General features: G+C 42.7%; 3 protein-coding genes and 1 non-coding gene across 11 annotated transcripts; 3 read left to right on the forward strand and 1 right to left on the reverse strand.

Moving 5' to 3' along the window:
* Positions 1 to 18,221: 18,221 nt before the first annotated feature.
* Positions 18,222 to 20,377, forward strand: LOC106648566 (glucose dehydrogenase [FAD, quinone]-like). The gene is made up of 3 exons (XM_014365524.2): positions 18,222 to 18,519; positions 18,599 to 18,910; positions 18,977 to 20,377. Exons 1-3 carry the CDS (start codon positions 18,277 to 18,279, stop codon positions 20,243 to 20,245), a joined length of 1,824 nt encoding a protein of 607 aa, XP_014221010.1. The 5' UTR covers positions 18,222 to 18,276; the 3' UTR covers positions 20,246 to 20,377.
* Positions 20,378 to 40,371: 19,994 nt separating this feature from the next.
* Positions 40,372 to 67,425, forward strand: LOC106648541 (FK506-binding protein 2). Its single transcript, XM_014365492.2, has 4 exons — positions 40,372 to 40,813; positions 63,846 to 64,009; positions 65,438 to 65,550; positions 66,066 to 67,425. Exons 1-4 carry the CDS (start codon positions 40,635 to 40,637, stop codon positions 66,252 to 66,254), a joined length of 645 nt encoding a protein of 214 aa, XP_014220978.1. The 5' UTR covers positions 40,372 to 40,634; the 3' UTR covers positions 66,255 to 67,425.
* Positions 58,200 to 58,333, forward strand: LOC111693909. The gene has a single exon (XR_002763527.1). It is a non-coding gene; the product is annotated as a U11 spliceosomal RNA (small nuclear RNA).
* A 114-nt stretch (positions 67,426 to 67,539) lies between the features above and the next one.
* Positions 67,540 to 121,550, reverse strand: LOC106648578 (FH1/FH2 domain-containing protein 3). Of its 8 annotated transcripts, none has more exons than XR_002763516.1 (19): positions 121,487 to 121,550; positions 106,035 to 106,093; positions 98,951 to 99,018; positions 93,570 to 93,675; positions 85,359 to 85,872; positions 84,896 to 85,281; positions 84,202 to 84,333; positions 83,122 to 84,125; positions 82,915 to 83,031; positions 78,508 to 78,666; positions 78,242 to 78,424; positions 77,379 to 77,498; positions 77,144 to 77,278; positions 76,897 to 77,039; positions 76,561 to 76,828; positions 76,248 to 76,371; positions 72,687 to 72,845; positions 71,474 to 71,613; positions 69,430 to 69,451 (listed from the first exon to the last, which is right to left on the reverse strand). XR_002763516.1 is itself a non-coding variant. In XM_023459933.1 (18 exons), the coding sequence occupies exons 1-18, from the start codon at positions 121,528 to 121,530 to the stop codon at positions 69,378 to 69,380; spliced, it is 3,798 nt and encodes a 1,265-aa protein (XP_023315701.1). In that variant the 5' UTR covers positions 121,531 to 121,550; the 3' UTR covers positions 67,540 to 69,377. The 8 variants fall into 8 exon arrangements, 4 of the variants coding, with proteins under 4 accessions (XP_023315701.1, XP_023315699.1, XP_023315698.1 ...); XR_002763514.1 differs by having other exon boundaries at positions 72,678 to 72,845; XR_002763515.1 differs by having other exon boundaries at positions 78,508 to 78,669.
* Positions 121,551 to 126,254: the final 4,704 nt, after the last annotated feature.

The following is a 126,254-nucleotide window of genomic DNA, read 5'->3' on the forward strand; positions in this document are numbered from 1 at the left end:
GGTGGGCATTAATTATGATTGAATATTTATACTTTTTTGAGCAACTTATATACAAAATAAATCAGCATGACAGTACGAATTTTCAATCGAAAAGACAAATAACTTTTCGTTTTAGTTGGATTATAAATTAAATTGTTTAATATTTGATTAAATTTTTACATGTTGATGTGTGTGTGAGCGCTGGTGCCGATACGCGTCGTACGTTGATGTTATGTAGAGGGAAAGTAATAATAATAATTGTGTAGCGCGACTGAATTATGGCGCGTAATTAAGTAAATAATAAAAGTAAGGGGGTATTTTTGGGGTACATAAAGACGTTACACATCTCACGGCTTTTTTTATACAGCTGATTTTTAGGATTGTTCGGTTATAAGTTTTATTTTCCATTATTAAATTTGTTTTTAATTTTTCAATTTATTTATTTGCTTCATATGAAAAATTTACAACATTTAATATCACATAAGAAAAATAAAAAATTCTGAACCAGCTGCTTGATGATGGTTTTACAGCGCCTCATTCAATAATATCTTCGCCATTTGGCGAGCAATAATTTCCTCTGGAAAGTCGGTGAGATTCGGATCGGCTCCATTTTTGAGCAGCAATTTGGCCACTTGCTCGTGTCCACCCTTCAGAGCCAAGTTCAGCGGTGTGTTGTTCAACTTGTCGAGAGCATCGATCTGCAACGGCCGATGCTTTTCGTCGCAGAGCGCGACCACCATCTTCGCCAAGAACCAATCGTCGTCCATTCGCTCGCAAATAACGTGCAGCGGAGTCCGTCCCTCCGAATCGGCCAAATTCGGATTAGCGCCGTTTTTCATCAGTAAATTGAACGCGTATCTGCGCTCGTTCAGCCCTTCCAACTGCAGCGCGTAGTGCAGCGTCGAGAAACCCGTTATCCAGTCGACGCAGCTGGGATCCGCCCCGAGCTCCAGGAACTTCTCGGCGATGTCTCTGCGGCCGAAGCGGCAGGCCACGTGGAGATGCGTCAGGCCGAACTCGTCGACGCAGTTCACGTGGAATTTATCGTATATCTTAAAAAGATTCCACATGATTCCGTCATTGATGAGGAAGCGGATGAGCCGAGGATTGCATCTGACCGCGTGATGGAGCGCAGTGGTGCGACGCGTCAGTGGCTGGCCGTCTTGATCCACGCTGGGCTCGTCCTTGAGGCCGCTGCAGGCCACGAACCTGATGATACCCTCCCACCCGAAATTCACGAATGAACGGCTGTCTCGAGGCTGCCGATCCCATAATAAACGGTAGAAATTCATCATATCCGTGAGGAAACGGTTGATTTCTTCGGGTCGAAAAATTTCCCGGAGGTCGGGAGGATTTCGCCAAAGTTTAACTAGCTCACAAACGTCACGATAATATGATAATCCCACATCTTCGTTCTCGAGATTGACTCTTTTTCGTACAAGACTTTGAAATTGTTCCAACATGGACATTGTTCCGACTAATCGCCCACAGAGCACAGACACTAATTATGTAAAAAAAATTTTTTTTTTCAGTTTCAATCACTCGCTGCAGCCGATGTAGTCTCTACGTGTATACGGCGACTGTACACCCGCCGGGTTAGATACTCGGACCTCGAAAATTTGAGATCGATTAGTTGCTTCCTTCACTGCGCAGGGTCCGTCGTAAAAATGTAGTCACGCGCTGTTGTTTATAAACAGTGAAGGAAGCAACTAATCGATCTCAAATTTTCGAGGTCCGAGTATCTAACCCGCCGGGTGTACATACACTACTTTAGAAAGTCGAAAACGTGTGGGTACAGAGATAGCTGTATATGACAGCGCACATGGCAGCACACATGCGCTACTATGAAAAAAAGAGAGCGAGAGAGATTCAATGCCACATCTATGTTTTTACCAAAAAACAACAGCTTCGAACATTTGAAAAATAAAACGCACACGCGTTTATTTTACATCGAGCTACTCGAGTGTTTTTAAATTTTAAGCTTTTGAAATGCATATTTTGTTAAGATTTTTTCCCGTAGAATCACTTGTGCTTTTATTGGTTTTAGCCTACACAATTGTTTTGCAGTGGTGAAATTGACACGTTTTTGAATTTTTGAAGACGAAAAAAAATCAATTAAATGATTGAAAAATCATTCATTCGGAGAAATTTATTTAACTTATTATTTAATATTCGTTCCTTTTATTTGCCAAGTTAATATCTGTAATTATTATAATTACCTGCGCATTGATTTTGAGGAAAAAGATTACATGTTTTTACCATATTTTGTTTTATAATTGTTTAATTATTACAAAAAAATTTAATAATATATGATAAGAGTGTTGATGGCAAAAGAGGCAATCAATATATTCATTGAGTCATAGTGACGAGTTGGGAGTAGATATATTGATTGATCCATGGTAATGACTTGTGAGTCGGTAACGTTTCTAATCCACACAGCGGAAGATTTCAGTATTTAATTTCTTTATATCGAAAATAATGAATGATGCAAGTCAAGAACTCATGGCTCTCACTACTTTCTATTCAGTAGTTAATTCTCTGAGCGTTAGTGCGGTAGTGATCTCCCGAGTACATGTCCCGAACGCAAAAGTCAGTGTTCAGTGCTACAATCGAAATTTATTCATAACGGAAATTATTTATATCAGAAAATTCAATTGAAAATGTCTTCAAAAGAAGAAGCCGCTTGTCATCTTCGTGTAAGAGAAATAAAAAATCTGTTAAAAAGTATAAAACAAGGAGACGCCAGAGCAGAAAAGTATTGTCAAATCTATCGGAAAAGTAATTGCATCACGCGTATATATTTAAGGAAATTAATGAACTGCAAAAGCCTATTTCCGCGCGTCGAAGATAAAATATTTTTTTTTACGTATAATGTAAAAAACAGACATTTTACCTCTACCGAGGTTATAGAATATCTCGAGAAGATCAATTTTAACGTACACGAGTTCAGACTCGAAGATGGAAAGTCTGCTGTGCATTATGTTGCTGATTTATACGAATCGAAGCAAAAACGGTTTGATCTATATACGTCTTTCATTGAACATTTCTTTCGGAATTATCCGCGAAAAAACTACTGCGACGCTCATGGTTACACTTACTTTCACGCAGCCTGCATGGTGGCTGATGCAAGAGTCGTGAAGAAATTTCTGAGGGAAGGCGTGAACGTCAATCTCGACATGTACACGCGTTCGCCTCTGTTCATTGCGGCCCAGTACAAGCACGAAAAAATTGTGAAATTATTGCTGGAGCACAGAGCCAATCCAAATCAGTCGAACTCCAAGGGCTCGACGCCTCTGCACGCCCTCGCGTTGCCGTGTCTGTGCGAGGACGATGTAGACTGGCACACTTGCGATATAAAAAAACCAGTCGATAAGATCGTTAAAATGCTCATCGATAATGGAGCCGATATCGAAGCGCGAAATCGTCACGGAGACACTCCGTTGCAGTCGGCGGTGATGCGTTTCGACGTCGCCCTTACAAAGTCGCTCTTGGATCACGGCGCGTCACTGGACAGTCTGAACAAGAAGCGAATGTTCATTCATAATTTCTCGTCGCTCGAATTGACGGCGTACGCCGTGTCTCTGGATATGATCGAGGTGATGCTATTGCTGCAGTCGGCTGGATACAAAATGGACTTCCACACGAAGCTCAGAATGGTTCAATGCTGGATACGGATTCACGGGAACGATTTCGACCGTATGCTAGTGAAAGATACAGGTATAAGATATTCTTCAGTGGGTGATGATAAGAATCAAGATGTCGATATGTTTGTTCAGTTGGTAGACCAACTAACTATTCATAGGAAATTTGGCTTCTATATGAAACAAGAAGTTGAAGATTACATGAGCCAACGATGCGAGCAGTTAAGACCAACAATTCCAAATGGATGGGGTGATTATGGACTCCCATCAAGGGACACAGGATGGGAAGATATGGGAATCAATGAATATATGCCAACGCATCACAACAGAGAAATTGATAAAATAAATAATATCATGATAACCGAAGACGTCTCGCTCTATCAACTTAGTAAAATGAACTGCAGCGAGGGTTACTTGATATTGAAGAACATAAAAAATTGGCGTGTCCCACAAATGAATGACTTGACTTGTGAAGGTACATTCGCGAGATTCATCGTAAGGAGACACCTCTCATATGTTGCTGCAAGGGTGGCGTTTGACTTGGAATCGCTGGCAGCCGATCTCTTCATGACTGATTATTGCTCGTTGAATCTTCCACACCTCGTTTGCCTAAAAGTTGCAGAAAATATGAGTTACGAGGATCTGTTTGGTTTGTTCGAGAAAATAAACGTGGATGAGATAGAACAACAATCCGAAGCTGTTGATTGTGCGATCGTAAACAGATTTGTCAGACTTTCATTGTGACATGCTCGAGAAATTGTACTCTTACGCACGATATTGAATGTGTCGCGCTCATATCTTTAAATCAATTGCACACAATATGTATAATTTGATATAGCACTTGATGATCATCGATAGCTATTTTTTTTATACGTAAATTTTATTAAAATAAAATAAGAAAAATATGCTACATTAAACGCGTTTCAAAGACTAATTTCACCTTTCACCTTTACCCGTTACATTTTCGAGAATCGAGCGACTGGCGTGTGAAAAATTTCGTTGGAAAGAAAACGAGTTCTCGAAAAATAGCCACCACCAGACATCCGCAAAGGGCTTTTAAAAAAAACTCAACGCGCTTGAGCGATACGTAAACCCGAAAAATTCAATCTTTCCCCTACATACACGCGATCCACAAATAGCCACGCGCGCGGCAAGATATCGAAAACTCATAATTGTAAAAAAAAACCAAATCGATTGAATCTTTCGCTCGGCGGATGGCGCGTGCACGAGACTACTGCGCGCGCGAGGAGAGCAAAAACCTCCATCTTCAAGAATATCTCGCCCGCTACATAGCGAAAATGAGGATATATTTCTTGCCAAGGGTATATCTCTGGGAAGAATCTCATGAAAGATTCAACTGACCTGTAAAACAGTACTCTCGCGCGGGTAAGGGGGGTGCGTTATACATACATATAGGTATATAACTACATAGGCTGCTGCTCTCTCACTTGGCAGGGGGTGAAGAACGAGGTAGCTTAGAATCCCGACACGTTCGTCTAATAGAGACAAACGTCGTGTTCAGCTGTGCGCGCCGTATAGTATACAGGTGCGGCGTAAGCTTTTTGTGATACGGGTTACGGGAGGATGGGGGGAGAAAATCTTTTAACCGCGAAGAGGTAAAGAAGTAAGAAGGAAAAAAACACCTGCAAGCTCGCAGAGATTTCTAATTTCGTTACGGTGGATTTCATTAAGAAACCGCGGCTCTCTTGACTTTTCTTTGCCTCTCCTCGCAGTTTCATATACGCGAAAGTCATGTTCGCGTCGAGGAGGAAAAATGATCGCTCGCTGTCGTAAGTTGATTTCGAAAGAGACGTGTAATCGAATTTCGAGAGCAAAATACTTTTTCCCGAATTCGCCAACGATCGCGCGATCCGCTAAATTTAGAGCATTCAGCCGCAGGGCCGATTTATCCGATAGGATCGCCTCTAGCAGCCTGCAACGTTGCGCGCGCGTCTCGATTGCGTGACGAGGCTTTTTTTTCGTCCGGTCGAGAAAAAACTCGATGTACTTTTGGCTCGAAGTCGGGATCGGCTGGACAGCCACTATACACGCGTACGTATACGTATGGCAACGGGCAAAAGTTGTCTTTAAAATTTATAGCCACTCGCACTTATACCGCTACGAGTCGAGGCGAGTCGAGTCCGTCGCTGGCTGCAGAAAGCTCGCAGCGGCTGAATTTCGACGGCGCACAAGACGAAGAGGCTTCTTGGGAATCTTGACGGATACCGGGCTGCCACCGCCGCCGCCGCCGCTGGCCTCATTAAAATTATTTATGCAACGAGTCAGGGCAAAGGGAGGAGGAGCAAAACTTATGGCTTTTCACGTGGCAGCGGCGATGACCCGCATATACGTACTTTTTTCCAAATTGGAAATTGCAAGCACAGCACACACATACACATAGACACGTACACATAAGTCGAGCTCGCGTAATCCTAAGGGTAGGAAATAAAGGACTCGTGTCTCGTGTGTGCGTGTGTACGTGTACAACTGAAATCCTAGCCGCGCACGCGAGTCTGCAGCTCTCGAGATATAATACGCGGAGCAGCACATCGCAAGCTCACGCGCGGATATAGCCGCTGCAAAATAATGGACCGTGCGTGCGAGCGTACAAGAGAGGAGCCTCTCGCTGCTACTGCTAATGCCCTATACTAAACTCGCCTTCTCCTCTCCTTTATACTCTTGTGTATAATAGTTCTTTATCGTGTGTGTATGTGTGCAGCACCGCGTAGAGCAACATAGAACTCGCACGCAACGCCGTATAAAGGAGGGAGGATTCGCGCTCATTAAGCTCGAATTATGTGCGCGGCAGCACACACGACCGTGAAAGCTACCGAGTATTATGTGTCCGTATGTTGTTGTTTGTTCGTTTGTTTGTTCGTCGTCGTTGTTATATCCTAGATAATATTTAAACTGCTCTGCTGTGTATGATATAAACGTACATTGGATTTTGACGATCGTTATACTATCATTGTGGCAATGAATTACCATCATCGTCGTCGTAGTGTCGCATTTATTATTATACTCACGAGATTGTCTCGTTGAACGATACCTTGGCGGGCTCGATCACGTAGACGTCGCGCTCGAGCTTGACGTTGGTGCCGTGATAGGCCGCGATCGAGCAGGACGGCGACGACGTAGATTCACCGTCACCGCAGATCTTTTTTTCGCCACTACCACCAACATCACCGCTACCACCACCGATCTCACTCGTTGACGCGCCGGTGGGCATCGTCACGCGCATATATTATTATTAATAATAATAATGTTGATAACGCAGCGCGTCCACCCGTTTAACGAGCGCATTTAACCGCACACATGTACATATGCACACTGTCAAAGCGACGAGACACGCCGTGGGCTTCGCGAAGCGTCGACGATACGAGACTACGACGGCGGCGGCGGCGACACATCCGTTGGCAGCGGCAGCTCGTCGTTCACAAAAGCGGCTACTGTGCACGTACACACATACACGTTTAGGCACACATGGAATACGTTCAATTACGCATTTGGGAGAGCCTATCCAGTGTGTGCAGTTGGCCAGAGAGCATTAGCTCTTTTGTCAGTGACCTGTAGCGTACAGTGTGTACGTGTGTGTGTGTGTGTGTGTGTGTGTTAAACTCGGTCACGCTGGAATAGAGCTACTGTGGCACTGCTGGACACTTACAGCCGCGTGGAGCAGAATAATCAAATCGATGTATTTCGAACTTTTTGTAATCATGCGAACGATACATAGAGCGTTGGTGTGTGCGCGACAATGTAGCAAAGCACGTAATTCGATCGCGAAATATTGTATGTACATAAAAATAAAAGCGATGGAAACGCGGAATACAGAAAGAAACCCCTTTCGCCTGGTCTCCAGAGACGTCGTCGCAGCAGCTCCTTGTGGCATTTTGCCTCGCGAAAATTTTCACGTGCAGCTTGCGAGCCGAGGTGCTGATCTTATGTTTTATATACTATGTGCCACTGTTCCGCGCCTCAGCGAGAGAGAGAGACAAGCTTTTGTACGCGCGAGAATCGCAAATAAAACTCGCGCTCTCTCGCTAGCTAGACGACGTCGTGCGTTATACGCTTCTCTCTCGCGTTTATTTATTTACTTCTTTTTTTTTGTCGGTGTCTTTTTACACATTGAAATATGGCGCGTCTCGCGCGCGCGCTGTTTGTGTTTACATCGCTTCGAGCGCGCCAACCGCAACGGTTGTACATCATACGCTTTTCTTTTACTTTTTACCTTCTTTTTATTTTTGTTTCGCTCGCCATTCGCTCGTAATGCGAATGTCGCGCTCGCGTGAGGTATTCGAAAATTCACTTGAAATATTCAAGCTCTCGTACGCGTCTGTGTGCGCAGTGCTGTTATATATAATATTATTACGCAGGCAGCCGAAGCACAATCGAAATCTCGCGCCGGCTCGATTTGCTCTCGTGTACATACAATATATAGGCAAAGCAATTATATACGCCGCGGCAGTGGTATCTCCCTTTCCTATTATATTTGGCGCGACTAGCAGCAACGCCTCGAGCGAATTGCATTTCCTCAATATTCGCTCGCTCGCGAGGCAGCTCCTTATTCCGACTCGAGCTAGATAGAGAGAAAGAGGGCTCGTATTACGATTCTTAGTGACTCCCCGCGGTGCGATATCTCTGCTCGCTGCTACTGACATGGAGGTAAAAGTGGAACGAGTTTGTAGTCAATTTTTAAGATTTGCAAACGTTCGATCGTGAACGATTATTTATACAATTATTTTCATTTTACTACTTAAAGATTTGCGAATAAAGCTGCTCGCCATCTAGCGGTGGATGCTGGTTTTAATTGTGATTCTATTTTCATACATTTTTTTAGCAATTGAAGCCAAAAGTAAATCAGTATACAGATACGTTAATTTTCAATCAAACATTTCAGTATGGAATTAAATTATTTTGCATTGATTTTAACTCTTTTACACGAAAGTAGATTTATGCAATTCGAGGAAAAAAACTTTCTACGCGCTTAAATCAATTTTCAAGTAGATGCTTTAAATCTCTTCATTTTAAATGTATAAAATCAAATAAACTGAATTTTTTTATTAAAATTTATGAGGTTCTTTCACTATCGCAGTAAAATTTTGATTCATGATCGTTTCTATTATTTGAAATTCGATTTGGTAATAACAATTTCGGATTCTCTACAAAAGTCCAAAATAATTAGATTCAATGTTTGGCCTACGGGTTTTTACGGAGAATCGCCGTTTTTGTTGAAATTATTCACCACCATTGTGAAATGTAGATCATTGCAAAAAGAAACCTGCATTGCTCCTATTAAAAGTGTGACAAAGTTAGAAAAAAATGAACTGTGTAAATAGTAAAACTTATAGATAATTAGAAATAGTATTTGATGTCTAATTTTACTTAAAATTCTGCAGATTTTCTGTGCCATTCGTATGATTAAATTGTACTGATAATAATTGCATTTATTTGCTTGGATTTTAAGTTTTCTGTGTTTCTGTTTCATTTCCATTTTATTATGTAGCAAAAAATAGTCTAGCTAAAAATTCATATCTAGTAGCTGCATCTTTTGAAAAGAAAAAAGGAGGAGTCCAGCTGTATTCCAGCACTCGATCGCAAAAAAAACATGATCACCAATAAAAATTCCGTACAGCCGAGTTGAAAATTAGACTTATTAAAATTATTGAACTTATTAATATTGTATAGGTTGATATTAGTTAATTTGATTGATCATTATAATTATTCAAATACACCCCTCCCCCCTGCTCGGAATACATCTAATAAAGTCGCTCTGAAAATTAGGTCACCTGTATTGTGAATCAGCGCGAGTTTTTCGCTGTCCACACGACACGTTTACACGTGAATTTTCTTCTACTTGTACAGCTCGTAAACACTCACAGCTTCCGGCACAAATTAGATCGTATTATTTGTTTATTGTGTCAGTACACGTTACGACGCCTCAGTGTAGACAGAGAGAAATCGCGTCGATTTTATTTAGCTAAAAAATAATAATTTAGTTATATCGATTCCTACGCTCCAAATTGTGAATATTTTTATATTCATTCGACTCTATATTCGATTGTGAACGAATAGAAAAATGGCTGATCAAGACAACCAAAACCGTTTGAACGAAATGAAGAGATTATCTGAAAGTGTCAATTGGGATAACTCACAAGAGCGATGTAATCTCCTCGACGAACTCGATCCTTTGATAAGCGACTGGCAGGGCGAACCTCCAAACCTCCGGGAAATTTTTCAGCCCGAACAAATCGAATCTCTCCTCTCGGATGCCGTATGTCACTGGGCCAACAGCCAAAAATATAATCTAATCGAGCGATTCGTCGGCTTCGTGGCTCAAAGTGGCTACAGGCACGAGCCTAGACTCGATTCACCCGACAATCCATTACGGCGTACCACAGCGCTGCATCACGTGCACAGACAGACTAACAACCACAACTGGGGCATTGTGGCTGGCTTGCTCTTCAAAATCTACGAGAGAGTCGACCTGGACTACGTCGACGAGTTCGGCGTGACGCATTACAACGTGGCCTACAAGTACAACTGCCTCGACTTCATCGAAAAGTTTCACGAGTTCATTAATCGAGAACCCAATGATTCCGTGCTACCGTATCGGTTCTCGATTCGCAGCCACGAATACATCCCAAGGAACGTAATCTCTGGACCGAACAAGCCACGACTTAGTCAGAATAATCCTATCAGGAACGAGCGTATGCGAAATCGTCAGATGACCGTCTACGATCGGAACGAGTCACGGGATCACCGGCGATCGACGCCGCTGGACGTCACCCAACCGAGGACGCTCTCACGGATCAACGACGAGGTCGGTCAGTTGGCGGCTCGGGTCAACGCCATGGACATCCATCGGAGACAGCTGCAGCTGGCCATAATGAAATTCGAGCCGGACACAGTCGAGTCACTCTTGGCACGTAACGCCGATCTTGCCAACTTCGTTTTTCCCGCGGAACACTTTGCCGTGATGCCGGTGCCGGAGCTGAACAAGGACAGATTGCTTCTGGTTTCCGGCCTGCTGGCCTGCCTCGAGCTCCTCGAAAATAAAGGATACGTGCTGGCCCTGAGCGACGCCCTGACGATAGCGAGATTATTCCTTAGGTGCGAATTCTTGGATCGATCGGCGAATGTTCAATTGTTGAGGTCAAAAGTAATTTCTAGTGAAAGTCTCACTGCTTTAATGAAAAGTCTAATGATAAATCGGGGCTTGTCGGTTTACAATCTGATTTACGAACAGACAGACTTCGTGAGGACAAGCGGACTCACCGCAAGGGACTGCTACAATTTTGCAGACAATAATGAGATTCTGCCGTGGCTGAGAGAAGTCGATCGGCGGTACGAACTGATCATTGCCGCTCGCTTGGGCCAGATAATGACGAGGGAATTTTGCCGCCGATGGAGAACGATCCTCGCGCGGCTCCACGATGATGAATTTTTTAATTCTTGCTTGGAAGCTGCGAGCCTGTGAGCCGCGTTGGAAATTTTCTTTGGCTGATTTTCATTAAAATTCTGTAGATTTTTCGTGTCGTTCGAATGATTAAATTGTACAGATAATAAATGTATTTATTTGCTTAGATTTTAAGTTTCATGTGTTTTTGTGTTATTTCAATTTTATTATCAAGCAAAAAAATGTTACACAGAAAATTCACGTCTAGTTGCTATACCTTTTGAAAAGTATTAAATACGAGTTTAGCTGTATTCAAGCACTCGATGTCGAAAAAAAAAATACGATCGTCAATAAAAAGTCCGTACAGCCGAGTTGACAATTAGACTAATCGAAGAAAAATTAATTCGAATCATTAATAGCGAATTATTAAAATTAAAAATTAAGATGTTTTAGGTTAATATCAGTTAATTTGATTGATCATTATAATTATTCAAATACACCCCTCCCCCCTGCTCGGAATTGATCTAATAAAGTCGCTCTGACAATTAAGTCACCCGTATTGCGAATTAGCGCGAGTTTTTCGTTGTCAACACGACTCGTTTACGTATGAATTTTCTTCTACTTGTATTGCTCGTATACACTCACAGCTTCTGGCACAAATAATTATTCGTATTATTCGGGTATAGTCAGTACACGTCACGGCGCCTTAGTGTAAACAAAGAAAGATCGAGTCGATTTTATTTAGCTATAATTTTTAGCTATCTATAATTTAGCTATTTATTTCCGCGCAAAATCGCAAAATATAAATTTATATTTTAGTCGATTTTGCTTATCGTGTGTGCATAAAAAACAAAAACCACTGACAGTCCAAAGCCATGTATCGCCAAAACAATGAGAAATTAGAAAGATTGAGGAACTCGTGCCGGTGTGTCGATTTGGGGAACGTTGAACAGAGACAAGGTCTTCTCGATGAATTCGATGCCTCGATCGAAGCTTGGCCGGGCCTACTGCCGATCGATCTCCGAGACTATTTTAGGCCCGAACAAATTGAGTGTCTTCTCTTGGAGTCCATGGGTTACTGGGCCGAGGGCCAAAAATATAATCTAATCGAGCGATTCGTCAGCTTCGTGGCTCGATGCGGCTACAGGGACAACTACGATGCCGACGTCGATGTGCGTCGTACCACACCTTTGCATCGCTTGGCCAGGCAGACTACCAACCACAACTGGGGCGTGGTGGCCCATTGGCTCTTCAAGATCTACGACAGATTCGACGTCAATTACACGGACGAGTCGGGCCGGACGCATTTCCACGTGGCCTGCGAACACGGCCTGGAAGACGTCGTGCGGAAATTCCTCGAGCTCGGCCTGAATCCCAACTGCCTCGTGCCGGAGACGGGAGACTCTCCGCTGCACCTGGCCGTGTCTCGATGCCACCCGATCGTCGCGCGGATACTGCTGAGACGCGGCGCCGTGCCGAATCTCGTCAACGTTCAGGGATCGACGCCTCTGGACCTGATGTGCCGGAAGACGAACGAGGACGAGGCCGCCATGTTTCTGCAGGTATTCTACGACAACAGCGAGGCGTTTCGTCAGACGATCAACAATCCGAACGAGAGGGGCGAGAGGCCGCTGGAGGTGGCTGTGTCTCAACGTCGCCTCATCTTGGCCCGGGCTCTGCTGACGTCGGGTGCCGATCCCAACGCCTACAACGCCAGTGGACTGACGCCTCTGCACGAGATTTGCCAGAGGGACGACAGCAGCTTTTTCGAGTCAGAAATTGATATGATTAATCGTGTCCGTAACGAGATGAGCCATCGTGAGCTTTTGTCAATTACTGAGCTTAACCAGTTGGTTAGCAAGAGACCTTGGTACTTGGGGTTGGAACTGCTACTGAGCCACGGCGCTGATCCAAATCAATTCAGCCGCGATCATCGGGGAGGGACAGCCCTGCACATCATCTGCCAGAGAAAGCACGACGAAGGATTGGTGAAGACATTGTTGCTGATCAACGACGTGGTCGGTCGGGGGCCGGTGCTGCTCGATGCCCTGGACACCCCCCATCGTCGGACACCGCTGCAGCTGGCCATAATGAATGTCCAGCCGGACACGGTCGAGGCACTCTTGGCACGTGGCGCCGATCTTGCCAAGTTCGTTTTCCCCGAGAAATACTTCTCCACGATGCCGGTGCCGGAGCTGAACGAGGACAAATTGCGTCTGGCGTCCGGCCTGCTGGCCTGCCTCGAGCTCCTTGCGAAGAAAGGATACCATCTGACCCCGAGACACACCCTGACGGTCGCGAAATTATTGCTTAGATGCGAATTCTTGGATCGATCGGCGAATGTTCAATGGTTGACGAAGAAAGCAATTGATAAATATTGTGTTGCTAAAACAAAATTTGAAGATGAATGTAAAATTCTCGTTGAAGTAACGCAAAAACTAATGATAAGGCCAGGCTTGTCGTTCTTCAATCTGATGCGACGGCCCGACCAGGCAAGGGTCACCGCAACGGAGTGCTACGAATTGACGCGCAGGAATGCGATTCTGCTGTGGCTGAGAGGAGTCGATCTACGTTACGATCTGCTCACGATCCCTCGCCTGGGCCAGATAATGGCGAGGGAATTTTGCCGCCGATGGAGAGCGACCCTCGCGCGGCCCAAGTCTGATGAATTTTTTAATTCTTGCTTGAGAGCTGTGAGCATGTGAGCTGCTATTCCGACGGCAATATATAAGGCGCGTTGGAAGTAGTTTTTGATGTCTGATATTTATTAAAATTTTGTAGACTTTTCGTGTCGTTCGAATGATTAAATTGTACTGATAATAAATGCATTTATTTGCTTGGATTTTAAGTTTTATGTGTTTCTGGTTTAATTTTATTTTATTTACCAAAAACAAGTCTCCTGTCATCGGTCAACTATATTGAAGAGAAAAAAAAAGTGCTGTATTCGAGCACTCGATGTCGAGTCGCAAAAAAAAAAACATGATCATCAATAAAAATTCCGTACAGCCAAATTAAAAATTAGACTTATTACAATTATTGAACTTATTAATATTGTATAGGTTGATATCATTTAATTTGATTGATCATTATAATTATTCAAATACACCCCTCCCCCTGCTCGGAATCGATTTAATAAAGTCGTTCTGAAAATTAAGTCACCTCTAACGTGAGTCAGCGCGAGTTTTTCGCTGTCCACACGACACGTTTACACGTGAATTTTCTTCTACTTGTACAGCTCGTAAACACTCACAGCTTCTGGCACAAATTAGATCGTATTATTTGTTTATTGAGTCAGTACACGTTACGACGCCTCAGTGTAGACAGAGAGAAATCGCGTCGATCTTATTTAGCTATAAAATAATAATTTAGCTATATCGATTCCCACGCTCCAAATTGTGAATATTTTTATATTCATCCGACTCCATCTTCTTTTGTAAACGAATAGAAAAATGGCTCAAGACAACCAAAAACGTTTGAACGAAATGGAGAGATTATTGGAAAATTGGGCTTCGCTGCGGTGGGCCATAATCAATTTCTAGCCGGACACGGTCGAGGCACTCTTGGCAAGCGACTCCCATCTGACCGGCTTCGTTTTTCCCGCGGCACACGTCGTTGCGGCAACGGTGTTGACGCTGAGCGAGCTGAAGAGATTGCTCATGGATTCCGGCTTGCTGGCCTGCATCGAAGTCCTCAAAAAGAAAGGATACGAGATGGCCCCGAGCGACGCCCGGAGGATAGCGAGATTATTCCTAAGGTGCGGATTCTTGGATCGATCGGCGAATGTTCAATTATTGAGGTCGAAAGTAATTTCCCGACTTCGCGAGGCCACGTGGGCTCACCGCAACGGATTGCTACGATTTTGTAGACAGGAATGAGATTCTGCCGTGGCTAAAAGAAGTCGTTAGGCGGTACGAACTGATCTTTGCCGCTCGCTTGGGCCAGATAATGGCGAGGGAATTTTGCCGCCGATGGAGAAGGATCCTCGCTGGGGTCGAGGATGATCAATTTTTTAATTCTTGCTTGGAAGCTGTGAGCCTGTGAGCCGCATTGAAAATTTTCTTTGGCTGATTTTTATTAAAATCCCGTCGACCTTTCTTGTCGTTCGAATGCGATTAAATGGTGCAGATAATAAATGCATTCATTTGCTTGGATTTTAAGTTTCATGTGTTTTTGTGTTATTTCAATTTTATTACGAAGCAAAAAAAAGTTACACTGAAAATTCACGTCTCGTTCCTATACCTTTTGAAAAGGATTAAAGAGGAGTTCAGCTGTATTCGAGCACTCGATGTCGAAAAAGAAAATACGATCGTCGAATCGTACGAAAAATTCCGTACGGCCAAGTTGAAAATTAGACTAATCGAAGAAAAATTAATTCGAATCGGTAATAGCAAGTTGTAAAAATTGAAAGTAAAAATATTTCAGGTTTAAATCAATTAATTTGATTCATCATCAAATTTAATTAAATGCCCTTCCCCCCTGCACTGAATGAAAGTCGCGCCCAAAAATTTCCGGCGTGGATCAATAGCCGTCAAACGAGACTCGTATGCCTCTCATCTGTGCCGACTGCCGATGTACAAATTTTTTGTCTGATAGTCAAAACTATGAATCAATATTATAGATTTACTCAACTTTTTTAGATGTTATTTTTGACTTAATAGATGTTTCAACCGTGCTTCACGCGCGTCAATTTTTTTATTGTAACGATAGAAAGAGGGGGGAGGGACGTCATATTTTAGTGCGGACTCTTGTATTCATGTACGTATATATATGGCCGATTCTCTGTGAAATCGAATGGCCAAAAAAATTTTTTTTCTGCAAATATGAAAAACTTGCTGTTCCCGATGTCAGAAATGTCCCCAAATTTTATTAGAATTTTTGGGACCATCTATCACTCTTTTTCAGGGGCCCGAAGTTGGCCATTTTAGGGTTTTTTTGAAATTCATGAAAAATCACAAATATTAAAATAATTCCTGGATTAAAGTAGAATGATTCAAAAGTAAAAGTGCCCAGCAACTTTTTTGTTGGAAATTGTCCAAATTTTCAGAAAAAAAATATGCCAAAGTGATTGGAACAATCTAGGTAAGTGTAAAGCAAAAAAACTGCCAAAGGGACATAAATGATGAAATCTAATCGAGTTCGAACCGGACTTTCATTTCCTAAACTATGTAAAAAGCTTCCCAAAGATGTCAACTACTGCCTGATAAAGTTTTGTAATGGGTCTTAAAGTTTAACGCAATGTAGACAACAATGTGTGGCGAAAAACATGCAAAAAAGGTCAAAAATAGGCCCAAAATGCCTAAAATCACCAAAAACAGCCATTTTCAGCCCTTTTTTGCATGTTTTTCGCCACACATTGTTGTCTACATTGCGTTAAACTTTAAGACCCATTACAAAACTTTATCAGGCATTAGTTGACATCTTTGGGAAGCTTTTTACATAGTTTAGGAAATGAAAGTCCGGTTCGAACTCGAGTAGATTTCTTGTTTTATGTTTTTTTTTTAGTTTTTTTGCTTTACATTTACCTAGATTGTTCCAATCACTTTGGCATATTTTTTTTCTGAAAATTTGGACAATTTCCAACAAAAAAGTTGCTGGGCACTTTTACTTTTGAATCATTCTACTTTAATCCAGGAATTATTTTAATATTTGTGATTTTTCATGAATTTCAAAAAAACCCTAAAATGGCCAACTTCGGGACCCTGAAAAAGAGTGATATATGGTCCCAAAAATTCTAATAAAATTTGGGGACATTTCTGACATCGGGAACAGCAAGTTTTTCATATTTGCAGAAAAAAAATTTTTTTGGCCATTCGATTTCACAGAGAATCGGCCATATACATAGCCATTGGTTCAACATTGTCAGCGTCAAGGTGCGCCCCTTAACTGCCGCAACCACGCTCAATCTTACGCTACGATTGTTGCCTGGCTCGCTCGCTCGCGCGCTCGTCAATTTATTGCGAGCTGAAAGCTGCTACTTCGGGCTGAATCAGCGTCGCTCTGTACACCGATGAGCTGCTGCTGCTGCTGCTGCTAAACATTCGCTCCATTCCATTCGGTGTGCAGAGATCTATCTTCGTCGTGTTTCTCTCTACCTACCTTGTCGCAGAGAGAGATAGAGACAGAGAGAGCATTGCTTGTTAATTAGGAGTAGTATAACGCCTAGATTGACTGCCGACACGCACACACAAGTGTGTATCATGCTTCGGGGCTCGTAGGTACGATTTGTCCCGGGTAGATATCGCCTCGCGCTAATTATCGTGTCGAGTTGCATCTCTTCGTATTTTATCGAGGTTTAAATAAATAAATCGACGATTATAAACAAAAATCAGTTGACAGCAGTTGAGAAAGGTAAATATCGCTAAAAAGTGCACGTTTGATCGATCTCGACAACGACTGAGCCACACAAATGAATTTCCGGATAAAACACGAGAGCCCAATAAGTATTGAATTACTTTAATTTTTTATAAACGACTTTGAGACATCCTGAAATATTTAAGAAGTAAAGCCATACTTTGGCAACGAATTGGCAGCGGTTTTTATCTCAGCACGTTGTTTATATAAAACCAGCCCGGCGTCCTATGATACAAATTTATAAAGTCTACCCGACAGCACATGCCCTTTTGCGTGTTAAAACATCGACTTCGCGATCTCTAATCGAACTCGGTTGGATGCGAATCACGCGCCAGCAGCAGCAGCGTACAGGCAGTAAAAGATTCGCCGATGTAAAACTATCAGAAACATGTATGCAATATACTCCGTACGTGCTCCAGAGCCTTTCATACATAGGTATAGGTATATAAAATTTCAGGGTGTTTTTTGGATGAAATGCAACGCAAAGCAACGCACCAATCGCCAGAGATAAGATAGTATAATAATTATTATACCTTTGATGCCGCACTGACTCTCGGGGACTTTTTTTTTTTGCTATATTTATTTATTTTTCTTATGCGGCACTGCTGGCGCAGTACGTTCGTACATACACGCGGGTATGTCACGCGCGCGCGGCAATAGCCCGCGTTGTTCTCCTTATTTGTGCAGGCCTGCTTGCGCGCGCGTTTTAATTAATGTTTAATTAATGTGCCACATGAGTAACGAGTGCAGTATACGGTGAGTCTTTTTTTTTTTTAATTCTTATTTTTAACTCGCACAAGGTGTTTTCCTCGTTTTGTTTTTTGTTCTCTCGCTGCTGCCGGTGCTGCAGCACAGTCATTCGTCGAGCAGCGAGCTCGGCGCTTTCATATCCATCGTAATCGTGCAATCATGGCCTGGTCGACCAATGCCCTGCACGACGGTACCTGCTTTCAGAACAATTTCATAACCACATGCCAGCCGGCGTTTTTGACCTTTCTGACGATCGTCACCCAGTGGATGGGCCGCTCGGACGACGATAAATTTCGCAAAGATGTGATCGAGGACGACGAGGTGTTCGATTTCATCGTCGTCGGGGCTGGAAGCGCGGGCTCGGTCGTGGCGAATCGCCTCAGTGAGATCAAACGATGGAAGGTAAAGTAAACAAAAAAAAAATGTCGAATCGAAGCTAGAGCTCAAAAAGTTGAAATAACCTTTGATTTTCTCGCTGTAGATACTGTTGCTGGAAGCCGGCGACGAGGAGCCGATTCTGGCCACGGTGCCGGGCTTCGTCGGTCTGCTGCCCAACAGCAGCATCGACTACAACTACGCGTTCCAGTCTGAGCCCGCCGTCTGCGAGAACAATCCGACCTCGTGCATACAGCCGAGGGGCCGAGTGATGGGCGGCACGAGCGTGCTCAACGGCATGGCCTACGTGCGCGGCAACGAGCACGACTACGACAGCTGGGCCCGAAGATACGGCAACGAAGGCTGGAGCTGGCGAGACGTGCTGCCCTACTTTAAAAAGTCCGAGAACTTGAGACGAGTGAGTAAATATGCGTACGTTCGTCGAATATTTTTCGACCGCAATTTTGTTGTTGTATTTTCGCAGCTGGTGCCGAACGCGAGACGAGAGCATCACGGCCAGGGTGGCTACCTGAACATCGAGGTCGACCGCGCGGATCGCAACATCGACACGATAATCGACGCGTGGAGGGAGGCCGGCTACAAGGAGGTGGATTACAATTCCGGCAAGCAGGTGGGCATCGCGCGGCTCCAGTACAACACGCGGAACGGCGTGCGCCAGAGCTCCAACGTGGCCTTCATCCGGCCGATTCGCGGCCGCCGACGCAATCTCAAGATCCTGACCCGAGCCCGAGCGACCCGAGTCATCGTGGATCCGAGTTTGAAGCGGGCCCGAGGCGTCGAGTACGTCGCGGAAGAGTCGAGGAAGAGGAGGGTTTACGCCCGCAAGGAGGTGATCCTGTCGGCGGGCACCATCGACTCGGCCAGGCTGCTGATGCTGTCGGGCATCGGACCCAGCGAGGAGCTGCGCAAATTCGGCATCCCGCTGCTGGCGAATCTGCCGGTCGGTCGTAATCTGCAGGAGCACATCACGGCCAGCGCCATCAGTCTGACTCGGGTGGAGCCGCGAGCCTCCTTCGAGCTGGTCGACGACAAGGTGGCCTCGGCCCGCCAATGGCTGCGAAGCCACTCGGGGCCCTTCGCCCCGTCGGGCTTGTGGGGCGTCACGGCGTTCCTGCAGACGGCGCACGAGACGAGGCCCGGCCTGCCCGACGTCCAGGTGTTCTTCGTCACGGGCGTCAACGACCAGCCCCGCACCGGCAACCTATCCAGCTACATAGCCATGGCCTACTACGATCTGCTGGCCGTGAGTCCGTCGATCGCGTCGCCCCGCAGTCGCGGCTGGCTGCGGCTCAACGAGACCGATCCCGTCCGGGGCAAGCCGCTCATCTACCCCAACTTCTTCTCGGATCCGCGAGATCTCGCGGTGCTTGCGGAGGGCCTGCGCGCCTCGCTCGCCTTCACCGGGACCAAGAGGTTCCGGGCGAGCGGGTTCGTCGTCGAGAGGACACCGGCGCCGCTGTGCGCGCCCGAGCCCTTCGGCACGCAGGAGTACTTCGAGTGCGTCGCGCGCCGATACTACAAGCCGCTGCACCACGTCGCGGGCACCTGTCGAATGGGCCCGAGCTCGGACCCCGAGGCTGTGGTCGATCCCAGATTGAGGGTCCACGGCGTCGGCGGTCTGAGGGTCGCCGACGCTAGCATAATACCGAAGCTGCCGCGCGGCAACACCAACGCCCAGGCGATCATGATCGGGGAAAAGGCCAGCGACATGATAAAGCAGGATTGGTCGTGAGACAGTAAACACGCGTGTATATAGAAGAGGAAGAAGGATAATTTCAAGTACATGAACGGACGGGTATTACGAGATGTACTATGTATGTGTGTGTACGCAGAGATAGTAAAATTTCACGAGCTGATTCGGGCAGGAGGGAAGACTTCATCGATGCTGTACTACATAGATATATATCAAGATTAAACTCATTGTATATGACATTTTATGATCTTACTTAGAAGTTGATGCTCCTTTGTCCATGTTTACTGCCATGTTATATAACTCTTCCTTTTCCTCCTGCTCGTCCGTAAGATCCTGCAAAAAGAAAGAGAAAAAGTTTTTTTCATTTTAAATGTCATTTCCCAGGCCTTCAATCTTGCTTCTCCCAAAGCTTTTCATTTTATTATTATTATTTTTTTTTTTAGGTCGAACATATAGTAAGGGTAATATATCTCATTCGGGGCGCGCCTTGACGCGTATCACGGCCCTGCGCCGTTGTGCATTTGACAGCTGCTTTGTGCGCGCGAGCGAAACGTAATGAATGTACTACCATATACGATGTAAGCTCATCGTAACGCAGCTTCGAATCCGCGAGGATAATAATACGATGCGTATAATGCGCGACTTACTTTACGCAAGCGAGCCTTTAAAAGCTTTTAGTCCAGCCGAGCTCGAATGGTTTTTTTCCCGCGCGGCCGCGAGAATCTGCGGATGACGTACAAATTGCGTACATGTAACCATGTAAAATATCTTTTCTACTGAGAGATTCATTGTAAAATTTTTATTCGCTCGTTACGTCATTTCGGTATGGCCGTTCCGATAATAACGAGCGAATAGGATGCACTGCGGGCCGACGAAATGCCACTTTGTGATAGAAAAAAGGAGCTGCTGAGCAAGAGAGGCCAACAAGACAAATATATAAAAAGATACGCGCGGCACACACAATACTTGGCAAACGACACGAAGCGACGCGCGCGTTTTTTTTCTACGAATTCCCACTAAGTAGAGGAAAGAAAAAGTGGGATGCCCTCGTTTTACTTTATTTTTATTTTTTTTTTTGCACCAAGGAAGCGTTAAACGAACCGTACATACCTTATACTCTCCCGTCTCTCCTTGCATAAAGAAAAAAAGAGGAAGAGAGAGAAGGTGCATCGAGTTTTCGGTGTAGCTATTTTTTTACTTCGGTATATCTATCTCTCTCGTCTCTCTCTCAAGAGAGACTCTGGCTCGGTGAAGCGTGAAAAATATTCCGTTGAATCTACTCGACTTTAGCTAGTCGTTAAGGAGCTGTAGGGGCCGCCGCCGCGCTCAGAGGCAGGCGTTATGCGTTGCGTTGCTACTGCTGCTGCAGGCAGTAAACTTTGAGTAGTGTACTAGTAGCAGCAGCAGGGCAGTAAAAATGGGAAAACGCGTGCGCTCGCTCGCAAGCTCATTATGTATCGGCGCGCTCGCAAGCTCTACCCCCATTAGTTTCCATTAGAGTGGAAAACTACTACTATGCTAAAAATACGCGCGATTCTTCACGCTGGTCCGGGCGCGATTTTTCAAATAACAACGACGTCTGCTGCCCCGTGCACGGGGAAGGTAAATACTGCTCTTCCTTTTTTTAAAGAGAAACGTCTTTAGTCGCGTTAGGTATGAGGGGTAAAACTGTGAAAACCGAGCGTACGTACGGGCGAGCGCTGACCGCCGTGATAATCGTAGGAATATAGACTCTATATAGATAGGGATCCTTTTATTCGCTTGAATTTCCATTTTGGACTTTAGTACGTTTGTTTTGACGTAAAACTTCTGTACGCGCTAAAATCTTGTTCAGTGATGCTGTCAATTTTGCATCACTTTTTCAAGCTTAAAAAATAACCTACTTGGGACACTCAGCGACACCGTAAGTGAACAGGAAACTTTATGTTTATTGTTGAACCGAAACTAAAGGATTCTGTCAATGCTCCAATGATTAAAATTTTTTCCAAAATGCATTATCGATGAGATGATAGCTAAATAGAAGAGAATTATGATCTTGTGATTATCAATGGAAAAATTGAACCTCATTTTTTTAAAAATATATTCATTTATTTGATGAAGCAACATCGTACATAGAAAAAATGATTGCAAACATGATTATTGTTGCGAGCTTCGACCCGCAGCCGCCAAACAAATGTTATACAAATCCTTGTTCTTCAGCTTCTTAATGACAATTTCACAGCACTCGGTGGGCAGTCGGTAATGTATCAATTGCATAAAAGGATCCAGGGCCCAATCGCGGAAAAATTTCGTCAATACTTTCTCACACAGGCGCGAATAACAAGCCTCCATAGACTTGCGGGGAATCTTACGCAATTTGTACGAGTTTGTGAACCTTAAGTAGTCCATATAAGTGCGTTTTTTTGCCATCTCTTTGAATAATCCATCGACTAAATCATCGACATCCTGACTCGTCGAAAAATCCCTACTTTCGTACAATCCGTACTTGTCGAAAAATCCCATGAGCTTCAGGGCGTCGTCTCGGTTCATTATGTAGCCTCTTGCCTCGAGCAATTCGACGATGACCAGTAGGCCCGTCGCAGCAGTCAGTTTAGTTAGAGAACAATCTCCTCCAAGATTATTGTTAACCTGACGATTGTTGTCCCAGTATCTATCAGAGTCACTCGGGGTCGGAAAAACGAAGCCGGACACGTTAGCGCAATGACTCAGCAGACTCTTGACGGCCATCGGCAAACAACTCGCCACGGCCCATTCCAGCGCTGTTCGGCCCAACTTGTCATCTCGAGTGTCGATCCCCACCGTCTGCTGCCTTTCTTCGTTTGTACTTAAAAATATCCTAATCATGTCGCCGTGAACGTTTCTCCTGGCAATTAGATGCAAAGGTGGCAGTCCTTCCGCATTAGCCAAACTCGGATCGGCGCCTCGTCTCAGCAGCGACTTGACCATCAGCGCGTTTCCGCTATAAATAGCCAAGTGCAACGGTGTGTTGCCCTCATTGTCCCGGACATCGATCTGCACCGTCTTCTCGATCTCGTCGATGAGCTTGAAGAATAGCTTTAACAAGTTCGCTCTCTGGTTTTTCTCGCAGAGGATGTGCAGTGGAGTCTGTCCTTTTGCATTGGACAAACACGGATCGGCGCCTAGTCTCAGAAGCAATGCGACAACTTCCGCATTTTCGCACAAAATAGCCAAGTGCAAAGGTGTGTTGCCCTTATTGTCCCGGGCATTGATTAGCACCGTCAGCTGGAGTTCGTCGATGCTTTCAAGGAACATCCGAATCGTGTAATAACTATACTTGTCATTCCGACAAATGACGTGCAAAGGAGTCGATCCGTCCTCGTTTGCCTGACTCGGATCGGCGCCATGTTTCAGCAGCAATCGGATAATCGGCTCTGTAGGACACCCCAAATGTGCAGCTGTAAAAAAGTACAGCATCAAATTACCTGTTCCTGGTACGAGGCAATTGGGATCCTGGCCGAGCTCGAGGAATTTCTCCGCGACGTCGTCGAGACCATATATGCAGGCCATGTGGAAATGTGTGTAGCCTAACTCGTCGGCATAATTTACGTGGAATTTGTCGTAAATTGTAAATAGATTTTTAAGCACTTTAATTTTCGGAGCCCACTGGTGCCATTCAGCTATCCGCAGTACTGCTGTGGTACGACGCAGCAGTGGCTTACCATCTTCGTCAAAGTCGGGTTCGTCTTTGTAGCCGCTACGAATAACGAACTCGACGATTTCCTTATAACAAAAAAAGCTTTTGATGCTCTTCGTGAGAATCCAATCCATCTCTTGCTTCGTAAAAATTTTGTGCAGATTTGGAAGCTTTTCCTTCCAATCTCTTATTAATAATATAAATTCATGGAGAAATTGGTTTCGATGATTTTCAAACCTCCAATTGAAATTACGTAACCTCTTCAATTTTTCTAATTTTGGATGCGCCACATGTTTGTCGGCTGCCGCGACTCCACCTTCGGACCTCTCGCTATTTGACGTAGACATTATATATTTCGAACACCAACACACGACTCACAAACACTGATTATTTAAAAAGTATATATATTTATTCTTTAAAAATCACTCGCTATCTTAGATGAGACTTTGGTGCTCGCACTGCGAGGTTGTAATTTGTACTGTCTGTAGACATGCACTTTGATCTATGATGAAAGTAAAAAACACGAGGTCCAAGCTATATGAGCTATGCGCATTACTCGAAACTCGCTGGACTTTCACTCGTATGCGCTTGTGCTGAAAAAGAGAGACAGAGGTTCATAATCTAAACACCATAAGTCAAACTTCTGAGTCCTTTTCCTTGGTTGAAAGTTCTCTCAATTAAATTTTTGACTTGCTTGAATTACAATTTTTTTAGATTATTTGAAATTTTTTATGCTATTTTGAATGCTCTTCTTTGAAATTTTTCAAGAGTTCTCTTCTTTCACATTTTGATGTTTTCAGTCAATTAATTTTCAACTTCTGACAACTGTCCGTAGACAGCTAACTAAATATTATAATTAATATTTTAGATTTACTCAATTGTTTAATTTTTTAGATTTTCTTTACCATTGAATTTCAAAATTAATTGATTCATTTTTTTATAAGTACTTTTGGGTTTGATAGTGATCTCTTCGCAGACGAATTCGATTTTTCACCACGCACACACTCGATATACGCGAATTTCATTAAATTGTATACAGGAGACTGGAGAGTTTCTCGGTTTCAGAGCCGAGAGTCAATCTTACAAATTATACATCATCGCGGATACGTACGTGTATACGGATATACAGTTATTTTATACGCGAATATGCCGCGCCTGATGTACGTATAGTACGTACTATAGAAGCCTCGAGGGAGGTTTCTCACGCGTCTCTGCTCTCTCTCTGCGCCTCGCGAGGTGCATTATCACGCAGAGCAGTTTTAATGCGATCACTAATTCAACGGCGCCGCGGCGCGCATATAAACATTTTCTTTCTATCCGCTTTCGGAAATTTTCATCGAAGTTTCTCCGTCTCTTTCTCTCTCTGCTTTATACGTATGCGTGTGTGTGTGTGCCGAGCTTATCCTATAGCTCTGTGTCTGTGTGCGCAAGGAGACAATGAAGAAAGCTCGTCCGCACACGCGCCCACGCAGTCAAAGACAGAAGTTTTCCACCATGCAGCTTGTGAAAAATTCATTCTTCCGCCTTGAGCCTCGAGACTCTCGGGGCTCTGCTGCATGTGTGTGTGTGTGTGTGTGTGTGTGTGTGTGTGTGTATTTGCATCGCAGCTTCTTTCTCGCACTTCTCTGCATGCGCTGCTATCCGGGGCCACCGCGCGCTTGTATATTTCATGAGCTGTACGAAAAACCGATTAGTTTTCCGACCGGAGTTCGCGTTTTCAAGTATTCATTGCCTTTACCCCCCACGTTGTTCTTGTACGTAGTTAAGTTTTACACGTATAAGCTCGTTCATCGACGAGTAAAAAATTAGAGCTCGACGATCCGATGGTATAACTTTCGAGGCTATTTTCCGTACGAAAAATTGAATGAGTAAACGGCCCCTCACGAGTACGTGGCAATAAATAGACGAAGTAATAATGACTCTCGTGGAACGGCGCGCGATATTACGACTACTCGGGCTCTTTTGTTATCATTGTTGTGTTGTGTAGTGCGCACGCATTAATAACTACTAAAATTACGATTAGTGCACGCGGGCTTTTAATTTGACGATGTTAACGGGCGATCGCCGAGAGTACAGGAAATTATTCTACCGCTTAAAACTGAATTTTCTCTTTCAAATCTCACATCGCATATAAATATACTATTTCCTCGGCTGCGAAACTTTTGCATACGTATTAGATATATGAGCAATTCTCTAAATGAAACGCATTTTTGGAGGTAGAATCGCGACAAATTTTTTTTTCAAGCTACGCGGATACGGACCCCCGGGAAATGTTTTTGGGGGTCCTAGGAACATGTAACCACGTAGGAACCATTGAAATTTCAATAGTGCTTACTTTTATAGCTACTTTTGTGATTTAGAGGACGAAAAATCATGTTTTCTCGTAAATGCGGCTAGTTACTCGATTTCCAAGTCATTGAAAAAGTATCAAAACTCATCTGAAAAATTTAACTGACTACTGTAATCGATAGGAAATTTCCTCAGCTTCTTGATGGTACTATTTGATTTTTCGAAATATCCAATTTTTACCGCGAAAATCGCCATCACACATTGAGGGCTAAATATGTCGAAAAATTCATTGCGGAAAAAGTGAACTTTTTGGATAATTGTTGATTTTTCCTTGTGAAAATGAAATTTATCGAAAAATCTGACTACCCCATGAGAAAGCCGAGGAAATTTTCTATCGAAAACATATCTTCATTTATTTTTTGAGTCGAATTACAATGTTATACATGGGAATTTCTTTCACGTTGTTTGCTGTTTTTTGTTTCCGAGCTGATTCAACGCAGTCGCGAGGTTTTCGGCACGCTACAATCAAAACTAGCTCGTAAATTCCACAGAAAAAATAAATGAATATATGATTTCGATAGATAATTTCCTTAGCTTTCTCATGGTGCCGTCAGATTTTCCAAAACATCTAATTTTGAACAGGAAAAATCAAAAATAGACATCAAAGATCCATTTTTCCGTACCGAATTTTTTGAGATATTTAGCTTTGCACGTTTGATGGCGATTTTCTCGGTGAATGTGCGACTTATCGGAAAATTTGATACCACCATTGGAAAGCTGAGAAAATTTCCTATCGAATACAGTAGTCAGTTATATTTTTTAGATGAGTTTTCATACTTTTTCAGCGACTTAGAAATTGAGTAATTAGCCGTATTTACGAGAAAACATGATTTTTCGTCCTCTTAATCACAAAAGTAGCTATAAAAGTAAGCACTATTGAAATTTCAATGGTTCCTACGTGGTTACATGTTCCTAGGACCCCCAAAAACATTTCCCGGGGGTCCGTATCCGCGTAGCTTGAAAAAAAAATTTGCCGCGATTCTACCTCGGAAAATGCGTTTTATTTAGAGAATTGCTCATATATGTGCATGCCCTAATAACACCCACCTCTAGGCTGCTGCTATACTGCGGTAATCCGATTGTGAACTCTCGGCGCGTTCGGCGCCGCCACCGCAACGCAAGTTCAGTGATCCCTTTTATACATCGCTTCGATACATCGCCATCGAATCCATATTCCGTATACTATAATATATTATCTAGGTATTATACATATGCCCGCAAATGACTGTGTGCTTTGGGGTAGAGTATATACTAGTACACCGCAAGGACCCTCATTATTACCCAAGACAAAGTTGGCAGCTCTTCTCGAGAATATAAACCGGCAAATCGCATTACCTAACGTCTAATCAAAATTCGAGGAATCCACCTCCATGCCTGTATATTATAATACGATGTTCGAGTGGACTCGCAAAGCTCGAGAACTTGGCGGTGGTGCGAGACGCTTCGAGTAATACGTATCTCTCACCCGCTCATAATATCCTTGGTAGAGACTACCATTAGATAATGATAAGTTTCGGGGTCGAACTGCATTTTAAGCTACGAGCTTCGCGAGGTATACATATAGATAGATTTGAGCAGGAAAATCCCACAAATTTTCACGGATTTCGGAAACGGCGCGACGCTATTTCATAAGGCACTTGAAACCAACTGGATTTTTTTTGAGAGAATGAGAGAGCTTTGGCTGCAGCGAATCGTTACGACGATTATATGTTTTGCATTATTATCTTTTTGGATTCGCGATAAGATAATTGCACGTTGAATAAATCCAATTGTGAGTTGAAGTATTTTTATAACCTCCAATTTTGTAAAGAAATAAAATTAATTAAATGTACAAATTTTTGTAAACAAGTTCAATATCGCGTACAATCGAGAGTGGAAAATAACACGAAATCAAAAGTTAAACACGGCTTTCTTTGCACAATAGAAAGAAAATTAAGTGGAGCTAGCATGGGGTCGTAAAGAACGGGGAAAATATCGTAATCTCTGGTGCGAAGCGTTTTTCATAACGAAGCTGCGATTATCGACTTGAAGCCCCTGTGCCAATATCCACCCGTTCGCCACGGCCTATGATACGCTTGAAAAAAAGCGAGAGCTTCTCCCGTACTCGCGCATGTAATTGAACTATTTTTTCGCGCGAATCGCCTTTTGTTTCGAGCAGCCCGCGCGCGCGATAAATCCGTAATAATGGGATAGGACCGGAAAAAAAGAAGAGGAAGAAAGAGAGCAGCGACGAGGCTCGCGCGTCGTAAAAACTTTTTCCGAAACGATCCGCGCGCGCGCGAGAGCTTTCTTGTTTGGCCATTTAGTGCCCGCGCGTACGGAGCAAAGTGCAGCGGCGGCAGCGCTGGAAAAGAAATATGAAGCTTATGCTTTAGCCGCGGTCGGGGGCGAATAATAGGCTGCCATCTGTCTGCAATATTCCGGCTTGTATAATCCGTATATCGCCCCGAGTGATTTGTTATTTTATAAACTCGAGCGGAAAATTTTCTCGACTAGCAGAAAATGACATTTTTCATTTTTTTCTTTGGCCAAGGAGTATATTTTTCGCGCGATAAATCGCGCCCGAAATGCGGAATCTTTTTACGCGAGGATCGGCTCGACTTTTTCAACGGGATAAGCAGAAGAAATTAGATTCAAAGAAATTTTGTCCAAGGATTTGAATGAGTCTATTTTTACTCGTTTGGATTTTATAGCAATTGTTTGTAAAAAAATCGATAACAATGAAAAAACTAAGTAGTATTCATAATGAACTTATTTTAAGGTCATTTGGAAAAATTCAACACAATAAGAACAGAGATTTACGACAGTTTACAATTTCAACAAAGATAAACGAATTTCTAAACACTTTAATACGATAGTACTACTTGAAGCTTCTTCCGCTAGATGGTGATTATACCTTTATCTGTAAATCTGCAAGTGGCAAAGTCAAAATAATTGTATAATTCAAAGTACGGAGTATAAGATGCTTAAGATCGTGCCTAAATTTTTCGGTACAATCCTGATATATAAATTATTCTGAATAAATTAGCTTAAGTTATCCAAAATGGAGATTTATACAAATAAATGTTCAAAAAATATTAATCCACTAAATTTAAAATGTACGCGAGCGCCGCGAAAAATGAAATATTATAAATCGAGTTATCACTAGTTATACCAATAGAAACCCTTTACGATCCCAACAAACGAGACCGGAACTCCCCCATGAATCACAATTAAAATGAATATCGAGCACATTAAGTTTCTCCAAGAGTCACGCGAGTTTCGTTAAATATCTTTTATTTTCCCTCCCGTATGGTAAAATTGAGAAATATAAAATTGCATCTCGTCCCTTTTTCTCGCGTTGAAAATCTTTCGCACACGCGCGAATCTATATGTATGAATCCTTTCGCGTGCACTGTTAAACGAAGCCGCCCGAGCGCGAAATGACCGCGCACACACGTACAGATTAGTCCTGCAAGGCGTAAGGAATCGTAAGCTATACACCAGGAGAGATAAGCTTTTATCGGCGTTCGATATATATAGTATTATAAGAACGGGTTATTTATATACCATTTTATAATCTGGTATACCCGCTCGCGCACGTCCCTGCGTACTACGTGTATTATACATTATTCGAAATGGTATATTTTTCGCGTGAAAAGTATCTCTCTGGCGCGCGCGCACATTATATTTTATATACGCGGTAAAAGTACGTAACCCCCCCGAAAACTCAAATTAGCTATATGCTTAAATCGAATACCGCTACGATATATTATGTTTTCTCTGAAAACTCGATGCACGCGCGTATGTGAGCGCGAAGTGCATCGTGCGATGACTCCTCTCTCGCTCAGACATGCCAATTAAGCATTGCGTGCGTTGCGCCTTTCTAAAAAGAAAAAGAGAGGCCAGCAAATGACAGCAGCAGCGGCGGCATCGACAGCCAAAAAATGCGTGTATGTCGCACACGCATATATAGGTACACGTATGTACGCATTATCAGAGGGGAAGCTTCGGTGGCGAGGTCTTAATTAGCGACCGACGCTGGGCTGAACACCATTTTTCCCTCTCGACTCATTTTTTTCTGCTGCTACCGCTGTTTTATCTTTTGAACCCTTTTACATGCGCGGCGCGCATATATGATCTCGGCTGCTGCTGCTGAATGCGTGAAAGGTGCTACCCGAGAGATGTTCCACGCGCCTTTCCCATTACTACTACTACTACTGACTGTGCGCGCGTGTACGATTTCAATGGTAGCAGCAAAAAAAATGATACTAAAGGGATCACGATCGTGAATAAACGTGAAATTTGTGAAAGAAGCAAAAAAAAAGGAAGAAATTCGCGACTCTTGAAGAGATTTTTTTAATTAAGACTAAATGTTGAGAGGATGACACCACACACATGTGTGTTTGAACATAATTTTGTAAATGAAAGTATACACTATAGTAATCTCTAATGAATTTGAAGCGCGCGACGCGTCGGAGTCATTGAATTCTGAACAATCGTGTCTACACGAAGAATTGAAAATTTTTAAATGTTCATGAGCAGCAGAGCCCGATCTCGATACACGAGTCGTCCTTGTACGAAACGTTAAAACACGATGAACCTGTGACTTTTTGTGTCGGGGATTTTTAACATTTTTTTATCATTGTCTCTTAAAAAGTCGAAAAGTTTGTTTCCAAAAAAACAACAAAAACAACTCGAGAATGGAAAAAGTTTTCTCCGCGCCGCCGTGTCCGACCGTCCGTCTGCAGGTCCTTCTGCCGAGCTCCCCGCATTACATGTCGATCCTGCGGCCTCGCAGCGCGTATAAATCGAAATAGTTTCGCATCAAGCGGATTCCTGCGCTCTCCACACCTCGAACAAGTTTCGGGCTACGTACCAGGGATGCATGAGCGCCGAGAGGAGAGTTCGATTCAGGCCATTGCTCGTCTCTCTCTATCTCTCTCCACGCTCGTCTTTTCCCGGCTTTTGTCGATCGGAAACTCGTTAATTTTCGGGGGGCCCCCGTATAACGTCGAGGCATTTGTACGACTTGCTGCAGGTCCTTGAGAGGCAGGTAGTAAAGCGTTCAGGAGATCTCATAACTGAGCTGAGCACTACGACTAAGTAAATGTTGTACTTTAATACTCTTTAGAACACTTTTTTGATTGATTTAAAAGTTTTTATTGGCGTTAAAAAATTTTACATAGCCACTTTAGAACACATTTCACTTGAGACTTGAAAAACGCCATCTAGGGGCAAATGTCGAACTACAAAATGATATATTTAGTCCGATCGAATATATAAGTGGTAATTCCAATAAAAATAATATTTTTACGAGTGTTTGAGTAATATTTCTTACTACAATGGAACGTAAAGCTACTATTTTTCAACAAATTTCGTCAAGTTTATCGTAATCTATCCATCGAGATTCGCAATTGTCTCGCCTTTTCTCCTATAATATTTACATTAGTTGAACGAGATGTGTACGTTGATCGAATTTACCAATGCTGCATCAATGTAACAAAGTCAAGTTAATTAAATTGACGAGTTTTCCAAAATACGTTATACTATCGATATTCACCAATATATATCTGTAACTCTTCATAAACTCGATCGTCTTCTCGCGTCTACTTTCGCCAAAGTAAGTAAAAGATAGAATGAAAAAATTAAATGAAGCCCATGACCCCGCGCAATAACCAAGTCGCTCGTGGATTTCTGTGTATGTGTACACGAGTGAAAGTCACCACCACACACCATCATCTCTTATATGTGTTACTTTCTATATAAACAAAGTGTGCGTCTGTATGTACCGAACGAACGGGTTATATATGAGCGCGTCCAGCATAAGTCGGCCACCCCGCGCGATTACGGCATTTTTGGCCGAAAGTGTCGTATGTTTAGCTCGCTCGGAAACGTTTACCAAGAGCCAGAAAAAAAATCCAAACCCATAGATCGATAGATTTTTTCCTCCTCTTTCTAGTAGTGTAACTCAAAAAATTCTTAAAAATTGATTTTGAGGTTAAAACTCGACTTGAATGTTTAAGTCGATTTATCCAAAAAATGTATCCTCCGATTGCAATTTAAACTGCACCAATCGAAAGAGGAGGCAAAAATCTATCGAAAACGATGTTTTCCAGGATGGAGAAATGATAAGAAGTATTAAAGATATCGAGATGAATAGCGCGGGACGGCGCGCGCGGACCTGTTTTCCTGCCTATATCTTTTCGACTCGCTAAAAAAATGCTGGAAAAATAATGTTAACACGTAATTCGATAGATTTTTTTCTCATCTTTCGATTGGAAATGTTAATTTTGAGGTCAAAATTGAAATACTTGAAGAAATATTGATTTGAAAATTCAAGTCAAGTTTTGACTATGAAAAAAATTTTTGGGAATTTTTTCAACAACGCCATTAGAAAGAGGAGGAAAAAATCTATCGATTTACGTGTTAACATTATTTTTCCAGCATTTTTTTAGCGATTACGAGCGAGTCGAGAAGACAAAGACACGGCGCCGCGCATCTGCCGCCGCTGGCGCATGGAAAACAGGTCCGCGCGCGCCGTCCCGCGCTATTCATCTCGATATCTTTAATACTTCTTATCATTTCTCCATCCTGGAAAACATCGTTTTCGATAGATTTTTGCCTCCTCTTTCGATTGGTGCAGTTTAAATTGCAATCGGAGGATACATTTTTTGGATAAATCGACTTAAACATTCAAGTCGAGTTTTAACCTCAAAATCAATTTTTAAGAATTTTTTAAGTTACACCACTAGAAAGAGGAGGAAAAAATCTATTGATCTATGGGTTTGGATTTTTTTTCTGGCTCTTGGTAAACGTTTCCGAGCGAGCTAAACATACGACACTTTCGGCCAAAAATGCCGTAATCGCGCGGGGTGGCCGACTTATGCTGGACGCGCTCATATATATGCTTTATGGTAATGACATTGCACGTAGGTCTCTATCGTAATTATGATATAAGCCGCGCGCGTGGATTTTTACGTGGATGATTCGCTCTCGCGTTACGCAAAACTACGTACACACATACGCGATGTATCAACGTCCGCGGATGAGTATGGTTTAATATTATTAAACAAGAAAAAAAAATCCAACTTGCACTTAGTATGTGTGTGTGTTACTTTCACTGCCACGGCAAATGAGATAAGAGGACTTGGAAAATTGTTTCCTACTTCGTGCCTTCTAAGTCTCTTCCTGCAGCAGTATACGTACTTACACACATGTAACGAGATGAAGCTCATTAGAAATTTTGTCGTATACGCGCGCAAAGTTACGTCGGGAGTCGAGTCTCTTATTTTTCCATCTCTCTCTCTATTTTCTTAACGCTATCAATCATCCATCGGCGGGGCGAACTTGAACGATAAATACGCGCAGGCATTTAATGGGTAAAAAATCGAAAGTTTCCTTTTGCCGCCGGAGTAGCTTGAACCTCTCGTCGTCGTCGTCGAGTCGTCGTCTTATAAACAAGGCCGGGGCTTTTCATACTGCAACGGGAAACTATTTAGCTCGGCTATTAGCAACTACTACTACTACTCCTCGCTCGCAAAGCATAAGTTTCTTGACTCCGCGCTGGGTAATATACACACGCGCACTTTGTATAGTTGTAATATTCATCAGCAGACGAAAGATATACGCTCAACTTTTTCAACGACGACGAGAATATTATTTTTACCCGAATATCTTCTGATTTTTTTTGCTCTCTCCAACTGATATAGATACAATTACATACACCTTATTTTCTGAGAGCCGTATAATTGCAAAGAAAGTTTCACCGCAATTTTCATCCTCTCTTGGGCAGCAGGCAGGCAGGCAGGCAGGTAGGCAGGCGCGGAGAAGGAAAAAGTAAACGTTCAGGCACACACACACACACAGGCACTTCCTTTCATTAAAATAAAAGACAATGAGACAATTGCCGCTCGCGTGCCACTGCATTTAAAAGTTTTAATTGCAATCGCGCGCGCGCGGCGTTGGCGGCGCCTCGGAAATTTTTAATGGTTACTTCTTTCTTTGCGCGTCGTTGTTGCTGTTGTTGTTGTTTTTTTTTGTATAATTATTAATAAATTGGCACGATTTTACACCTTTGCGCGGAGTCTGTATGTGTGTGTGTGCGCCTGTAGGAAACGATGCGGGTTTTAGGCGAGGATTACGTGCACAATAATATATATACACGGCAAAACGATTTCGAGGAGACTTAATCCGCGCTCTGTACATGGAGTTTCGAAGCTGGTGCTACTCTACTTGCCTGTGTATATGAACTTTGTGCAGCGGGGGCCGAAGAGAATTTCGCAAAATTAACTGTCAATATTGGACGATCGTAATCGATTTTAACGCGAAGATATATATATATATCCAGGCGTAGCGGCGGTGTATAAACACAAAATGCGCGCGGCGTCCATATATATACACATCGAGAGGTTAGAAAATCGAAATACAAATGGAAGTCTTGTGCTATCTCCCTCCAGAATCATGGAAGATTAACGATAGTCTTATGTATCGGTGGTTCGTTGGATTCACCGAAACGAAGATATTTACGTTAAAAATTAAACGAGTCGACGAAAAAAAGGTGGACGACGAAATCACACACTGCACAAAACACAAACATCGAGCAGAGCTCGAGTCCCGCAGTCGATATTGGATTTTGCCGAAGGGTTAATTCTTAATAAAAAAAAGGAAAAGAAAAAAGATAGACTTGGAAAACGGTGAAAATGGGACTTGAGCCTCTTCGATCGAAAACCAGAGAGAAAGAGAGAGAGAGATATATTGTGAAACAGGTGTAAGCTCGGCTGCATCGAGTGCTCGAAGAAGAGCTTATAGAACCGAAGCAGCAGCAGCAGCAGCGGCAGTAGTTTGGAAATTGGATTTTCCCCAAGATAATCGATTATGAAGCGAAAGCCTTTACTTCTACATAAGCCCCTGCGCGCTATAAATTGTGCAAACAAAAGGTACCGCGAAGTTTCCTTCCGAGCAGCTTCACCGACTATCTCGGAGTAATGATGCTTCCTTTAAATTACTAAATTTTTTTATTTTTTATTTCTGCCTCCCATACCGTGAAAGAAAACTTATCGATACGAGAGAGAGGGATTACCATGTCAAGAGAAATATGCACACACAGCTTCTCTACTTGGCTCTGGTATATAAATATGTAAACAGAGACTACGTTTCGATCGCGTGCCCGTAATAAGCAGCAGCGAGTCAGTGAGTGAGTGAGTGAGTGAACCCAACGCGCGCGAAAAATTCTCAGAACGAAGTGTATATAAGGGTGGCTCTCCTCTTACACCAAAACACGGAGAAAAAAAAGGAGAACCAGACGTTGTATCGATTACTCACAAGCTCACTCGTAATTCTCTCTATCCGAGTCTATGATATCGAAGCCGGGCATTATTACGATCAATGCTTGATTTATATTTTCTCGTTCGTTCGTTCGTTTGCGGACGAGGGGAGAAATGTACTCGCGCGCACAGATCGGTGCATAATGCAAGAGTCAACGCAGCAGCATCACGTACGACTCGTTCGATCGCGCAAATTTATATATGTACGCATATGTAGGTAGTAGTATCATTTTATGCTGCCGATGCGTCTGGCATATATGTGCGAGAGTAGTTGCCGCTGCGCAAGTGTACGTAACGTGCCGACTTGTAGTAGAAATACGAAGCGAAGTCTCGGGGAAAAATTACGTGGAATAGAAAAATAACGCGAATTAATAAGCTTATGATAATGCGTTATATACGTGTATGCGTGCATATAATCGGCATCGCTTTTCGCGCATCGGAAGCTTGTATCGCGTACATAATGCAATATTCAGCAGCAGACTTGTTATGAGCGGACGTCGAATTTTGATTAGCCTCGTTTGCCTTTGAACGGTAGCCCTGAGAAGGCTAAAAACCGAAGGAGTTTTAGGAGTTTACACTCTTGTTACTGCCAAGACGGTTTGACTTGAACTTTTACAGAAGTTCGTTTGCTTTCGAACAGTAGCCCTGAGAAGGCTAGTAACCGAAAGGAGTTTTAAGAGTTTACACTCTTGTTACTGCCAAGACGGTTTGAATTGAACTTTTACAAAAGTTCGTCAGCTTTCGAACGGTAGCCTTGAAAAGGCTGGAAACCGAAAAGAATTTCAGAGTTCGCACTCTGCAATTGACAAGTCAGTTAGCCTCGATCTTTAGCAAAAGTTCGAGTTCTTTCGAAATCCTACGTGAGATGGTCCTGAAAAGAACCGAGGCCGAGTTGGCGTGTACAAGTTCCAAATTGTTTAGTTGTCGATTGGTGTGGTTTGAGTGGTAGCCGAGATCTGATGTCGTTCCGTAGTCAACTCTGCAACAGAAGGTTGGAAACGCCGTTGAGCTCGTAAACTTGGCTGCGGTGACTCTGCGATGAATTTGTCTTGGCCTTGCTGGTCAGTTGTGGCCGGAAAGTCCAGGCCACACTCGCTGAGTGGGGAAGATCGAGGCTCGAAGTGGCCGATACTTAAGCCCTGGCGGGGATAAGTAGCTTGTGGGTGCCGGCGCTGCGCCACCTAGCGGTCGCTAGTGAAGCTTCTCAGCGCAAGAAACAGGAAGGAGGCTTGGAGAGGAGCGAGAAATAATAAGATTGAGTACATATGTATAACTCAGGTTTATTAACGTCCCTAGGCCAAGCTCTCGTGGGCGAGCAAGATCCGACTCCGGAAAGTCCAGGAGTGGAACTGCGTGCCGAATCGAATCGGCGCTGTCTTTTATACCGCTGGCCGGTCGGCGCGCGAGCCGGCAGCGGCCAAGTGGCGGAGTGGGGATACGCACGCAGGAGTCTCGTGTCGTTGGCGTATATCAGACTCGCGCCTCGTATGACTTATCCTCCCTCCGTACGTATATATAAAAGAAATTGGATTTTTCGGTGCAAAAATTAACTTTTGCTCGCGCTCTCTCTATCTCTCGGCAAACGCGCCATAAACACGTCGCAGTCGCAGCTTTCTTAAGCTCGCAGCAAAAGCAGCAGCAGCAGCAGCGGTGGTATAAGCTTATACGACACAGCGCGGCGCAGCCTAAGACACATGAGATTTTCAACGCGCGCCCGTATACACATAAAACGCGTTTGTGTATGCAGCTATGCATAAGCTCCGAAACGTCGTCGACGGCAGTACTCGTGTCTGCTTCTTCTTCTTTCCTTCTTCTAACTCGAAGTTTCTCTCTCTATCTCTCTCTCTTTTGAAAAGTAAATATATGCTCGAGACAAACACGTATTTCGCATCTCTCGCTCCTCTTTCTGTAGTATCGTACACAAGAGAGAGACTCGCGTCTCTCTGTCCTCAAAGCTTCACGGCAGCGAAGAACGTCGCGCGCATATAACTGTTGGGAAACGGAAGTTCCGGAATCTCGAGCTTGCATATAGACCCCCTTCTACTGCTCTTGCGGGCGGTCGCGCTGATACGTATACCGCCGCGTGTGTATTGTACAGTAAGGTTTCCTCTATACTTCTATATACACACAAACACAGCGACTGCACACCGAGCTTTGTGCATTTCTATACGTACGCGCGAGTGTTATGCGCTTCGCGCAAAAAAAGTATTTTTATTGTTAGAGCCACGAGAGGTTGTTGGTATACAGAGCTGCTGCCGCTATGGTGTTTTGTTTCGCAAACGCGGCAGAGCGGCGTTATAATATACGGTTATTGCCTGCTCTCGTATGCATTTTTTTTTATAAAATAAATAAATAAATAAATAATAAAAACAAAAATTCGGCTCGACGACAGCCTTCCCGTTGCGGTACGAGAGTTATGCACTCGACGCGACGAATGTTAACAAAATTATCATCAAGCCGGTACGATGATAATCATATATATACAAGGTCTTATCGTTGGAGGGGAGGAGAGAGAGAGAGAAAAAAAAATAATCACGGCGTCGCGTAAACGCCATAACCACAACAAGCAACGAGAGACACAATTTTTTATAATCAACTTACGTCAAGATAACCTGCTGCAACGCCGCGAACTCTCGATAAAGCTTCTCGATCGCGGATTTTTCGATTCCTCTGTCTTTTTATTTTGATCGACTGTAACGGCACTCGAAAACTCACTGACACATCAATTATTTTTTTTTTGTCTTATTAACACAGTTTCACGCAAAACTAAAATTCACCGAGTCGCACAGAGGCTCAAACGTCGACGACCAAGACGCCGAAATTCACGTGTTTAACGAATAAAAGTAGAAAATCGACTGATACTATACATCCGCGTCTCTCTGCTGACGGCGACTTATATTTGAACGTAAGCTTCGTGCGTACACACGTGCGCGATATATCGCTATTGTAATATAAGCATAAACGGAGATTGTGCACCTCTGTAAGCGTATTTGCATCTGTGTGTGTTTTCAAGTCTGTGTGTATACTTGTATACGTGTGGGCATGCGAAATCACCAAGTTTGTCTTGGTTATTTCTGGAACGCGATATCTTTCCACTCGCTTGGATTCTCGCCTCGGTTGTAGTAGTGCTGCTACTGCCTTATAGTCGACGCGTGTCTTGTTTGCGTTGCGCGCGATGTACTCTCTCTACGTGGGATGATATCAAATAAAGAGAGCCTCTGGGATGTACATATCAGCTACTTTTTTTTAGACAGTCGACGCTCTATTTTTTTTCTGAAGCCCCTTCACGGGTTATACGCGCGTGATAGTTGAACTTGGAGACTTTGGCCATAAAAAACAGTTTTTTTATATACGTTAATTGTTAACCACCTTCGGTAATAATAATTCAACGACTATCTTATCTTATTTAAAGCTCATCTAATTATCACTAATTTCAGCCGTTTTTTATATCGCGTCACCTATCTATCGAAACGCAGCAGCGCGTCAACGTCGTGTTAAATCGACGATTACGTTTTTTCATTCTTTCGATATAACGTTTCATGTATACTATGTTTTAATATAAGTGCAGGTGCCTCTCTCGGCACCTGAATAACAACCTTTTGATTCATTCATGAAAGTATTATAATACCTGTGTATATCCCGTGCACATGCATATAAATGCCATACTTCACACGCCATGATACACCAAGGTGTGCGCGGCGGTTCGATGTTACAACTTGTAATACAAGTCTAGTACCGTAACGAAGAGTACAGTTTAATGATAATATTTAGCGCGCATTAATACGGCAGTGACATTAAATCTTGAATATTACGTATACTGAATTATTTCAAGTTGTATTTCGAGTTTTAGGCGTTTGTGTAGCAGAAGACGCTCAGCTATCTTATCGGTCGTTGCCTCTCTATCCTGTACGGGCCAAATAGTAGAAACGATAGAATATTTCAAAAGAAAAGAAAAACGGCGTTTCGGAACTTATTTCTCATTTTAAAAAACTCGACTCCTCTGTGTACTCCGATTTCTGTACGCGCTGCACCCAAGATCAGCACACTCAGCTATATTTTAAGAGAGAGAGAGAGAGATTATAAACTTCCTCGATCGAGCTGCTCACAATCTGCACGTGTGCGCACGATGCAAGCGTACATTTCTGTATTACGTATATACATTATACTACCGCGCGCGTGACAATATCGTTATACACGAGTATTACACACATATGCAATCCCCGCACATTGTCGCTAATGCAGCTAATCTTTTTTTGTTGTTTCCGTGCAACATTTTGATACCTCTACTTTCACCGGACGATCATCGCGACGATGACGATGAACCAGTCTAATGTAACGCGCGAGTACGGAAGGCAATCTAAAGCTCTATCTCTCTGGCTCCGAAATTCAAAAGTCCGAAAAAAGCTCTCCATATGGCCGAGATGTGGCGATTTTGCATTCTGCAGCGCAGCATCAGCGGCGCGTCATTAAACCTCGCGCACCGCCACGTATACAGGCATTTTGCACGCGCTCGAGACCTACATATTCGCGCAGCGAGCGTATATATAATAATATTGCACACGAACATCGGAGCAGCAGCAGCAGTGAGAGAGAGAGAGGAAAAGAGGAGAGAGAGAGAGAGAAAGAGAGACGAAGAGCGCTCGGCGTCGGCGCAGAGGGCCAATGAGACGGCGCAATGTGGCTCGACGTGTACTATACACCACTACCTCCTCCTCTTGCGCTCGCTGCTCGCGCGTAAAGGTCGTCATCCTCCGCCGTCGTCGTCGTCGGCGGCTACGCGCAGCAGCGGCAGCAGCACGTTGGTGGAAGCCGCCTGGGTGTTCTCTCTCTCGCGCTACGCCAGTGCCTCCGACGATGCTCGTGCAGTAGTGCTTCGTTCGAGCTCGAGTACGTCGCGTCGAAGCTCTCCTCTTCTCTCTCTATATATAGATAGATAAATACACGTTGAACGTATAAACACACACGAACCAAAGTTATCTTATTTTATTTTTTATTTGACACGAGAACAAAAAAGCTGTGCTTTTGAAAGCTGCTCCGTTTCGCGCCGGCCACGTTTTTATTTTTCGTTTTTTTTTCTTTTGATTTCTTTTTGATCTAAAAGAAAAGAAGATATAAAACGATGATCGCCAAATTCTTTGTGCTTTTCGCGATGTGCTGGGCCGCTACGTGGGCGGCGCAGGAGCTCAAGGTCGAGAAGGTCTACGTGCCCGAGGTGTGCGACGTCAAGTCGAAGAAGGGCGACCAGCTGACGATGCACTACACCGGCACGCTCGACAACGGCAGCAAGTTCGATTCGAGGTCAGTGGCTCCTCTTCTTCTTCTTTTATATTTGGTTGCTTCGCGACTCCTTTTCTGCGAGCGTATAATGACACACAACCGGTTTGTGTGTATGCCCCGGCCGCGAAGTGAATCGGGAGAGAGAGAAAGATGTGTATAATACACATGCTGCTGCGCCTGCTATAATGCTATACATGCTATATAAAATACACCGGCGGAGTGAAGGGTTCTCTCGGTTCGGCAGTAAAGTTTTAAAAATAGCGCCCGCGCTGACTCGCGCACGCTGGAGCATACGAGAAGTGAGCTTATTTTTCCAGACGGAAACACTGAATTATAATAGCGAAGCGGCACATGGGACGTGAGCGCGAATAGATATCGTTATCTCGCGGACGTACTACTACAATATATTATTGTATAGCCACGAGCGACGTTTCGTACATACGATATAACCGCCATATGGAACCGAGCTAAAAGTTCGCACGAGCGTGCGAAAGAGATTTTCTCTCCATGAGCTGCCCGACGAACAAAAGGAAAATACATAAACGTATTATAAATGTGTACGATAAAACGACGTTGAACGATGAAGCTCGAAATCATTGCCAACCATATGCTGTAGTCTTGCGTGTCGTGTGCTTAGCGGCATTTATTCGAGACGATCGTGCGCGATGGCAATTTATGCGAATCATTATTACGCGTGTGGGAGGAGGTGGATGGTAGTCAGTGTGTCATTGCTAATCAGCCAAGCATATGTAACAATTTCCAATCGGTGCCATACTTTGTTTATTATTATAGGCTTTCGATGCGATTGCGACGGCGCGACGCACGTGCAATTACGTGCGTGTATTTTTAATTCGCCGCCGTATGAAATGTATAAAACGTATTATATATCTAGGTACGCGTCACTGTCTTGTAATCTAACAGATCTCATCGCAGATGCTTACACGATTACTTATATATTATTGTCGTTTGTTTTATTTCATTTTTTTTTTTTTTTTATTGCCAGTGAAAGTCTTGTTTTTGCTGCGCGGCGCGTTAAACTTTTATATTTATCACACGAGTCTACGTAGCTGCTGTGCGAACTTGAAATGAAAGTGCCTCGACTCGATTATGCTTTTTTCTCTCTCTCTCTCAGGCGCGCGCGAAAGAATGAAAAAGTCGTTCATTTATGATAATTCGCAGAGTCACGGTATAAGAGTCTCTTAAGTGGGTAAACATAGCAGCGATGCGCGCGGATAGTTTATAAGACTTCCAGAAGTGGGATTTAAGAAATCGAGTCGAGCGCGAGATTTGTTTTTTTTTGTCGTCGTCGTTGTCGTCTACTTTAGTTTCGAGAAGATAGATTATGTATATCGGAGCAGCAGCAGACGACAAAGTCGTCGCGCGATCGGCGCGCAAAACGACGGATGAGACAAGAGAAAGTTTAACGATCACTGATATAATTTTCATCGTAAGCGTGTAACATACGAAACTTGAGAAAATTCTTTGGTCGATAAAACTAACTGCCCTAATATAACAGCTCGTATCGAGTTCCAATGCTCTTGTCAATAATGCAGAGTGCAATTACACGCGATTCGTTCTCATAGCCGAGCGCGATCTCGAGGTAATAAATCGATCCTCGATGTTCTCGCGATTACCCGAAACACACACAAGGTCCTGTACTTACTGAATAATTACATCAGTGTCTCGCGCCGGCCACGAGTGGTTATCGAGAGAGGTCTACGTCCCGGCGAGGGGGCGATGGTCCCTACTACGCGCACAAGTATTAAATGTATACATCGAATGACGCTAAGTACTTACGTAAACGCGCGTACATACAAAGTGCCTATACGAGCTTCGAGTGTATGTGTAAACGGAGAAAGACGAAGGCGCAGCCAAGCAAGAGCGCAACGAGAGTTCAAGTGTACGTGACGCCGAATTGTTGCTCGCGGCCAACGTCGCTAGCGCCGTTATATCGCCTCATACAATATATATATATATGGTATATAGAGTACCGTTAATTTTCAGCAGTGGAGATAATACCGAGCGCACCAGATGTATGTCAATTGGCCGGCGGCGGCGGCGGTGAAGGTGGCTTTCTCGCGAGTACGTGCGAAAAGAAAAACAAAACCGCCGAAATATTTCGAGTGGAGCTGTTTGTATGTGTGTGTGTTTGGACCGATCGTTATTGTATCGTTGCGAAAGATCTTAGAGCGTCGTATTATGCTTATCATATATATAGCGCGGAGATGAGTTTTTGCGTCCAAGACTTTTCTCGCTCGACGAGTCTTCCTGCTGCTTTTGTCTTTGTGCGTATATATGTAAAACGTGTCCTTTTTTACTCACTCACTCTTGGCGAGCAACGCAGCATTATCATCATGTATTCGATGCTCGTTCATTTATTCGTTTCTTCTTCTTCTTCTTCTTTTTTATTCCGCCATTACTCGAGGCTGCTTCTTACTGCATACGCGTTAATGCACATCTCTCTCTCTCTCTCTCTCTCTTTCGAGTTTATAATGTGTACAGCAAGTGCAGTAGCAGCAGCAACTCGTGTCGCATTATTGTGAGAACGTATGCAGTAGCAGCAGGCGAGACTGCGAGTGAGAAGTAAAAAGAAAGGAAAGGAGAAGCTGCGGATCGCTAAGAATGCAGCTGCAGCTATATGTACACGAGTGACGAGTTTTTTATTTCTCATTCTGCTTACGTACTCGCGTCGCTTGCGCGTGTGCGTGTGCATCATCGCGAGGCAAGAATTAAACGAGTTACCAGGAATATTCAAGTATAAACGTACAGTCGAGTATATAAGGTACGCTGTATATGCGAATGGGATATTAATTTGTGAATTCACTCGCGAAGATGTCGCGGAATAAAATTGCCAATCGATCGTGCGACGTACGCCGCAGCGTAGTAGAAGCTTACGAGTCGATTCCGATTCAAATAGCACGCGCCCGAGCCGTGGACGAGATAGAAACGAGCGGATCGATACATCAGGATTCGGCTTTTCCTCCCGGTGTGCAGGCAGCTGCAATCCCGAAAAGGATGGAAATGAAAAGGCAATATAGCAGATCGGAAATAAGAGAGAGAGCAATGAAAAATCTTTAATAGCTTTCTCGTATATTATATATCATTTCTTGTGTGACCCCCAGTGGTGTGTCCGGACGCGACGAAGGAAAGGCACGATCTAGCATTAGGTATACGTTATAGTATACAAGTTGTTTACTGCCAGAAGCAGTTCATTCCAAGGACGAAGCTCCGCTGCCTGAGATTCAATTAAAATTCATGAAAGTATACATCTTTCAAGAGAGTCGATCGCTCGAGCTTAATTCAGCGCGCACCGAGCTTGCGCGCGTTTTCATAATCAACTCGCCGAGGAGAAAGACAAATAATGCAATTTCTAATCGAAACTGGACCAATAATACATTAACTTCGGAGTTGCAGCGCGGCTGCCTGCCATTGTAATATAGAGCAGCGTATAGCGCAGCGCAGAGAGATACTCGTTATACCGTTTAAACATGCAGCAACGTATTGGAAACCCAGAGAGAGCGCATGATAGAGAGAGAGAGAGAGAGAGAGAGAGAGAGAGAGAGAGGAGCAACCACCACCGCCGCACTGGCACACGCGGCACTAGCAGCAGCAAAACAGGCAATTTGCAACTTGCTGCTGCTACAATAGCTTATACTGCTCTACTCCCTGTTGTATAACCCCTGCCATGAACGTACGTAGCTCGTGTTGTTGCTGTCTCTTACCACCGCGTGCATCTCCTCTCGCACTGTCATGCATATATGCACGTACGCCCGAGTGCGAAGGAAAACGGGTGAGGGCAGAATGTATGCATTTGTATAGTGACATCGTTGTCTTTTGTGTGCGGCGGCCCTTAACCGCCTGGGGAAAATTGACTCGGAGAGTCCAAGCGCTCCCGACGACGACCATCGCTTCTTATACTTACATCCGGCGTGTGTAAGCAGTGTGCGGTCGGTACGTAGGTTGAAAAATTCGATTCACCCAAGGGTTCAGGTGCGCTATCTGTACTATTTTCAATATTAATACCGCATACGTGTTTTTACGCTTGTATCTCTCTCTCTACCCCTGCCTGCGCGAACTCGTGCGTTGCAAATTTACCTGCTGCTGGCTGCAAAAAGCCGCAGATACATACGCTGCAAGCTCGGTATTGTATATAATACGTAACTGCTGCGAGAGAGCTTGCGGGGGTTGCTGCTGGCTGCCAGTATTATAAGTGAGCTGTAGCTATACAAGATGATAAACTGACACTCGAGCCTCGCGCGGTCTACGGTTCAGATTTTCCGAAGGGAGAACGTACTTTTTTTTGTTTTGTTATCTTCTCGTCGTTTAAATATTCACTCTCGTGTATCGTGTATAACCGCGAGCGTCATTGTTTCGGGCGCTTTACCGTGGGGGGAATTATAAGCGGTTTTAATTGTACAACGACAAAACAAGAGGGAAAAGAATCGACGACAAAGAGACGACAAAAAATATTTGTCATCTTTTCTCTTTTCCATGGACTATTTTTTTGTGAAATGCATAATTGCTCTAGCAGATACAAAAGACACTCGATCGTAGCCTGTACTTTAATGATGAGTTTCGATTCTCGATCTAATTGCGTGCATTATCGTATGCAAGTAGGGCCAAAAACGATCGCGCTCCGTCGTAAATTCGTGATTCCATTCGCGAAATATTCCACGTCTGCATAATTGTATCCGAGATATGTATTAACGATTGGATTGGAAAAAGTAAATTACGACACGAGCCATTCCTCGTTTTTGAAAGCGATCGATATGATACCTCATCTCGCTTGGTACGAAAGGATAATAATGCATACGAATGTGTATACTTTCGTTAATTAGCTTTTAACCGTCGTTTGCAAAGACATTTTTACGATTCGAGTTAATTTGAGCTTTTGATTGTTACACTGTTTGATATCAGAAGTGTAAATTACATCGACAATAGTCGTGTCGCAGCGAATGACTTGATTTTGGATAGCTTAATAATTAATGATTGATGTTCACAATAGCTTAATTAACAATTATCATTAATCGGTTGTAGATATTATTCTGCTAAAATTAAGTTACAAATATTTATTGTATTTCATTTGATCTGAAAATTACAATTTAACAGCTTCAAAAAATGTAGACCAGTTTTCAACCACCTTAAGTACTTCACTACTAGATGGCGAGTACCTTTACCTGTAAATCTGCTAGTGGCAAAGTAGAAATAAGTGTATATAAAACAAAGCAAGGTTTCAACGACTTGTACATTTTTATAATATGTGTTTGAATTTAAATAAAGCGATTTTATTTACCTTACGATGCATTATCATGAATCCAAGACTAACTCAGTATATCCAAGATTTAATTTTTCGCCCAAGTAGAAAAATGAAAATCCAAAAAAGCCAACGAATTCGCACACTCGCGTGCGTGCTTTTAATTAAAATCTTATTGTTTCGTTAAGTCGGGATCGCACCTCGCTCTCGTACAGACACTTCGTCATTCAACAAGTCGAAAGTTCCACCTATATGTATATGCACGCGGGTTGCTTTAAGAGCTCGTACCGGAGAGTCGAGCAGCTTTCCCCGAGCCCTTTTCGAGGCAGCTTCGCGATTGCTTTTCGTCAATTTACATGCTCCGGCGTCGAAGGCGCATTAGCATGTTCTTTTTCTTCTCGAGTGCGGTGCGCGCGATCGTGAGTGCCCAAAACCGAGTAGATGTGTATAAGTGCAGGTCGACATCATCGGTAATTCAATTTCGTATACGATGTATTCGTACGCGAAGGTTACGTATCGATTAAATATTCATTATGTAATCAAGAAAACAGCTAATCGGATAAAATCGATAACGATATTACGAGATGAGAAAGGATTAAAAAATTAACATCCACATTCCAGCGGATCTTCGCGTCGATCGTGAAGGTGACCCTGAGATTACGAATGAAAGAATGAAAAAAGAGGAGTCCTTGAAGATGACGGGGGAAACTCGTTTCTATAAAGGACGAGATTTTATATAGTGGCACGACTAAAATAAAAGCTTCGAAAGAGCTTAGATTAATATCCAGGACAGAAATGTATTATGCACGTAGCTTTCAAGGCTCAGACGTGATCACAGTAAATTTCATACAACCTTTTCGATCAATCGGCAATTACATCTTGCAGACATACATTTTGTAAGCGAGTATTTAAAAGTCTTCTTACAATAGATCTTGCGATATATTCATAAACACGTTCGGCTACGAAATATTCCGTTGAACCAATAAATTTTTACTCGTGCATCGAAGCTTAAAAAAAAAAAAAAAAATAAAAAAAATATTACGTTACTCCGAAAAGCTTGGCTGCACCGCTACGATATAATACTGCGAGTCTCGACGCTTTTATTATGTATTCCAAGTGCGTACACGGCGCACTACACTACCGTGCCAGCGAACGATGACACGCGTGCGTGATCCTTGTATAAAAAAAAATAAACGCGGCGGGCTTGCTTCGTGGTGTATCCGAGTCGAGCGTAGCTACTGTCCTGACACCGCAGAAATTGTCACGCATTTTTTTTTCTTTTTGCATTGGGCGTGGAGGCGAAGATTTTGTATTTATATCGCAAACAAATTCCTCGCTTTTCTCTAAATTAAAGAATGCAAAAAAGAGTATGTACAAAAAAACATCGCTACCAACTTTGCCGAAGGTAGAAAACCGGGCGCGCTGGTCGGAGGGAATCTTTCACCATCCCCGAGCGCTCTAGCTAGCAACAAGACAAAAAAAGTAATCAAGCTGAGCTTGCGATCCGCTTGTTGAGATTCAGCTCACCGGCGGACGGGGGCGGCCGGTTGTGTGCTTGGGTGTGTGCTTTTGCTGCGCACAGAGCTTTAATTGCTCTTTGCGGGTAGAGCTCGGCACGCTGCTGCTGCTCGCTGCAAGCTCCTCAAACATCACAAAGAAACTCTCTCTCTCTCTCTCTCTCTCGTGCTACTGAAATGTAAGACTTTACCCCGCTACTGCTCTCCCTATCTCTCTCTTTGGCTGTACACACCGCTAATTAACAATGCACTTATTCGCAAGGCCTTATTTCGCCTCGCTTGCTTTAACCCCGAAAAATCGTGGCGAAATTTACTTAACGAATCGCCGCACGCTTGAAAGTCAGACGCGCCGCAATCGCTTACCGCGCCAATTATGGTACAGCAATTTTTTTCATCGATTTATCTTCAATTATGATACCGCTGCATTTTGAAATTATTCTCGAGCGGTAAAGACTGAAGCAAATACTTTTAACGTTCAGTATTGATACGAGTAGAACGTGACGGATGTGTTCAACATTACTAATGGTAGATTAAGCAAAAAGCGGTCGACTTTTAAATTGTTTGTCGTTTCAATCAAAATTAGACCAGTTCTCAACCACTTTAATTACCTACTGCTAGATGGCGAGGTTCTATATTTGTAAATCTGCAAGTGGTAAAGTAAAAATAACTGTATAAGTCAAAGCGCGGTTTGCTTTAGTTATGCAATCCTACGTTGTTGATGACAGCAATTGATAATAATGTGTTAATTTTAAGTTATAAAAAATTACAAACAACTATTGAAAGTATGTTTAAGAGTTTTTTTCGCACGAATTTTAAATAGTTATTATAATATCTTATAAGTATCTAAAGAAAAAAACGTTGTACAAATTAATAATTTCTTTCCTCCCATGGTACAAATTCTTGCCATTCAACCCGTGGTTCATATAGAAGGCAATCATTTTGTGTTTGTAATATTTTTTCTTTATATTGTGTTGTTCATCCTCGTAAGACATGATATTTTTAATTGTAGGGAATCGCTTGAGGTGTTCGTTGCTATAAAAATGACCTAAGTCATTTAAGCAAAACAACCTTTGGCGTGGCAAGTCTTTGCTGCCCAGAGTTTGCAAAGCCAAAAATTAAAAACTTATTAGTTGGCGCGCGCTTCATATCACTAGTTGTTTAAAAAAGTGCTTTCGTTCAGTGGTATGCTTTCAATCGTTGGGTGGGTGATTCTACTTTAATTTTTTGGAATTCATATCTCAAGTTGAAATTAAAATTACCAATGACTTACAAATATAAACATTTAAGCAAACGCCACTTTTAACCCAAGTAAAAAAATTTTATAAAGTTTTTATAAAATCGATTTTATAAAATTATCGCGGCATAAACTTTATAAAAACTTTATAAAAAGTTTTTCGTTAAAAAACGTTATTTTTAACAAAAAAGGTTCCTGGAACCCGATGGTTCCGGTAAAAAAATTTGAAAATTTTTTTTTTGAATTCCTTGTCAAATTTTAATAAATTTTTACCGTTTCAAAAGTTCGATTTAAGCTTTCTAGCTCATTCTAGAGCATAACAAAGATTTCCATGTATAGCGATTTATAAAACTGATTATTAATTAAAATTAATTTAAAAACAGAAGAAAATGTTACACTTTTGACTCACATATGCCCAGCTCCGATAGCCATTCTATATCCAAGAAATTTTTCGTTGACCAGAAAACTATAGACATAAAATGTTGAACATTTCTACCCGAGTATCGGTTTAGTAAATTTCGGTCGAACCCACCGATTAGTAACTGAAATTATATTGGATGCGATACGATGGTATTTTACACGCGTACTACAAGAGCCTGTAAAAATATCACTCGAAATGAAATAATACAAACGTACACTTTCACATTCGTTTCACGCTCGCGATCGATTTCGAAAAAAAAAAATATTTCTCTGAATTTTTATATCGACGATACACTTTGTTTCAATTATAACATGTATGCATCAGCGGCGCCTGCTTCCTCTTAAAATGCAAACATTTTACGATGCAGGATGTCTGCACGTTATTTTTCTCCTTTTTTTTTATCATCATTTCTCGTTATTAAGAAAAGAGTAATATCGGAACTTTCTTGCGCGAGCCGCGATGGCAAGTGCACAGCGAGTTACCTGTGTGTGTGTATGAGTGCGTTGTAGTTCGTCGTCGTCGTCGAGCTCGCGGGAAAAACTTTCACCTCGCGCTCGCGTATACTTACACACATACACACACACTCACGAAGCTGTCAAGCATGTGACAAAAATATGTACCCGCGGGCGAGCAGAATGAGAAAAAAAGTGTCCTATCCCCCCGACTGCTGCTGCCATTGTGAGCTCGTTTCCAACGCGCACTTTTTTTCATCGCCGTTATTATTGCAAAGTGCACGACACCGGTTCTTTTTTTCTTCTCCTTCTAATTTTTACGGCCACGCGCGTATACTCACCTGAAATTTAATGAACAGTCGTATAATATCCAGAGCCTTAGAGCTCGAGCGCGTATACACAGTTTGACGACTAAGCCACGAGTTTCTGGAAAGAAGAAAATGATAACGAGAAACCAGAGCTCTGGGTGGAATGAGCAAATTTTCTCGATATATATTATACCGTTATTACTCGGGGAATCGGACTCGCTAGTCGAGCTTTTGCGAAAGGCGCAAATTTTACTATTCACCTGGGCGCTCCTCTGAGCGTGTATATGTGTGTGTGTGTGTGTGTGTGTGTGTGTGTGTGTGTGTGTGTGTGGCTTTCCCAGGCAGTAAACTCAACTTATACTCGTTCAGTTTCCCTTGCGCGCAAGTAGTTATATTAAATTTGTATTTTTATTGGATTTTCTTGAGGGGGGGCAATGATTCGAGGATTCATTTAGAAAAAAAAACGAGCTCGCTCGAGACGTAACTATATAGTAATGATACATTTCCCCAACTTTTTCTCCTCTCTCGCGCGTACTTTGGAAGAAATTATTTCTTTTTTTTTTGCAATAAACTTTACTCTAGTATTCTCGTCGCCTATCCGACCGAGAAAAAAAGTAGGTACCTTTTTTGATCGGCAGAAAGGCACAAAAAAAAATAAGTAAGAAGGGTACTGAAAGCGACCGCAAGCTCGAGCGTAAATTTCCTGTTCGCGAATAAGAATGTAAAAAAAAAAATTGAACGTATGTGTATAACCGACTTCATCTTACTCCAAAGCGGAACATATCGAAAGTTGCGAGATTTATTCTTAGCCCCGAAATTATGACCGAACGACGATATTCTACGCGGAGTCCGCAATCACCCCGTTTGTCACGCACACACACTGCACTATCCACTGCACAGATACAGCCAAAAGAAAGATAAAGAAAGAAAGAGAGAGAGAGAGAGAGAAAGAGAGAAAATAAATTTAAAAAAGTTTCGCGATCGCGACACGAGTTTTATATGCGCGCTCGCGAGCTTTTTTTGTGTGCGCACCGTGATTAGTCGCAAGCTCGACCGCTCCGTCTGTGTCCGTACAAGCCGCAATCAACACGCGCGTGCACTCGTGCGCGTGTGATCAAATTTCGCGCTGTCTTTTCTTCTTTCGCTCGCCAGCGCTATATACAGCGCTTATATACACGAAGCGAGAGTATCCAAGGAGACGCTGAAGTTGTCGGCAAGAAGCAATCACCCCTTTTGCTGCTGCTACTTCGGTCAGACACAGTGGCTGGGCTGTTTCTTTCGCGAGTTTTCCTTTCGATTTGAGTGCTCACCAGGCCGTTCATAAAGCGATTTGGTTTTCTCGAAAGCATCGCCTTGGGCTACCCTTCTCTGTACTACAGCGGTAGCTCTCTATACATCTTCGATCTCTCTCTCTTCCTCTATTTGACTATAAACTCCTTTCTACCTATAGGTATATATATAAAATAGCCCCGCGCACATACGTTTCACTCTTTGGCTTTTAAACTTTCCGAGATGAAGAGCTTCGTTTCTAGTTTACTGCTGTAGATATATATATCGCTCGTATATACATTTATAGGCGCTGTATCGATCCCCGCACGAGCTATATATTATATGCAGTAAACACACAACGCGCAGTGCACAAAGTTCTTCGTACTGTACACGGCAGAAGTGAATAATAATTAATAAATTAATTAACAGTTCCAATATCGTAACGTGTATATAAACACGCGCGCGCAGTGCAGCGCCTAACCGATCAATTTAATGTTGCCGCGCAAACAAGGCCGTAATCACTTAAAACAATTGACTTTTCGCGTTCGATACATAAGTGGTAGTAGTAGTAGTAGTAGACGACGAATCGAATGTGATGATAATAATAATCGTATCTATATACACCGAAAATTTATCATCTCTTGAGATTATGATTTTTCTTTGCTTCTCAAACCCGGACGTTAATCTTTTATCGCTCGGTACTTTCCCCGCTCGTGCACACATTCGATATATTCATAATCGACTCCCGGGGTTTTTACCGTTTTTATACGTACGATTTTTTTTCTCTCTTTTACTATATATACTATTCGACCGGCGTGTTCGTAACGCCGCGCATACGGCTTATAACGCAATAGAAAGGACGCGAGCGTTTACTTTCGTTGCGAGAGATGGTACATTATGTATTTGCACGTGCTGCGTTGGGATCATGCATACATACACAAATATAGATATGATACGAGCTCGCTTTCTAATTTCTCTCTCTCCGCTGCGAGCTGTGTATGAATGGGAAGATCCTGAAAATTATATAACTATTAACGAGCGCGGGAAATCGCTGACGGAGCTCTAGGCTCAGCTGTGTGTGCACACGAGAGAGGATCGACGACCGACCGCGTGATAAATCTTTTGCCGCGCAACACAATGGGGACGACGCGTGGAAGGCCGTGTTCAACTTGTGCGGGTGTGTGTGTGTGTGTGTGCTCGCTATTTTCCAACAAAAGATTGATTCTCGTGCCTTTTTACACGTAGAGGTGGTGAAAAATATTGTCTAACGCCTATAGTCGCGCAAGCTCTCTCGTTTTTCGATGGTGTGCGGTATCGAGTACACGCACCGCCGATGACTAACTAAAATTGAGTTTTTTTTGTATACGCAACGCAGCTCCTGGTTATAAACAATAAGTAAGAGAGTCGTGTGTATAGCACGAAAAAATATGCGCTTATATCGGCTGCGCGTAGCCGAAAGCCATTTCGTGTTTCACACGCGCGACGCGACGGGGCGGAGGAAATATTACAACGCAGCTTCTGATACTCGATGGAACAAAAAAAAAACCCAACAACAACGACGACGGCGACATCAACAAAGAGTTATAGATTTAGCTCCACGCAGGGCGTTATATCGATCATACTCGGTTTTCAACGATATTACATACGCATCGACACGAGTGTGTACGTACCAGCTAGATATGTGATAAATCAAACCGAAGCTCGGCTCATTTCAATCCCTTTTTTTTTATTCTTTAAATAAGAAATCGCAAGAGAATACATTACAAATTATTGATCACGGCTATTGACGAAAATTCCGCAATTTGGCCTCGGTATTCATTCGTATAATACGCGCGACTCGCATGCCCAAGAGTCGTATCAATTTCACTCTGGCGGACAGTCATATTTGTTGCGTTATATAACACCGCGCGCGTAACCTTTTGTGGCCATTCATTATCGCGCGGGACGCGACCGATTGTAATATTCGCGAGGCGCAAAATTACCAAATGAATTTCGTCCCTCCCGTCCCCAAAAGTTTTCGATTAATATACACCTGCGAGGGGTCATTCATCACGCGGCGAATTTCGAAATTCGTGGGGCTAATTTTCGGAAAAAACCCAGAAAGGAGACGTGTCTCCTCTGTCAGCGGTGTAAATTTTTCGACTCGTCACGTTTCCGCTTGCGAAAAGTCAGCCCTTTCTTGTCCCCCCCCCACGGGAGAGGCAAGACCCTCATTAAGCAGCGAGCTAGAGAGATTTTTTTCCCTTTGCGTAAATACACGTGCGCGTCGCGGGAGAAGCTCGAAATCCGCGGAGGTCGTCTACGGGGTCGTAGACAAGTTTTACTTCTTTTTTTTTCTGCCTACTCGGTTCGAATTAAAGAAATTGCATCGAATTTTTTGGAACTCGTGCATGAAACTGAGCATTTAACATATAATCGTGCGCGGCGAACGCGGATCGTTGACCTGGATTTTTTAACGAAGTTTATTTAACGCCACGCTTGTACATTTTTCAACTTCGAAAAAAAATGAAAAAATCAAGTATCCGCGAAAAAACAAATGAAAGTATAGAATTTCCAAATTAAAAAGGGAGAAAAAAGATGAAAAAACAATCAAACAAAAGTGCTCTACCTAGGAAAGCTTTATCGTTTTTTTACTTTGTGCATAATGAATCACCGCGTGCGCGCCAGTCCGCTTTTGACTTTGCGAGAAATTGAAAACACAGTTTTTTCATTCCAATCAGGATGATGCTCATGCGCAGGGAAAATTTTCGAAAAAACAGCCCAGCCCACAAGTGAAAATTTTGTTTGAATGTCCTGTTTGTGTGAATGTGTGTGTGCCGCGCAATTACAAGAGAAATTTATTTTACTCTACTGCAGCGCGCGCACAAAAGAATGGCAAATATTCTGTGCGTCATCTTTTTAATTAAGCCTCGTAATCACGGTGGGCTGGCACACACACGCACGCACAGAACGAAAGTTGTATTAAAAATTTTTATTTTTTCATTTTATGTTTTATTCCTACCTGGATCTTACTACTCCTTTCTGTGTAATGCGAGCCCAGGATGAATGAAACGTTTTATCACACGCAGTCAAAGTAAATGCATTACAGCAAAAGAAAAAGCTTTATCATTTTTGAGAGTTATCTTTACTAATTATTTTCTCTTTTTAAAATGCAGCGTGAAACGCGTACTCATGAAGTAGAATATCCCGTTTTTTTTTTAATTTTTCAATCAACGCTGGAAATATATATTCCACGGAAAAATGAGAAATTACTTTTCTAAATACTCATTTTATTTTTCAACGTGTCACGTGAGCACAAATGAAATGAGAAAAAAAAGCACGAGAGATCACGTGTCTCACAAAGAAATCCGCGTTCACTCAGTGACAGCGTAACACGAGCAAGAGAAGAAAAGTCACATCAACATTGAAAACGCAATATGGTTTTACTAATCATGAAAAACCGCTGCCAATGTATTGGCAAGTAGCTTCCTCATACTTTTTTTTTAACTTAAAAATAATTTGAAAATATTAATATCATCTTTCTAATTACGAAAGCGAAACGAAAGCGCCTCTCAGCTTTATCGGGTATCTCAAACAAACAATGCAAAAAAAAAAAATTTTTTTCTTAAATAGAAAAAAAAACGTTACGTTTATCGATAAATGAATTTTTCTGGCTTCGTCCCTATGTCATAACGAAAAAAATAAGCCCTCCCCCGTCACGATACGTGCTACCGTTATCAAGGAATCACTCTACACAGCCATACAGCCGCATACACCCACATACATTCCAAAATGTGTCAAAAATTCGATCTAGTATATAGAAATATCATTAAATATATCCTACGATAATTATATACGAAAGCCTAAATGTATCCCATCACAAAACTTCCTATATGAGGGAGCAAAAGGAAGAAAACGACAATTTCCCGCAAAAAAAATTTTTCCCGTAAAAAAAAATTTTTAAAAATCGAAAAAAAAATTTTTTTTCTTCGTTTATCGCTAAATACAATTTTCTGGCTTCATCCTTACATCATAACGAACAAAAAAAGCCCTCCCCCGTCACGATACGTGCTACCGTTATCGAGGAATCACTCTACACAGACATAAAAAAATTTCCAAAAATTTTTAAAAATCGAAAAAAAATTTTTTTTTCTTCCTTTATCGCTAAATACAATTTTCTGGCTTCATCCTTACATAATAACGAACAAAATAAGCCAAACCCCGTCACGATACGTGCTACCGTTATCGAGGAATCACTCTACACAGACATACAGCCGCACACACACACACACACACACACATACATACCAACATGTGTCAGAAATTCGATCTAGTATATAGAAATATCATTAAATATACCCTACGATTACTCTATAAAAAAGCCGAAATGGAGCCCATCACAAAGCTTCCTCTATGAGGAAGCAAAAAATTGCCGAAGCTATACAGTTTTGCTAGAATTTAATTAGGTACTTGTATAACCAAGAATTACATTCATTTATATCAAGTTCGTTATGCACAGAGTAAATCATCTCAAGGCGAGGCATTGACTATTGTTTCAATAGTGGTATTGCGCACATTGTATACCGAGTTCCAATTACTTTCAATTGAGAACATAAAACCGTTTTATTAATTATCAGGAGGGCATCGAGTGATTTATAGCAACTTTTCGTTCATTTTATTTCAACGAAAAGCGAGTGCTCTACGAGTCGAGCTCTTTCTCACCTTTTGATTCATAAACCCGTGTACGGCTCTCGCCAAAGAGCACACAAGGTCAATCTTTTGCACGCGCGTATCGCACGGTATATAGTGTAAGCCACGATGTACAGAAAAAGGGATTTTCTAGCGGTAAAACGCAGCCAGCTGCACGCGGGGATAACTTAGAAATGCAAATGTTTGCGGGTTTAAGATGTAGGGGGAGAACAGTTGCAGTTTTGCGATACACTTCTAGGCATCTATATAGCACCTACGTCTCCGGACGTATGGAAATTTAACCACGGAGCATGCATATACATATAGGCTCGAAGGGAGAAAACTGAATCATACATATATATGCCTCCTGTGTATGTGTGTGTGTGTGAGTACTACATTTCCGAGCAAGGGGAAAGCGCAGCCCGCGCGTATAGATATATACTCGCTATGCGATTTGAGAAATTACTTTGGGATGGAGCTTTAATGTTTGATATATGTATGCCTTCAAGTAGTGCCGAGCTTTTGACTTTTAACGATTCTCTCTCTCTCTCATGCTGAGAGTTTGATGACATATCCTGCGAGAGATTCACCATCCACTTCTTTCCCTATTCATAGCGTATGCGAATATATATCTGTGTATACACTTGCTCGGTAGAAATTGGCAAAGTTTTAATTACGATCTCTCATGCACGCGACTCTCTCTCTCAGATCGATGAATTAATTAAACATTTCTTTATTTTCGTTTGTTTCAGGTAAGATATATGAATGAAATCAACTTACTGCTGCTGTGGCAGCTCGTTCGTCTCGCCGATTTCTACGTCTACGTTAAGGTATTCTCAGCGAATTGTTACAAGGGGACAGCGCGTGTAACGAGATAGACAGCTGATTTTTTCATATCGAAAAGTTTTTTTCCTTGCTACGAGTTCGAAGTGTTGAAAAGTTTTTGACGATAAGAAAAGAAAAATTTCACTCGGTAAATTAATGAAAGATTCGTCTTTGCGGTCGGGCGCGACCACTTTGAATTCAAGCGGCGTGTCGCGCGCGTCCCTGTGGCTTCGCTCGTCGCTCGACCTAATATAATAACAGTTCCGTACACGATCTATATAATCCCGCTGCGATCGAGTTATCCCTGTAATCAGATAATATTCATTAGGAATCGTTGGTCTCATAACTTTGGCCCAACGGTGGGGGGACGGAAAAAAACGTGCCTCGAATTTCACAGCTATATTTTTATTTACCGCCGTCGTTGCGGCCGCGAAAGTTTATTACGAAAATTATTTGTAACGAATAAGAAAGATTTATGGTTAAACAGATATCTGTCATATTTTTTTCAATTTTGTCGCCAAGGTAGTTTAAACGAGAGAAAAAAAAAGTTTTTTGCGGTTGAAAACTTTAAAAACGAGTATTTTATGAGCAAAAATTCTTAAATAAAGCAGCAACAGCAGCGCGAGCTGTCTTCTTCGCGCTGCGGCTCTAGTTCGAAGCAAAATACTCTTGGAGAGAAAAAAGAATCGCGAGAGAGGAAGAAGGAGCGAACTATCGGAAAAAGTTGAGTGTTGAGATGTTGGACTGCAAGTATCGTAAAAAAAAGAAAAATACATCGGTCAAAAGATATATATCCGACTTTTTTTCTCGCTCTTTAATTTTTCTGTCGCGCGTATATCGCATTGGGACAAAGCCTCGCAAAATTATGGGTACGATAAATAATATTTTTTTCTCACATTGTCAAAACGTTTAAATTAATCAAAAAAAAACTTTTCATCGACTTGCGAGCGAAATGTTCTCCTCCGTCTTTATTAAAAGCGCAAAAAAAAAAAATAGAACGCTAATTGCAAAATCACAAAACTTTGTATTTTTTCAAAGTACCAGAGCTAACACAGAGCAGCAGCGGCTAGCGGCGTAGAAAGAGGAGAATAAAGTTTTGCGAGCGCGATGTACAGATGTAAAAGAAAAAAAAACTTTTAAAATACTCGTTTTTGGTTTCGCGTAAAAAGGAAGTTACTCTAAACACGATGTTTTGTGCACGATTCATAATGCGTCTAATTGCTCGAATATATGACACCGTTTATTAAAAAAGTTCATTAACTACGCTAAAAAAAATCCCCACCTCGAGCGTAACGTATCTTTTTCAATTCCCCGCGCAGCGAAAAACCCACTAGTCATCTGGTGTCTTTCAACTTCGTCGACGCCCCACCACGCGGCGCGGAAGCGACGAAATCGAGCCTACAAACGACCTGTGGCCGAGGCGCTACTTCAGCGCAGACACCGGCACGCTCGAGCTAATAAAAAGGGTACTCGCCACTTCAATGGCGCGTTGGGGCACACACGTGCTCCAGCGGGGTATGGCCATCAAGACATACCCAGTATGTAATTTTTGAGAACGAGAGGCTGTTAGCTGCCACACGCACTGACGCCTCCCGCCCAGAAATCAAGTCAAAATCATATAGTATAAAAAAGTCATTGCCGTGTGTTCATTCGACGCGGCAAGTGATATCGCTGGAACACACGATGCTAATAACAAGATGCTGTCCGAGTGGGTTGGTCGGTTTTATGCGCGTAGCAGTGGTGGGTAGTTAAAGGTCACATTCCCGCGGGTGGCGACGCGCCGGAAACGCGCCTGGATTTCCCAAGCGGGAAGTCTCTGTGTGCATGTGTGTGTGAGTGTGTATGCAACCTATGCGTATTCCCGAGCTCTATGAAATATGCAAGGCCCGTAATGCCGGTCGTTTTGGCCGCGTAATTCGCCGTTGTGTTGTCATACTACTACTGCTGCCGCTGCTGTCCGGGCGAGTATAGGCGGAATATATGTATGCAGGCGAACGAACAGGTAATACACCGCGTGCACACAAACGATCGATTTCTAGCCCTGCGAATGTTCGCGTTTGACGTGTTTACGAGAGGCCGATCGGTTTTCGGTGTGACACGCTCGTCGTCTGTGGTTCGGAAGCTGCAAGTACACATATATAGATATCTCTCTTATTTTTTATTACTGCTGAAAAGGGAGCTAACAATCGACGACGGAGGAGGGCGGGGAGGCGGTGCTTTTACGGCGGGGCTATATCGCAATTGACGCGAATGAAAATTCAAATATAATTCGTAAAACTTATACTTTATCCGCTCGTACAACGTCGATGGTAAATTCCCTCATAAATATCAAATCCTCCCCGAGCTCGCATACACAGACAGCAGCCCGGCAGCGAACATTCAATTTCAAAGCACACACATTTTTTTTATTACACGATAAAGCTCGCTCGTATGTAAGCTCTTGAGGGCATCACACACAGCCAGAGAGAAAGAGAGAGAGAGAGAGAGAGCTCAAAGCTTTAAAACGTGCGATAACTACCTGCTTTAGCCCTCTGTTTTCTGCGCATACGCTCTTGCTCTCGGCATCAGCAGAAGGCGGTTGAAAAAGCAGCAGCAACTTTCTCTATGGCTCGTGTGGGTGTGTGTGCTTGCTTCTTTTCTTGTGCCAGTTTTTATGAGAGCTGCGAGCTTCTGCCTTTCGACGCGGCGCGCATATGCTCTCTCGCTGATTCTTCGGCGATAAATCAAATATTCATAAATTATGCCGTGTGTTTACACGCGCGTGTCTGGGCTTAGCCCCGCCGAGAAAATCCCGTATATGTGTCTTCGGGGGTCTTTGTTGCAACCAATTTCTGCGCGAGTCGTCGTGCAGCGTTGCGAGAATTTAATATCTGATAAAACTGCCGATCAATTGTATGAAACTCGGACGGGTAAGATTTCACGAGGAATAGTTCGTCAAGCATTTTTATTTCAACGGGAACATTGTAAACAGTGGCTTTGGTAGAGATGCTCAACATTCATTGTGGCCCTATTATGGTCATAAAACAATCATGAAAAATATTGACAATTTTTTCAATACAAATACGATAAAAATATTAAATATGTTTGAAAATTTTCAATATTAAATGAATTTTAAATTACCTAAAAATGATGATTTAAAAGTTTCAACAAATTTCGAGCAACTTTCAACCACTTCAAATACGATAATGTCACTTTAAGCTTCTTGCCACTAAATGGTGAGTACTTTTATCTGTAAATTTGCAAGTGGCAAAATCAAAATAATTGTATAAAAATCCAGGTAATTTTATAAAAGTAAATTCAATGTACCCGTTAATAAGTCCCAAGCACGATTGAAAGTCAAACCTAACGTGTTATTCAGGCACCTTTGAGATCACGATCGGTGCAAAGATCAGAAAAAAAAGGTTAATCTGAGTCAAATCACGACTCGCACAAGTAAAAGAAAGAATGAAAATTTTTTGAACGAAAGCGAGACGTAACGAAGTTCAAAGTAATATTCTCAAGCCCAGCAGCGTAGAGGTCGTACCTCAAACTCATTTCACCGAGTTCTGATGCAATTTTCAAAGCAGCCGAAAAAGCACCGTGAATAAAGAATCCCTCTCTCTTCCTCGTAGCGGAGAGGAAAAATAGCAAGTTTACTGCGAGTGTGCTGCAAGCTCGAAAATTGCCATTAAGAGGACACGTAGAGGCCCGGTACTGGCGGGGTTTAAAGGAGAAGATTACGAAGCTCGTCTAGTATACACTTACACATACACACACATATACGTGTATATAGCGCGACGAGACTCGTGAATATCTTATGAATGCATATGAGCCTGCCACTCGTGTGCCGCCGCTAGGCTATGTTTGTGCGCGAATATTACACGCGATATGTCGCAGCTAGGCCACCTACTACCTACCTACTGGCCCTCTTATGCACGTGATAACACACGCCTAAGCGAGTGCCCCCGTGAAGAGATCGTGTCTCACCCGTTTTTTTTTTCTTTTTTTTTTGCTCTTCTCGTACATTTATCATGTCACTTGTGCAGACGTAATTCACTGTGTTTCTCATTTTTCGCCAAATCGTGTAGTTTTGCTTAACCATACGATTGGGGCGTGGTATTATCATCTATATTTTTTTGTCGCGCGCAATCTGTCGCGTCGTTGAAATCTGTAGAATGGTAAAAAATAGACGATTGCCGCGCCATTTGCCGCGCAAATATTTATTACAGAGAAAACCCTCGGATCATTTTTCAATGTATTACGTAAACCAAAAAATACACTCTAAAAACACTTTTCACCCGCTACTTTCACAATCATTCTTTAATAAAAAAAAGAAGAGGGAGAAGGGGGTCAAAAATTCATCCTTTCGTACCCACGTTCGTGCTGCTTTTCTTTGCAAGCCTAGAGGGTCATTTTTCTCCGCGCTTCGCTATATAAAAGAGGAAGAACAAGTGTACCACCCAACACAATGTCTCAGCTTTATATACCTCTTTCTCTCTCTCTATCTTTTGAGACCTGGCATCAAAGAAAAACGTTGGCTGCTCATGATCACACGCTGGAAGCGCCCGATACACTCGAAAATCGCCGATCAAAGCAATGTGTACATACGCGGAGAGAAAGAGATAGACGCATTTATTTATCTTCTATATATATTGAGAAAAAGAAAAAAAGGGAAAAAAGAAATAAAATAAAGTGTCGATTCGAGGGAATATAGATTGACTTTTTTGTCGCTGAAAATATCTTTGTTTTATTGCGCGCAGTCGATATATGACAGTTTTTTTTTTGCATACGCGTATACCCATGCACTTGGAACATAATCTCATATTCATATTCATATACACAAGAGCTATAACATACGTGGCACGAAGCAGCTTTGGCCTTTCTCTCCGAGTACATGGCTTCTTTCTATCGAAGAAAACGTTGCCGAGGCACATTTAAATATTATAGACTCGAGGGATAAGATGTTAACTTTGATATGGTAACGAATCGCTGTGTATATATGTATGGAGATCGAGAAAAAAAGAGCGGGACAGAGAGAGACGACGACCGATCGAAATAAAGGCTGTACAGAGTTTTCTTTGATATAACATCGACGAGCCGATCTTTTATAATGTATTCCTCAGCGCTCGACTATTCTCTAGCGAATTTCAAAAGAACCTCCTCTTGCTCTTCATCTTTTTTTTGTCTCTCTGTTTTGCGATATATATAAATTTTTTAACAATTTGCAAGTATTTTGCTCTTTGTGTCTGGGCCGCATTACTCACACCGGATCGTTCTGCGTTGCAAAATCGACGAGCTTTGTGCGTATACTATGCCCTATCTCGATGAAAATTCGCATCCCTCTGTTTGTATGTAGTCCGTTATAGCCGCGTTGAAAACAAAAAAAAACAAGTATAACCGAGGATTCTTTGACTAATTGTCGCGGAGCGCAAAAACAAAGCAACGTCGGTATAAACAAGAAAGAGATACGCTCGTGGCCGTTCAGCGATATAATGAAAAATGATTGGCGCGATAAAAAATAGAGGTACTGCTCTCGTACACTCCGCCACTTCTGTATCCTTAATTACGACGAATAGCACGCGTATTTCTGGTACGATATATCGAATACCTCTATCGAGCCAAATACGCTCGTAAGTTTCAAACGAGATTTGTGTTTTACTATTTGCGATCGAAGATTATTGCCTCCTATGTATGGCAAGTTGAACCAAAATAGAAAAAAAAAGAAAAGATGAGTGACGTATACGCGGGGAATGCAAAGTTTCCCGGTGCGATATCTTATATTATATTCGTGCCAGACAGGCAGAGAGCCGACCTGGGCAAAGGAGACGTACACACGAAAAAAAAAATCGAGCGAGTATAGTCGCGCAAAAAATTTAATAAAAAGCAGTTGGAGGCAGCTCGCGAGCTGCTGCTGCTGTTGGCGGGTGGCACGTCGCGCACACGACCCAAAATTTACACATGTGCCAAGCGAGCAGAGAGATTACCTATTTTGCGTAATATTAAGAGAGAGAGAAAAAAAGGGAGGTAAATCGTGCGAAAAGGATGTAATTTTAATCGATTGACATTTTCACCCGGAAATATAGCTGCACACAGGAGAAATTGAAAAAATAGTCGTACTAGGCGTTATTCGATTTGCGCGCGCGCGCGAGAGAGCGAGCGTAGTTCGATGAAAAATGCGCGCGCCTCTATTAGAAATTCACAACACATTCTTGACACACGAGCGAGCGATCGACTGGCATACAGGCGCCGCGGCTGAAGGAATTCAAATCGAGCGCGTCGATCTCGTGCGTACGAGCATAGAGAAGGAAATAAATAGGGAAAAAAATATTTGACACATTATCGTGCGATGATGCCTGAACGCATTCGAACATTATTATTTTTTTTTTTTTTTTCAAAGTTTTTGACGGGGGAAAATATCCGTTTTTCAAGAGTTTGTAAATTTGTTTTTATTATAAAAAAAAATTATTCAAAAAAGCTCTTTGAGCCTTTACTCGACGTTCGCGCCATTTATATAATAAAATACGATATTATGAAATATTACACTGTCAATGTCGTGAATAAAATTATACGATTGAAACATGCACAGCCTCCGAAAAATACTTTGAACTTAATATTGCAAACAGAAGAAACCATGTTTATGTTTGATGATCTACGCACGTAATATTCGCTGTCACTGCCAATTTTGGTCGTGTGTTTACGATTTGATTACCCCTCGCCACCTTGTGTGTAAACTGCAACAAGGGTTATTACGCCGAACACTAGGTGGCGAGAGGTAATCAAATCGTAAACACACTATCAAAATAGATAAGTATGATACATATTCAGCTACTTGTCAAAATAGCTCATATCATGCAAAAAGCACGCAAAACGTTCATAAGCGATCTCCGACGAATTCCATTACAACCGACCTCGTTCTCTTTTTTTTCCCCGCAATCAAATACAATTCGATTGCAAATGATGAAGTGAAAATAGCGGTTCGCTCGATCGCAGACGACGACGACGAGAACGATAGTTTCCACTTGCCAACAGCTCGAATATATATATCCGCTGCACCGAAACCAGTCGAACGAATAGCAATCGATGTTTTTAATGATTTTTTTTTTGTTCTCTCGTTTCATGTGCGCAGTTTGGACAGAGACACCCCGTTCACATTCCAATTGGGCGTCGGTCAAGTGATCCGCGGCTGGGACGAGGGCCTCCTCGACATGTGCGTCACCGAAAAGAGAAAGCTCACCATTCCGCCTCAGCTCGGCTACGGCGATCGCGGAGCCGGTAATGTCATCCCTGGAGGTAAGCCAATGCATCAACTATACTATATAAACTCGCGCGTGTTTTTCAACTATGTATATAGGATGTAAGCCAATTAATGCCTCTCGAACCTTTCAAATAATTATAACACAGCTCAGCGCTGCACCGTTGTAAAGCTCGGCGAGAAAAAGCTTTTAACCGGTAAAACGAGTTCGATTCAAAAAATTTTTTTTTCGTTATTCGCCCGGGGAAAATGCTATATCCGTCGTCGCATTATGGTAATACCCCCTTTCATCTCTTCAACTGTTATCTTCGATAATAACGCGTGATGCCGCTGTTACGGCTGAGCCCGGAAATGAATGAAAATCGAGCTGCGAAAGACCCGAAACGAGAATGTATGCGTTAAATATAATCTTCAACAACAGGTATTCCACCTATTCGTACGGAATGGAACTATAATAATATGCAACGAGGGGCGAGCAAAAAATAATTATGCTTACGCGGAGCTTCTCGAGCGTGGCGGGAAATAAATATCAAAATAATTAAGTCAGTTTTATTTCATTAGCAGTTCAATGAACCCACGGACAAAAGCTTTTCGTAATTCCTCGGATTATCTTCTTTTTTCTTTACTACTACTACTATTATTACAATTGTAAATTGGCCCCCCTCCACCCGTCCGGCGCTTAAGCTTTATGACTTTTCACTCGCGTCCTATAGTTATGGGAAATTTGAACGAATAATTATGATCGTGAGGGTCGAGCTGTGCGGTATCGGAGAAAATTAAAGAACGAATCGCGCGCGAGCGGCTTTTAAACGAGCGAAATCCAGCTCGCTGCGGTTCGCGAGGTCGAAAATTACGCCGGTTTACATTGTGTTGCGAGAGGCTCTCTCTGGCGCGCGCGCGGGAGCTGATAATCGATAAGGCACCTCGTTATTATGAATTCTGCCCTTTATCCAGCGGAGCTTTTGCGGTATTTACATTACCCCTCTCGCGTGCTTTTAAAGCTATAATAGCCAAGTTTATAGAATTATTTCAATGATTGAAAATTTAAAGTCTTGTAAATTATAAGATAATTTTACAAATGTATTCGCGAACTATTCATAAGCTCATACAAAAGATGAAAAATTCAAAATTTTGAGCAACAGATTATTCTGCTCTATTCTTTGTATTATAAAAAAGTCCTTTTGTTTAGGGCGTCTGTTATTATCTCAAAAGTAGCTATCGACAGAAAATGCGTCGATTGTACAAAAAGATTCCAGAAAAAGGGCTTGTTTACTCGGTATAGAGCATTTGCAAAATTGTCCGCGTGTATACCTGCGCTTCCGAAACTGTTCACAAGCTCATCTCTATATCTTTTTCGCTCTTTTCTCTTTTAGCACGTAAAAAAATTTTCAGACCGATTAAATGCTTTTGACTCAGAGATTCTTTACCTTATTTTATTTTTTTTTTTTTCGTTTGCAATTTTTCAGGAGCCACCCTGCACTTCGAGGTCGAACTTATCAATATTAGCGACTCGCCCCCGAACGCCAACGTATTCAAGGAAATTGACTCCGACAGCGACAATCAATTGTCTCGTGAGGAGGTGAGCTTAATGGCAAGGATCCTTCTTTCTATTTTATTACAAATGGGGTCAAACAGGTGTAGGTGTAGATTTATTGATCGATGGTGTAATAGTAGCATCGATTGGAAAATTTGTGACTGTGCTAAATCATGAGTAAATACTGAATTACGGAATTAACACGTCGGATTGCTCGTGTAATAAATTTAGTTTTCGACTCTCGAATTATTTCTGATTCAGTTTGTAAATCTGGCCAATATTTGCATTAAACTTCTGAATTTGTATTATTTGCATGTACGTAGTTGTTTCGATGTATATTTAACATGACTTTTGCACATTTTAAAAATACTCACTCTGCCTGACCCTAAAAATTTTAAAATGAAAGAAAGATCGGTCAATTTATGTACTATTAAAAAGAAAATAACACAACTATTATGTACTAACATACCTCGATTAAATTCTCATCAATATAACTAATCCACGAAAAATTTGGAGGAAACCATCACTTAACCGTCGAATTTATTTTCAACCCATTAAAGGTTAGCGAATACCTGAGGAAGCAGATGGTCGAGGCCGAGCAGACGGGCGCCGGCGAGAGCGAAGAGATGAAAAAGATGCTGGCCGATCACGACAAACTCGTTGAGGAGATTTTCCAGCACGAGGACAAGGACAAGAACGGCTTCATCTCGCACGACGAGTTCAGCGGGCCCAAGCACGACGAGCTCTGAATGCCGCCGACGAGAAATAAACATTTTCAAAAAATTTCATTCATCCTACAAAAAAAGACACAAACAGACATACAAAAACAGCACACGAATCTATGATGTTACGAAGGACTCGACAAATTTTAGAGATATAACAGAGTGCAAGTGATTAATTAATTAAGGTTTTTGATGGTGAAATAAAAGTGTTTGATATCATTGTTAGGAATCATTGTTAATGTGACGGAGACTACTTTCGTTTGGTTAAGAAAATTTCGCATTGTTAAGATACGTGCGCATATCTCGTAATCGATGACTTACTCTTCATTTTTTTTCACACTTTGTATGATAAACGAGAGAAATTCAGAGAGCGAATTTTATTGAAGATTTAAAGAAAAAAAAACTATCGACTTTTATACATATGACATGCAAACATTTTAACACAGTTTAAAAGACACTTACGGTGTGCACAGTGATCCCGATATATTCTCCGATGTGAAGTGACTCTCATTTTGCGTGCAAGTAAAGTAATAAACGTACGAAAGAAAAAACGAGTACAAGGTTGCGAATGAATTTTTTTACTACAATATACATAAATATACTATGATTGATATATTGTATGTGGATATGTGCGTGTTCGATTATTGCTAAAAGAAGAAAAAACAAAGAAGAAAATATGGGAAACAAATTTTACGAGCGAAATGATTCTATGCTACATGAAATGAGTGAGAGTGTTTTTACTTATTTTTTTTTTTATAAATTTTATCCCTTGAAAATTCGTTAATGAGATTAACCGTTTTTTCTCAACTTTGACCAGAAAGCATTCAATGCAGCGACAATTTGTAAAGTTGAAACTTTTTATACGATACTCATGTAAAATTTTTATTGCAAGAGATGTTTTTAATTGGATAAAATAAATCAAATGAAATATTTATAGAAATTATAAACTTACTTGTTGTACATCTCCGTTCCTTTATAAGCTTTATATTCTCCATATATTATACGATGTCGTTCGATCCTCAGCAATTCGATTTTAATAATGAATAATTTTATACATTTGAAAATCAAGTTGAAAGTTGACTGAAGTAAGCATTAACATCACACTAGTTGCTAGTATTATTAATGTAAAATTAATAACTTTTATTTTCACATTATATTGTATGTTGTTAAAGTTGAACAAAGGTCAATAATAAATCGTGCGTCTCTAGCACATTTTGTTATAAAAAAAAATTCTCTACTGATTCATTTTTTACCCATTTTCCAACCTTTATAGAAAGAATAATTATTGGGGTTAAAATAAATTACACAAAAATTCTAAGGCAATATTTTCAGTTCTTTATTGTAGTCGATTGCTTTTTTTTCGTATTGTTGAATAACACTTTTTCTAAATTTTAAATTCCTGTTAATTTTTAAACTTATATTATTAACTTGCTGAATTTTTTTTTATTTAAAACAGCAGCAGCGTTGATTCGTATCTGCATGAACAAAGCAAATAATATTCAACGTACAGTCGCGTGGCGTAATTTCGCACCGAGAAGTAAAATCGATCGATTTTCACCTCGATTCAATTTTGCTTTGTGCATATACGCACGTGTCGTTGACATACAATTCAATCGATGATATATTTATTATTTTCAATTTATTTTTTATTTTTTCATTTACTACGCTGTAATTTGAAACGCTTTTTATGAGTCATGTTTATCGGCATACATTTTCATGGTTTTTACCCAAATTTGTTCGATGTAGGCACTGTGCTTAAAATTTAATTTCGAAAAATTTCATAAAATATATGAACTACGGTTACTTTTTCTAATTTCAAGGCCATTTCTGTTAAACTTCAATGTTTAAAAGGCATTCACTTTTTTGTTCGGTACAACATTCTGAGAAAATCGACCTTCTCGTCAAGCTTTCGAGCATACAATATCTCTCAGCAAGGCTAATGTAAGACTAGGTGTTACAATAATTTACCTACTTTACATCAATAAATCGATTGCTAATTAACTTTTTGTTTTAATACCAACATTAATTATCTTAAAATAGTTCGTTGCCGTTTTTTTCGATTCGAATAAAAGAAAAATATAACACACATTTGTTTGTTTACGATAGTTATAAAATAACTTAAATTCAAGCTATCGATAGAAATAATGAAATCATCTCGGAGGATATCATGATAGATTCGTGCAACACTATTTGGTTTTCATAAATAGTAACTATATAATGCAAACGCTGACGCGTATTCATTTTGTTTTTTTTTCAATTCACCTTTGCTCTACGCTTTGCTCGAATTTTAATTTGTAATTTTTTTTTCTTTTAACTAGTGACTATATTTTCATTTTATGTTCTTTCGCAGCGAATTTCAATGAGTAAATATAATAATAATCATAGTTACTGAAAAACTGCGGTTCAGCACCGTTTAAAAACTAGATTACATCATCAATTAGCTATACATTTGTCAAACTCTCTGTCTCGCTCTCTTTCTCCTTTATTTTCACGATTGCTCGCAACGCAACACTGTCCCTTTTTTATTTTCGAACCACGAAAAAAACAACTATGTCTGCTTCGTATTTTTAATAACAATATGAATACCCATAGTCTCTTTTTCTTTTGTTTTACAGATCACGTGGAAAATGTAACGACGCAACATAAGAGTATTGGAGGAGACAAAGAGAGCATAATATCATACGCATTTTCGCAAAATAATTATATAATGTTGAACCGTGTTTCAAGCTATTTTCAAGCGGTAATTTCGCACGCATGGCTGCGAAACGATAATAATAAAATAATAAAACATGACAATAATTCAATAATAGACAATTAAATATTATAGGTGAAAAACTCAAGATGGAACAACAAAATATGAGACACACACCACGCGGTAGTTTTTTTTCTTCCTTCCACAAAGTAACAACAATGTAACACATTAAAACTTAATAATCGATTTACAAGGAAAAAAATAAAATTTCGATTGAGTGGTTATTCAATTATCAACATCGTGAATTGTAAAATAAACCTGCGTGTAAGTTACATTCAGTAAGTCCTCGATCGTAAAATCTATATATTCATATATCTCTCATTTTCATTGTTTTTCGTCCACATGGTTCTCCGATAACATTTTTCTTTTAATCTTCTTTTTTTATTTGTTTATCACAGTCAGTAGCCCTTGATGTAGGCAGCGATGTGTTTCTTCTCCTCTTCCGAGAGACCGTTCTTTAGTGTTCGACGCACTGTGAGGGCAGAAAAATCAAACAAAAAAGAAGTTAAATAAAAATCGTGTGTGTAAAGCTTCGAGAGAAAAATAAGAACAATAAAACAAAACAAAACAAAACAAAACAAAACAAATGAAAATTCATGCAAGCGTAAAAAAAGAATGCATCGGATATTTTTCACGCATCTCAAACTCAATTCGATACAGGAGAACTCATCGTGTGCGCCAGACAGACTGCTATATTCACGCACAGAGGAGACGCGGCGCGGCATTAGTCAGGGGAGAGGGGAGAAGAGAGAGGCAGCAGGAAATGCGCGCGTGATGCGTGTCGCGCTATTTCTCTCTTTCTTTACTCTCCTTTTTTTTGGAGGATAGAGAGAGAGAGAGACTGGCGCGAGAAAAAAAGAATTGAAAATCCATTTTCCTTTCGCAGGTACAACTCTCTGGGATGCATTATCTACTGCCAGTCACTGCGCACGATGGGGGATATAATACTGCACTCAAGGCTCGATGTCTTCTTTATTTCTCTCTCTCTCTCTCTACTTCATATATATATCCGCGTGATCGCATGAGAGACAGAGAGAAGACATCGCTCTGTACTCCGTACCCACTCTTTTTCCATTAGGCGCTCTTCCGTCTCTCCCTAGAATTTTGAAATTCCATCGGATTTGCCAAACGCGCAAGGGATACCTTACGCGCAGGATTTCCCGAAGATGTTATTGCATTGCGTTCGTGGATCCGCGCGTGCTCGTTTAATTTTTTTTCCTCCTCTTTCTACGACGACGTACGTACGTACGTACGTACGTTCTTTGATTCTGGCATGCGATCGCTTGTTTTCTACGGATTTTTTTACTAGACGCATTTGACTACGTTTTGAGCACCCGTATGTATGTACACTTATTGATTCGAAATTTATTTTTTGATACTGCTGCATTATCATAAGTAGACTTCGAGAACTCGCGTTATTTTCAAAGAGTTTTATTTTGAAGTCTGGGATGGAGCAAAAAAAAAGTATCGATAAGCAATAAGCTTCAAAGGGAAAAAGTAAAGTAAAAAGTTCGTGATGAAATTTTATGGACCGAGTTGCAAGAACAAAATTGAAAATCATTTAAGTGAAAAACTATGATTAATAATAAAAAAGCAGCGTTCAACAATACGATCTTGAAATTCGATTGAAAAATCGATCGGACGGATATATTATTTGATTCGTTTTTGACCATTTGATAATTCGATGTCTATTAAGAGTTAAACCGCACAAAGCGGCCAATCGCGTTTCGCTTCATAAGTCATTCGAGTCGGTGTACCCGCGTGTGTTAGTGTGTGTGTGTTCAATGCAAGCCGACCATATTACATACGAACACACACATGTACACAACCCTTCGATCATGCACTTCAATTATTTCGCGCTAATTTGCGAGTATTTGCAGACACTATATGTACAGCTCGTGCAGGGGGGGGGGCAGAACACAGCAGCAGCAGTAGCACAACCTGCCTATGTTCCATGGGTGATTAATGCAGATTACGGCAAAATCGTCGCGAAACGCGATTTAACTCGACCGCTAAAGTGTACACGCGTGCGCTTATATTTATGCTCGCTCGCGTTAGCTCGACGCTCGGCCTTTTATATGCAGTTTACATTGAATTCTTAATTGAACTGAAATCGCTCGTTTCCTCTGGCAGTAGTGGGTATTTGTGCACCGTTTATACCCGTTCGGATTATTTATGGAGCTGTGTGTGTGTGTGTGTGGTGCGGTGCGGGGTGGAGCCCACCCGATTCCTTTTTTCTTGGTTAATTTTCGCTTCGGTTAATAAATCAGAGGAAAAATATCAGCTTTTATTTATGTTATTATCACGCGCAAACACGAGACAAGAAGAAGGCCAGTAGTGGCCACATTTTTTTGTAAAGAGCACAGCAGTAGTAGTAATTTTCAGGGGAAAAAAGTAACATGTTATGTACAGAGCAGCAAAAAAAAAATAAAAGAAAGAAAAGGAAAGGAAGGTAAAAGCACTGCACAGGCAAACCCTTAAAACAAAAGCCAACCTTAAATCAGCAGGTCAAGATTCTCCGATTTTTCTTTTTTTAGATTTTTTTTTTATTTTCGGTTCTTTCCCCTCTTTCTTTTCAGGAACGATAAACCTCCGGCGCTGCGATGTTCTCTCTCGTACGCGATCTTTTCACATCTTTTTTTTCAGTTTTTAAAGAAACATAGAAAAACATAGAAAATAATGATAGTATCTATGGGTATAAAAAAAGTAGAACCATCACCATATAATACAGTGATTACAGTATTTTAATTACAGTAGTAGGATTTGCTACACCAAGCACCAATGTTAATTAACTAATTTTAATCCGTAATTACACTTTTGGCCCAGAATAATTACGTACACATATGAGAGTACGGTTAATCGAAATGGTTAAATCGCGACTTATAATGATAACAGATAGATGTGTTTCCTCGACCGTATATATACGAATCGGAGGTGTACATGGGCATAATGAATGGAAATATTTAATCTCTGTCGTGGTATCAGGGATATCGATGAGTTATTGAGATGAGAGGGCGATGTACACATTCGTGACGATTCGAGTTTCGACGAAACTTCGTTTACTGCATACAAGACAACATAACATAAAAATAAAAAATAAATGAAAGATATATAAATATCTAAGACAGCTTGAGATCTATACATTTCGGTGCAAATAAGGTGCAATAAATGACTGGAAAATCAGACAGGCTTGGATTTACCGCGCGTATACACACATACACGTAGGCACATATAACCCCGAGCACGATCTCTCCGAGAGAAAACGAAGAGTCGAAGCGCGGCGCATCGACAGATGTACCCTCCACAAGACCGTAGCCGCTATACTATACGGCGCGTTGTCTCCTTTAGTTTTATCCCTCTTGACTCGACTTTGTCTCCGGGCTTTTTATTTTTGCTTTTTTTACTCTTTCTCTCTAGCTTTTTCAGCGGGGCTCTCAAGCTCTTTCTTTTATCCGGCGTACCCGGCGAGATCGATAACTAATCAAACAAAAAAATTCATGGTTTTACGTTCGTTGTACCGGACGCATCCCGCGAATCACGCGCGTGAAAATTGATAATTGATTCCAGTAACTAAAATCTCGAATGAAGAATGAACCCACATACGTTAAAAAACAACGAAATTAACACGTAAACGTAATGATTACAATAATAATAGTAAAATAAGAAAGTAGGTGCAGGGTGCAGAAAATTCCACTTACAAGACTTACGATCGGCGTGTCGCGTGCGCTTCCTCTCGCGCGGCGTCGTCCTCGTCGTGGGCGTCTTCGTGGCCGTCTTCACCAGCGACTCCAGCAGCTCGTCGTCGCCGTCCGTAAGATTTCCGTTCTGTCGCTCGTCCCTGATCAGCGGCCCGAGCGATGTGCGACCTGAGAAAGAAAAAAAAAGGAGATGGAAAAAGTAGTAACGTGGAAAATTTTTTCCCTTCGAATAAGCTAATTTACGACGTATACACGCGCGCGGTGGTGAAAAAAAAAGTTTTTTTTTCACACCTCTCGAAAATGAACTCGCTCCGTCGGTCTGGGATGACCTTTCGCGTGGTACTAGAAAAAAAAGTTTTTTCGTTGCGGTGTACGAAAGTTTGCCGATGCGCTCGCTCGGAGAGCTGCTCTCTTCGTAAATGGCCCGATTCAACGCGCGGGCAAATACGTTTTCTACCGCGGTTGATTTTTTTCTTCCTTTTATATAAATCAAAATCTTGCTTGAAAAAAGTATAAAAATCAGATCGTCGAGTCTAACTTTATCAATTAAAAAAAAGGTAATTTGCATCGAATCATGTACCGAAACGCGTGTTTATCAGGACGTCGACGAAAGCTCCAAGCTCGAGCGTCGGCAGCAAAAGCCGAAAGATCCTATAAATATTTCCCTTAAGCAGCTGCCTGTAAACGAAAACAAGCGTAAAAAGGCAGCCGCGCGGCGCATCAACTCTCGAGCGAGCAACACATTGAAAAGTTGTAAGCGCGTAAGGGCAACGAGTAGAGAGGCTACGTACAACACGAGTGCGTGTATAAAAACTACGATTTTATGAACGCGGCAACATCTCGAGCAGCTCTTTACACACATACACAGGTGTGCTTTGTGGGGTGAAAAAAAGGAAAAAAAATTAGGATCGGTTGAAGCAAAAACGAAAGAGCAGCGGAAACGTAAAAGTAGCAGGCGCGCACAAATGTAACATATATAAATATCCGAGACTGTGTGTGTGTGTGTTGTACGAGCTGCAAAAAGGGCTCAAGGCGCTGTTAACGTAGCACGCGCATTGCGTTTTATATTATATATAAACCTACGTACTCCACTGCTATATGCCCACTCCCAACGAGGCGGGGTAGTAGTTGCGAACGAAATACTCGGCGCGTCAAGCAGCGGCTCTGGACTTTATGTTATGCATACAGTACATATATAGACCCGAGCGATATAGGAGGAGGAGGAGGAGGAGAGGCACATTTTATGCAGCGTAAATCGCGTCGTGAATATATTCGCTAAAATACAAGCGGCGCGTTTATTATTATATACATCGTGTGCTGCCTGCAGTGCGCGAGACTAGCGAAAATTGGTAAGCTTTTGAGCTTTTGTGCTGTATCGCGTACGCTCTGCTGCGAACAGTAGGAAGAGCTGCTGCTGCTGCTGTTGTCGGTGAAATAACAGAAAGAAAATGCCTCGGCTGCTGCAAGGAATGTTTATACTCGCGTGGCCGACGAAGAGATATATAAGGTAAAAAGGCAAGAAGTAGGCCCTTCTCTAAAACGCCCTTTTTCGAGTGTTTTTTACACACTCGCTCGCTCTCGGTACTATTTGTCCGTCTTCTACCTTCACGGACTCGAGGCCACTTTTTATACCCCCGTACGTTCCCCGTTTGGCCAAGTTCACTTTCCATTCCCTCCCCCCACGTACATATATACCTGACCTCTGCAACTCTCTCTCTCTCTCTCTCTCTCTTTCTCTGACCCCTTGCAACTTTATCTTGGATATTTATTGCCACCGTATGTTAGATTTAGAAAAAAAAGGGTAATTTAATGTTATTTATCGTTGCTTCTGCTGCCTCTAGCCGCTCTCTCGAATTCGAACTTTATTTATCTGGGCGCGCGATTAAATGCACTCGATAAAAAATATTTTTGCCAACGGCAAACGAACGAACGAGCGATTTAATAATAAATAATAATTATAAAAGTGCGCCGCGCAGTGCAACGCTTTGATTAATGAAATAAAGTCTCGGGGAGCTTCTCTGCGCTCGCGACTTTTAAGTAGATAAGGCGCGAGTTCAGTCAGACGTTCCGGGGAGAGAGAGAGAAATATTAAATCATATCACAAACGCAGAGAGAGAGAGAGCTCTTGTGTATATCTCTGCGCATCATTTGAATATATGTATATACTATATTCCCGTTCGTATCTCTCGTCTTCTCTGCAGCAGCAACATTTAGTCGATCTCTTGGCTCGTTCTACTTTCTAAGGCTGAATGCTCCCAAGGCAGTAAGTATCCTCCGCCGCGTACCACACGCACACACAACACTTCTCTCTCTCTCTTTCTCATACAGCTATTGCCTCAGTAGCAGTAGCGTAGTTACGGCAAGGGGGTAAGACATCTAAAGAGCACCACGCGACAAGGCAAACTTACGACCAGACACACAGAGAGAGAAGACGAGACTTTCTCCGGGGGAGCAGCAACACGCGCAGAGGCAAAGCTAAAGAGCCCGAGATAGGCGAGCTATGCTGCACAAACACTAACGCACACACGCGCAAGGACGTGCACTCGACTTTACGACAAGTTAAAGAGGCCCCTTTTAGTCGCCCGCGCGTCAAGGAATTTTTAAAGCAAATTATTTCAACTTAACCCAGCCCACCGATCCGACGAGTTCGCTTATCATTTGATCTTTTCATGGGAATAATCCAATTGGTTTTTCATTACCGATATACGACACGTTCAAACTTAAACATACAAACTGTATGTAATGGACATTTTCAGTTACCGTATTATAAATTGTAGCTATCCGAAAGCTTCATAATCGTTAATATAATGTTTAAGTTTTTCACCTTTTGAAAATTGTTAGATTGATAAAGTTTTTGATTATACAAAGATTCCATATCCCGATGGCGAAATTCTCGAGGATATTATTCTCTCCCCCGGGCTTTAATACGGCGGCAAAAGTTCAATTTGAAAACTACTTAAGGTTTTCGACCAAGTTGAAATATCATTACGGAGTAATGGACCGAAAGAAAAGGGGTTGAGAGAGGAAAATTATCCAAGTAGAACATTTTCGCAACCTAGTTCTTTTTTTTTTACTTTTCATCGCATGAAACAGGTATTATAGTCGAATTGCCGCCGTACTGCAGCAGCAGTACGACCTCCGGCTTATCCCGTCAGCTGCATATACATCGTATATATACGGCAGTGCTGTGTATATAAACAGTCGTTTGAGACGACGCGCCTTTTTCGGGAAGTCGAGTTTAAAACACTCGCCAAGTTATCTCTCTCTCTCTCGCCCAAAAATATATCCTGTATTTTAATATAGCACTTGATAAGAAAGTTTACACGGAAGGCAAGACGCGCGCACGCCGTGTGCATCGCTGCAAAGGTAAATCAGTTTGCGCGCGGCACTCCTCGGCGAGACTTTTTTTTTTGGAATAAGATTCGCGCATCGAAAATTTAGAAGCGCAATCTCAGCCGAGAGGTTCTCGCGAAGCGTATAATTTTTTTTCTCTTCCTCGCACACTACTGTGACAGAGGAACTTTGTGCAGAGAGTAGAAAAAAAAGTATATGTATAGTAGCGTTGCTCACCATCCTTGCGGGCTCTACGCCACGGTAGCGTGCCATGGATGCTCTCGACGTCGGAGATATCGTTTCCCAGTAATTGCCTGAGTTCCGCGTCTGCTCGATCTTCCTTCGTCCTAAATTTGCCAACCTGAAACACAAGCGGGAGAGCAAGGACGAGTTAGCAAAAAGAAGAAAAAAAGGAGGTTGCAAGTCGTGCAGTAGAGCGATTGAAAAAGTGAGACGCGAGCAAGATGAACTCGCGTGCTCGTACGTAGTGAATTTAAATTGTTTAATTTTACGCTTGTTTGATCCGCGAAAAGTATATCAAAATGTCTACCTCCGTTATCATTTTGCCTCGAGTTTTGTTTCTCTCCCGATGATTCGCCTTCTTCTCGAGCTGCTGGAGGACGCGCTCGCGCGTCGTCCTGTACTCGAGGGCGAACTCCGAGATCAGCCGACAGAACTCGTTGGGCTTAGTGTCCGCGACCCGGTGCAGCGGCACGCCGAACCAGTTGACGGACTTGTGGAAACGATTGATGATGCGACGATGCACGATGCCCAGGACGATGATGCGCTGCGCGCAGTCGGTCAAGAAGTCCGACATCCTGGTGGAGGGTGAACATTAATCATTGATTCGTGAATAGTTTCTTGCGTCACAGAAGATAGTACTCACTTGTTCTTGATCATGGTAGATCCATCGTGTTTGGCGATTAGTTTTAAATGGTCCCAGGACGCTTTGCATTCGCTCTCGAGTTTGACGATGTTCGATGCCAGCTCGTCGAAGTCGATTTTCGATGCTCTGGTCACAGCTCCAATCTTGAGAGAGAGAGATAGAGAAAAAAAACATTTGCTCGTTTTAGACGAAAAAACTTTTACGGGCCATTAAACATATTGCTTTTATTTACGAAAAAAAAAAATACCTCCGAATACAAATCCGTGGAATCGGGAAATTTCTCCATCACCATATGGCAGAGATGGTGCAGCAGCGAGTGCTTGTGCACGGTGTCTTTGACCTCCGGCACCTTGGCCAAGTACTCCAATTGAAATCCTTTGACCTATACGGAACAAAAAAAAAAAGAAATGGTCAACGAAACGGATACGATTAATTTAACGCGCGTCTTTAAATCGTGGGTATATATGGTTAAGACAAGTTACCTCGTTTCCGTTGAGAAATATTCCGATCGAGAGAAGCGTGCTGAGAATACCGCGCAGGGTATTATTCTTCTTCAGGGTCTCCATGCCCTGCTTCAAATCCATTAGGGGGTCTGCGATTTCCTGTTAATACGAGAGAAAGAGAGTGAAAAAAATCCTCATCAATATGAGTTACGTAGCGTTCGTAAATCTGTTCGTTATATTTTTTTCTAAATTATCCGTGAAAGTTCTTTACTCGATTTATTTTTTGACGATTGAAAAGTTTTTTGATTCGTAGTTTTTCGAGTGACCATCGGGTACACAAGTTCTCGTTGAAGTAGAAGATATAATAAATAAAGTTTCAAGAATAGATACAAAAAATTCGCGACAATTCCATCTTGCCCATTGACAAAGTTACACCGTATATAATATCGATCGGTGCGGACGCAACTACTGTACTCGGGCTTGAAATAGAATTTGGCAATTATTGCGGCGAACCCGGCTTGTAACAAGCCCCGTCTACGAGTCGTCCGTCCGTCTGTCTGTCTTGCGAAACTCCGGTAAACTGTGTGTCTAAAGTGTCCCTCGAGTGATAAGCTCCTGCAGACGTGCCTCTCTCTGCGGCAAGAGCTGGTGTTGCCTGCGTGCAGGGGCCCGGTTTTCCAAACGACGACGAGAGCTGCTAGTTAGTAATCTCTCCCGCGTTGGCACGGACGACAACGACGACGTCTGAAGGGAATCGATTCGTCGAGCGATTATACGCGCGCGCGTCGAAGTCAAGGCGCGCACGTGCGCAAAACGACGAGTGTGCCTGGTAGCGCGTTGACGCTAACGAAATTTACGCGTGGCGCGAATCGAGTTAGATCGTCGTATTAACACCCCCGTACCTTTTCGGAATTTTCAAAATCGAGCTTGAACGCCCAGAGCTTCAGTCTCGCCGGCAATTCGGAGATGGACGCGAGCGTCAGTAAAAATTGCTCGGCCGAGCCCAGAGGCAGATCCGGATGGGCGGCCTGCTCCTCCTGTATCTTCGACCTCTCCTCCTCGGTTGGTAACATTGTCAACAGTTTCTGGAGTGGAAAAAAAACAAAACAGAAGCACGTGAGAATAACCATTGAAGCTTTGAGCAAAATATACGAAAAGTAGACGTTACCTCGATTCCCTCTCTGTTCACGATGGTCGCGTCCATCTTTAAGATCGCCGTCTTGATGGATCTCGGCGGTGGAAGCTTGGTCATGCCGATGTTGATGGCGTTGGAGCGCTTGGGATCCAGCACGATTATCTCCTTGTTCTTATTCAGCTCTTGCTGCTTCTGCTCGTCGTCGAATCGGAACGCCACAGGAGAGGAGGAAAATCAATCGTAATTAGTCGAATATGATCGAATTTTTAAATAAATAAAAAGTAAGAAGTAAAAGCTTATAACGGTATGATACGGAATAATTTGTCAAATTTTCATGATAATCGTGAAGAATTTTAATTAGAAAATCAATTTATATACTCTTGAAAATTGTACACAAATGACAAAGTTATATATGATAATGTATGTACAACATTGGTAAGCTTTTGAACGAAATGAATGATCGCGCACAAATGAGGTTGATGGCGTATTAACGTCACTTGTATAAAAGGTAGTCGTTGTTCCGTACAAAACACACAGTAGTACTACTGCAAATTCGTATGATACATAATGCGTGATTTATAATGGCATGAATATTCAAGTCTCTTTGGGCCATGCACATGAGCTACATCGCATAATATGTATTACGCATTTCATTTTTCACCCCCGCCCCCCTCGTTCACTTTTTTCTTTCGTGTTATAATATTATATTACGGGTAAATTCCGCAAAAGCTCGTGACATCGCGTTAATTCGATTAAAAAATGAGCCATCATTCAATTGTCAAAAGCATTTTTCGTTATTTCAAGTCTAGTTATGAGGCGTATAACAAATCGATGCGTATTTACAAATAATAATACAAAGACGAGTTACTATAAAGCGAGTGCGTTTCAAATCTATAAATATTTACATGATAAAAATCAAGTGATAGTACAACAAGATGTGCCGTTGACTTGATAATTAATTTAATGTAGTTACAAAAAAAATCTATCGTCAAAGTTGCATCAAAAAAACAAAAAAAAAATTAAAAGGCAGAGTTAATTAATTTTATTAATTTTTTAGTGACTCACCTCCTATACGTATTGGCATTGCGTGTGCGTAATATTTTTACATCATCCAACGAATAATAGTAGAAGATTCGCATGCCGTTCATGCCCCGGGGATATAGAAGATTACGAGAAGTAGGTGGTAGTAAGTAGTAAGTTTTTTTTTGGTGCGTTGGTAAGTAGTTGAGAAGGGAAGTAGACGCGCGCAACCATAGACAACAACGATCATCAATGTGTTTTTTTGTTTTTTTAATTGTGGATGGTAGGTAGGTGAATTTTGCGCACAACAAATGCAGAAAAGATGCGACAATTATAAAAAAAGAAAGAAAACAAAACAAAAGATTAGTTTCGTTATTATAATTAATATATTCTTATATGCAGGTTTTATTTTATGATTTTTTTTTCTTATTCATTCATAAATTCTTCGATTCTTTTTTTTTGTCTCAATTTTATGATAACGATAAAAACATATAAAGATACATTCATATTATGAACAACCATCACCACCGATATGCCCCACACACGTGTCGTGTACGTATATAATATGTAAACCACCCCCCACCGCAACCAGCCCCCAAGTGTGTCGTAGGCCAAAATACACAACAAAACACAGACGCAACACACATAGACTACAAATGTACATATATGTATAATACAATGCATTTTATATAAATAAAGCGTCGAATTAATCAATCATCGGTGACCGGCTATGTATAATTCGCGCTCTCCGTCTCTGGATATATTTATGCGAGCGGCCGACGTTTTACATATACACAACGGTTAATTATTATCATCCTGTTCTCGCGCTCCGCGTGTACAGTATATGCGCAATGTCACAACCTCTGTGTCTATATCCCTCGCGCATCCGAGCGATAACGATTAATCAGACTCGTTTGGTCGAATGCACTGTGCGACGGAAAAAAAATACTCGCTCGCTCGCGCGCACGTGCGTGTGTCTGTGTGTGTGTGTATAATTGTCACTGTCATGCGCGCCCCGAAGGTCGACGGGAGTAACAAGTATTTTAACGGCCCTATCTCTCGCTGTTGGACACAATACACGTACGTATATGCACGGGGCATCAAGCGCGCGAGGGGTATTGAATATTTAAGCGTATTGCACGAGCCGATCGATTTGTATTATTCGCGACTGGCAGTTACATATAGGAGGAGGTGTACTAGAATTCAAATTCCTCATTTTCATTTTTTAAATTAAACTTTTGCCAGAACATAGAGATACAGCGCGATGAATTACACACAAAAGCGCCAAGATTAATCGAGCAGACGAGACCCGAGCGTTTTCTTTACAAACAAAGTGCAGCAGCTTGGAGAAATAAAAAAGCTTCGCGTAGCGCAACTAGTTTCTCTCTCTCTCGAGCGCGCAGCACCGCCCGAAGGTCATCTTTATGCTCCGGGAGCAGGTTGATTCTTTTTTTTCTTCTTCTCTCGCTTGAGTTTTTCGAGCGCAAAAAGCGAGAGGCGAAATAATTGAAACGAGCTCGCTCTGTAACGCGGTATCGAGTAAACACATTTTTGCAATTTCTCTCTCTCTCTCTGTTTGTCTAATTTTTACAAAAATCGTTCATTTCCGTACACGTATGTATCGTTCAAAGACCCACACAAGGCCGCGCGTTATAATATACGCTACATCGAGGGTTTGGGAAAATGAAAAACGGAGAGGTTTCTTCTCACGTAAAGTATAACGTATTTATATTTGCGATAGTAATTACGCGCTTTAATTCGACGCGTGCGTACGTGTGTATGCGCTTATATTTTCGCACGCGTTTATTTTTGTATGAAATGAAACGAGATGACGTTGGCGCGTTTCATTTGGTGTGCACTACAGGTAAGGGGGAGGTGAGGACGGACTTTTGTGACTGAGATATCAAGTTACACAAAGAAACAACGATGAAAAACTGATGAGCCCCGAGGTAAGAGAGAGAGCGAGAGCAAATATTGAAAATTTTTAATGTAAAAGTAAGAGTCGTTGTAACTATAATTTTCACGCAGCAAAGAGGGGAAAAAATGCTCGACCGTATTAAAACGACTTTATAAATTAGCAACGCAGCGCCTACGCGAACTCGAATTATTTTCTCGAGATATTTCCAATGAAATCTGAGATAGTTTTATGCATTTTATATACATCCGTATGCTCGGGTCGCTGCATCGGAAAAGGGAAAAGTCTACGTGCAGCATATACACGATACGTCGTGTTGTTGCTGTATACACACGCATAGAACATAGAATCCCGGGTAAAAAATAAAAGTCGTCGTCCGGGGGGCGATATTGCGCGCCGCATACGATGTGTGTTACAGATATATATCCCCGAGCTTTCAACGGTCGTACTATCCTATACAGCCGAGAGACGATATCGATATTGTGCGCTGCGCTGCGAAGGGCGTATAGGTATAACGTATATATACAGAGAGATAGAAAAACTCGGTCGACTCGGTATTGTACTCTCCTCTCTTTTCTCTCTCTCTCTCGCCGATTGCCTCGTAAACGACTGCACACACACGCACCGCCGTCGAGTATTATTACTCCGAGGATATAGCGCATAAACTCGATGAATTTTCTCTCCTCTTCTTCGGCGTGTTGCACGGTGTTTATTTACTGAAAATTACTCGCCTACACACAGGCACGCAGCCGATACAAGAGAGGGCAGTGCGCGAAATAATCTAAAATTGAATTTTTCGATATCTTTTAAATGAGTGTCGGACCGGTGTGAGCTGTATACACGTGCTGTTGCTGTTGCTGTTGTATCGTTACGCACCGCAGCTGTGATGGTAATAAAAACGACTCGCGAGAGACTGCAGTCAATAATTGAGATCCTCCGTCGTTTTTGCGTATATATAGTATAGAGGCATTTCAGGGATTTAACGATCTTGCCACGGCTTCGTGCGCGACCCCCTCGCGAGTAATTCGATATTACCTTTTGTTTCGGCTGAAGATACAAAAATGTTACGTACGTGTACTACGGAAAATTGCTCGAATCGTTCGAACAAGCATCGCGATGCATTTTTCTTTTTAAAGCTGCGAGCGAGCGTTGAGTTACACTCACGCTTCCTTTTTGTATATTAATTAAAACAATGTTAATGTATTTGATGTTAAGTGTGTCAAGCATAAGTCTGATGGTTACTCACATATAAATGCTATAGCTTTATAACAATACTTTTGTCAATAGTGTCGTATCACCCACTATCGTTAAATTGTAATTTTATTCATTCATACTATGTTAAAAATTGATACAATTATGAGTTTGTCATTTACTTGATCATTTTTCTTCTCTTAAATTAAGTTTAATCTTCGTTCAATTATACCAATATTAAAAAAAAAAACTCCTTATCTAAATCGTATATAGATATTTCACATTGAAGAAGACAAAAGAACGATGTGCCTTACCTTAGTTATGAGATCCTTGGCTCTGCTCTCGAACAGATGCTCGAGCTTTTGCGTGTCGACCGACGTCCTGGTCAGCTCGTTCCAGATCATATTTTCTCCGTGCGGAACCTGGACAGTCAGTGGGAACGATTTTCCACGAGTTACAATTACGTTACGGTCTCGTGCTGATGGTTCGAATAAAGAAGTAAAAATAAAAAAAATACTCACTTCCATCCAGAACAATTTCACAGTTTTTTTGTTCTTCCTGACTGTCTGCTGCTGCTGTTGCTGCTGCTGCTGTGGACTCTTTGGTGTGTTGTCGCTGCTCGTGTTATTATAGTTGTGATTGTAGCTACTACTGATGTTGTTGTTGTAGCCACCACCCCCTCCGTTCATCAACTGCGACCTCGTCTGTCTGAGTTGGCTGGCGTTGAACATCATCGGCGGTGTGGGTGGCGGGCCACTGGGCATCGGCGGCGGAGCTCGGCACGGCGGAGGAGGCGGCACGGCTCGTCCACCTGCACCACCACCAGCACCGGGCTGCATGGGGGGTGGCGGGGGCGGCGGCACCCCGTTGCTCGTCTGCACCGGCCCGAGCAGGCCGATGTCGTCCTCGGCGCTGAGATCCGTGAAGTCGCAGCCGCACGAGATCAGCTCGCCCTTGAAGCTGTTCACCAGCTCCTCCCAGTGCAGCTCGTTCTCGGACTTTTTGACCTCGGGTAGTTTCGTCGTCGCGGCAGCTGTGGCGTTGGCTACTTCATTGACAGCCGATTGGGTCGGCGACTTGAGCACGTCCGCCTTGGACTTGGACTTGGCCAGGCCCTCCTTCGCCTTGGAGATCAGGCCGCTCACGTCGCCTATCCTGGAGATCTTCTCCTCGGCCGCGCCGTTCTGCGACTGTATGAGGCTGCTCTGCTGCTGGGCCGCCGCCAATTTCTGCGTGAGATCTTTGACGGTGTTCTCGCGCTTCAACTGGAGCATGACGCGACGATCCGACTCGTCCTCCTCGTCCGTGTGATTGCCCTCGTCGCACTCGACGCCCTCGTCGGGGCTCTTGCCGTACCACTGCTGCTTCTGCTTCTCCTCGCTGTCGAGCTTGTTGGCGGCGTTCATCAGCGGCGTCATCAGGTCGGGCTTGTTGTGTCCCGTCAGCACGACCTGTCGCCCGGACAATTTGTTCGACGACTCGATCGTCGTGCCGTTCGTGTAGCGCACGCCACCGTTGAACGTACCTTAATTTATAGAAAAAAATGCGTTAAATCAAATATAAAATAAATGAGACTTATCGCATGCATGTGCTATACTGACTCTCATCGTCGGCGTGTCCGTTGGTCGATGCCCTCATGTTGGCGGTTGCCTCCTGCTGCTCCCTGATGAAGCTCCTCTGTCTCTCGGCTCGTTCGCGTCGACGCCTCAAGGCCGGCGTCACTCCCACGTCCACTGCGGCCACAGACAGACACAGAGAGAAAAGTATAAATCGTGCGCTATATTATCGTACGCGCATACGATGCTTTACGCAGCTCTCACTCACTCTCTTACTCTATACGTATTAAAATATATTTTATATATATATCTGTAATAGACGACGACGTCTATCTCTCTCCCTGGCGCGTATATAACTCGCGGTGCAGTCCTTTTTTTTTGCTTTTTCACTTGTGCGCGAGTCACGTTTGATTTACTACAAATGAATAGGGCAAGTCTTTGTCTCTTTCTCTCTCTCTCACTCGTTCCTTGCGAAGAAGAAGATCCTTTCGTTTTCGCGAAACGACTTTGAAATTGCAACGCGCGCGCATATTTACGTTTTTCGGTTTTATCGTTTTCTCGCGTAGACGACGAGGACGACTAATCATCGCGCGTCCTTGAGATCGTCAAAACGTCGAGCTATATATCTCTCTTCTTTGCGTGCGTACTTTAATATATAGTGGGCGTTTGCGCGAGCTAATTTATGCGTCATTTTTCGCCCAGACGATAATTGCAAGTAGTAGTAGGTATATATACTCACGAGCATTTTTGTCCTTGTACGTGCCACCGCCGTTGATGGTGGAAACGTCGCCGATGCCTTGGCTGCTCTGCGAGCTGCTCGACTCGCCGTCGTCGTCTTCGTTGTTCGCTTGGTGATGATGCTGATGCTGATGGTGGTTGTGTAGGTGGTGGTGGTGGCCGTTTCTGTTGTTGTTGTCGACGACGACGGAGACAGGCAGCTGGCCATTATTGCCGCCAACGCCGCCACCGTTGCTGGCCTGCAGCTGTCTCGGACTCGAGCCGGCGGCCGAGCAGCCGTTGTTCAGCAGCAGCATCGCCGAGAGCGGCGACGTGCCCGTGGAGTGTCTGCGCGACTTGCGACGCTCGTGCGAGTCCGCCAGGGATTTGCGGTTGCGTAGCGTTTTCCTGTGTCGGACAAAGAGCGAGTGAGATATATCGTACGCAGCGCAGCATTAATTATTATATCAAAAATGCCAACTTACCTGATGTTGTCGTCGAGCTGTCTGATGGGCGAGTCTCGATCGTTGCCGTCCTCGTGGTACAGCACCGCCTCGTAGATCTGAAACTGCCTCAGCAGATCCAGATCCGTACCCTGCTTGCCCATGTAGCGCTGTATTATCGCCTCGATGCCCTGCTCCTCCAGACAGTCCACCTGATCGTAATACGTGTCCTGATCGGGTATCCCATTGAGGCACTTGTTGATGAGAGTCATGGCGTAGATCAGCAGCTCCGTGTCGGCGGCGTCGTAGTCCGTCAGCAGCTTCATCACGTTGGTCCAGGGTATCATGCCTCGGGACTGGTCCACCGAGCGTATGGCCCGCACGAGGAGCAGCGAGTTGGTTTCGACGTACTCGACGAAGACCAGCAGGAGCTTGAGGGCCGTCTTGACGACGAGACGGAAGCGCGACGCGATGAGGGTGTAGAGCCACTGGACCGTCTGGGCGTGCTCCATCACGCCATTCATGCCGTCGACGTACAGCATCACCTGTCCCAGGGCTATAAGCAAACGACAACGATGTATTAAAGTACAATGCGTAAAGGAGATATCGCGTATAATGATCTGTAGGTGTGTACGAGAGAGAATACGAGAGGAGGAAAAAAGGCGCCCTTTAAACCAGGTATGTGTGTGTGTATTTGTGAGTAGGGGCTTAAATCGACTGGAAATTTCCGGTTAATCGCTTGGCTAGTCTCGGGGCTCGATCTTAATTCTCTCTATAGGCGAGTAACGCACGATTAAGTTCTCTTCCGTTTTTCTCTCTCTCTCTCTTCTCTCTTCTTTTGCCGATCGCCGATATATATATAACGTAACGCAGAGAGCCACTGGAGGCTGCGCCGATCGAACGAAAAAAAAGTCATACGCGATATCCCATAAGCTAGCTATAGCCAGCTCTAGCTGCTGCAGTCTGCGGTTGGGTGTGTTTGTGTGCATGCGCGTGTCTCAGCCAAGGAAACTAATTGCGAAGCCGATGAGTCGAAAGCAATCCAGCCGAGCTTTTTATCCCGCTGTAGTAGCTCCGCGCGCGGTGTACTACTACTCGGCAGCTGCTTTAATGAAAAAAAAAGCTGGGGTAGGAGGAAAAGGATGAGGCTATTTGAATTTTTGATTTCAATCCTATCCTATAACTCTTCTTCCTTGAAAGAGAATCTCGCGTGTTTGAAGAGTCGAGAGAGAGAGAATCCGCTCTCGTTGGTCTTTTTATTTTTCTTTCAAATACACAGACAGGCATGCAGCGGCAATGGAATATTCATACGGCTAATTGCTGAAAGTATGAATATTGATTTCCATCGAGTGAAAGAGAGAAAAAAACCTCGTAATGAACCGCGGAGCTGAGCGAGTGCGCCTGCACACCAAGCGACCCGGTCTTCTTTCGTGCTCAGCGGAACGGCGATCATTGGATATCAATTCTCTCTCTCTGTCTCACATCGATCGAGACGAGTCACGAATACTCACACGATACTCTATTGTTTTCCAAGTACTTGAGTTTTGATACTTTGTTTCGTAAGGCCTATATGCATAATAAAAAAAAAATGAAAATAAATAACATTGAAAAATACACGTGCATTTTTTTCATAACAGCAGTACAAAAAGTACCTATTGTTCGGACCCGACACCAATCGGGAAATTTCATTTTCGGGGCGACTAAATGTAACGAAATTAGTCTACCACTGGCTACTAGTTATAATGAAATTAAAACAGTTCTAATAACACGCTCAACATACAGTCGATACACAGTGGACAAAAAACTGACGCGTTCCGCAGCGCCACTCTCTAAATATCAATCGACACTTTTGACCGACGCTCTTTCTGAAATAGGATTTTGTATGCAAGACTAAGCCGAGGAAAAAGAGAATCCCAGTGCAGTGTGTAGTGCTCTTCGAACTCGCTCGTTCTGGTGGCGGCAATTAGAAAGTGCAAGTCCAGCGAGCCATCTGCTATTGTCATTATTCCCGAACTCCGCTTCATCTACACTTTCTACGAAATTGAGTATAGCTGATCGCGTTACTTGTATCTCTCATTGCACCACCCACTTTTTTTCTACTCTCTCTCGATCGTAGCGTATGCATAGTCAGTACTCGTTACGACGCCACAGCGTGAACAGCTGAAAAAAATTTCGTAGTGTTCGGCCAGTGATTTTTGTGAAAAAAGTGCGCAGAATGACGCAGTCGCAGCGAGAGTTGAAGAGCCTACGAGAAAAGTTCAATTTGGAGATCGGAGAAGACAGATGCGAGTTTCTTAATCAAATTTATCGTTTAATCACCCATTGGAGTGGCCCACTTCCTAAGCTCCGGGACATTTTTCGACCGGAACAAGTCGACAGTCTACTCTCAGAGTCTGTAAAAACCTTGATAATTAAAAATGAATATGAAGCAAGGCAATTCATCAACTTCGTAGCTAGCACCGGTTACAAAGACGAGCCCCGAGTCGACGAAGACGGCAACGAGCCTCCGTCGCGTCGCACCACACCGTTGCATCACGCGGCTAGACAAGATTGGGAACATTATTATCGTAACGCCGTTTTCATCGGCCTTTTCGAAGTCTACAACGAGCGTCGCGTGAATTACACCGACGAGGACGGTCTGTCGCACTTCCACGTGGCCTGCAAGTACAGCTGCAACAAAGTCGTGAAGGAATTCCTCGAGCTCGGCCGGGTCGATCCGAATCTCCTCGTGCCGGAGACGGGCGACTCGCCGCTGCACCTGCCGCTGCTCTGCGGCCGCAGGATAGTGGCCGGTACGCTGCTGAAGGGCGACGCTCGCGTCGAAGTGACCGAGTCGCTGCTGAGACGAGGCGCCGATCCCAACGCGGTCAACAAAATCGGAATGACTCCTCTGCACGCCATGTGCGACCGCGGCTACAAGGGGGACAATTACAGCCAGGTGCGGCTGTTCTTCGAGATTTGCGACGAGTTGGGTCGGGAGGTGCGGCTCGACGCCCGGGACGATCGCGGCAACACGGCGTTGCACTTGGCGCTGCGCTACAGCGCCAAGGAGACGGCCTTGCTGCTGCTGAGGAGGGGCGCGGATCCGACTCTGGTCAACGACGACGGAGAGACGTCTCTGCACAGAATCAGCCAAAGAGGTCGTAGGGATCAGGTGGACGAGGCGTTCTTCGACTTTTGCGACGAGAATAATCGAGAGCTGCAGATCGACGCTCGAGACAAGTTGGGAAGGACGCCGTTGTTCGAAGCTGCGCGCCGCTCGCAGCGCACGACGATTCCATTGCTGCTGCGGAGAGGCGCCAATCCAAATTTGGCCGACGCCAAGGGCTCGACTGTTCTGCACTTTTACGATTGGAAATACGAGGCGCCTCAGGTGGCGACGATGATCTTCGTGATCAGCAGAGAATCATATCAACCGGGGCCGATCAACGTACAGGACGAATCGGGCAACGCGCCGCTACATTTGGCTCTGAAACACTGCGACTCGACTTTGGCCGAATTGCTGATGAAACAAGGCGCCGATTTGAGTCTGATCAACGAGGAGGGCTCGACTCCGCTGCACGTCATGAGCCAGAAGTACGTCACTTGGACCCCGCTGTTGGTGGAGATGTTCTTCGAGACCGTCGACGAAATGAACACGCCGCTGCGGGTCGACGCTCGGGACAACGAGGGCCGGACGCCGCTGCAGTTGGCCGTGACGAATTTCATGCCGGATTTGGTCGACAAGCTCTTGGATCGCGGTGCCGATCTTTCGAGCTTCGTTTTTCCCGAGGAGAGTTCCTTCGCCGAGAATTGGCTCGATTTGAAGGCGCGAATCGAAACCGATTATAATTTTAAATGGAGACTCTGCGCTGGCGCTCTGGCCGTCGTCGAACATCTCGAGAACAGAGGATACGAATTGGACCGTAGCGACGCCCTGACGATCATGAAATTGTTCGCCAGGTACGAATTGCTCCAGGGACCGGCGGATCTCGGCGAACGTTGGGACAACGACGAGCAGTTTGTGGACAAAATAAAAGAGTTGAGGATTTTCCCGAGGATCGACAAATGGTTCTACGATATTCCGAGGTACCGGAGAGAATTGAACGAGACGTTGACGAGCCCGAGTCTGTCGCTCTACGACTTGACTGTTTGGCCACTCAGAGATACCGAAAAACTGCTCACGTACGCGGGCTTTCACGAGTACGCTTGCACGAACGCATTGAACTTTGAGATAGGATCCAATAATGAACGCATGAACGCCTGCGCTCGGTATCTGTGCGAAAAAATGTCGAGGAAATTTTTTCGGCCCTGGGCAGAAATTGCCTTCTCGAAACTCATTCACTATCGGCTGCCTTATCTCTGCTGTGATATGGTCATCGAGCACCTAAATAACACAGATTTATTGCATATTTGTTTGGCGGCTGAAGGCCTTAGCTCGGCATAGGCATAATCATATTTTTGTAAATTTTATTAATCTTCTATACCGTACAAATAAATACAATTAAAACAAACACAGTTTGGATTTTTCTCATTGATAAGCGTCCAATCATATAAAATATAAGATTTTAATTTGTATAGTCATTATAACGTATCTTATTGAGACCAATGTGAAGCAGACTTTGGAAAAATTATGTACAATTCAATGTACACGTTAAAATACGACATGTTTTAAGAAAATAAATATTATATCAACGCTAAAAGACATATTTAAGCTCTTGGAAGAGGAGCATTAAAATTTTTCAATACATAGAAAATTTTTTTATGAACGATGTCGGTCCATTGAAAGATGACTGAGCGATGTGTAAATAGAGAAATCTGTGTCTGAATGTAAACAGTAGTAACAGTAGTAACAGTAGTAACAAGCAATTGTAAGGTACTCTCCCGATTACCGAAAATTTTAATTGACATTTAAGTCCCGATGATGCTTTCGTAAATCACACTATACGTAATTATCCTACGTATCTTTTATTTGTTCAATTTTCATCTTAAATTGAATGATCGCTTGTTTAATTAATGAGACACGTATGAAAAGAGATCCAAGGTAGAACAAATTGATCAAGTGAAAGCGACACTGTCGTACCGTCGACGAAAAATACGTTTCGGAAATTTATCAGAAGATATTCACGAAAAATAAATCAAGTATGAATAAGCAGGAAGACACAATTAAAGATGTGCAAAATGATTGTGAACGCGAGGACGAACCCGAAGACATCGCACGTGACAAGCGCGAAGAGAAATCAAATTTTCTCTTGCCCAAAAAGAAAGCACACGATGGTGGAAAAAATCGAAATCGATCGGACACCAAACCCCAGTCTATGGGGTTCGCGAAGATTTCCCGTGCAATAAGGGCAAAAATAAATTTAACGGTCGAAGCAGTTTAAAAAGGCGTCAAAAAACAGTCCATGAAGATCGGGAAGATAACTTAGGTGACGAAATTGAACCCCGAGAAAAATATGTTCTGCTTTCGCAACAAAAGACCATGCACGAAAATCGCCAAGTTTACGCATGCGAAGATTGCGACGTGACATGCAAATGTCAGAGCGATTTGTTGAATCACCAGAAAGATGTCCACGAAGGTCAAAACGATTACGAACACAATCATTGCGAGAAAAAATCTGAAAAAAAATCGCTCGATCAACAAAAGACAGCTCATAATAGTGAAAAACCAACGATAAAATGCATTGAGTGCGGGAAAACGTATTCGAATAAGCATAATTTGCTTGTGCACGAAAATTCAGTCCATAAAGGAATCAAAAACTTCGCATGCGACAAGTGCGGACAGAAATTTGCAAGAAAAAGCGATATGTACAGGCACCGAGTCACAAAGCACCCGGATAAAGTACGCAAAAGGCTCAGTAAATATCTTATTTTTAGAGATAATTAAACTGATTTGTTACAGAGGAGGACCATGATAGATATATATTCTGGGAGATATATCATGGGTTCATCCACATATTAGTGCAATCCTCCCCTATATACTTCTTAGAATACATTTTTAATTTTTTGACTTGAGTAATACTATCAATTTTTACCAGTGAAATGTCAAAAAATTATCTGTCAAATGAAAATTTTGCACAAAAACCTTAATATAACAATGAAATAAACTGACATGAGAGTTGAAGTACATATTCAATTTGTTTAATTTATATTAACCCTCGCCTTCTTGAAAAGTTCCATTTATTAAATAATTCAATTATAATAAGGTGTACTGTGTACAGCTTGTGGGATTAAGGGGTCATTCCTATTGTCAATGGTAAAATATATCACTAGCTTAATAATTGTTTTTTTTTTTCAAGATCTACGAATTTGATTAATTCCCAACCCGCTGTCTATTATTTCTAGCATATTAAATTACAAACAAAATTTATGAGACTTAAGATCCTTTTTTGTTGGCTGTAGATGGAATTTGCAGAAATCTTCGTTTTAACTGTTGCCGAGGATCAAATTAATTAGAGATTATCAGGAGCTCGCGAGAGAAAAGCTCGCTCTACGACCTGATCCAGTTGTGCCAGCTGAGAAGGCGAAAAAAATACCCACGACGAACTACCACAATTTGGCGTGAAGTGGATATACACGCACGTGCTTGCGTCCATGAAAATTCATCAAGCGCCATTACGTGCAAAGGAGTAGCAGCAGCAGCAGCAGCAGCAGAGCACCACCAAACAAATTGACAGAGAGAGAGAGAGAGCAGCACGGCACACGGTGGATCGTCCGCGCGCAGACTACTGCATCACAAACGCTATAATGTATGCACTAGTTAAGGCTCGAGCTCGTGCGCGACAATCGACGTTCATTAGTTATTATGCGCGATGCACAAGCCTATACGCGCCTACGTGCATGGGCGCTTATATATGCACAGCTGTGAGTCCTGCGGGAGAGAGGGAGGCAGAGATAACGAAGAGGAGACGCGACGACAGCATTAAGCGCGTCTCCGTCTCTCCGAGTGTAAGATCATCGATAAGATTATAAGAAATTTCCGGCCTTTAACGAGGAGGTCCGTGTCCCGCGTCCACCGCTGCTATCGTATACCCACCCACCCACTCGCGCACACGTACACATGGTGTATGGGTATACAACGTATATATAGAGGCATGCGCGAGCGAGGCCTAAGAAATAAGCTATGCGAAATGAGGTGCTATCGTTGGATGAAATCTCGCCAGCGCTGCACTTGACGCTACGAGATATATTTATATATACATTGTGGGAAGGGGTTATTTTTCTTCTTTGTCTTCTTGCTGCCGTGATGCCGTACATAAATATATACGCGAGGGCTCGTCGTCGTCGATCGAGTCGTCCTCGGTCCCCGACAGTGCCAAAGGTCACACGCGCGATTATTACTAAATATTATTTTAATGGATAGTCCGTCACGCGATCGCGCAGCTCGCGAGAAAAGCAATTTTAGCGTATATACGTCCGAAAATTGGCTTAATAATATCGCGCGGCGGAGAAAGAGAGAGAGAGAGAGAGAGGAGTCGATGGAAATTGGAAGCGAAGGCGCCGGCCGCCGTCTCGCGCGTCCTTGAGTGCAGTACCTACATATACCCGCGTTCATTCACTCGCTCGCTCGCAGCTGCACATGCGAGAGACTTATCGCGCTAACCGCGAATATGTAAGCTACGGAAATTTTCTCTTTCTTTCTAGCGCGCATTTTGCCTGTGCACACGAGTTCGCGAGTTCGAAATTACGGGCGCGACTATACATAAATCGGTGAAAATCCTTCTAATATGCGCTAGTAGGCGCCTTTTTCCTTTAATCGTATCATTACTGTCGTATATACCCCGGGAGTATGCATACTACGATCATTTATGCGTCCGCAAAGTACGAATCATCAGCTAGAAAAAAAACAGACTCGGGCGAAGGAGTAATATAATTACTTTTCCGTGGATGCATAAAGCGAACAAAAGAACAAAAAAAAAGAACAAAAAAAACAAGAATCCGCAAAGGTCATCTCAGATGCGTATACGGCCGCGTGTATACAGTGCATAAGCTCCGAGATATTGCCGTCGAGTTAAGAAGTAGGCCGGTCAGGTTGTTAATACATATATATAGGAGAAGAAGGAGGGATCGGGGGCGCATCCTTCAGATATATCTACGAGGAAAATAAAATAGCCTCTATTGCCGGCTGGTCGTGTTTTGCATAGACGCGAGAAAGGAAGAGTGTGTATAATGCCTATGCATTGTGGGAGGCGCGTATAGCCTAGCTATCTCGTACATATATGCACGAATGTGTGCTTTTGTGTGTATATAACTACAAGCTAGATGTACACTCACCTCGAAGTATGTAATTTTGGTAATTTTGGTCGGCGTCGTTGCCAACCTTGATGAGACACGCCAGCCCGTCATTCTGCACGAACTCGTGAACTAGGTCCTTGTCCTCCTGCAATGAACAACGAGATAATGCAGATGCACTCGGTTATTATTGTTGTTCAAAAAAAAATTATACATGCACATCACTCGTATAAGCAAAAAAAGTCGCAATTTGTAAAATCCTGCTTTCTCCGCATTATTATACATAGACGCAAATCTGACTAGGAAAATGGGGATCTTTACTGCTACCGCTGGTGCTGATGCCACGCTGGGCTCGATTTAACCCTCCCCCGAGAGAGCGAGAGATTCCAAATACGCGAACGACTGGAAGAACTTTCAGCGCGGATATCTGACTATCTACTACTTTTCTTTCTTTTTTTTTACTTCATTTATCTGTCAGTATACTTGCGAAGAAAATAATCTTCTTAGTCATCTTGGTTCTTTTTTTTTTCTACCCCATCGCGCGCGCGGCTTTGTAGCTACATTGTGAATTTGCGATTTCAAACTCGCGCTGCAATCTCCGACGTTATATATCGACTAATCGCGTAAACCACTGGGCAGAAATTTCTCAATTTTCTCACACACAAGCAAAGGTACAAAAATCCCATCCATCGTAACTACTACTGCTGCTTCACAAAACTCGAGAAAAGCCGAGGGCGCGACTTTCTCATCGGGGCAGCAGCAGCAGCTCGAAATCCGCAGATCACCTTTCGATTAAATCTTTCTCTTCATTGCAAAAGGGGGAATTAGTTTCGGGCCGTAAAAGAGGATTAAGAGAGAGCGTCCAAGGACGATCACGGCCGTCGTTGTCGCGTCGATGGAAAAATATATATCGCGCGGTGAGTGCGAAAAAGGAGGAGACTTATACACTCCGCGCCTTGCTCTGGCACTAATCAATTATTTGACGACTGCCCGCGCGAGACTCGATGTTTTTTTACGCTCTCTCGTGGCCGAGACGCGCCGCCGTCGTTATACAGATAATAACACGCGCTCGCGCACGAGCCTGGTCTATATGTACAATAAATACCTGAGAGCCGCCCGCGTACGGAGTTTTATGTAACTCGAGAGCATAAAACAACGGCCTTGAACCAATTCCTCGCGTTCGGGTTGCAGCAGCAGTTCGCGCGATAAGAAAAGAGCAGCAGTAGTAGGCAATAGTCACGCACGTCGAGGAAAAAGTCAAAACTTCAGCCTGTAACTGTACCACGCTATATAACACGATAACGCGTCGCGCAGTTCGTGCGCGCGGAATCCAACAGCTCCATCGAATTATGTCTATACACTACTATATAAGGGTGGTGGTGGTGGTGGTGGCGCGTTTGGCACGAATCCTAACGATTTCTTTGTTCCTTCCCGCTGTAGGTAGTTCCGTTGTCTGCCGGAGCACTACGTGTATACCAATTTTTTTTTTCACCAAATCCCCTCGAGCTTTTCGCCACGGCTGGTTTATTCAATAAACGACTACTGCGCTGCGTGCTCGTAGAGAGCGCCAAGAGTTCAATTGATTGTTATGTACGCGTCGTAGTCGTCGTCGTCGTTGTTGGCTAGATCATGAAAAATGTCTCCCCACCACCGATGTTCGTTTCGTCCCAAAGCTATGTGGATTTTCTTTTGTAATGGAAGTCAATCAAGTTCGAGGCAGTCATTAATGGTTCAGGCTTTGACATGGCAAGCTGACGAGATTTTTCTAGTTTCGCGCATTTGTTCGCACTCTACAGTCGGGACGTATTTTTTACATGTTTGTATATTAAAAAATATATTAAAGAATCTTTGTTCATTCATGTAAACTATTGTTTTTAGTGTCCTCGAAATTGTCATGAAGTCATTTAAATGTTGAATATTCAAAGTATGTTATCAAAACTAAAGAAATGTTAATAATTGAAACGAAAACTCTTGAATTTTGTTAAAATAATGACTATACGGCAGTAGCCTATTTTCAAAGAATAGAATATAATTAATGCGTTGATGAAAATGACATAAATATGAAAAAATACATTCCGTAAAATAGGTCATATTTTAAGTTTAGGAACATCGATACTGAAGAGGGCTTAGCTCATTTCGTAAATAAAGTAAGCCTAATTAGGATTGATAGAATGAAAATTTGTGTAAACAAAAAGCGAATCGTGTGTTTTTTCATTTCTTTTACCTTCAGTGATGCACATAGCGGTATTAAAAATTAACATTGCTCGCCAAGTCATAATTAATGCTTTATATCGAACGAGGAATTTTTACAAAACTTGAAATAAGTAAAAATAATTTTAGTTTGGGTTTTAAAATCGTCACGCTAGCATACTACTTCAAACAAAAATGGATAAAATAACAGATCCTGATTTTGACCAAACTCTTGAAATGGCCATAAAAGTATGGTCAGATAATTTTCCTTGGAACCAAAGGGTTTTGAAGATTACTTTTCTATACCCTTTCCAAAACAAAACCGTTGGTTTACTTGGCAACCTAACCCTATGTTCATGTTTGCTTCTTGTAATAGTCACTACGGTACGTGTGTACAAGACTTTACTAATTGCATAATCACTAATAATTTTTATCTACATCTATAGATACTGAAACTCATCAAAGATATGAAAACTGGGATTGAATTTGGCACTCTGGTGGAAATGCTATTTCAGCTAGCAGCCTTTACAATAATGATCCTCTCATATTTGTTCATGATACTCTCTAAAGAAAATGTAAAGCCTTTTGATAAGTCTCAGTTATTTTAAAAAATATGATAATGTAAATTTTAATATTTCAAATCAAAATAAGATTTATAAAGGCACAATATTGATGTTTCGAATGTGGTCAGAGTATCAAGATCTTCAAGAAATGAAGATAGAATATGGCAGATTAGGATATCATTTATCTAATCTTCAAGCAGGTTAGCAAATTTAGTTACCAGTAAGGTGAATCATATTTATTTATTAAGACATTTTTTAGGATCAATACTTCTATTGCTGATGAGTTTTGGAACAGCTCCAGTAGCTATTCCACCTTTTTTAACTTGGGCACTTCCAGGCAATCGAACTTTTGAGAAAACCCTTCCTCTTCACACAGAATTTTTCGTGGATGAAGATAAATACTTTTATCACATTTTTGTAGCTCAACTTTTTTTAATATTCGTTTATGCTTTATTAATTGGTTCTCTGAACTATGCCCAATGTTCGGCTGTATTGTTTGTTATGAGTGAGATTCGGTGTCATCAGTAAGCGATATAAATAATGCAATATACGAAATAATTTTGATAAACACAGATAATTTATACTTCAGATACAAAATCGAAAAAATGAATGAAGAATACAATCACAAAATGGAGTTTAATGAAGAAATTGCCAACACATGGATGTGGGAAAAACTCAAAGATTTAATTAAATGGCATCAATTATGTATTGAGTAAGTTATAATAAATGATAAAATTATTATTCGTTCATTGTTTCAAAACTTTGCAAATTTTAGGTACTATAGTCTTGTACAAAAAAAATCATCCCCTGTGATGCTCGTTCTATTAAGCGGTTGTAGTCTTGTGGTAATCTTGACGGGTTCTACGGTATGTTTCGAGTCAAGTGACCAATATGAATTGTTCAACTATTCTAATATTTTTATGAATTTAGATGGTAATCCTAATGGAAACCGATTTGACAGGAGCAGCAAAAATGTCGTTCGCATTTTTCGTTACTTTGTGTGCTATTGTTTTTATTTGTATTCCTAGTCAATTTTTAAAAATCGCTAGTGAGGATTTCTACATTACATGGTACTTTTTAAAAAAAGTTAATTAATTTCTTTACACTTATTTTATACTACGTTATTGTTACAGCTGTGAAATTAGTGGTGAAATTTATTCCCCAAAAATAAGAAGGTTGTTGTTATTTATAATGATGAGAACGTTGCAGCCTTTCGCACTTACTGCTGGACCAACCTTCGAATTAAATTTAGAAACTTGTAGCACTGTAAGACTTTTGTCTCTTTAAATTATATAATGATTTTAATTTAAACGATTTCTTCCAGATAATAAAATCTTCTGTGTCATATGTAGCAACCTTCAGATCTGTTTATAATTCTCTATAACGTATTTTTCTCTGAATCATGCTTTGAGCAATAGAAATAGCATACCATGCAACAAGCGCTAAGAGCGGATGATTTACCTAGGAACCATTCGCACCCGAACTGTTGTATGACAATTTTTTTGACTCTATTTGTGTATTGTTAACTATCGGGCAATGCTCATATTAACTGTTCAATGACTTATGTATAAATTTTAAGATTTTTTAAGTGTTATTTACAACGGCGATGAAGATAATTCATTAATATATTAAAATTTGGAAAAAATCATCAAAGTTACATTTGTTAATATTGTCTGCCCATTAATCATGAAACAAGTCATAGTCAATATCAAAACTCTGCTTATGTTGCACTCAGATTTTCGGTACGAAATATCACTTTGCGTATGCAAAAATATCGCAAAAGAACGCACGAGATAACAATCGATAAGGAGCTCACAATTTTCTGAAAAGTGAAAATTCTGAGAGTGAATTATTGTAGTACGGCTGAAGACCTTTCCGATTCAACGGACAGAATTTTGTTAAAATTTTTTTTCACAAAGATCTCGTGGCTGACATGAAAACGACCATTTGTCTACCACTTTTTTTTTCAATTTTTTCCTTTTAAATAAATTTTTTTATACTTTGCCGGCTAGGTGCTACCGCCCCCTCTTGATATATAAACATGAAAAACTTTCGAAACAATTAGCCGTAAATAAAGTGCAACCTCGAAAAGCAAATCGGGCAAAGTATGACACAAACATAGTGACCATACGGTCGAGTCGTTTCTTCTCTCGATGTAAATATTTACTTAGCCACGCGGCTGCCATGCAAATTCACTGTAAATAGACTTTGAAAAAAAAACAGGAGATTTTTGGATGACGCGTATTCTAGCGTACCATTCTCGGAATAACGATTCCGTCACAGTATCTCCCAACTCGAGGTATTGGTGTAACAGAATAATTCTAGTATGATATAATAGTGCACACACAGGATGTATGCGCAAAGCTCGGTATACGTGATCGATCGATCGTGTACTACAACTAGTAGGGGGAGGGGGGCAATGAATTACCTCATATCGTAAAATATCATCCCGTTTATATAAAAATAGCATTATCTCACGTAATCGCCGGCCAGAGTATATTATGTAGCATCAGCAACAGCAGCGGGTATATCGACCCGCGAAAGGTCACTCGCGGTGGTGTATTATTATAATATAACGCGCGCGGCGCGTGCTGCACCTAGGCTATGTAGCCAGGATATAAATACACACACACACAATATATTATATACATTATTATTATTATACTGTACCTGAAAGATTTGCTTGAGGGAAAAGAGGGCCCTGCGCAGTTCGCGGCCTTCGCTGTTCAGCAATTTTTCTGTAACAGAAAAAAAAGAGAGAATAAGACGAGGATATACGGACACACGGGGTCAGATAGACTATACACATTGAAGAGGCGCGTCACGCGGTCATTTATTATATACATAATAGGTGGACACGTCCATGTATATAGTATAGATAGATATTGGAGGAATACTATAGGACGAGGCACTTGCAAGTATCTTATACGTAAGAGGATCGCGAGGTACAGGAGAGAGAGAAAAGGATGTTCGCAAGGTCTCTACTACTAAGACGAGGACGACGACGACGGAGCAATTTTTCCACGTCGAGTTAAGTTCGTATCGAGCTTTTTTTTGCGTCGTTGCAAGTACTACACATAGTACATCGGCTCGCGGCTGAGAGTATCGGCTTTTATAAATTTACCTCGATTTCTTCTTTCTCTCACATCGAGTCACATTTCCAATATATAAATATACCGACATTCAGAGAGAGAGAGAGAGAGAGAGAGAGAGAAAACAAAACTTTTGCTAATTAGCGCGCGCGCTCGCTCACGCCATATAAGAAAATCAAAGAGAATCGGTAGTAGTAGCGATGGTGGTGGTAGGCAGTTCGCGTATGTAGTGCTGCAGAGAGAGAGAGAGAGGAGAAAATAAATTCAAACGTCGTCACGCGCGCGCGGTGTCCTTTCATATCGTATCGTTGTACAGTCATATACGTATACGCGCGTAAGTATATGTGTACTAATGCCGCGCATGAACGTTCGATACGTACAGTACACATACACACGGACACATTGCCGCGAGAGGCATAGAGTCATATAGTAGCAATTAGCCACGCCGTTAATTGGTTGCAAAAAACTTGCCAGTCTTCTCTTCAAATACGCACACACACACGCATATATACACGGTCACGACGGTAGGAACGCGCGCAGTAGCAGCAGCAGCGACAAACTGCACACACACGCATATAAAAAAAGCTCGCGCGCGCACGATATAATTGAGGTATATATAAGCTGCCACCGCCGCGGAGCAGCATGTGTGTATATAAGAGAGAACTAGCTCTCCGCGCGCTGAGATTTTAATCAAGCGCGGACGAGTGAAAAATCGAATGCAGACCCGATTGTGTTCTGCTGCAGCGTGTGCATATTTTTGTACTCTAATGCCAGGAGCTTTTGATCGTCGAAGCGCGCCGCACGCGTATAGTGACACCTTTTTTCATTGGAACGCGCGAGGCGGGAGAAGGTATATACATTTTTACGCAGCTCATGAACGCCATTCCCATTTATTATATAATTGAAATGAAAAAAAAAATACAGAATAATAATATTCATATAATGACAGCCTACGCAAACGGAGGACAGGTCATATTATTATAAAATAATGACGAAGCTTCTTCGAACTTGCGGGCGGTCTGCTGCGTCGCGTCGCGTCGCGAGCGTGATTATTCACGCGCGGCGCGCATGTGCCATAGTGGTAGTATACGCGTATAAATAATAATAAACGCGGGCGCGCGCGAGGCAATGAAAACACCGGAAATGCAGAACAATCACGCGATCTTTATCTTAAGGCTTCTTTGGGTAGCAGTGGTAGTAGTGGAATATTAGCTACTCGACTTTGACTCTCTTTTTCTCTCGGTCCCTGTCGCGCGCGGCTGTACGTGTAATTATTTTACGTGTATTATATTATAAGTACCTACTGCTGTGCCGCGGTGGTGGCGGTGGATCAGCTAGTTTCGTTTTTAAAAACGCGACGAGACTAGATTAGTAGTGTAATAACGAGCGCTAAGATTTTTATATCGATATCGTATGGATCTCAATGTTGCCGCTGTGATGGCAGAAGCATTTAAGTTTGCTAAATAACTCGACGTCTATTTGCCGCAGATGAAATGAACCTTCAATTTAATGAAGATTTAAAGTGAAATCGGACGTCTAAAATTAGAGTAATCTGAATTTTATTCAAAGTACTTTTATACTTTTTCTTCCTCAAGTTGCAATCATGTCTGATCATTTGTATGGGAAAATGAACAAAAAAAGCTTAAGTCCGTATTCAAATTCAAACATTTTGGTTGGTTTCACTATTATAAATTATTTTTTGCGTCAATGGCTTAAAATATTCATAAAAATTCAATCAAAATTAAAGTCAGTCTTCACCGCTAGATGGCGAGTACCTTTTCGCGTAAATCTGCAAGTAGCGAAGTGCAAATAATTGTATAAGTCAAAACACCCCGGTTTTCACGCATTATAGTTCACGAACATCATTTTGCAACGACCTTCACTTTCTGATCTATAATAAAATATGAGAAAATACACACGCACGCGCGTGATGCAAATATCTTATTTTGCGTATAAAAATGAAAATAATAAAAGAAGCACGAAAAGAAATAAGCAGCAGTCTCAGCGTGATACACCTGTCGAAATTAACTGGACCCGCGCGCGTTTACGAGCCAAACGAAAGACTCGAAGCGAACAAAACAAAAAAAAAGCACACGTAAAAATCGCAAGTCGCACGCGCGGACTGCGAAAAGGCAGAAGCAAAATGTAACGGTCGATAATTAGGGGGAGGAAGAGAGGTAAGGTAAGGTAGGTGGGGGCCCCCGTGGCAATCTCTTCTCTGCGGCCAATTTTCATGAGTTGTCTTTTTTGAGTAGCGGTTTACTCTCTTTTTCTCTCTTCTCTCTCTGTTCATTCTGGTATATCTTCTCTCTCTCGTGCTCGCTTCGTTCGCTGAGAGAGCAATAAGATTCGCACCCACGCACGCGCGCGAGCGAGCTGACCAAGGCAATAACTACTCGTAAAAACCTTCTCTCTCTCTCTCTGCCGCTTATGGTGGCTATCGTAATTTTTGTGCGCCGTGTTATTGCTTCTTCATCTTCTTCTTCTTCATCTTCTTCTTTCCTCCTTTTTATTGTCGAGAGAGAGAGAGAGAGAGAGAGAGAAATTCGCAAATGCTCACGATGATTACCTTCTCTCTGGCAGGTGTTTATAAGCCGTATATTATGTTCGGCGCGCTCTGCGACGAATCTAATCGCGGGCGGCACTCAATTACGCATTATACAGTACGACGCGCGATAATAATCGATGAGCTGCAATTCCATCGCGGGAATGAGTAATTTTGCACCCGAAATATTGGCTTTTCTTTCACATACGCACTGATTATCGCGCAGTTTCGAGTCCATCGGATCGCGCGATTTGCGGAAGAAATGAAACGGGGCGCGAGATCGTTAGGAAATGAAAATTTCGAAAGCACGACAACAACAGACAACAACAACGAGAATCGACGTCATATCGTATTTTCTTGCGAAGCGTTTAGTCGGTCCAAAAGCGAAATTGAAAAAAAAGAAAAGGCGAACCGGATGTGTCGGATATACACTCGTCTCTCTCTCTTTCATACTTGCGAGTCATACACCTCCTCCAACAATGACAAATGAGACGTTGAAACTAGCCCGCGCGACGCGATACGATATATACGTAAATGTGTGTGTGTGTACTGCTGTTATGCTCATATACATATTAGACTCGCACGAGCGGCGGCTAGCTGTCGTACAGTTCGACGAGGAAGAAGTTATTGATGCGTGTATAATACACAAAGCGATTTATCATATTATATGTGCTGCGTGTGTACAACGGGGCAAAAGTCGAGCTGGCGCCTACGTGAATTAGGAAAGCGATTTGAATTTTTTTTTCTTGCACCAACTCCTTCTCTTCTCTCTCTTTTCCATTTCACTGCCGAGAGAGATGTAAATCACGCGCGCGAGTCGAGAGTGCGAGAGAGATGCGCTTGAAAAATCTATCGCGCGAATTTAAGTTTTACGCGATTGTCAAAAGCTCGCGTACGCTCGGGCCTTTTTGACAGCCGAGATGAATGATGGAGCGGCGCGCAAACATTGCAACGCGTTGTTCTTGCAGTTCCAGCAGCTCTCGGAGGCTTTGCTTCCTCGCTGATAACTGTCAAGTTTACATGCGGCACGCACACACTTGCATCCGCACGCGTAACATGTAATACAATAGCCAAGGAGTTATGCAGCATTGCCCTTCAGGGGCTTATAAGTATAATACCATGCATCGTGTATACGAACAATCGAGATTTTCATTGATTCTCTTATACGTTTCAATCACGAGTCAAAAAAAGAAATGCCTATCCGTAATATAAACTCAGGCTCGAGTTTTCCATGGGCGAGCATCAACGTCCGAAATGCGCTACATCGACATCAACGTCAAAAGAGAAGGAGAGAGAGCCGAGATGTTAAGTAAGGCTGACTCGACTCGAGAGCTTGATACGAAAATCGTATATATGTAGTGGTACTATTCAACCGCAGACGCGATAAAACAGCACAGAGAGGGAGAAGAGCCCGCAAGTTCGTCTAGCGAGCTGTAGACGTCATAATCGGCCGCGACAATTTTGCACGTATAATAATTCGCGTACACACGTATATCCTGTGGCTTGAATACGCGGCCTGTGTACCGATCGTGTTCTCCTCTCTCTACGCTCTTATATACGCATGTGCACGAAATTTCGAGTCAATTAGCACGTGTCTGCGGTCGTATCATATACATACGCGCGGCAGGCCGAAATATCCTCGCTTAGCCGCGCGCATCATATAAAAGCCACCATGCCTACATACACGTACGTATACGTAACTGCTTTTTCACTTCCTCGATGACGACGCCGTCGGTGTTAAATTCAAACGTTTACGCTTTGGAGTATACGCAGAGAGTTTGATATAGGTATATATCATGTTCAATTGAATGAAAGCGACGCGTGGATATCATATAAGTGTGTGCGAGTGTATATATAACAACGCACTCGAATCGTATTGTAGTATCGCTATAATAGTATTTACTTTTATAATAGTAGTGTATAGCACTTTGCCAGCTCGAGTTCGTAATATAGAAGAGCCAATACAGGCAATTGGAAAGAAAATTCAATGATACGTGTATAGCCACTCTGGAATTATTGATACGTTTTATGTACGCGAATGCGCGAAATTTTTAAGCGCGCCGCAGACTCTTTTTCTTGCGACTCTGTAAATAAGCACGCTCGAGTTTTATATAGGAAAAAAAGCTCGCGCAGAAGCCGAGGCAGAACATACGATCGTATGCGCGCATGCCTCGGCTTTTTGATAAGGATTGTTTTTCCGAATGTACCTCGTGCGACGCGGATGTTTTTTGCAAATCTTTGATCGAAAAATCGAATCATTGTATTGCGCGAATCACGCGTACGTTTATGCAGTTCGTGTATTTCATCTGCGATACGAAAGATATTTTTCTTAAATTTTGCCGCTTTTATCTTTTTTAACTTTTATAGGAGAAATGTTTCATATCTAATGGCTAATTTTTGGCCAACCAAAAAGTTTTTTGGGTATTTAGAGGCTATTCGAATCGGAAGTACAGAAATCGATGGGGTTCAAAACCTGGATAAAAACCTTGTTTGACTTATAGCATTATTTTGACTTTGTCACTTGCAGATTTACAGACACAAAGGTACTTGCCATCTAGTGGTGGAAACTGAAAGTGGTATTATCGTATTTGAAGTGGTTAAGAACTGGACTTAATTTTTGGAAACAATTAAATTGTTATTTAAAATACACTCAATGACTGTAAAAAAATGTTAATAGAAGAATCGCCAAAAACAATTCAAACAATATTAATGCATTTTAAAGCTTTTTTTAGGGTCATTATATTTTATCATGAGACCGTTATCGATGTCGAGCATTTCTTTACCAGGTTTACGTTATAAATAAAAACATGTACCGTGCACAAAAATCTCACGTAACATGGAGTCGGATACACTTTTCGAAGAAGCAAATGCACGGGCAAATATTTGACTTTCGTATGCGTACGTATATTTTTGACGGAAATAACACCCGCTTGATTTTTTTTTCGACTGGACCACACTATTAAACAAACTTGTATATCCTCACTTGTGTATCGTCTGAATTCCGGATCGACGGCGATTTTAACATCTTTTCTCTTTTTATACTATTTTTTTTTTGTTTCATCCCAATTTCTATCACCGAAAAAAGTCTCCGAGTATCCGGGAGGAAGGTACATATACTCGCGTGCGATAGTTAATCCAGCGATCGAAATATATATTTTTCGCGTCCGCAGACGAAGAGGCTGTAAATTTAGTTAGACGCGGGGTACATTGCGCGAGCGGACGAAATTGCCGGAAACGGCTGATAAAAGCTCTCTCACCTCGTATAACGCACACTAACACACACACACACATCTACAAAAAGTCCAAAGGTGCCAGCAGCAGCGAGGCGCCATTTTTTTATCTAGCCTCATAATACGCGGGTGCTATATATGTACGCGGGTTAGCGGTAGTTTTTTACCCGGTAATTTATACGGCCATAGAGAGCTCCGTATCGGAGGATGAATTTTTTACCTTATTATTATATATTTACGCGACTCAAATGCGCACATGTGCTCGCGCACTCGCACGTGATGCAGTTTAAGGTGCGATATATATATATACAACCGCGTATATATCACGAGTCATTTGGCCTTGTTTAGCCAAACAAAAGGTGGGTATATAGAAAACAAATGCCTAATATATAGGTGCGCGCCGGCGTAGTATAAACACACACGCGCGAGTGCGTGAAACAAAGTGTAAACACGAAATCTAGATTTATGCTCTCACATACATAGACGATAGACAGTAGTAGTAGTAGTGTGTACGCGTATATATGATATTGTATAATGCATACATAGCGTGTGTACGGGGGCCAGTAGGGTAAAAATTTTCATCCAATTACGCACTATATGCACTTGTGACCCGTTTCTCGCTGCTACTGCTGCTCGCGCCTTCTTGATCCTTTTCCCATCCTCGCGCATTTGCACACACATAAACACATACATATTAAAGATCACGCGCCCCGATAAGCGCGCGAAAAAGCTCGTGTCGTCGTCGTCGTCGTAGTCGTAGCAGTGCGCTAAAAAAATGTAATCGCAAAAGTGGGCTGCTGCTGCCACCGTCGCGGGTATAAATGGAGTACGAGGGAGGGGGAGGGGAGCGAAATCCAATTCCGCCGCTGCTCCATAAGTGTACTCACCTATGATAGTGTGAACGCGCACACATAGCTGAGTCCTGAGAACGATCGAGTTCTTTCGGCTGAAACAAACAAACAAACAAAGACATTAATTATTGAGTGTATCATTTTTTTTCTTCATTTTCTTTCTTTTTTTTCAACGATAAACGATCGTATTTGTGCATATATGCCTCGTAGCATACGATATATGGGAGCAAAGTGTCACGAGTCAAGCTCGGTATATATAATGGCATCATTACAATGGGGGCTCCGCGTTGGGTTTTTCTGCTCCTTATTCGAAATATATATTACGAGGACACGCGCGCGCGAAAAGCCCCTAAGTATGTTGGTTTATATATAATACGCGCATATGGTTTCGTGAAATGTGGTCGTCATCATCATCATCGTCCTCCTCCTCCTCTTCCTCGCAGCGTTAATAATAACAATAATAATGACGATATCGCGGGGCCGAGATCACGATCGTGCGTGGGCACAACAACAACAACAACAACAACACACATATACACAACAAGACATTATATTAATGTTGCTCAATTTCTGCTGCTGCAGCGGCTAAGCTCAGCTACGCCGAGAGAGAGAAGAGGCCGTTTGCGGTTCGGTCTACTTTATCAGAGGCTGCTGCACCGCGAGAACTGTTGCGAATGGATTATACGATCTTGTATAACGAGGAGGCAGGAGAGTTTCGTATGACAAATTAACACATTTTTATCGGCTGCTGCTGCTTTTTTGGGGTATTATATACACATTCTTGTTCCTTTTTTTCTTCAAGGAATATAATATAATGTTAAGCGCGGAGAATTCGGTAACGGGACGAGAAGAAATTCCGTACGATTCGATAAAAAATTTGTATAAAAATCGAATTAATTGCCGAGAGAGCAGCTCGTTGTGTGTACATTATATAGTTAATGCGAGAAATCGGTTATCCGCCAGGACGCGAGCTCGTTTCTCGCGCGGAGGATCCGATATGCGGAGGTGCATCCAAATACGTATACGAAGGAAAAAAAAAGAAAAAATTCACAAATGCCATTCACTCGCGAGATGCATATGTACCTGAGCTTACACTCGTAATGTTGCAGATTCATTTGCAGTGTCCTTAGTAGTATTGGCATATAACGATATAGTTGTATTAATTCGCTCACGCGTCTCCGTTTCAATTAGAGCCACACACACACATACATACACTACGGCATTCGGTAGTGGTGTACATGCAGAATATTGCCGATCAATCGAGGCACATTACACGTCGAGTCTCAATTAAGTAATCAACCGCGACACGAGCGTACGTGTATGTGTGTGCACGTTGTAAATATACAGGCATGTACGATCATATACAGGGACGCATCCGGGGGTGGCGGTGATGGGAGGAGAGAGGGAAGGTTCGAGGCTCGAATTAGCGCCGCACGATTAGTTTGCCATATTGTAATTAATTAGCCCGGAACCGAACGTGCGTATGTAGATATATGCACATATAGCAGACAACAGACGACAGACTCCGACTCGAACGACGACGAGGAGAGGACGTAGTGGTGACGTTACGGAGCCTGTGTATGTGTATGTGCATGTGTGCATGTGCGAGCGTAGGTACCGGTCACTAGGGCAACGGGATCTATATAATACAACGTTTTAAACTCGCTAAACTATTGCCCCGCGCAGTCGCTCCTATATGTGTTGTTGCTGCTGCCTCTGCGCATCGCCCATAAATATGTAGGAGCACACGATGCCGCGGGGGGAACCTCTCCTCGGTATAACACACACACACACACACACAGATACGAGTGCAGCCGAGTGTCTGTGCCGCGCGCAGAACTATGCACTATGCACATGCAGCATATATTATTCGCTCGGGCACATGCACACGCGTGAGAAAGCGATTCGCGCCCGAGACGCCGTAGTCGCGCGCGCGGCTATATATAGGTATAACAATACTTATGAACGTCGAGGTGCTGCTGCTGCCGCGGCAATGTAACGTGGCTTTGTGTATGGAACTTTGATATTTCGTTGTGTGTCCTATACGAGACATATACGCTGCTGCTATACTGCTGTTGAGAGGGAGTGATGGGCATGCCTAGTATCCTATAAGTCACCCATTACATTTGTATTTGTTTTCTTTGTTTCTTTTTTCATTTCGTATATTTGCCAAGACTTTTTGGGTGTTGCGAGATGAATATATTTTTTTGGGAGCACGAATTGCAACGCGCGAGTTTACCCACGAATGATATTGTCTTTGGTAACATAGACCCATATACGCAAGACTCTTGAGAGAGAACGAGACAGTAGATCGTTTCAACGCTGATTAGAGATAAGCGCTAATATTCGTATACGTATACGCAACGATCACCGAGGATTTGGCGTTTTATCGAGCACTGCAAAATATCTATGAAACTCGCGGCTCATTGCTTATAAACGTTATAGACACGCGCTCGGCTATTGCCAATATTTCTCGCCTGCGTACAAAGCCACGCGAATCGTGTGAAATATCGTATATATATACGTACGGGGACAAAGTATCGCTCTTGGGCATCGTCGTCGTCGTCGTATTAGATATAATCGACGAGTATACAATAATACGCGCGACGAAAAATATCAAACTTTGCAATTGCGCCGCTTACCAGTCTGAAAATGCGGTGGAAAATATTCTGTATGTATACAAGCGCGAGTCGCGCTCACGACGTCATTGTACGCGAGTGAGGGACCCCCTCCCCGCCGTCCGACAGCTAATCTCTGCGTCCATGTGTGTGTATAGGTATATATTTGTTCGAAGGCGCTCAGCCGCGAGATGCATTATACACATGATAAAATATGCAAGTCGAGCGCGGCGAGCTTGACTCTCTCGCGATTGCCCTCCTGCGCTCGACAAATTGGGTCGCGGACTATAACTCGGAGGCTGCATATATATAAGTGCGCGCGAAGGAAAAGTAATGCTCTCGCGAATATATTTTGTGTTGTGTGTATATACACCAACGAAATAAACCCCATACACACACATAAGTACGATAGAATAAATATTCGCGCCGATCGAGTGTACACACACGCAGCAGCACACAAAGCGATTAATCGATCGCATTTCTGCTGCTGCTGCTGCTGCTGCTACTGCACTTTACCGCCAACGTCGCATTCGCTTGAATATTTTTTCCTTTCCTTCGCATTGGAGAGCTCCGTTAAAGTCCATTTCCTCTCGGCGCAGCTCGTGTGTATAAGTAGCTGCACGTATATATTAGGAGCTGCATGTATACTGCTGCAGTTTGCACCTTATAGGCCACGAGGCGCTGTATAAGTGTGCGCGATCAGCAGAGTCTGTACTGTATATATATCTGTTTGTATGTGTGTGTGTATGAGAACCTTCCCACGAGTAAAACGCGTATAGTAGTACCTATACACGAACACTCGTTCGTGAGCTTATAACGCAGAAGAGACGCTGTATATGTATACGATATAGTCGGACCGAGGACAATAGGACTTTTGGACCGTGTGCATGTGTGTGTATCAACGACAACGACGACGAGCCCCACAACAGCAACGAAAAAAAAGTGATGACGATGATGATGCAGCTTGCGACTTACCTATACATATGTATAATACTGCACTCTCGACCGAGCGAATATGTGCAGCGATATACGTGTGAATGCACAGCGAGTACACACACACGTGACTTGGACACAAACGCGACGTACCTATACATATATACATAGCTTTCACGAGGATGCACAATATTACTTTTGCCCACTCTGTATGGATAAATTGAAATTTATTAGTAATAGACCGGGAGTAGAAATTTCAATTGCTGCCGCTCCAAAATATAATGGGGCACGTTCGCGAGCGAGCATACACAGCAGCAAGCGAGAGTGAATTTGTAAAAAAAGAAAAGGAAGCGCCGCTGCCGCGCTTGTGTGGAAGCGGAATATATAAAAGAGAGAGAGAGAAAAAAAACGCGAGGAGTCAAGCCGCGAGTAAGAGAGAGAGACAGCATGTTAATAATGTTTCCGCTCGTAAATGAGAGAACGAGAGAGAGAGAGAGAGAGAATAAAATAGAGAAAGAGAGAGAGAGAGAGAGAATAAAATAGAGAAAGAGAGAGAGAGAGAAGGAAGGAAATTTGCGTTGGAATTTTTCGCGTGTAGGTATAATATTGTGATGATATGAAGCCGCCGCCAACGAGGTGGGTCTGTGTCTGCCCTGCACCGCGCGATGCAAGTTGTATCCGATGCGAGTATGTGTGTATAAAAAGGCTCGACGAGGTATGTATGGATAAAGATGGATTGTTCTCCTGTATTATGAGCGCACAGCTACGAATGAATCTCATTTGCGAAAGGGTCAATAATATTCAATTTTAATACGAACGATGAGCTTGCATATCAAAATTTCATATTTTTCGATGTGTAAATCATTGATTTGGCGTCAAGAATAAATAAATATACACATATTTTGGCAGGAGTTTGAATTGACTGAGAAGTGGCCACAACTTTTTCACGCGCAAGAGCGATACTTTTGACAAGTAGTGCGAATCCTTGTTTTCCTATGTACACACACAAACATGAGCTATATGCTGTAGTTGCAGAGAGTGACGTGTTGATATTTTGTACGTTTTATGTGCTGCCTCGAAACCGAATAGACGACCACTCGAGAGCGCGCAGACAGATAACAAATGTCTCGGATTATCGTTCGTCGTCTATTTTTTTATTTTTTATTCCTGTACATAAATTCACAAACTCGTCGCCTGGAAGAAAAAAAAACTAATCGATACGCCATTAGCTAGACACCTGCTACATAGCTGCTGCTATATATAACTGCTACCGTAAGAAATTCTTCAGCCGCATTTTCAATCAGCATGAAATAGCATCGAGCAGCAGCGGCAGCAACCGAGACCATTATATAGCTGCTGTGCGTGCAGATCGGTTCTCTAATTCAAGCAAAAAAAAGATCTCTAATATCACACCGTAAGTGGCCAGCGCCGCGGCCGCCGTGGCCGAGCTGTATATAAACTATACTACTACAAGACACGACGACGAGGCAACGGATTTGGCTTGACCATGCAGTGTGCCTCGACGCACACGTATAAAGCAGAAGCAACGTTGTGCGTGTGTGTGTATTATAAGTGTGGCTCAAGTCGTGCTGCAGCGCAGCGAGAGAGAAAAAAAAAAGCTGCGCCACGGGCGGCCAAGTTCAATACTCGCACATATACACAGACGTGCGTTTAGAGTAGGATAACAGCACACGAACGCATCACAAAAGTGTGTGTGTGTTTACCACATTGCAGCAGAAGTAACAGAGTTAGTGTGTATATGCGGTGTGCACCCCATACAGTACATACGGTATATATAAAAGCTTATTTCTTTCTCCTCTCGTGCACGAGAGATGCACAGCAGCGGCCGCAGACATCGGCTGCAGAGCTCGCGAGAGAGGAGAGAGACGATAACGACTCTCGAGCGGCAATGTGATGTTACACATACATATACAGAATGAGAGAGACGCACACCTCGCGAGCAACAGCAGCGATTGTTTTTTGCTTAGGTACCATATTATATATATACCTATACGCACACGTGGCACATTCCTTCCGGTTTTCTCAATTGCCAGAAGTCCACTGCGCTGCAGCTCTCGATCTCTTATATCTATAGATATATTATTATTATACGATCCGCGCCGCGCGCATATAGTGATAAATGTGCTGTTGCTGCTGCCTGCCTGGACTGCTACACATATACACAGGACGACGAGGACGACGACGACGACGACGACGACGAGGAACGAAGCAGAGGAGCAATTCGTACGTGTATGCTGTTCGTACCTCTTCTTCGAGCTTTTTTTTCTCAAGCCACCGCCGCCGCCGCCGTTGTATCATCTCTCCGCGCTCGAGCCGCGGTAAATGTTTGCTGCCGCCGCGACTGTGACTTAATGCTTGTATGTGGGATAATTGTTCTTTAGCGTAGTATATATATTATATATGTCTCTCTCTCTCTCGACGGTTTGACAACAAAAAAAACAGAAGAAGAAGAAGAAGAAGAAGGAGCTGCTTGATGAATCAAACGGAATATTACCGAGAATTAGACACATAAATTCTCGATGCCCGTTTTTACCGTATATAACTACACACAGACTGCACTCACACGCGCGAGGTTTAAAATCTGCCTGCTGTACTGCTGCAGTTTCGTGAATTATTCAATAACGGCGAGAGACAGAACAATATGAAGCGATACTTTTTAATTCTTATTTTCTAAGCTCGCACACACGACTACGACGAGCTTATAGGCTCTTTTTCGCGTATTCTCTATGTTTGCTCCTGGAGTGTCTCTGTACAGGTAAGTATATAATATATATGAATTATGCGCCGCACAGTGTGTGTGATATGTGTGACACAATAGCCCAGAGAGAAAGACAGAGCTGCACAGCTGCTACGTCGTCACTTTTCGAGCGACAGCTACACGACGCGTTATATACCTATATACAGGCACACATATGATAGGCAGGAGTACGTAAGAGCTTGAACAAAAAAAAGAGGGAGAGAGAGGGACATTTATTGTTGTTTCTTGCTGAGCTCAGCACAGACGCACACGATAGTGCAACACTACAGTCGGTATTATATCGTCGCCCCAGCGCAGGAAGGTATCTATTTCCAAGCTGTAGCAAGAAGGATACTTACTCGCGCGCAGAGGCAAAAAGGTATCTATCTCGAGCGCAGCGACAAAAAGGTATCTAATTCAAGCGTAGAAGCAAAAAAGTAGCTAATTCAAACGAAGTGGCAAGAAAGTTTTGACGCGCTGAATTTAAGTTGGCAACGGAGTCGTAAATGATAAAATTTTGTTTCGTATTAGAGCAAAAAAGAGGAAAAACATTTGAGCTAGTGTAATGATTTTCATCCATTTGTAATGCGAGCAAACAAATCAATCTCACCGTGATTTCGACTCAATTTGCCACTTATGGAGAACTTTGTATGTTATGAAAGGAAAGTAGAAGTTATCGGATTTACATAACTTTGAATTAAATGTTGAATGTTGAATTTTGAAACAAAATTTTATCATGTACGGCTCCGTTGCCAACCTAAATTCAGCGTGTCAAAACTTTCTTGCCACTTCGTTTGAATTAGCTACTTTTTTGCTTCTACGCTTGAATTAGATACCTTTTTGCCGCTGCGCTCGAGTTAGATACCTTTTTGCCTCTGCGCGTGAGTAAGTATCCTTCTTGCTACAGCTTGGAAATAGATACCTTCCTGCGCTGGGGCGACGATATATTACAGTCTTAATTGGTCGCTATATATACGCGCATGAATTACGTCTTCTTTTAACGTCGAGGATAATAGTAATAATGATAATGAGAGCCGACGACAGAGAATCGACGCCAATCATACGATTGTGATTCGTGTATAATGTAGTTCGCACGTGCGTGAAAACACTGCAGATAATGTATAGAAATCGAGTACGAGGGTGAAATTCAGGCAGATATCCTTAAACGCACGAAAACCATATGTATAACGATCTTTAATCGCGTCGAGGAGTTCAATTACCGTCACTCGATGCGAGATGAGCTTTTGTCGTGCGCGTGAATATGTCAGCGGCAGCAGGCGAGATACACATTATATACACCGAATAATGCGATATCTCTCGCGCGTTTTACCGTAAGTCGTCGCGCACACACGCGTTTTCGGACGCGTTAAACGCGTCATCGTCGTTTTTTTAGCTTTCGTGGATCGTTATAATACTCCTCTTTCCGCGCGCTCGAATTCGTTTGATTGGCACTTTGGACAAGAGATGCTGCTGCTGCTGAGAATATGAGAATGCACGTCGACGCGAAACGAGCGACGATCATCGAGCAGTACGCAGTGCATAAAGTAAGAAAAGAAGATGAGCACGAGATAAAGGCACGCGCAAGCCCCGGCGATCGAGTATCAATTAATATAATATCGTATGAAAAAAAAGTGCGCGGCTGAGATGCGCTCGAAAAAAAAAAAAAACAAAAAAATATATATTAAATCTCCGCCGCGTGTAACACTTTTTATGCGCGACAACGAAAGTACACATGCACACTTTAAAACAGAAGAAGCAGCAGCCACGCTGACCTCGAAAAAGTTTTAACACTTGTATGCGCGCTGTAAGACGACGATGATGCGCCGTATTATGCGCGTTATAGTCTACATTAAAATCGTTTAAAGGTTTATTAATTACACTTCGTTTCTCTCGGGCGAAAAATATATATCGAATTTAACGAGCTTAACGCTCGTGTGTGCCCCATGTCCAAAGCTCCGCGCACATTTAATTATATTTATACATTCGGGCATTCCATTGCAGCGTCGGTTAACGTACGAAAGTGTTAACAATATCCCAGAAGCGACGTGCGCTGCTGCTGCTGCTGGCGGTGTTTGGTGCATCTTATATATATTATTAAAAGAGAAGCTCGAAACATATTTACGTCATCGTGCGGTAGAGAGAGAAGAAGACGAGGAAGAAAAAAGGCCTTTAAACAGCTCGTTGTCGAAATACTTATACACGATGTGTATATGCTATTAAAGGGCCTCGCGCGCGCGCGAACAAAGCGGCGTGAAATGTGTCAGGAGGAGGTAACGAACGAAAGGAGAAAAATTGAAAGAGTCACTATATATACTATGGAGCGTAGTGGCAGTGAAAGTAATCGAGAGAAAGAGCGGAATAAAAGAGAGAGAGAGAGAAAGGACGTATGCAAAGGGGGAGAAAAAAAATGATTTATCGGCCGTGTGTACTATAGCCTGAGCACAACTGCCCCCGCGCGACGAAACTATATCATATATAACAATCGGTTTAAAAACCATATACATAAATACACCGGCCGTCGATGTGTACCATCTTAATTTGGCGGCACGGCCGCGAGGCCATGCTCGATAAGATAATAAACGCAGATGCGTCTTCACCTCGCGAATTTTTGAGGCATTAATCTTGGGGTCAGGGAGACGCGCGCGCCTGGGCCATAAAATTTGATTGATTCGATCGGTATCTGTCATCATCGTTCATGCTCGAGCTGTGTAGGCTGTGTGTGGGGCCTCTCTCGTGAAAAAAAAAAAAAAAATAACAACTTTCACGTAAAAATGTCTCGACGGATCGCGGCTAATTCACTTCGACGCGGCTCTATGTTGCCTGCGCGGATTCGGATTTATTTTTCGCGAACGACGAAGACGATGATGAGTTAATGAGTCCGTAGAGGATAATATATACATTAACGAAGTACGTCCATTTTCCAGGTACCAAAAATTAATTCTTCTTCTCTGATTTCAAATTTACACTCGACTAGAAATTGCACAATTGTTTCAAGACACTTTAACGTGAAATCTTCATTGAAAATTAATCGATCGGTTCTGATTTTATTTCATTTAATGACAACTGCACAAAAAATATTCAGAAATGCAATCAATATTGATATTAATGTAAAAATGAACGGGCAACACTTTGGTTGAAATTGTTCCAAAAAATTCATAAGAATTTAAACATAATAGAAGCTGTCCTTCACTGCTAGATGGCGAGTATACATTTATCTGTAAATCTGCAAGTGGCAAAGTGAAAACAATTATATATAACTCACGTAGAATAGCTGAGTTATGGTTATAATTTCGAATAAAATTTTTATTTTAAAAGTTTAGTTAAATATTAATATAAACACATGTTCCGTGTATAATGCACACGAACACGAAAGAAAGTGAAAAAGGTACATTTTGACGACGTTACGATTCGTATATAATACTCATCGTCGTCGTCGAGCATATTATAAAGGTAAAAATTTTGCGCGCATTTTTCATCGTCGCCGTCGTAGCTGCGGATTCGCGCTTTTATCGCGATCTTTGCGCGCGCGCGAGCCTGTATGTGTGTATAGGCTTATAATAATTCGCCTTCTTTTTAGCTTCGCGGCGGCGACGATGAGCGATCGTTTAGCATACTTGTGTGTATATATAGGTACGAATAATCTCACACACATACACGTGAACGCGCAGCAGCAACAGCGGTTTCGCGATACGATCTATAAAGGAAAAAGTCGAGTCTCGTCCCGACGACGACGACGACGACGACGACGACGCGAGGAGTCGTTGTGTTTTCACTTGTGGCGCTCGAGAGCTAATCTCGGTCCTATTGCTGCTGCTGCTCATGCTGCTGCTGCTGCTATGCGTGTATACATTCAAGTATAAAGATATGGCAATTAGAGGCCACTCTATCTCGGCGACAGTTAACATTGCCGAATCGTCGATTGTGCGTCGTCGTCGCTTGACATCGGTAATTATATACATTATGAACTCGACTCCGAGTAGCAGCAGCAACAGCAACGACAGCAGAAGCAGCATCGCCTATCGATGTATTTATATGCATAATTCGATAGTGTGTATACACACACACACACACGCACACGAGTACACATAGCATAGCGGAGATTCGGTGTGTGTGATTAATTGGTGAAAGTGTGTTGTTGTTGTTGCTGTATAGTTGTATACATTTCGTGTTTTGCCCCGACCGACGACGATGATGATCGTCTACACATATAGCGTATATCACAAACGATGAATTACCAAAGACACGCAGCTCGATGCATATACAATAATAATCATAATGGCAATGCAACGTCCCGCGCGAGAGCTGTTGAAATCAATTTTCCACGTATTTAAATGCACCGCGGCGGCTCGTTATTAGTTTATATTATTATCGATAAAACACGAGAGCCGTGGCGCGATCGTCATATAGCCCGCGAGGAGTTAAAGAGCCTCGCAGATCATCGAGCTCTCTCACGAGTGTGATCGAGTGTCGTTAATAGAATCACAAAACACTTTTACTATATAATTATGACGTATTTAGGTAAAGGTGGAGAGGGAATCGATCGATCGGATATCGAGTGCAGCTCAGCTCTCAAGTACAACGACTGCCTGACGCGATCTCACGACCCATAAGCTTATATTATTTCGAGGCTCGCGCGCAAAAATTTACCGTTTTCTTATACTCGTAGCTGTGCGCGCGCCAGAGAGCTATGTAATACCTATATCTCTCGCTTTACGTATATATATTGGGGGGGCTCCAACAAAGCTCGCCAACGAATGACAAAACAATACCCGCGCGATAACCGTTAACACATACACACACGTTGTGTGGATGGAGTTAAAGTAAGAGAGAGAGAGAGAGAATCAATGCCCCCTGCTCAAAAATGGGGCCTTTCCATTAGCTGTTGCGCAATTGACACACGGTAGCTCGACAGCAGCAACGGCTCGTAGCAGTACCGATTTTCTCAGCTCAGAGAGGTCAAACGTCGCGCGGATAGTAGTACTGCTGCACTCTGTACACGGTGCGCGCGAAATATGCAGCCTCGCGCGAGGCCGTAAATCAGCTGCTCGAGCGCCAGCAGCAGCGGCACTACTACTGCTACTACGAGGCAAATCAACTCTTCTCTCTCTCTCTCTTTTCTCCTAATTGGCTGCAACATTTAAATCGCGCGCCGATTCGACGGACACTGCACATAGCCGCGCGACGGCTTTGCGACTGTGTATATAAACTACCTACTATTGGAGATTCCGAAAATGCCACCGCAGGTAATGGCGAAATTCGTCGAAACGAATTTTTTTCCCATACTTTGTAATACGGAAGGGAGTTAAAACCCGCGAGTATACATCGAGTGCCCGTTTCCTCGATAAGGAAAAAAAAATCAATTGTAATGCTGGGTCATCGTGCTTTAACGAGCGAACCTTTTTTTTTTATTAACGAACGAATAAAGCTGCGCGTTAAAATATAATAGACAATCATTTGTCCGCGAGCGATATGTACGCGCCGGAGCAATTAAAGCTCCATTTCGAATTTCAGCTTTGTTGTCGTCGTCGTCGTCGTCGCAAATATGACGCATTCGCGCGTGTATACATGTGATATATAAATTAAAAGTCAATCAAGTTTTTGATTACGCAAAAAGGCTCGCTGCTGCTCTCGGAGTGCAGCAGCACACAAAGAGACAAGTTTACGGCTCGCCGCTACGTGAGTATATATTTCGTTCATTCGTTCGCAGTAGTGCAGCAGCAACAAAGCACACATATTGTGGGAGGTCAATCCAATAGTGTCAAGCTTGCGAGCGAGTAGAGACATACAGATACCTGTTGACAATTTTTCAGCGCGCGGTTATATTGCGACACTCCGCGATGTGTATACAGCGTATATAAAATATAAAATGTGTGCGATACAGCCCCCATTGTTGCGTGTTAAATTTTCACAAACGATCGGTAAACGCCAAAAAAAAGGAGAGAAAAGCGAAGTTGAATTCGCGGCGAAATAGACCACGGATATAAAAATAATTAGCGACATGATCCGAGGAGAGAGAAAAAGAAAAAAGAAACGAAGGGCGAAATGCAACGGCGGCGGCAGCGGCGCACTATAAACTTATATAATGTCAGGATGTGGAATGCGCGCGTTTTAACGCACGTTTCGCCGAGCAATAAGAAAGTACAAAATAAGAATAATTGGCTGCTTGTATACCGGGCCAATATACAAAGTAATACACTCGCGATGACATTCTCTTCTCGAGATATAAGACACTTCTCTCTCTCTCTTTCTCTGTCGCGTCGCGCGCTTGAACTTGTTTCTTTTTAAATTCGCGCCAGGCGAGTGAAAGTGTATAGCTTTTGATGTTTTTTTCTTTCTTTCATTATCTTTCATCCCTTTTGGCTCGCGAGAGGGAGAAAATTAACGTACGGCGTAATGAGTCGAAAAACTAATACAATCGCCCGATCGAATGGCCATTACTTTGGGGATATATCGCTCGTAGCTCGAGTACGGCGGCGTTTCAATCGATTCCGGAAATCGATGTCGGAATACGATCCTCGAGCTCGCGCCTAAAGTGGTAAAATTCATACACATATGTGGGTTACGATTACGGTGAGCGGAGAGCCCCTCGAGGCGCAGGAGAGAGAGATACATAGAAGAGACGTGACGGAATTTTTCGTCAAATTAAAATTTCACGCCCCGATCTTTTCACACTCGGCGTTACATTATACGCGTTGTTATGTTACACGCGCGCGCCACAAAGGTTTCAAATGAGAAGAAAAAAGCGTCGAATCACCTTCTGTTGTCGAATGACAATGCAGTGGGAGCACACACACGAGTATCGACCACGATACTCGAATGCGACCGTACACCGAATTATTTTCTCTTTACGAAACTCGATACAAAAAATAATAATAATAATGATAATAAAATAAATAAAATAAAACACATCGCAGGCTGTTGCAACGCCTCGCGAGTCGCGACGTTAATCACACTTTTACATGTATAAAATGATCCGTTTACACCCATATGTGTGTATAATACGCAGCTCTCTCGGGGTCCGCTAGACGCGTTGCGCGTTCTTCTGTTTTTTTTTTCGTCGTCGTCCTGCGCTATAAACGCGTATTATATAGCGGAGCAAAGGCGCGGCAATTTTCCGTCATTACGTACGTATACACATACACATATATATAGTGTAACTTTAACCGCGACTGCTATGCCACAGAGAAAGAGAAGAGCCTCCGAAGTGCAGATGGAGAAGAACGTCCGTATACGATGATGATCGCGGCGCGAGAGTGATTATTACGCACCGAGATGCGGTCGAGAAGCAAGAGAGAGAAAACGTCATCGCGCCATAGATAATGTATTAATCTACCGTCATAATCGACGCTGTAACTTTTGCATAACATCATCTATAGGACTTACCCATACCCCAATGTGTGTAAAGGATCGGTTTGTAAACTCAGACTTACCTGAAACAGAAGAAAAAAAGTATGAATTAGTAAAATAATTTTTAGCAAAAGGATTTTTAATCGCGATTAGGCTCGCGATTCATGGATCGTGTTTTTCGAAACGTACACGTGACTATATTGTTGTTTTAGCGATATCGAATTTCGCATTTTTATATTACATGCGCAAGCTTAGCTTCCTCGGCGGCGTGCGGACTAATTATTCAGATGTGCACTCGACGCGTCTGCGCCGGTATATTATAATTCCGAACACCTGTTACTCGGCGCGAGGACGGAGAGACTCGAGCGCAGCACGCGAAATTTAGCCTCGTGAATTTTTGGACAAAAAGGAGTCAAATATATTTTAAAATAATCAATCGTTGGCATCAAGAAAACTAGAAGCTGGATTCCGTGTGACTACGGAAGATGTACGTATGCAAATCAAAAGAGGATTGCAATCTTTGATATTCATCGCGCGATTCTAAGTCTCGAAATTTAGCTCGAATAAAGAAAAGGACGTTATAAATATTTTCGAGATGAAGAAATCATTGCAGACTTGCAGCAGCAGCAGCGGCAGTGGCGCAGACTGCAATTAGCAGTGTGGCCGAAAACTTTCGAAAAAAAATCCGTGTACTTTCCTGTTAGCGGAGCGGTGCATCACAGACAGACAGGCAGAACACCTACAACCCGAGATTTTCTTACATAAGGCGCCCATCGAGAGTCGGAGAGCGAAATCGTCCCGCAAATGGCGAGCCACAGCAGCAGCACATCTTTTCAAGCGCGAAAAAAAACAGGAACGAATTTCACGTTCGCCATCTGTATACACGTATAATAATAAAATGCAATTGTGCGCAGTGCACAGCGCAGCCAAAATTAGGCGTCCCTTTTTGGACTTTCTAAGTCTGCTACTGCTTGTACTCGCTCCGCGATTGTGTAACAGGTGAAGATCGCAGAGGTGGTTCTTTTTACTTTTATTTCGCCGCGCGCTGAGATAGATCCGCGATACGATTGAATCGGCGCCTGCGATGTTTTCAAGGTGTATAGTATAGTAAGTGTGTGCGATCCTCACCGAGTCACGATCCTATTTTGTTTACAATGCATATAAATACGGATTTAGCTTTCTTTCCCGAGGTCGGGCTCATTGTGAGGCGCTTTGAAATCACACACACATACATGTTTCAGAGCGAGAGAAGGCGAGATATGAATTATAGGTTACCTTTTACAAGGTTAACACCGTACTACGCGCGCTCAGCCAACGAGCGAGAGTAATCACAAATTTTCGGGCCGCGCGCATGCAAAATTTTCTCTTATGCAAAACACAATCGCGAGAGAGATGAAAAAGATCGATATCGCCAGCGAAGAAGAAGAAGAAGTGTGTGTAGTAGCTTTTCTCGCGTGCGATATATATTTACAAAAAAAAATTTATTATCGCTACTATGTATGCACGAGAGAGCAGCAGCAGCGTATCGGTATATCATATCAAGCAGCCGAAACGATCGCGCGAAAAAATGTGCAGACACACACACACGAGTCGAAATTCTTCGGGTCACGTAGCCAGCCAGCCCGAGCTCGACTCTTCCGAGTATTTACCTGCCGCGACACGTTTTTTTTTTCTTGAAGCGCGATCGTCGTCGACTCAACTCGTGGAACACGGAGTCGAGCCAAAAGTCAAACAGTCGAAATATTTTTATTAAAAAGACATTCGATCGAGAGACACGTCGATATACGAAAAATCGGTATATGTATAACAAACAATCGGATCATAATCTTTACCAGTAGGGAGGCATCTTGTCCCAAGTGCAGGCGTCAATCTTCATTTTCGATCGAGTGCCATGTATGCGGATCGTATCAAGTTCGACGCGATCGTCGCTCTCTCACACGCAGAAATCGGTTGGCGACCAAACTACGATACCATTCGTTCGATCAGTGAGATCGGCGTAAATCGGCGTCGAGAATCACTTCGAACACCATATCATATAACTTTGATCACACGGCATGTATATACTTTTGCCACACAATTATGCACCCATACACAAAACACAAACACACACGATGCACTCGTCGATAGGAAGTAACGAAGAAGACACAACGTCGGCTAAAAATCGATGCTTCTCAACAACGCACGATATATATACCACACAAGGATCTGCGATACGATGGGCCTCTAAGCGGCAACTGACTCTCGCGATGCCGGCGCGCGCCCGAGATCGGCGGCCAGACGCGCGTTATGTTTTACGGCGGCTGCGGCGCTGGTGGTGGTGGGAGTATACGATTATACATACATATATACGAGTCGCCTTCGTCGTCGCGGGGCCTTGCGAGTACTCACACACATACACACACACGCATATGTGCAGTGTTACGGGCCGCGCGCGTCTCAAAGGTTTCTGCACACGCAACTGTTGCTGATCCTTTGGTGGGGTGAAGTTCGCCCGTGTTGCACGCGCGAGTGACTGTGTGAGTGGGTTCCTTTTATATATATCTATACACGGTATATCGCAGAGAAAGAAAGAGAGAGAGAGACAATTTGGAGTCCTGATGAAGCGACGTGGGAAAAGGCGCGCACACACATATAGCACACACACAAGCTCGCGCGTCAGCAGGTGTTTGTCGGAGGAGCGCAGTGCTCACATCGGAGGGCGGATGAGCACAGCGAGCGTATATAGGTACTCCGCCGCAGCGCAGCGAACGAAGCGAGCGAACGATACATCAGTGTATGGCAAAATGAGCCCTTTGGTTTATGCGGTTGCCGGTGTACACGCGTATATATACGGTATACAGTATATAAGAGGGTTTAATGGGACGTGCATGATTTCAGTCGTGAGGTTTCCTTGATTGATTACACTCGACTGCATCGTGCATGTACTACTACGTATAGTAAAAATATATAAATTCGTAAGCGTAAAAGTGCGATGTTTACTCGAGTTTATGATATTGTTACACGGGATCGAAATGGTGAATAAAAAAATAAATAAATTAAATAGTTACATGTAGTTCGATTTGCGCTCGAGTTAGATTTAATGAACTCCGTAGCTAGCTACCACTACTTTGCGGAGAGTAGTTTTCAATGCCGCAGCTGCTGCGAGCGAGTTGATTAAAAATCAATCCGAACCGACACGCTCCCACGATGAGAAAAAAAATAAAATAATGCACACGGTAGTAATACACAAAGCCGTGCGTGCGTTTGAAATATAAGTAATACGAAAAAAAATTATTGCCCCGTGCGTTAATTATCGAGCGATCGCCGATGATGATCGTAACGCTCGGCCAAGAACGGCGGCCTTCGAGGCGGCGGCGATATGCTCCGTCCATGAGGCGCATCGCGTCTCGTGGTCTGTGTGTAAGTAGTAGCTACGTACACGCTCGAGCGAAGCTCGCCGGATCGGTACACCACTGCTTTTGCTACTAGTACTATATAAAAGCTAGGACACTTTCCCTCGCTAGAATGCGTGTGCACGACGACGTGCTGCAGTTGCGTGCCGGTAATTATATCGCGCGCGAGTCGTGCGTGTGTGCACCGCATAATAGAGAAGAAGGAAAGGACGCAAGGACGCCGAGCTACCGAGCGAGTCGCTTCTTCCTCGTTATACATACGTATTTTTCGCGCGCGCGGCCTGATTTTTTTCGAGAATATAATTTTCACCGAAGAATGCGCTTATAAAAATGCGAATTCACCGCCGCTGCTGCTGCACCTGTATGTGCGAGTGTCTCGAAGGTCGACAAAGACGACGACGACGACGACGACAATAAACTTATATCAGAGACGCTAAACAAGAGAGTCAGAGAGACTCCGACGCGACGAGTGAAAAGAGATAAGAAAATATTTGCCATGCTCTGCTGGAATGCTGACGAATACTTTTTATATATTGTTTTAAGACGAACGAACGAACGAACGTACTTGGCGCGCATATTTTTCATTATTATCATTATCCACGTTATTTATTTGTAACTGTGTCGCAAAATTAAAACAAAAACGTTGCGGAAATTAAATATCAATAATAACATAATATCATGTGCGAAGCTCGATTCTAGACTCCTTTGCGCCTTGCAGGTATATGTGTAAGCGCGCGAGTGTGTAAAAAGGATATGTGCATACGTGTATGCATTCCTGGAGCGCCGGCTGATTAATAACAGTCTCGCTTCAACCTCGCTCTCGCTCAACCCCGAGAGTACGATAACACTACTTTGAAGTTTAGATAATACATACACACACATACACATACACGGAAGTTATATCATTCCACCTTCCCCATCGTGTGTTTCTTGCTTAACACTCAAACATACACACACATGGTCTCTCTGCGTGTGTGCCGTACCACACATGTGGGTACCAAGGGCTGCTGCTGCTGCTGTTGCATCAGGTAATGCGACTCGTTAATCTCTGTTTGTTAAGCGTGACCATAAGATACGTATCTATATACACATATGCGCGTATATAAAGAGATGCATGGGATTCTGTTTCGTTTGAGACTTGACAGATGATTCGTCCGGACTTTCATTGTGAACACCTACGCCGGATGTGTGTGCTCGTGTAAAAATTAACGCTGCTTAGATATATACATAAGGCTTTGTGTGTAGCCTGAGTTCGTTGAAGTATACACGTATGAAAAAAATTTATATTTGATTCGGTCTTGATTACTACTGAAATTTCATTGTGTTTCGACGACCTCTCTGGGGGGCAGCCATCCGAAATCGAGAACTCGACGCTCGCTCGCGGTCGTCAACGTGGATCGTGCTACCGTATGTCACATTATGTGACATTCGATCCCGTAGATCGAGATTTTATGAATCCATGGGACGAGAAGAAAAAAGAAATTACCCCACCGTAATCTTATACGACCGACTTATACAATTATCTTGACTTTAACACTTACGGATTTTCCAGGTAAAGGTACTCGCCATCTTACGGTGGGCACTGGCTTTAATTTTGATTGAATTAGCAGAAATTTTTTCAAGCCAAATTTAAGATTCAAAATGTCGAGAAACGACGTTTCAATGTATCTGTCTTTTTTCAGCAATCGCATTCAACACTCGAATCTATTCTCCTTGCTTGTAGCTCTCCAACGAGAACTAACTCGCAAACAAGAAAAACCAAAAAAAAAATGATGCAATACAAAACTGGTATTGGCCAATAAAAACCGTGCTTACATACAATTTTATTTGCACCTTGCCACTCGCAGATTTACGCATAAAGGCTACTCGCCATCTAGCGTCGAAGGATAGCTTTAATTACTTTTGAATTTTCATGAGTTTTTGGAGCAGCTTCAATCGAAATGTTCAAATTAGAGTGTAAAAACAGTTTATATGAAAAAAATCAATCAAATAGATTCCGCGTAAAGGTAACTCAAATATAATCCATTACTGGTTAATTCAATTTTCACATCTGATTTTACGTTAAATCAACCTCGAATTCACAGTTTTTTTCTCAACAGTATATTGTTTGCGCGAGCTACCCAAAGTGATATATGTTTTCTCCACGCTGTAACAAAGTGCAAAAAGAAAAAAAATACGTAGCGCCACAGTAGTCGAGTCGCCACGATGTCCGAATAAAAAATAAGCCTCGCGTATGATACACCTAGATAGCGGAGCAGATATTACAGAGCAGCCTGTGTGCGAAATAATGAGGCGGCAACATTTTAGCGCCACCACGGCAGGAGCAGCAACACAGCGCCGCGTTATTAATGAATAATGGCCCCTTCGCAAGTGTGTGTGTATACGTTGTATACATTCGTGGGGAAAAGGTGCCGCGCGTTCCGGTATACAGAAAATGTGTGTGTGCGTAAACGCGTGTAATATAGGCAGCCGCGCGCAAAAATCAGCGAAACTTTATCTGGCCGGGATCCGCGCGCGTGAGAAGAGAATTAACTCGACGTTACATTTTTTTGTTTCGTATTATATGTATCGTAATGTAATGTATGTGTGGCGTGATTAATATATAAACAGACGCCAGTGCGGTAGCAGCAACACCAGCACGTATCTTCCTTACTTCCTCGAGCCTCTCCGATGTACGAAAATTGCTCGGGCCGTGCGAATTAATTATCGATTATGTCTTCTGTCTGTTATAATACGTAACGCGTCGTTACCGCTGCCGCTTCGCACTCGTCACTCGTCAACCGAGACAGAGAGAAGAATTACGTCTCGTGTGTTATATTCCACCCATAGTCGTTCCTCTATAGCAGCAGAACTCGGCGCAGACACTATCATTAGACCATTCATCCGATCACGTAATGTACGTTCCGCGGCTGCGATTATCGCACGGCCGATGCAAATCGCAAAGCTCGAAATTACCCTCGGTCGCACGTTTGCCGAGAGATCTCGCTGGAGCCCCCTTTTTTTGCTCTCCACCTCTCAAAAGGCTTCCGTCCCAGCAGCAGTGGTAGCGGTAGCCGAGGCTTCCGCCTTGAGGTGTCAATACACGTTACACGGACTGCATAGATCGCGCATTAATGCCACGAGACGTGTGTCCGTGTGTTTATTGTCGGCTGTGGTATATAAGGGGGCTCTTTTCTTCTTCGCCTCGATTGCCGTTTTATAGACTATT

The sequence above is a fragment of the Trichogramma pretiosum genome, unplaced genomic scaffold, assembly GCF_000599845.2.
Source record: "Trichogramma pretiosum strain Unisexual culture from Peru unplaced genomic scaffold, Tpre_2.0 scaffold10, whole genome shotgun sequence".
Lineage (NCBI taxonomy): Eukaryota > Metazoa > Arthropoda > Insecta > Hymenoptera > Trichogrammatidae > Trichogramma > Trichogramma pretiosum.

What these genes read in the sequence shown, in the direction of transcription:
- LOC106648566 (XM_014365524.2), top strand. Translation starts at nt 18,277, where the DNA reads ATGGCCTGGTCGACCAATGCCCTGCACGACGGTACCTGCTTTCAGAAC. An exon ending in GTGAGATCAAACGATGGAAG is followed by an intron (nt 18,520 to 18,598) that starts GTAAAGTAAACA and finishes TTCTCGCTGTAG; the next exon opens with ATACTGTTGCTGGAAGCCGG. An exon ending in AGTCCGAGAACTTGAGACGA is followed by an intron (nt 18,911 to 18,976) that starts GTGAGTAAATAT and finishes GTATTTTCGCAG; the next exon opens with CTGGTGCCGAACGCGAGACG.
- LOC106648541 (XM_014365492.2), top strand. Translation starts at nt 40,635, where the DNA reads ATGATCGCCAAATTCTTTGTGCTTTTCGCGATGTGCTGGGCCGCTACG. An exon ending in CGGTAATGTCATCCCTGGAG is followed by an intron (nt 64,010 to 65,437) that starts GTAAGCCAATGC and finishes GCAATTTTTCAG; the next exon opens with GAGCCACCCTGCACTTCGAG. An exon ending in ATCAATTGTCTCGTGAGGAG is followed by an intron (nt 65,551 to 66,065) that starts GTGAGCTTAATG and finishes AACCCATTAAAG; the next exon opens with GTTAGCGAATACCTGAGGAA.
- LOC106648578 (XM_023459930.1), bottom strand. Translation starts at nt 121,530, where the DNA reads ATGAAGATTGACGCCTGCACTTGGGACAAGATGCCTCCCTACTG. An exon ending in CCACGGATTTGTATTCGGAG is followed by an intron (nt 77,040 to 77,143) that starts GTATTTTTTTTT and finishes CTCTCTCTCAAG; the next exon opens with ATTGGAGCTGTGACCAGAGC. An exon ending in GAGGCAAAATGATAACGGAG is followed by an intron (nt 76,372 to 76,560) that starts GTAGACATTTTG and finishes CTTGTGTTTCAG; the next exon opens with GTTGGCAAATTTAGGACGAA.